The sequence below is a fragment of the Pristis pectinata genome, chromosome 27, assembly GCF_009764475.1.
Source record: "Pristis pectinata isolate sPriPec2 chromosome 27, sPriPec2.1.pri, whole genome shotgun sequence".
Lineage (NCBI taxonomy): Eukaryota > Metazoa > Chordata > Chondrichthyes > Rhinopristiformes > Pristidae > Pristis > Pristis pectinata.
In genome coordinates, this window is record NC_067431.1 from 8,619,140 (window position 1) to 8,763,318 (window position 144,179).

A 144,179-nucleotide genomic window follows, 5' to 3' on the forward strand; every position below is an offset into this window, starting at 1 on the left:
GGAAGCCTTCTTGTACAAGCCCATCTTTCCTACCAGAACCTCTTGTAGCTTCTGTTGGTAATTTTCCCTCTCCATCACTGAGACTTCCATTCTGAGTCCCAGAATTGTATAAGCCTTGGCTAACAATTTGAAAGTCTTATCTGAAAGTCGAGTGCTCAAGCCAATACTCCATGGGTTTATACCCATTGAAAGATTCTTCCACTCCGAGGAAAAACAACAGCACACAGGAGGAGGAAGGAGGTAAGATATAAAATGTTCACTCATTTCTATATTCATTCACTAATGTTGTGCCCATTACATTTTGTTATCATCTGTCAATTTTCTCAGGATGAAGCTGAATGCTTAATGCACCATTTGCCTGACTTGACCACTGAAGCTATTGTTTGTTTGCCATTAGTTATATACTGCCTTACAATTGTACATTTGACAAACATATTCTCACAGCAGTGCATTATCAAAAGTTGATTGAACATTTTGCCTTCGGCTATTTTTAGTCAATAAAGGTGAACACTAGATGAAGCACCTTAAAATTTGTCTTTCAGTGATACTGTTCCTCTGGAAGATTATGAGGCATTTCACCATTATGTTTAAAATATTTTAGATCCTTCATATCCAATATATACGTTACTTCCCAAAGACACACTTTCCTGAATGTGTTCACCTGCAATCATTCACCAGAGGTGAAGGTGTTTTTCTCTAATTAGCACAGTGGCCAACTTCATCATTCTAAATACCTGTTCATTGCAACCTCCACTCAATCCCGTCAAGACTCTCAGAATTATATTTTGATGCCACAAAGTTGATTTTGTACTTTCCTGAAGACTTTATTCAGCGAAGCAACTCAACTAAGCAACTTGGGGGCAGATATTTTAGAGGCGTTTAAGAGACTCTTAGATAGACACATGAATGATCGAGAAATGGATGGCAATGTGGGAGGGAAGGGTTAGATAGATATTAGAGCAGGATAAAATGCCGGCACAACATCGTGGGCTGAAGGGCCTGTACTGTGCTGTAATGTTCTATGTTCTATGTTCTATCACTATTTACTGCATTCACCTATTGTCTATTTTCCATCCAGAAAAGCGTCTCTCAATCTCTTGTGCCTCCACCATACTTTCCTCTGTCCACTGTTATCTTAGTCTTTTAAGTCTATTTTTACTGATACTATAATTTTCTGATGTTCTTATGAATATTTCATTAAATCCCCAGAAATCTAAAGCAGTATTTCCAAATAAATTTGGATATGGCAGATTGCAAACCTCAACTTAATGATGTTTAATTAAATTCTGCCCTTTAGTTGCCATCTATTGACATTGACATACACCCCCAGAACTCCCACTGCACCATTCTAAATCTTTGGAATCTTTATCTTTCCAATTTGGTGTCCCAAAGCCCAGTAACCATTAAATATAATTTACTTTCACAATCCTAAAACTTTCAAAAATATAGGCTAGCTGTCATCTAATTACTATTACAGAACTATCTTGAGGTCTGTTTCCATCTTCCATTCTTTCAACTTGCTTATTTCTTATAAAGTGTGACTTTGGAGACCTCTTATCTTCTTACCTGCAATCATTGTTCTAGTGTTTCATTCTGAAACATTCAATAGTTGGTTTCCTGCCTTTCACAAGTGCCATGTCTCAGACATAAGATTGATGTCTATATAACTATTGGGGTTGTATCGTGAGCCATATTTTGAGCATGTATTTAACTTGACTTTCCCATGCATTAATTGGAGGACCCAGAATTCCTTTAGGATATAAGTTTTACATGTGGTCCCCATGTATATACTTTGCCGGTCATTACAACCATTCAGACATCAAGGGTGGTATCTATATCGGTTGATCTATGCCATGAGATGCAACCGCATTGAATTCATCAATGGTACCCTGTAGCTTGGTGATTCAATGTACTCTTGCCTTTTAACTGGCTTGGTCAACGAGATCAATGGCTCAAATCCCACCCAAGAAATTGGCCATATTTTTTGTAGTGATACTCTAGCACATACTTGGGGAGTTTGGAGCTACCATCTCCCGGAAGCTTGTCTGATTTTGCAGATTGTATAAAAGATCCTATGATGTCATGACCAATATTAATCTTCTTATCATCATCACCAAAGCAAAATGCTCATTAAAATCATCTGTTATTTCCTGATGCCATTGGTTACCCTCTATTCCACTGCACTAAAGACAACTATATTTCAAAATTAATCCTGTCATTGTAAGATGTTTGAAGCAGTGAGAGAACAATAAAGCAATATACAAGTGTCTTCTGTTCCTTCTGCATCTCCCAGCTGAATGTAATGACCCAGAATATAATGGTCCAGAAATTAGGTCATTTATAATCTAGAAAACAAACTGATTCTTCATACCTCTTAGTGCTGCATAGAAGCACCTGGTTGCAAAAATGCTTGGTATTAATTTTAAGGCAACCATGACTATTTGGGCAGCAAACTTGACTTCAGGGACTTGAGCACCATTGTCTATGCTGTCACTCTGTTATAGCTCTGGGAGAACTACACGATATATTGTCAGTGGTACTGTCTTTCTGACATTAAACCCTTACAGATGCCATGGCTCCATTTCAAGGAAGCATAAGACAATTCGCCTGGTGATCGGGCAATTTTTGCTTCTCAGCCAACATCACTGTCAGCCAATAACCTAATTATTATTTCATTCATGTTACTGGGAATTTAATGTGCAACTCCTTTTTCCCATCACAACATTTTACAAAGCTGCTTAATTTGTCATTTGAAGTCCCGAGGTTGTGAAAATTGCTAAATAAATGCAGGTCTTTCTTTTTATTTGTTTATTTTCTATTGGTCGATCTTGTTCCTTCTTGATTGCAACTTTCTGCTCTAACTCCATCTGCAAGTTTGCAGATGATACCACCGTTGTAGGCCGTATCTCAAACAGCAATGAGTCGGAGTACAGGAAGGAGATAGAGAGCTTAGTGGAATGGTGTCATGACAACAACCTTTCCCTCAATGTCAACAAAACAAAAGAGCTGGTCATTGACTTCAGGAAAGGGGGCGGTGTACATGCACCTGTCTACATCAATGGTGCTGAAGTCGAGAGGGTTGAGAGCTTCAAGTTCCTGGGAGTGAACATCACCAACAGCCTGTCCTGGTCAAATCACGTAGATGTCATGGCCAAGAAAGCTCACCAGCACCTCTAATTCCTCAGGAGGCTAAAGAAATTTGGTTTGCCCCCTTTGACTCTCACCAACTTTTATCAATGCACCATAGAAAGCATCCCATCTGGATGTATCATGGCTTGGTACAGCAACTGCTCTGCCCAGGACCGCAAGAAACTGCAGAGAGTTGTGGACACAACCCAGTACATCACGGACACCAGTCTCCCCTCCTTGGACTCTGTCTTTGCCTCTCGTTGTCTTGGTGAAGCAGCCAGCATAATCAAAGACCCCACCGACCCGGGATATCCTCTCTTCTCTCCTCTTCCATCAAGTAGAAGATACAGGAGCCTGAGGGCATGTACCACCAGACTTAAGGACAGCTTCTATCCCACTGTGATAAGACTATTGAATGGTTCCCTTATACAATGAGATGGACTATGACCTCACGATCTACCTTGTAACCTTGCACCTTATTGCACTGCGCTTTCTCTGTAGCTGTGACACCTTACTCTGTACTGTTATTGTTTTTACCTGTACTACCTCAATGCACTCTGTACTAACTCAATGTAACTGCACTGTGTAATGAATTGACCTGTATGATCGATATGCCAGACAAGTTTTTCACTGTACCTCAGTACAAGTGACAATAATAAACCAATACCATTAATTCCAGAAGGCTCCTTTGATGGTGTATATCTTCTTAATATAATAGTACTCAGTGGTCATGATTGCTCTTTCCCATGAGAGGAGCAGGCCCTGATTATCTTTAAAGACAAAAAGCCATAAAGTCATACAGCACAGAAACAGGCCCTTCGGACCACTGTGTCTGTGTGACCATCAAGCACCCATTTACATTAAGCCCAATTTTGTTTTCTTTTTTCACTATGGTCAGGCTGATTTCCCATCCTTTGGGAATATCTTTTGAAATGTCCAACAGAAGGAAACTTTCTAATGTGTTTTTCATACTGTATTAATTGAACCAAGTATCTGTCATGATTACAATGTCTATTGGTCTGTTCCTTGCTGCTAGATCCCTGCCACCTCCCTCGGCTGACATTATGTCATCTGAAGAGTGAACCTTATAAACTACTTGCCTTTAAGTTGTACTCAATAGGTCCTCAGCATACAAGGACATGACAATAATAATAATAGTGTAATTCTGTAACTGTAACAGTATAGTCTGCATTCTGTTATTGTTTTTCCTTGCACTACCTCAATGCACTGATGTGATGAAATGATCTGTATGGATGGCATGCCAAACAAAGTTTTACTGTACCTCAGTACACGTGACAATAATAAATCAAATTACCAATTTAATTTACTAATTTAATTGTTTAACACAGGATATATGTATTAAACGTGATTAATCATTAAAGAATTTCATCAGAGAGTAGGGAACTGCAAATTACCAATCACTTGCATAAATTTTAAAAAACATTAACTTCCATGCGCAACAACCTATATTTATATGGTACCATGCATTTTGCAAAACATGGGAGCATTATTCAAAAAGGTAGTTGGCACTGAGCTATGTAAAGGGATATTTGGGTGGATGGCTCAAAGCTTGCTTAGGAAGACAGGTTTGAAGGAACATTTTAAAGGAGAAAAGTGTAGTCGAGAGAAGGGATTTTAGGAGTGAATTTCAGAGCTTAGGATCATGGAAGCTTAAGCTAAGGCTACAAATCATGAGCCATTTAAATGGGGTGATGACCAAGCAGTCAAGACTGAATAAGCAGATTCAAATTAGTTCATTGTCATATACACCAATGTGCAATGAAATTCCTTAATCGCACGAAGCTCACAGAGTAAACAACAATAATAAATACAACAACAAACACAGCAATGAGCACAAATCAACAAAATGATGCAAAGGATGGTGTATAGGTATCTCAAAAGTTTATAAGGCTGGGGGAGAATATAGACCTGGAGAGGCTGCAGTGATTTGAGATTGCTGGCTGTACAGGTACAGACTGCTGCCAGGGTTGTTTTGAGAGAGTTGGATCTGTAATCTGTGCCATGAGTTGGGGAAAGAGCAATGAAGAGGAGCAGGAATGATGGACGAATGCTAATAGGAGAAGAGGGCCAATGAGAGGGAAGTACCAATGAGCAGGGAGCACCAATGAAGGAAGAGTGTCAATGAAAGGGGAGCACTAAAGAGAGGGGAGCACCAATGGGATGAGAGTACTAATGGGATGGGAGCACTAATGAGAGGGCAGTACTAATGAAAGGGGAGCGCTAATGGGATGACTACGTCAATGGAATGAGAACCAATAGAGTTAGCAGAGATGAGAGGGAAGCAACAGTAAGGAAATAAGAATGAGGCACAATGATTGGGACATGGCAATGGGGGTGGGGGAGCCATGGAAGGGGAAACCAGTAATGGTCAGAGTAGCAGCAGGTGAATAATGATAGCAAGGGTAATGGCCCTGAAGAGCAACATTGGGGGTGGGGTTGCTGTGATGAGAATAGTGTTGGGGGAGTGATGATGGAGAGGCAGAAACTGGGGAGTAACTGGAGTTAGAGACAATAGGGAAAGAGGCATGCCTGGGTAGTAATGGGGAGGCAATGATACGATGTAATGGTGATAGGGCTTAGTAGTGCTGGGGGAATGGTAGAGGGAAGAGCAGTGGCAGGGAAGGGTAGAAGATCAAAAATGTGGGACAGCAGTGACGGTAGAGGGAGGGGTGGTTGTTAAGTGGGGAGTGGTAATGAGGCAATTGACAATAGATCGGCAGTAAAGGTAGGTGACAGGAGGATACAGTGATGGCAGAAGCAATGTTGGCAAGGCTGTGGGAAGGAGAGCTGATGAACTCAATGACCATGCAGGAATGGTGATGGAGTTTAGCAGTGAGAGGGTAAGTGGCAATTCGGCAGTCGGGAGAAACAGCAGTGTTGGTGCTTTTAATGATGTGTCCTGCTCCTCCCAGCTGATGCCTAGCAGGCGACATCAGGTTGTGCATTTCCTGAGCACAGTGACCCAATCATGATGTGGGGACCTAAACCATACATGAGATCCCTTGTCTGCATATGCAAAAGACTCAAAGCCTGTTGCATTCATGGGTAAATGACACTTATTTTCTGTCCTAACCCAATATATCTGTGACATGCCAGCCACATTGGGACTTTGAATAGGGCTTGAGGAAACCTCACTGTATAGACCAATTTAGATAAGACAAGTGTATATGGATTTCAGCAAGGCATTTGATAAGGTACCCCATGCAAGGCTTATTGAGAAAGTAAGGAGGATTGGGATCCAAGGGGACATTCCTTTGTGGATCCAGAACTGGCTGGCCCACAGAAGGCAAAGAGTGGTTGTTGAAGGGTTGTATTCTGCATGGAGGTTGGTGACCGGTGGTGTACCTCAGGGATCTGTTCTGGGACCCTTGCTCTTTGTGATTTTTATAAACGACCTGGATGAGGAAGTGGAGGGATGGGTTAGTAAGTTTGTGGATGACATAAAGGTTGGATGTGTTGTGGATAGTATAGAGGGCTGTCAGAGGTTACAGCGGGACATAGATAGGATGCAAAGTTGGGCTGAGAAGTGGCAGATGCAGTTCAACCCAGATAAGTGTGAAGTGGTTCATTTTATTAGGTCAAATATGATGGCAGAATATGACATTAATGGTAGGACTCTTGGCAGTGTGGAGGATCAGAGGGATCTTGGGGTCCTAGTCCATAGGACGTTCAAAGCGTCTGCGCAGGTTGACTCTGTGGTTAAGAAGGCATATGGTGTATTGTCCTTCATCAATCATGGAATTGAATTTAGGAGCCGGGAGGTATTGTTGCAGCTATATAGGACCCTGGTCAGACCCCACTTGGAGTACTGTGCTCAGTTCTGGTCACCTCACTACAGGAAGGATGTGGAAGCCATAGAAAGGGTGCAGAGGAGATTTACAAGGATGCTGCCTGGTATGCGGAGCATGCCTTATGAAAGCAGGTTGAGGAAACAGCTTTTTCTCCTTGGAGAGACGGAGGATGAGGGGGGACCTGATTGAGGTATATAAGATGATGAGAGGCATTGATTGGGTGGATAGTCAGAGGCTTTTCCCCAGGGCTGAAATGGTGGCCACAAGAGGACATAGGTTTAAGGTGCTGGGGAGTAGGTATAGAGGAGATGTCAGGGGTAAGTTTTTTACTCAGAGAGTGGCGAGTGTGTGGAATGGGCTGCCGGCAACGGTGGTGGAGGTGGATACAGTAGGGTCTTTTAGGAGACTGTTGGATAGGTACATGAAGATGAGAAAAATAGAGGGCTATGGGCAAGCCTAGTAATTTCTAAGGTAGGGACATGTTCAGCACAGCTTTGTGGAGTGAAGGTCCTGAATTGCGCTGTAGGTTTTTCTAGGTTCTATGCTTCTAAGATAAAATATTTTTATTAGTCACATGTACATCGAAACACACAGTGAAATACATCTTCTGCGTAGAGTGTTCTGGGAGCAGACCGCAAGTGTTGCCGCGCTTCCGATGCCAATGTAGCATGCCCACAACTTCCTAACCCGTACATTTTAGGAATGTGGGAGGAAACCAGAGCACCCTAAGGAAACCCACACAGACATGGGGAGAACATACAAATTCCTTACAGACAGTGGTGGGAATTGAACCCAGGTCGCTGGTGCCGTAATAGCGTTACGCTAACTGCTTTGCTACCGTTTATATTTCCTTACAACATAAGAGGCCATTCTGGCCCATTGAGTCTATGCCAGCTCACAGACCAAACCATTGCCCACTAATTTTTCCTGTAATCTATTCTCCCCACATTTCCATCAACTCCCATCAGATCAATTCTAGGCCATCTAGTTACTCTGATAGCAGATGCTACTACTCAGTGCTGTTCTCTAATGTGTACAAACTGCTTCATGGAATATATTAGTAGACTCTTGTGGATTAGTCATGCCTTTGGAAAAGAATGTACAGAGCCCATCCAGCAGGAAGCCGTGCAAAGGTCAAATTATTTAGTTAATTAGGATGCATGCGGCTATTGACATTCTAATTCAATCATTGATAATGTGAAGTTATTCTCATTAAGTGTACACCAGCTGAAAGGGAACCGCTGTGCAGAGTGGTCACATTTGAACCAGGCTGTCATTGTTATGCTGTCACCAGCTTGTTCAAAGCAACAGAGAGAAATAAAAAAAAGTATATATACTTTTATAGTCCAAAAAATAGTGGCGTTGCAAGTTTAATTGAACACATAGGCAAAATAATATATGTAAGGGTATCCAGAAGAGTATTTAAGATGGATGAAAAACATTCCTTTTTAGTTATACATGCTATACACTTTTTAACAAAAAGGATGGAATCTATTTTTGATCCAGTAACTATGCTTCAAAAGTTGGATTTCAGCCAAGGAGAAACATTATTCCTCAGAGGGTCTAAGCTCCAACTCTTATGAAACCATCTTTGATAAAGTATTTAATTACACCGTATCAAAGGGGAAAAGTCTAACTTCCAAAGATGTCAATCTTTGATGCCTGTGATGGGCTCATTCATTGAGGTGAGGTGTGAATTCCCCCTTATCGATTTTTTTTTAACTTTCTACGAACTGTTTACAGCTCAACTGCAACTAGGAGATTAACAATAGATAGCCATTCCAACAGAGCAAATTTGTTAACGATTTTATATTAGATTCCAAAAATTTTAAATAAAAAAAATCAGTCTCTTTCTTTACAGTATTTAAATTTTTAAAAAATTTTTAAATTTTATTTGCCGCGTGGTAACAGGCCCTTCCGGCCCAACGAGTCTGCTCCGCCCATTTTAAACCCAAATTAACCTACCCATACATCTTTGCAATGTGGGAGGAAACCGGAGCACCTGGAGGAAATCCACGCGGACACGGGAGAGTGTACAAATTCCTTGCAGCGATGTGAATCGAACCCCGATCGCTGGCGCTGTAATAGCGTCGCGCTAACCGCTACGCTACCGTAAACTCAAACAGGTCACCAGTGTGGAAAAATAGGTAATCAACAATCCCTTGTTGATCAGGGATCCAGCATTTGCAATGGGGTGCATACTGGGCATTTGGAGGTCTGTAAATTTGCTAAATGTTAACACATATTGGCCTAGAAATTCAGACGTGGTGCTGAATGTTTACATGTAACATCAGTGTGTTGTAACCTGTCACTGATATTCATTTCCTTGAATTCAATGGATTAAAATTCAGAGGGAGTGAACAACGTGCAGACAGTATTTCAAGACACATTTAATACTCGCAACCAGGGACAAATTTCCCTCTGGTTGTCTCACCATTAAAAAAATACTTTCTTTCTATTTTTTTCCAAGCCTTACACTTTTCCACATTATATTCCATCTGCAATATCCTCATCATTCACCTTGCCTGCTTCTCTGCATCATCCTCACAACCCATTCTGCTACCCAGCTACTTACCGTTAACAAACTTGGAAATATAACAACACACACAAAATGCTGGAGGAGCTCAGCAGGTCAGGCAGCATCTATGGAGGGAAATAAACAGTCGATGTTTCAGGTTGAGACCCTTCATCAGGACTGGAAAGGAAGAGGGCAGAAGCCAGAGTAAAAGGGTGGGGGGAGGGGGAGGAGCACAGGCTGGCAGGTGATAGGTGAGTCGAGGTGAGAGGGGGAAGATAGGTGGGTGGGGGAGGGGGATGAAAGGGAGTGATGTAAGAAGCTTTCCAGTCCTGATGAAGGGTCTCCACCTGAAATGTCGACTGTTTATTTCCCTCCATAGATGCTACCTGACCTGCTGAGTTCCTCCAGCATTTTGCGTGTGTTGCTCCAGATTCCAGCATCTGCAGAATCTCCTGTGTCTTGGAAATATTAATACGTGGTTCTCTCATCCAATACACTGGTAACCCAGTTAGTACTACCTTGAATAGCGCTGATTTATTACATACTCTTGGTCCATTCCAAACATAAATAGGAAAGTACTCCCTGTGATGAAAAACACGATGATGCTGGAGGAACTCAGCAGGCCAGGCAGCATCCGTGGAGTACTCCCTGTATTTTGAAAGGATATCTGTTCTGGTTGCTAAGCTGGGAATCTGGCATGAATCCTGGCTCAGCACTGACACTCCTCAAGCAATGAATCACAGCTCAGTGTGGAGTGACTGCCTGTGTGAGGCAGTGTTGAGTGAGCTAGGACAAACTTTGTGGCTGTTTAGCACTGAGATATGAGGCTTGGTGGCTACACTTCGGCTGCCATGGTGAATGTTGGTCTTTTTCAGGAGCTGCAAGCATCTGTTCCATGTGCTGACAGACTGCCCAGGTCCTACCATCTCTCTCCTTCTCATTACTTTCTGATGGATGTGATGGAAGCTGTTATTACCCCTTTTTGTTTGTCTGCACATCTCTCCCTGGTGCAAAGATTTCCCTTTGGTAAAAACCTCAACAGTGTACTACTGATCCCTTTCATAAATCCTTGTCACTTGGCCTAATTTTATAATTCTTTGCTCGATGCACTGCTTTAGTCTTTAAGAATAAATTATTGCATTTTCCTCTGACTGATGTCAGGATAACTGGCCCGTTGTTCCCCACTTCTCTTTCTCCCTTCTGGAATAGTGGGGTTACCTTTGCTCTTTCTAATCCATGAGAACTTTTCAAGAATCTGTGGAATTTAATAATCATCAGGTCCTGGGGATTATGGACTCTCAGTTTGTTTAATTTCTCCAGTATTATTTCTTTATTCATACTAATTCTTTTCAGCTGTTCATCGCTCTGAACCTGCTGTTCTCCATTCTTTCTGGAATGATTTCTATGTCTTCTTCCTGAAGACAAAAAAAAGATTAATTTTCCTGCCTTATTTTCTTATAACCCACTGTAAATTCTCCTGTCTCAGTCTGTATGAAACCCACATTAACTCTGATAATCTTTTCCTTTTTAAATATATAGAAGTTTTTACAGTATCTTTTGTGTTTTTTGCCAGATTACCATCTTATTCCACCTCTCATCAATTTCTTCATCCTCGTCTGGTGATCCCTGAGTTGCACCCAATGCTCAGGCCAATTGCTCTTTTTGACAATATTTCAGGCCTTCTCCTATCTACTAATACTGTCTTGAATTTCTCTTGTTTGTTCACTTTTCCTGTTTGTTTTTGTGCCTTAAAGGTAAATATAGTAGCTGTGTACGATGTATTAATTCCATAATTGCTAGTCATTGCTTGTTTATTTCCATGCCTTTTAATATAGTTAAAGAAAGAGTCATAAAGTCAAATGCACAGAAACAGAGCCTTCCACCCACCTGTTCCATGCAGTCCATCAAATGGTTATACTAATCAAACTCCTTACAGACAGTGGCCAGAATTGAACCCGGATCGCTTTACAGCACCAGTGATCGGGGTTCAATTCCGGCCACTGTTTGTAAGGAGTTTGTACGTTCTCCCCGTGTCTGTGTGGATTTCCTCTGGGTGCTCTGGTTTCCTCCCACATTCCAAAGACGTACGGGTTAGGAATGCTATGTTGGCACCGGAAGTATGACGACACTTGCAGGCTGCCCCCAGAGCACTCTACGCAAAAAGATGCATTTCACTGTGTGTTTCGATGTACATGTGACTATAAAGATATTTTATCTTATCTTATCTAATCTAATTCTTTGGTACTTGGTTCCATAACCTTCTATACTTTGGTGATTCAACTGCTTGTTGAGGTAGTTCTTAAATGTTGTGAGAGTCTCTGCCTCAACCAGTGCATTCCAGATTCTAGTTACCTCCTGGGTGAAAATGTTCTTCCTCAGATACCCTTTAAACCTCTTACCCTTTACCTTAAACCTCAGCCATTTAGTTTTAGATAACCTCTGCTATCCCAGTCTACTTTGGCCAATTCATGTCTTCTTTTTTCCTTCATTTTGATTTAAGACGATGGTTTCAGATTTAACTAATCACTTTCAATCTTTATATGTAATTGTGTCATATTTTGAATTCTATTCCTTAAAGGCCCTTAACTATTATATTATTAATTCACCCCTTTTCAATCCACAAGACTAGATCTAAAACCACCTGTTCCCTTGTTGGTTCCTCAACATACTGATCCAGGAAACCACCTCTTATGGAGTCTGTGACATTTCCTCCAAACTACTCTTGCTATTTTGGTTGAACTAGTCTATATGGAGATTAAAGTCACTGCATTACCCTTGTTACGTGCTCCTCTAATTTCCTGATTTATACCATGCCCTACATAACCACTACTGCTTGAGGACCAATAGACAGCAGTCATTAATATTTTCTGCTCCTTGCAATTTCTTAGCTTCACCCAAACTGATTTTTTGAGCTATGACCCATTCTCTCTACTGCCTTTATTATCAGGGCTTCTCCTCCTCCTTTTTCATTTTGCTTATCTTTTCTAAAAATTAAATATCCTGGAATAATTAATTCACAATCTTGGTCACTTTGCAACCATGTCTCCATGATGGGTTATTTCCATTTGTGCCATCGATTCAGCTACCCTGTAACATATGTTGCAAGCATTGAGATAAAGACTTTTACCATTTTTTCTACTCTGACTCCAATGGGAGGTATACTACATTCACCGTCCATTCCTGATAGACTCTGGTTTTCATGGCTCATTTTGCTACCTTGCATTATTGCCTTGTCCTTTCTCTTACTTTACTCCCACCCCCTCTACTATTTAGCTTAATTTTAAAACCTTATCTTTATTTGATTCATTTCTCCCCCAAGTTTCCACTCAAGTTCATTTGCACATGACTAAATGTAAAATCTGCAATGAGCGAGTGGAATCAAACAAAAGTATTGAACAAAATTACTTCGAAAAATATTCCTTGATATAGTTGCAATCTGTTATGTTTTATTGGAGAACTGAACTTGGTTTTTTTCTATTAAAATAAACATTTTAATCAGGGTATCTAGTCTACCAGGCTTGAGTAATGCAGTAATAATTAACCAGAAATTACTTAAAAATATACCAAACCACTTATTAGTTATATACGTGAGTAGCACTTAGTTCCGTAGTAAATTGAAGCAAAAAATTAATCAAAAGCATTTTTGTGTTCTCTGAAGGCCTGTGAAATTGGTGGAAATGCAAACTGATGGTCAATTTGTTTTGAGAGTGTGGTTAGTTCTTTGGATGGGATTGACTTCAAGAGCATTGCTTTTAAACAACTATGCATGATCACGAAAACGTGAGAGATACTGAATGCAATGTGTGCTTTTCTGTGATCTTTTCCACTGATCTTTATGATTTTTGGCTGAACTGCAATGAAAATGCCAAGGTAACCAAGGATAAATTCCAGGTCACTGAATATAAAATTTGTAAATGGTTACACAACAGAGACAACTTCTGTTCAAAACAGTAAGCTTCATGTTTGCTTTCTAGGTTTTGTGGGATCACACCTAGTCTTCAAGGCAATGATCTCTACTAAACCTAGTTACATGTACAATGGGCAGAGACTGAGCTACATTGTCTGTACAGGAGTCAGACCCAGGTATTTAATAAACAATGACAAAAGCAGAATTTCATATCTCTCTCTCTCTCTCTCTCTCATGAGCTTAATCCCATGTATTTTTGACTGTCTAGGTCATCAATCCATCAGTGACCTTGTGATGTACAACTTATCCCCTTCTTCCTTGATGGTCAACCAGCTGATGGCTTCTGATGAATTCAGAATTTGTGTTACTTTTGCTTGTCCTTCCATCAATTCTTTGGTCCTTCGATGATAATTACCAGCTTTAACATTTTGTGATTTCAGTGGGCAATTAATCTGCAGATCCAGCAAGTTCTTCAAAGGAACAGAGAGACTATAGGCAAAATCTCAACGTGGTAAACCATGGGGTGGCATTAATTAACCAGCAAGCTTGGGGGGGTTTGCAACTCATGTGGTATCTTATGATCTGACTCACTACTCTGCAATTACTGGAAGTAACATAGGTTCAATAAAGCTGCATTAGCTACATGTATAATGGAAAAAAAATCACAGCTCTACAGACATCTGAAGGCAAAAGTCCAACAAAATACTTGCGATCCAAAAAACAGATGGAAAGATCCAGGAGGTCCAGCAACAAGCTGATAACTACATGGATTCTTCAACACTGTCAAGACCATGTATGGGCCCAACAGCCAAGGCCCAACCCTGCAGACAGCAGAGAATGGAGGAAAGTTCATCATGTTTGAGGGATAATTAGTGCACTCAGGAAGAAACATGTTAAGAACTCAACTGTGACTATGCCCTTGACGCAAATATCTTGGATAGATTATGTGAATAGTCAAAATCTTTACCCCAGGGTAGGGGAGTCCAAAACTAGAGGACATAAGTTTAAAATGTGAAGGGAAAGACTTAAAAAAGGGCCTGAGGGGCAAATTTTTCACACTGAGAGCAGTGGGTATATGGAACGAGTTAGTGGTAGAGACGGGTACAATTACGACATTTGAGAGGTATTTGGACAAGTATGTACATGGAGAGGAAAGGTTTAAAGGTAAATGGGCAAATGGGACCAGCTCATTTCGGCAACATGTTTGGCACAGGTGAATTGGGCCAGTTTCTATTCTGTGTAACTCAATGCTCTATGGCTCTACGACTCTATGACTCTATCTCATAGCATGAAATGCTATGGACCAAGTGCCGGTAAATAGGATTAGTATAGCTGGGAGATTGATGGCTTGCATGGAGATAGTGGGCCGCAGAGCTCATCTCTGTGCTGTGTGACTCCAGGACTTTATGACCATTTGGTCCATTCTTGTTGTCTCACCAGAGACCTTAAGATATAAAAACAAGTCCTGTGGAACAGCTGGTCTCTGTGTTGAAGTTCTAAACGTTGGGGGAGAGCAACATTAGGCACAAATTCACCATCTCATTTCTCACACCTTGGAGTGGGAGCATTTGCTCAGAGAGGTCAGCGGTCGGACCACCTTCCAGAAATGTGAAAGCTCCACTTTGTGGTAATTTCATAATGAGCTCCCTGATACCTGCCATAGAAAAATTCCTTGCCAGGTTCTTCCTCAAATACCTCTTCCCAGTGACTGAAGAGCTGCTTCCCGAATTGAAGTGTTGATTCTATCCATTCAAATGGACACATTCTGCTTAATGTGAAAACTCCAAGAGAATAACTTCAACCACAGCATTGGCCATATTACAAGAATGGCTAGCATCAGATGCACATAACAAATACTGCACTCTGTGCTCTGTCATGGGAAGTCATTACCAGGAGGACAGAGGAAACACTTCAAGGAAGATCTCCAATCCTCCCTGACAAAATATAACGTCTCCACTGGCACATGAAAATCCCTGGTCAAAATTAAATAAGTAATCTGGACAAACATTTGAATCACAAAGGCATCAGCTATGCATCAAGTGTTGGTAAATGGACCAGTATAGTTGGATAATTGGAATGGACACATGGCCAATCAATCTTTATCTGGACTCATTGAGTCTATAGAATCCTCACTGAGGGATCAGCAGTGGAAAGGGTGAGCAGCTTCAAATTCTGGGCATCAACATCTCAGAGGATCTATTCTGGGCCCAACTCATTGATGCAATCATGAAGAAGGCACGCAGGCGGCTCTACCTCTTTAGAAGTCTGAGGAGATTTGCTATGTCACCAAAGACTCTTTCCAAAATTTCCATAGATGTATGGTGGAGACCATTCTGACTGGTTGCATCACAGCCTGGTATGGAGGCTCCAATTCATAGGATTGCAAGAGGCTGCAGAGGGTTGTAGATTCAGCCAGCTCCATCACGGGTACAACCCTCCCCACCATCAAGGACATCTTCAAGAAGGCGACGTCCCTCACCATTCGGAATATGGCCTCTCCTCATCGAGGAGGAGGTTCAGGAGCCTGAAGACCCGCATTCAATGATTCAGAAACAGTTTATTCCCCTCCACCATCAGTTTTCTGAGCAGTCCACTAACTTATGAAGACTATCTTATTATTCCTTTTTTTACACCATTTATTTATTTTTGTAAGTTATAGTATTTTTTGTCTTTGCAGTGTACTGCTGCTGCAAAACAACACATTTCATGTTGTCTAAGTCAGTGATAATAAATCTGATTCTGATTCTGAAGACTTTATGACTCTACGACTCCATGGCAGTGACACACATGAGAACATGAGTGCAAATTCTTGCTAAAGATGCTCAAAAGCCTGACTTACAAATACATCGCCATTCCTTCATGGTCGCTGGGTCTAAATCCTAGGACTCCCTAATCCAATACTGTAGGAATACTTCACAGATGGATTGAAGTGGATCAAGATGATGTCCTTCTGAAGGACATTAGAGACTACCAGTGCTTCCCTCATCTCACGCATGAATAAAAAGCAGAAAACTGTGGCATAGAGAATGATGGAATTTAAAGTCATTTGAGACTAGATCCTGTGAATACACGTCTGATACTCTGCCACTAGACATCACCAGATTGTTAACCATGCAGTGCTAATTAGTGTTGAACAAAATAGTTTGCTTAATTCCCAAAGGATATATGGGCCCTTCTGTAAATGCTTCACCTGTTGTACCTTTCTGCAAATGAATATGTTCCATTATCCTCAGCCCACATGTCAGTGTGATTTGTCGTGGTGGCTGAAGTACTTTCATTCAAATATGTGCAAGGCTGATCAAAATGATCAAGTAAAGTCAAAAACTAGCAAGGTCTCAAATTAATGCAGGACCTTAATTAGTCAGGCCCGGGGGATCTCACATTTAAATTTGTTATCACCACTAATTAGTTGTATCTGGAGTAACTTACTTTAACCTTTCAAGAAAGGCAGAATGTGAAAATGTTCTTTTTAACACCTAAAGTGAAAAAAAATACAGTTTGCAAATCTTCCTGTTGGAAGCTGGTGTTGTTCCAAGCTGGCGGTTGGTATTGTTCCAGTCTGTGGATGGTATTGTTCCAAGCTGGGGGCTGGTGTTGTTCCAAGCTGGGGGCTGGTTTCACTCCAGGCTAGGGGTTGTTTTTGTTCAGGATGGGGGCTGGTATTGTTCTAGTCAACCTCAGTCTGTTGCAATGACAAAAGGTTGACAGAATGACAGACTGTGATGTAGTCAACACATTTTTCGAAACACAGTGTCCAGGCCATACAGAATTGTGATGAAGAATCGGCACCCAAAATATCAGCCTGCCTTTTCTTTTCCAAGGGTCAATGGACCTGGTGAGTACTTCCACCTTCTGTTTTAATTCAGATTTAATTGCAGATCATTTTCCATGAAAATCAAGATGTGAAATAAACTGATCTGGTCATTCCTCAAATGCCCCTTGAAAATAAAACAGTGTTAGTGGATTCTCCTTTATGGCTAGGATATCTTTTGCTAGGCTTCTGGATGATGGATGGTCTATAGAAGGGGAATATCCTGATGAAAGGAGGATAAAATAAACATTTTGGCAACATGTGGGGAGGAAGGAATAAATTCCATAGCGAGGGGTATCCCTTGCTCCAATGGGAGTAGGAGAAGACGTTTCTCCTTCTTAGCAGGTCAGTATCCTGTTAATTGGAGAAGTAACAGGGTGTGTGAGTCTGTCATCTCCCTACGAAGGCCAGGTTGTGGGCAGAAACTTCTGTTCCTTTTCTCTCGTATCCAGCAGCAAATTTCTTTTGTTCCCCTTCTGAGAAAATTTTCTTTTGCCTGATTAATCAGGATTGCTTATCAAGTGACATCCTTAAGCTTGTTCAGTACATTGAAGAAGTAAAGAAGTAACATTTTTATCACTGATCTTCAGATCATTTTACAGCCAATGAAATGAGTGGTCACTGATGATATGAAGGGAAATATCAGCAGAACCTGCACAGAAAAAGTTCTTTTCAAGTTTATCAAATGCCTGAAGTTTCAGCTTCACACAGAATCAATTTGATGCCAGATATGAATTGAATAGTGAGAATAGAAAAACTCCAGAACCTTCCCTTACAGATGAGCTACATGCTGTACTGAGGAAAATGGTTTCCACCCTTGATAAAGACTTCAACAACATGAACCCATCTTTATTTTTGATTATTTTTCAGTGAACCATTGTGTTGGTACTGGTCTAATAATGCCTGATTCTGTATGCTCTCACACTAATGGGAGACTGCTCTGCTTCATCAAGTGCTGTAGGCTTTACCTAGAAAGGTGATCTGTGGCACCAGGTTACACTTCCTGAGAACTGCCTAAAGTGTAAAGTTCTTTACTGTATATAATATTACCCAACAGTTGACATGTTGTTTCATTGAGAGAAATTCATAGAACTGCATAGGTTTCATAACTGCATGCCCCATCCAAGCTTGTCCCATTTGCCAACATTTGGCCAAAACTTTCTAAACCTTTTCTATCCATGTACCCGTCCAACTGTCTTTTAAAAGTTGTTATTGTCCCTGCCTTAACCACTTCCTCTAGCAGCTCATGCCACATACATGCCACTATTTGTGTAAAAAAAGTTGCCCCTCAATTTTCTATTAAATCTCTCCCCTCTCACCTTAAACTTATGCCCTCTAGTTCTTGATTCCCCAACCCTGGGAAAAAGACTGAGTGCATTCACCCTATCTATGCCCATCATGATTTCATACATCTCTATAAGATCACCTCTCAGTCTCCTATGCTCCAAGGAATAATGGCCTAGTTTGTCAGGTGCTGTCTGAGAAGAGGCAGTTTTTGTGGGTCCTTGAGAGCTTCAGCATTGCTCCCCGATTGCATACATCCAGAGACACAGTGGACATGATCTTCATTGTATAACAACTCCAAGAAAAATGGAGGGAGCAGAACTATCCACATGGTCATCTAAAGGTAGTGGTTAATGAGTTCTTTACTGGCTGGAAGTCTATAACAAGTGGTGTACTGCAAGAACGGTACTGAGAACCTTTGCTGTTTGCAATATATATAAATGACTTGGATGAGAATCTAAGTGGTCTGATCAGTAAGACTGAAGATGACATGAAAATTGGTGGAGCTGTAGATAATGAGGGAGGTTGTCTAAGGATACAGAGGGACATAGATCAGCTGGAATGTTGGTTGGAGCCATGGCAGATAGAATTTAATCCAGACAAAGTCTGTGGTACTGCACAATGGGAAGTCAAATTCCAGTAGGACATAGAGAGTAAATGGCAGTGACCTGAGGAACATTAATGTACAGAAGGATCTTGGGATGCAAGTCCATAGCTCACTGAAAGTGGTAATACAGGTGGACAGGGTAGTGAAGAAGACATTTTCTACACTTGCTTTCACAAGCTGAGGCATTGAATACAAGAGTTGGGATGTCATGTTGCAGCAGTACAACAATGGTAACACCATACAGAGTATTGTATACAGTTCTGTTCACTGCACTACAGGAAGAATGTGGTAGCAAAAGTGCAGGAGAGGTTCACTAGGATAAGATAAGATATCTTTATTAGTCACATGTACATCGAAACACACAGTGAAATGCATCTTTGCATAGAATATTCTGGGGGCAGCCCGCAAGCATCGCCATGCTTCCGGCGCCAAAATAGCATTCCCACAACTTCCTAACCCATACGCCTTTGGAATGTGGGAGGAAACCGGAGCACTTGGAGGAAACCCACGCAGACACGGGGAGAATGTACAAACTCCTTACAGACAGTGGCCGGGATTGAATCTGGGTCGCTGCCGCTGTAATAGCGTTACACTAACTAGTACACTACCCGTGCCTGCCCTACACTACAGTGCCTGCCCTGGAATGTTGTCTGGAACAGAGGTCTGTAATTTTAAGGAGAGGTTAGACAGGCTGGGTTTATTCTTATTGGAATGTAAAAGGCTGAGGGCTGACCTTATGGAGGTTTATAAAATTATGAGGGGTATAGATGGGAAAGATATCAGAATCTTTCTCCCAGGCAGGAGAGCATAGAATAAGAGGGCACATTTAAGGTGAGAGGGGAGAAATTTAAAGGAAATCTGAGGGGTAAGTTTATCCACACAGGGGATGGTGAATAACTGGAATGAGCTTCCAGAGCCGGTGGTTCAGGCTGATAGAATTACAACATTTACAAGGCATTTGGACAGGTACAGAAAAGGTATAGAGGGATACCGGCCTAATGCAGGCAAATGGGATCAGCATTGATCGGCATCACGGTCAACATGGATGAGGTGGGCTGAAGGGCCCATTTTATATGGTGCTGTTCTATGATTCTATGATCCCATGCTTTTCGACCTTATCAAAGCCTTTGATGTCATCAACTGGGAGGGATTGTGGAAAAGCCTCCTTGAATTTGGCTGCCCACCAAATATGCCTCCATCTTATGCTTACTCTGTGACAGCTTGTTAGCTATGATATTAACTACTGGGCCTATTCTCAGTGAAGTCTGGTGTCAAAAGAGGTACAGTCTTTCTTGCTGCAATGTCACACCTCACTTCCAACAAACTTCCCACAAGGGTTGAGCTAATCATCAGGACTGACGGGAAGCTGGTTCAACCTCCTGCCATTACATTTCGAACAACAGATTTCACGACATATGTCAGTGATAATAAACCTGATTTTGATTCTAGAACCAAGGTCACCCAAACCTCTGTAGTCAAAGTGCAGTGTGCAGATGACGTCTGCATTTGCACATGCTCAGAAGCTGAACTCCAAGCCATTGTTCATGTCGAGACCCTGGAAGATGTGGACCACTTCACATATCTCAAAGGCCACCTCTCGGTGAAATCGGATATTAATGATGAAATTCATAACCTCCTTCAATGTGCCAGCACAGTCTTTGGTCAATTGAGGAGAAGGGCATTTGAAGACCAAGACCTCAGATCTGGCACAAAACTCATGATCTACCACGTGGCAATGATCCCTGCCGTCCTATATGTTTCTGAGACACATATGACTCATAGCCGGCATCTCAAGGCACTGGAAAGATACCATCATCGCTTTCTCTGTAAAATCCTCAAAGTTCACTGGAAGAACACTTATTAAACAAATGTTAGTGTCCTCATCAGTCCCTAGTACAACACCTCCAGTATTGGGTACCCAGATACCACTAGATAGCTATGTTGGAAAAGGCCGCACCTTTTGCATGCCAGATTCCTGAAACAGCCACTCGATTCTAAGCTCTGCCATGGGAATTGGTGACCAAACAGGAAGAAGAAAAGAGTTAAGGATTCGTTCAAAGCTTCCTTGTGAAAATGGAACATGCCCACTGATTCCTCTTTTCTATGACTGTTCAAGGTGGGAATGAAATGTTCAGGCTGGTATTGAACCACAAGACCATGCATTGGGTGCACATCGAAGGCCCGTGTAAGGGAGGTGCCACCTTACGAAATACCCGCTCGACTGTCCTTTCACTCACCATCTGCCACATCTGTGGAAAAGTCTGCGATTCCCACATTAGCCACCTCAGAACCCATGTGGAAGTAAGCTATCCTCAATCGCAAGGGGCTGCCTGAAGAAGAAGATCCTCTGGAATTCCCACCCCTCTCCTCCTCTCTCTCTCTCTCTCCTACAAGATTTCCTTAAAGTATACCCCTTTGGCAAAGCTTTTGGTCAGGCCCTCACGTGGCTCAATATCGGACTATGTTTGGTAACACTCCTGTAATGCGCCTTCAGACATTTTGTTCCCTTAGGACAGTATATAAATACAACTTGTTCTTGTTGATAATGGGAAACAATAAGTTATTACTCTGGATCTGATTCACGACAGTACAAGAGTGTGAAGAGAGATTTTTAAAGAATGAGCAAGAATACATCCCGAGAAGAAAATTCAATTGTTGATATGAGCACCATCCAAAATAAATTACAAAGAAATGATTTCCCACAAAGTGAAGATGATGTGTGCTATAGAGTGAGCTTAGAAAGTGCAAGGGTCTCAGGAACTTCTTTAATTGTCACAATTGTAATCTTGCCATATCTACTGTTTTAGTTTTAGGGACCAATCAGAGTTCTCACTGTGTTCCAAGATAAATCATTTCGAGGATGGTAATTGTAAATGCATCTACCATCACTTTCTTTAACGCACTCAGGAAATGAGCATCCACGGCCCTATTGGGTAGGGAATTCCAAAGATTCATGACCTTCTGGGTGAAGAAATTGGTCCTGAATGGTGGACCCGATATTTTGAGACTATGCTCCTTGGTTCTTGACACCACAGTCAGGGAAAGTGTCGTCCCTGTATCTGCCTTGTGGAGCCAAGAAGAATTGTGCACACTGCAATAAGATCACCTTTTATTTTTCAAAACCTAAACTCACTCTGCTTAATCACCCCTCATATCACCCCTCAAACCACCTGCCATCCGCTAAACCAATGTGACGAAGCTGCGCTGCATATTTCCAAAGAACATAGAACGCAGAACATTACAGCACAGTACAGGCCCTTTAGCCCACGATGTTGTGCTGACATTCTATCCTGCTCTAATATCTATCTAACTCTTCCCTCCCACATTGCCCTCCATTTTTCCATCATTCATATGACTATCTAAGAGTCTCTTAAACGTCCCTAATGTATCTGCCTCCACAACCTCTGCTGCAGTGCGTTCCACGCACCCACCAGTCTCTGTGTAAAAATCTTACCTCTGACATCCCCTTTATACCTTCCTCCAATTATCCTTCCGATAAATATATCCTTCCTAAGGTATTGAAACTGTACCTGTGCACAGCTTTCCAGATATGGACTCATCAATGGCCTACACAATTTGAGAAAGAAATCTCTACTCTGGCACTCAAGTCCTCTTTACAACAAATACCAAAATACTGTCTACCTTCCTAATTGCTTGCTGTATGTGCATGTTGACTTTATCTAATTTGTGTACAAGAACATTCAGATCCCTCTGAACAACACCACCTTTCAAACTCTGACTATTTCTAGAATACTCTTTTAATTTCCTCTACCAATGTGGTGACCTCGCAACTGTCCACACTGTATTTCATTTGCCCATTTAATTAACCTGTCTGCATCTCCTGGAAGTCTCAGTGCATCCCTTCTCATACCCCGTACTTCCATCCACCTTTGTATCATCAGCACTCATGGATGTGTTGCACTTGATCCCCTCATCTAAGTCACTGAAATAAGTTGTGAACAGCTGAGACCACAGCACCGCACCACCTCACTGGTCACAGCCTTTCAACCCAACAACCCACATTCCTACTGTTCCTTTCCACCACAGATGCTGCTTGGCCCATTATGTTCCTCCAGCAAATTGGTTGTTGTTTGTACTTTCTGCTTTCTGTTTGTTAACCGATCCTCAATACATGCCAATATAAATTGCTCTAACATTCACTCCAATTTTGTTCAACAACCTCTCATGTCACCAACATGTCACCTGTAGAACCAGAGGAGCCAACACACTCGATCACTGTTATGCCACCATCAAGTACGCTTACCGTGCCATCCCGTGCCCACACCTTGGCAAGTCCAATCACCCGGCTGTACTTCTACTCCCAGCGTTTTGGCAGAGACTGACGACTGCAGCACCAGTGGTGAGGACCATGAAGGTATGATCAAGGGGGACGGAGGAGCGTTTACAGGACTGCTTTGAAGTCTGGACCATTTGGACCGGACCATTTTAAGGAATTCATCTGTGGATCTGAATGAATGTGCCACAGCCATCACCAACTTCATCAAGACCTGCGTTGATGAGTGTGTGTTTTTGAGAATATACTGAGTTCTACCACACCAGAAGTCCTGGATGAACCAGGAGGTTCGCAGTCTGTTGAGGGCTAGATCTGCAGAGTTCAAGATCGGGGATTGAGAATCCTACAAGAAGTCCAGGTCCGACCTACAAAGGCCATCTTGAGAGCGAAAAGGCAATTCCATGTGAAGTTAGAGACACAATCGGATGCACGACAGCTGTGGCAGGGTTTGCATGCCATTACTTCCTATAAGGCAAAACCTAACAGCATAAATAGCAGTGATGCTTCACTCCCCAATGAGCTCAATGCCTTTTATGCACGCTTTGAAAGGGAGAATAACACTACACCTGTGCGAATCCTCGCAGCATCCAGTGGCCCTGTGATCTCTGTCAGAAGATCCTTCAAGAGGGTGAACCCTCGCAAGGCAATGAGCCCTGATGGTGTACCTGGCCGGTTACTGAAAACCTGGCCCAGTAGCACTCACATCTAATGTGATGAAGTGCTTTGACAGGTTGGTTATGATGAGCAAGGACCTGGACCCGCTGCAATTTACCCACCGCCACAACAGGTCTACGGCAGATACAATCTCACAAGCTCTCCACTGGGCTTTGGAGCACCTAGACAATAGCAAAACATACATCAGGCTGCTGTTTATCGATTGCAGCTCGACATTCAACACTATTATCCCCTCAGTACTAATCAAAAAATTTCAAAATCCGGACCTCTGTAACTCCCTCTGCAACTGGATCCTCGACTTCCTTATCAGGAGACCACAGTCAGTGCGGATCGGTAGTAACGTCCCCTCCTCACTGACAATCAACACAGGCGCACCTCAAGGATGCGTGCTTAGCCCACTGCTCAACTCTCTCTGCTCTCATGACATTGTGGCCAAGCACAGCTCAAACGCCATCCATAAATTTGCAGATGACAACACTGTTGTCGGTAGAATCTCAGATGGCGGTGAGGAGACGTACAGGAGTAAGGTAGAGCAGCTGGTTGAGTGGTGTCACAACAACAACCTCGCACTCGACATCAGCAAGACTAAGGAAGTGATTGAGGACTTCAGGAAGGGGATGTCAGGAGAACACACAGCAGTCCTCATTGAGGGGTCAGCGATGGAAAGGGTGAGCAGCTTCAAGTTCTTGGGCATCAACAGCTCGAGGATCTATCCTGGGCCCAACACTTGATGCAATCACGAAAGAAGGCACACTGGTAGCTTTGCTTTGTTAGGAGTTTGAGGATATTTTGTATGTCACCAAAGACTCTTGCAAATTTCCAAAGATGTACAGTGGAGAGCATTCTGACTGGTTGCATCACAGCCTGGTATGGAGGCTCCAATTCTCAGGATCGCAAGAGGTTGCAGATGGTTGTAGACTCATCCAGCTCCATCACTGACACAATCCTCCCCACCATCAAGGACATCTTTAAGAAACAGTGCTTCAAGAAGGTGGCATCCATCACTAAGGACCCTCACCATCCCTCTTCTCATTACTACCATTGGGGAGGAGGTATGGGACCCTGAGTATGGGAGGTACAATCAGCGATTTAGGAACAGCTTCTACCCCTCTGCCATTAGATTTCTGAACAGTCCATGAACCCATAAACACTACCTCATTATTCCTTTTTTTTGCACTATTTATTTATTTTGTAATTTATAGTAGTTTTATGTCTTTGCAATGCGCTGCTGCCTCAAAACAACAAATTTCATGATGTACAAGTCAGTGATAATAAACCTGATTCAAATTCTGTGGCATCTTATCAAAGACTCCTATTAGCTAGGTTACCGTCATCAGAATTTATATATTTAGTTCTCACTCTTCTCTGCCTACCTACTGTCTTCTTTCTCGTGTATTTTCCAAAGAGGTACTAATTGGCAATTAACAGTCTCCTGGTGCAGTTTTTCGCTCTCTAGCCCAATTTGTTAAGGTCTAACAGTATGGGTTGATGTGAGCTAAATTCTGATCTAAATTGCTGTGTTATCCACAAACAATCTCGTTAACCTTCTTGAGGTCATCACCTTGGAATTCCAATGTCCCTCATAAACCTTAATACGTTTGTCTTGTTCACTGGGAACAGAAGGAGCTGGTGGGTTTCAAAACAATAACAACTTGATAATTAACTCACACGGGATTAACTTTCTGAATTTGAATCCAGAAATCTGTGTCTACCACAAACCGCTCAGCTGTCATAGAGTAGTATGTGGTTTGCTAATGTTCTTCACCAAGGAAGACCACTAGTCATGACTGATCTCACCGATGTGTGGAAGAGTGGAAACACTTTGTCAGCATGGGCAGGCAATGCCAGTGTTACCCCGATTCTAAAAGCAAATTATTTTTTAAAATTCCTTCAGTGTATGGGTTTGCATTGCTGCTGATGCATTTCCAACTGGACTTGTGTATTTACATGTGATATTATCTGAGAACTATGCAGTATATTCCCTTGTGTGCTTCTTCACATTGGAAATCCTGAGAACTTTCACAAAATCCAAAACCAGGAGGAAGTAGGTTGGTATCATCATGAACACTTTGATGTTGATATGGGGGCTTTGTGCCTGATGAGAGGAAACGAAGCAATGAGCAAAAAGGAGTATGCATTAACAGCACAAGATATTTTTAAAAGGCAGCAGCATTGTCCAAAATGGCTCCGATATCAGAGAATATGTGCTGCAAATAGAGTGTTGCACCTTAGAATGGGCAGCTTCTCTAACCCTAACCCTTTAGCATGACAAGTGCAATAGACTGTACTGACATTTATATCAAATAAAGTTGGATAAATACTAAGTGTAGAAGCAACAGGTCTGATGGACTGATCAGAGCAGGGGGATATTTGCAGAAGTCATTGTGAGTGAGTCATAGAGTGATATAACATGGAGAAAAAATCCTTTTGGCCCTCTTATTCTCAATGCTCCTGCCATGTGTGATGGGGAAACATGAATCTGAAGAGTACATCCATGAAGGTGACACACCTGACCTCACAATCTACCTCGTTGTGATCTTGCACCTTGTTGTCTACCTGCACTGCACTTTCTGTGTAGCTGTGACACTTTATTCTGCATTCTGTATTGTTTTACCTTATACTACCTCAATGCACTGTGTAATGAATTGATCTGTATGGACAGTAAGCAAGACAAGTTTTTCACTGTACCTTGGTACAAGTGACAATAATAAAGCAATTCCAATTCCAATTCCCTTTGGAATCCTCTATCTAAGGTACGGTGGAGGTGCAGTCACTGATTGAGATCGGTAGAATTTTAAATATTAAGTATTAAAGAAATCATGGGATATGGGATGAGTACATGAAGACGTCTACTGAGGTGGAAGATCAGCCATGATCTTAATAAATGGCAGAGTGAACAGGAAGGGCTGAACGGCCTACTCCTGCTCTTATGTAAATATGCACACAGGAAAGAATTTCCAAAGCCCTGATTTCAGATGTAGTTGGGCTGAGGAGTATCCATTGAGCCTGCTGCTGTTTGTTCAGGTTGAGGCCACTGTGGGCTCACTCTGCTTGCAAATAACATGCCTTCAGCCACTTTTGAACTAAAGCAATTCTCACATCATTTTAGTAACAGCTGCAGTCAGAGCACAAAATTCATTTGAACTAAATTTGCTGCCCAACAGAAACACAATGTTCCTAAAGTAGGATCACAGGAAACAGACTGACTGGTGCAGCTTATTGCAGTTTATTGAACCAAGAAAAACTATTGGCAAATATTTTAATTCTCAAGGGAACTATCTCCAAAAGCAACACTATGTGAGATGAGCAATTCTCACTGGAGAATACAATGTTTTATTCAAGCATTGGTAAGAAATTGATAGTACAGTTTATTGCCCTCTTTGGGGTATCTTCAGCGAAGGTTTTAATTTGGGTCACAGGAGTGACTTGAGAGGCAGTGGAGGGGTGAGCCAGTGAGAGGTCTAGATCATTCTAACCTTCCAACCACCTCTGAACAGGTGGGAATGACAGCTGGGTAGCAGGCAGGAGTGTGAATTCAGATGGTCAAGTCAAGTCAAGTCAAGTCAAGTCGAGTTTATTGTCATATGCACAAGTACGGTGAGGTACTGGTACAATGAAAATTTTGCATGCAGCAGCATCACAGGCACTTAGATTCAGAAAACACACAAAACATAAATTATACACAAATTATACATAAATTAAGCAAAGAAAAAAGACTGTGCAAAACAAGACCTGAGTGCAAAAACAAAACACAATCAGACAAGTCCATAGTAGTGCAAGAGGTGGTCTGTAGTGTTCCATTGGTAAGGGTTCCACTAGGGTTGTGCAGGTTGGTTCAAGGTGGTAGGAACCTTCTGCCAGAATTGAGGAAAATGGTTTCCAGCACTAAAGTAACTCATTGAGGTCAGTGAAAAGAGAAGAAGGATTGGCTTAAATCAGAATCAGAATCAGAATCAGGTTTATTATCACTGACTTGTATGTCGTGAAATTTGTTGTTTTGCAGCAACAGTACAGTGCAAAGACATAAAATTACTATAAATTACAAAATAAATAAATTGTGTAAAAAAGAGGAACAATGAAGTAATGTTCATGGGTTCATGGGCCATTCAAAAATCTGATGGCAGAGGGGAAGAAGCTGTTCCTAAATCTCTGAGTGTGGGTCTTCAGGCTCCTGTACCTCCTACCTGATGGTAATAACAAGAACAAGGCATGTCCTGGATGGTAAGGGTTCGTAATGATGGATGCCACCTTCTTGAGGTACTGTCTCTTGAAGACGTAATCAATGGTGGGGAGGGTTGGCTGAGTCTACAACCCTCCACAGCCTCTTGCGATCCTGTGCATTGGAGCCTCCATACCAGGTGGTGATGCAACCAGTCAGAATGCTCTGCACTATACATCTTTAGAAATTTGCAAGAGTCTTTGGTGACGTACCGAATCTCCTCAAACTCCAAATGAAGTAAAGCCGCTGACGTAACTTCTTCATGATTGCATCAATGTGTGGGGTACAGGATAGATCCTCCAAGATATTGATGCTCAGGAACTTGAAACTGTTCACCCTTTCCACTGCTGACCCCTCAATGAGGACTGGTGTGTGTTCTCCTGACTTCCCCTTCCTGAAATCCCCAATCAATTCCTTAGTCTTGCTAACGTTGAGTGTGAGGTTGTTGTTTTAACACCACTCAACCAGCTGAACTACCTTACTCCTGTACGTCTCCTCTTCATCATCTTAGATTTTACCAACAACAGTGTTGTCATCTGCAAATTTATAGATGGCGTTTGAGCTGTGCTTGGCCACACAGTCATGAGTGTAGAGAGAGTAGAGCAGTGGGCTAAGCACACATCCTTGAGGTGCGCCTGTGTTGATCGTCAACGAGGAGGAGATGTTATTGCTGATCCTCACTGACTGTGGTCTCCCGATAAGGAAGTCGAGGATTCAGTTGCAGAAGGAGGTACAGAGGCCCAGTTTTTGAAGCTTGTTGAATAATACTGAGGGGATGACGGTGTTGAACACTGAGCTGTAATCAATAAACAGCAGCCTGACATATATTTTGCTGTTGTCTAGGTACTCCAAAGCTGAGTGCAGATTCTAGCCATAACTGACTTCTCAAAGCACTTCATCACAGTAGATGTGAATACTACGGGGCCATAGTCATTGAGGCAGCTCACCCTGCTCTTCTTGGGCACCAGTATGATTGCTGCCATTTTGAAGCAGCTGCTGTGTGAAAAAAAATGTTACTTGCTCTTAATGGAACATAGAACATAGAACAATACAGTACAGGAACAGGCCTTTCGGTACACGATGTTGTGCTGAACTAATTAAACTAGTAATTAAAAGTGTAACTAAACCAAACCCTTCTGTCTGCACAATGTCCATAACCCTCCATTCTCTGCTCATTCACGTGCCTATATAAGAGTTTCTTAAAAGCCTCTATCACATTTGCCTCCACCACCACCCCTGGCAGCTCATTCCAGGCACCAACCACTCTCTGTGTAAAAAACCTGCCCCACACATCTCCCTCTCACCTTAAATGCATGCCCTCTAGTATTAGACATTTAGACCCCGGGAAAAGGATACCAACTATCTTCTCTATCTATGCCTCTCATAATCTTATAAGCTTCTGTCAGGTCTCCCCTGAGCCTCCACCTCTCCAGAGAAAACAACCCAAGTTTGTCCAACCTCTCCTTATAGAACATGACATCTAATCCAGGTAACATCCTGTTAAACCTTTTCTGCACCCTCTCCAAAGCCTCCACATCCTTCCTATAACGGGGCGACCAGAGCTGACTGCAATACTCCAGATGCAGCCTAACTAGAATTTTATAAAGCTGCAACATATCTTCTTGTCTCTTAAACTCAATGCCTCGACTAATAAAGGCAAGCATGCCTTATGCCTCCTTTACCACCCTATCAACCTGCACAGCCATTTTCAGGGAGCTATGGACTTAGACCTCAAGATCCCTCTGTACATCAACACTGTTAAGGATCTTGCCATTAACAGTGTATTCTGTCCCTTTAGATTTGAGCCAGTGAGAGGCCTGGATCATTCTCACCTTCCAACTGCCTCTGAACAGGTGGCCAATCCTCCTATCTCCCAAGGATTCACTGTAAGATTAAAAAGCACTTCCTTTGTTAAATCTCTCCTGGGCTTGAATTCATTTGGTGCCTATTTTCCCTGGTGTAGTCAACATAAACCCTGTTGCCTTGGTTAAACCCTTTATAAAAGCCAAGTATGCAAGGCTTTTCCCACCTGTTATAAAAGCTCAATACTGCCTGAAGCTCAGGAAATAAATTAATGGTGGTTGGAGTTGGTGCAAATGAGGCAGACCGTGTCCCTGAAGTGAACCCCTCATCCCCCATGTTCACAGGCTTGTCGGTGTTAGATAACATGTTCCTGCTTCAGTGTCACTGCAGGAAAAATCTCAAGTTTTCTATTAAAGTAACAGATTAAGACTTGGGTAGAAAGATGGCTTTCCGGTGCTGAAAGAGTTAAAACCACAACCAACCAACTTCCAATTCAATCCACAATGTTGACTTTTTCCACCTTCTTTATTAATAAGCAGTTCAGTCAGTCTCAAGCTATTCACATTTTCAGACGAGAATCAATAAGATACTTGTCAGCTGCAGGAGAAGTGAAAGTCAGCAAAAAAAGGTCTAATTTTTTATGTGGTCAACTTTTTGTGGGAGTAGCTGAAAACACCTCTGGAAATATTTCTGTTCAAGTCAATCCCTTCAATAGTTTCAGCTTTTATATATATTAGCACGTAAATATGCAAACATCACAATTATGAATAAATTTTAGAATGGCTAAAAATATCCCCAAAATGACATGACCTTGAATTCAATCTGACATGAATGTTTCCTGTATCTGCAGTTTTTCACTTTCCATATTGTGTCCAGGAGAGTGGCTCTGTTTGGCTCCTTTCTCTGTTCCTTTGTTCCATTAATTCTAGTACAGGGGAGGTACAGATACCATCTCAGAAATAGCTCATTAGTCAATTTGAAGTATGGGTAAACATGGGGCTATAAGCTGATTTGAGAAAGCTTATGTGCATAACTTGAGGGGTGAAAACTCTGCAATAAGAAGTTTGGCTCCATGAGGAGAGAAGACTAGACATTTTGTGGATGAATGTGTTGAGCTAGGCTCAGTGACCTTACTCATTTGTATCTATTCACTGATCCAGCTGAGGATGTAACTTAATTGGAGCATGTGCCACACGTTGAGATGTGCAGTGAAGTTTTCTGGCAACTTATAGCAAAGTCAAAGACTGTTCATCCTTTATTAGCTTGCAATACTGTCAACTACAATCACGTATCTGTTGCTATAATTTACTCTCTTCAGCTTTCTGTCTAAGTATGTTGTTGTTTATATCAAATCTCCAACCTCATGAGTGCCTGAGTCCATTAAATATCTGAAAGCAATGTTGTAATTATTAACGACCCAAACTAAATTCAACTTCTTATCAGTTCCAGATCATCTATATACTGAACGATTGTAGAATAACAAAATGTTCAGGATATATATGTAAACAACAAAGCAATTGATCTACATTGGACCAAATTTGGACAACAGTTTGCTGAGTTGGCGGTGTTTATCATTAATGATTTTGTTTTCCATCCGATATAAAAATAATTATATATTGTTTGAGACTTCCTCCTCTGAAGCCAATCTGTGGGAGACTGATCTACTGGAATATTTCATCCCACAGTACTTGCTCTTTTCTTTAGGTTATACCAATGGTTATTGGGTGTATTGAGCTCAGAGAAGTCCTGAGGTTGTGGAAGTCCCCTACATCTTATCCTCACTAGATAATTTTCCATCTTCCAATAGTGTCCCTTTTGCCGAGGATACCATGGAGGCTAAAAGCTAATTCAAAAGAAGAAATTGCAAAAAAGTATGGATTAAAACCAGAAAATCTGGTTTATCACCTCGTCCTATCAACACAGTTGGCTGATTTCCCCTTCTCAATCTATCTTCACAGATCTGGGAAAAGAATGTAGGATAAGTTAAAATTCCTGACTGCCTCCAGTAGCTACTGCTTCCCACAACCACCATGTGGAAGGTTGGGATGCCCCAATAAATGGGAGGGATAGGAATGTTCCACTTCACATGTTATTGGGTGTGAAATATATCTGATCAAATAGAATGAGTAGTCATGTTATCACATCTAAATATAGCAATGGTTGCATGTTTCCCATCATTTTGCATTTCAATCCTTTGGGTTTTGTTGGATTATTATCAAGAAAATTAATGCTTAAATCCTTTTGAATAGTCACCTCGAAACTTCAACCAGATTACACCAATGCAGAGTACAAGGAAGAACTTTTTTCACCCAGAGGATGATTGCAATCTGAAACACACTGACCGAGAAGGTGGTGGAGGCAGCTACTATCATAAAATTTATAAAGTATCGAGACTTCCAGTTTGGGGAAAGGTCCCTAACCCAAGATGTTAACTTGTTTCTCTTTCCAAGGGGTGATGCTTGACTGGCTGAGTTCTTCCAGCATTTTCTGGTTTTGTTTCAGTTTTCTGTACGGGCTGTGAGTGCTTATACTTGTTTAAGTAACAGATAACAAACTTGATGTATACACTTCACCCACCTCTGTTTCTACATTTGTATAAAGGAGTGGATGTAATTTGTACATCTGACAGCATAGCACTCCCTCAGTACTGCTTTGTAGCAATATTATTGCCATCTAATGGAGAACTAAGAATAAATATCAGCCTTGTTATGCTTAGATTTCTGAGAGAAATGGAGTAGTAATTTATTGTGTTCTCTTTTCCTCTCTTTGCCAAGTGTACATCGTGCTCCAATTGACAGAACATGTCACTCACAGTTTTTTGATTTCTCTCTGCTCAGCAACTATAACTTGCTAGAACAATTTCAACAACTCCAAGAATGTTTCTTCAACATCCGCTTGCTGTTGCTAGGTAACAGGCTAAGAATCTCTGGTAATAAGACATCATCAACGACAGCTGCTAAAACAAAAAAAAAAGTGGCATTTGCACAGCCGGCTTAAGTGCTGTGTATGAAGCTGGTCATAATTTAACATAGCCCATTATAAATGTAAATCTGTTTGGCAAGCAATATTATGCTTGGCTTTGGATTTTGATATAAAACAGTTTAAATAAAATGATCAGTTTGCATTATTCAAATACCAACCTAATTAATCATTCATGTTCTAATAGATTAGATGTTTTGCTATAAAATAAGAACGTCAAAATATTATTGTGAAGAAATATTGGTGTTCAACTCACATTACATGCCAAGTAACGTAAATGGTTATGAAATAGCTGATCAAGAATTATGCACAACGGGCTTGAACAAAACTTGATATTGGTATTGGTTTATTATTGTCACTTGTACTGAGGTACAGTGAAAAACTTGTCTTGCATACCAATCATACAGGTCAATTCATTACACAGTGCAGTTACGTTGAGTTAGTACAGAGTGCATTGATGTAGTACAGGTAAAAATAATAACAGTACAGAGTAAAGTGTCACAGCTACAGAGGAAGTGCAGTGCAATAAGGTGCAAGGTCACAATAAGGTAGATCGTCAGGTCATAGTGCACCTCATTGTATAAGGGAACCATTCATTCGTCTTATCACAGTGGGGTAGAAGCTGTCCTTAAGTCTGGTGGTCCGTGCCCTCAGGCTCCTGTATCTTCTACCCGATGGAAGAGGAGAGAAGAGAGAATGACCCAGGTGTGTGGGGTCTTTGATTATGCTGGCTTCTTCACCAAGACAACGAGAGGTAAAGACAGAGTCCAAGGAGGGGAGGCTGGTGTCTGTGATGCACTGGGCTGCGTCCAGATTACAGAATCCAAATGTGCAGGCAACACAAAACCTATTAGGGACAGAGCTCTAAGCTAGGTGATGGGTATTGGGAGACTGGGAGATAGTTTTTTGATAGTTTTTTGGGGGTAGCGACATCAGGACTGTCATTCTGAATTTGGAGAATCATTGTGGACTTCAGTATGGTCTGGAACTTACTGTATATCTACAGGGAAATACATGATGCAGACATAACAAGTGTACAGCTTAAATTTAATTCTGTTACACTCAGCAGTTTACACTCATTCTTCACTGTCATTGATATTGTGCCCATAATAATGGTCCCACCACAAGTTCCAAAACTCCACAAACTAGTTTTCTATGCTTGTTCTTACTTGGATGTTCTCCTCAAAGTATGAGCAGATGTCAGGTGCATCAGCATGTAAAATTATTTCTTCGGTTCTTCATTTTAATGTTTCAATAACTTTCAAAATATGTACATGGAAATGAGCGCTTTTGTTCATTGTATCATCAAGCATCGGTTGCTGAATCACATAAATTATGGGATGGCACAGTGGCACAGTTAGTAGAGGCATTGCCTCACAGGGCCAGAGACCCAGATTCAATCCCGACCTCAAGAGCTTTCTGTGTGGAATTTGCACATTCCCCCTATGTGTTTTTTCTCTTGGTGCTCTGGTTTCCTCCCTCATTCCAAAAATGTATAGTTGGTAGGTTAATTGGCCACTGTATATTGCTCCTAGTGTGTAGGTGAGTGGTAGAATCTTGGGGGAGTTGAAGAGAATATGGGGAGAATAAAAAATGGATTAATAAAGGATTAGGGTAAATGGGTCAATGGTTGATGGTCAGGGCAGACTTGATGGGCTAAAGGTCGTTTTTCAGTCCTGCAACACTCTATGACTCTATGACTAGTGGATAAGGTGCCCTAAATCCTTACACAAACTGATGTGCATAAATGAGTTGAGACTTTAGTATTCATACATAAAGGCATGATACATGGTATGCTTCCAGCATTCCTTCAAGTCCAATTGTTTACACAGATTTGCTCTAATTTACTCCAGTTTTTATGAACTAGAGCATGGTTGGCAAGAAACTTGAGTGTCACACCATGGGCAGATTGGGCTGGCTTTGTGCCTAACATCCAGGTTTTCCTCACAAAATTCCTGGCCACTTGTGTCTCATGTTTCCAAGGTATTTGGGAATCTCCCAGTTGTGGCCCTGTAACCCTTGTGTGGATAGATTGCTTCAATAGTATTTTCTTCAAATAATCTCCGTTTGTTTGAAGTCCAGGCTCATTAGATTACAGTGAAGGGCACCTGCTGATTGTGTGGATGGAATGCTACACTTGGTCATGACTGAGGAAAGGGAGCATGCAAGTTAGGAGGTTCCTCTCAACCCATGCGTTATGAGAGGAGGTAGTTTAAAGTTGGATCGTCTCTTCCATAGCTATCTTCATAGAAAATGTAGGTTAATGCAAAGCCCTATATGTCTGTTTCCCAATTCTGCTTATACTTTTCTGAAGGGACTGTGTCAAACACAGGTGAGCATCTTTCAGTATAACTGCCTACATACTGGGCCATTGTGCTTTTGCACTAAAATGTTGTGACTGTAGATATTTTCTGCAGAATCAAGAATGGGTTTTAGCAATATGGACGACATGAATTTTATCTTTCTCCAAAGGATGTTTTTCTTTTTCTAGTTTTTTACCTTCTTTTTCTGAAGATAGATAAGATATCTTTATTAGTCACATGTACATCGAAATACACAGTGAAATGCATCTTTTGCATAGAGTGTTCTGGGGACAGCCTGCAAGTGTCGCCATGCTTCTGGCACCAACATAGCATGCCCACAGCTTCCTAACCCGTACGTCTTTGGAATGTGGGAGGAAACCAGAGCACCCGGAGGAAACCCATGCAGACATGGGGAGAACATACGGACTCCTTACAGACAGTGGCCAGAATTGAACCTGGGTCACTGGCACTGTAATAGCGTTACGCTAACCGCTACACTACTGTGCCTGCCCGGGGTAATGGTCATTTGCTAGTTTTAATGCCTGAACTGGTACCCATTCCCTTATGATGCAGACACGAGGAGGTTTCCTTCCACATTCCAAAGCCTAAACGAGATGTTGGTATGCTTACTTGATGGAGGGTGTCATGTCTGAGCTTAATTCTATTCTCACAAAAGTGCACACACACACTTTCCTACAGTATTTATAGGATGTCCAACAGTAGTAGGATCTGTTTCAGGTACAAATAACAAGGTTAAAAGTTGAGTCAATATCATGAATAAGTGTGCTACAAGTTGTGGGGGTGGGGGTAGGAGAACTAAGCAAGTGTTCCAAAAAAAATTGTTCAAATTCATAATTGTTCCATCACTGATTCAATTCTATAGTTTCATGTTATCAAGCCTTTTCACCCTCACTCGAAGCATGATGACCCAGAAGGTGGGCAGTTATACTAACAGACATTCACTTATGCTTGGCTGAATCCCATTGGAAGGAAACTTGTTTACACCTTCAAACATTCATTGTTGTATTCTCCCTTGAGCCCCCACACTCCCATCCATCATTTAATTACAGATCTTTAGATGTTAAAAGAATCAAGAGATATGAGGTTAGGAAAGTGGCGCTGAGGTAACAAATAAAATCAGCCATTTATGTGGATGCATGATTTCACAGCAGTTTGTTCTGTCACCACACAGCTCTGGGGACCTGGGCTCAATCCTGAGCTCAGGTGTTGCCTGTGTGAAGTTTGAACGTTCTTCCTGTGACTGTGTGGGTTTCTGCTGGGTGCTCCAGTTTGTTCCTGCATCCTAAAGATTAATTAGCTACTGTATGTTAGCCCTTAGTGTAGGTAGGTGGCAAAACAATCAAAGGGGAGTTGATGGATATGCAAGAGAGAATAAGTTGCAAGGGTAGAGGGAAATAAGGAGAGGGGGAACGTGGAAGCCAGCATGCATTTGATGGGCCAAATGGCCTCCTTCTGCATCATAGTTAAGCAAGATCAGTCAATGAAGAAGGATACATTTTGAAATCATTCTTGAATGCCATGTATCTCCCGAAACGAGCTCAAAATAGGGATGAAAGAAATGCACTTCAGAGGGGAAGAGCTGGGATCTCCCAGCTGGCACTGATCAACTGGTACTAGGAGCTCATGGAGCCTAATCTCTGAGTGTTTCCCTGAAGCGTCTCACTGGTTCAATCTGATTGCTTTCTTCCTGTCATCCCCACTCCTTATCCCAAATGATCACTGGATCACCTTCTTCAACTCTGTCAATGGAAAAAATTAAAAAAAAATTAATTTTGTGGAAGCAAATGTGTTAAGGATGAATACATAATGGCTTTTTAATATTTTTATTTTCATATATTTCATGGAGTTGCATAATGCTACAAACATAACAAGTTAAGTAAGTGGGTCTGCAGTACAATCTGATGTACAACATTTCAGCTCAGTATTAAAAAGCTAAAGGGACCATCCTTAATTAGTAATTATTTACAATCTGACTTATAGAAAGCCTGTTTTCCAGGTTGTTTGTATATGCACCTTTTTAAAACAGCATGAAAGGCCTGAATTTAATCTAGTTGGTGTGGCATAAGCAGGGTGAATGTGTGGTTATAATATCCGTTGGCAGATATGTGCACAGCTCCTGCATATTCATCTGCTATTTTAAGTACCTGGGTTACACCCATGTGGTACGTCAATATTAATTTTTAGTATAGTTGTTACTTTAAGGCTGGTGGGACCACTGTTAGTTTGAGAAACTGTCATGTGGTTTATCACTACCGAATATATTTACTGCTGAATGAAAATAAAAAAAAACTGCAGATGCATTTAAATAAAACTGCTAAAAATATTCAGCAGGTCAGATATTCCCTCATCTGTGGGAAGAGAAACAGAACTAACCTTTCAGTTGGAAGACCTTTTGTAGAACTGGGCCAGATGGCCAAGTCTAGATGGCCTAGGCTAAATTGGCTACATCTACTGCTGGATGGATTGGCGCAATCAAACTTGTGTTTACTTGAGTGACAGTGAGGCTCAGTTCCAGGGCCCACAACAATCAGAGTGGTGAATGCTTGCTCGCAGAGAGCAGAAGGTTAAATTAAAACTGGTTATTGTGGCTGGATACGTCACTGGCACTGCTTTTGACTTCAAATCAGGGATACAGTGCCAAAGCAGCCTATAATGATTGGCATGAGGGAGAAATGTGACCAGAAGAAGCCAAGGCTAATTATTTTATCTGAAACAGTCATAAGGAATCATTGGGCACCTACCGAGGTAATCCTGTTTCTCAACCCTCAACCAACCACCTCCATCTCTGCAACCTCCACCCAGCCACCCCCCAACTCACTGCCTTCCTTTATGCCAGGAACAATTTCCCGGTGTTGCTGCAGGTATCCTGTTCCTTCCTGTGCTTTTCACGCTATTTTCATGGTTATTTTTGGTGTGAACTCAAAGCCTCGTTTCCCACATCTGGGAAGAGTGACCTCAGGGATGCCATAATGGTGCCCATCTTCATGAAAGGAGACAAATATGCCTGTAGCAACTATAGAGGGGTCTCCCTGTTGTCTGCCAGAGGGAAAGTCCTGCTTCCCACTCCCAGTGGTTGAAAAGCTACTCCCTGAATTGCAGTGTGGATTCCATCGATCCAGAAGCACAGTGGATGTGATCTTCACTGCAGTCTACTCCAAGAGCAGCATCAATCATTATACATGGCATTTTTTAACTTCGCAAAAGCTTTTGAATGCATCAATCAAGAAGGAGACTGGATTATTCTTCTCAAGCTTTGACTGCCTCCAAAAATTCATTTTCATCGTACATCTGTTTCACATTAACATGCAAGCAATGATGTAACTCATTCACTGGAAGAGAATGGACCTTACACTTATCATGTCCAAAACCAAGGTCTTTTGCCAAGTTGGCTGTGATATACAACACTCTTCCTGACAAAACAGGTTCAAGATGAGTCCCTGGAAAACATGAAGCACTTCCTATAACTTGGGAGCCACCTCTCAGCGAAGGCAGACATCAATGACTTCACTATTGACTTCAGTACACCAGCACAGCTTTTGGTTATCTGAGAAAACAAATGTTTCACATTGAAGATTTAAAAACCACAAAGCTCATAGTCTACTGGACAGCAGTGATCCTAGCCCTCGTTTATGAATAACAGCTCCAAGAGAAAGTCTGGGAAAAGCAACAACTACGGTCCTTTTGAAACTTGCAGAAGCTTTTGACTCTATCAGCTGAGAGGGAAGTGGAGAATCCTTCTCAAATTTATTTGCCCTCAGAAATGTGCCTCTATATTACATCTTTTACATGCAAGAAGTGATATCCTAATTCACGGATTCACCACAGACCTAATCCTAGTACAGACTGGGCTCAAATAATCTCAATACTCCAACACTCTCCTCAATATTGCACCCTGCCTTCACAAACATCTGACTGCTTTTAACTAGAGGCAAACCTTGCCAGGACAGATGGGAGACTATGCTACCTTTGTTGTTTCCATTCCAGAACAGAGGTCACTCCATCCTCATTTATGGAGCTGCATTACACAACATGCACACACTGCCTTAATATCATTGATTCACCTGCACCTCCCTTTATATCATCTACTGCATTCAGTGCTCCAAGTGTGGCCTCCTCTACATTGGCGAGACCAAACACAGACTAGGTGACCATTTCGCAGAACATCTGCGCTCTGTCCATAACCACGATTTGCATCTCCCCATTGCCAGTCACTTCAACTCCCCCTCCCACTCCATCAGAGATATGTCAGTCCTCGGCCTCCTCCACTGCCAGGAGAATTTCAGTCGCAAACTGGAGGATTAGCACCTCATTTTCCGCCTTGGGACCTTCTAGCCTAACAGCATGAACATTGAATTCTTCCACTTTAAGTAATTCCAACACCACCTTCCCACCCCCACCCCCAACCATGCCTCTTCTTTTCTTCCCTTTGCTAGCCTATCTCTCTTTTTTCTACCCCCCCCCCCCCCCTTTCCCTCCTTACCTTTGATCCATCCCCCGGTGGATCTGCTCTCCCCTCCTCCCCTCACCTGCCTATCGCTATCTCTTACCTACATCTACCTATCACCACCTTGTGTCTACCCCGCCTCCCCTCTTTTGTCCACCTATCACTGCTCTGCTTTTCCTCCTATATATCAGGCTTCCTCTTTTCCTATCTTCAGACCTGAAGAAGGGTCCTGACCCGAAACGTTGACCGTCTGCTTTTCTCCACCGATGCTGCCTGGTCTGTTGAGTTCCTCCAGCATCAGAGTGTTTCATGCACACACAGCAAGTTGTGTGCATGAAACACTCTGATGCTGGAGGAGCTCAGATGATGAGTCGTTCTTTGAGCTGAATGGGCATGGAATTTGCTTAGAAATGCATGCGGTGAAAATGCAGAGAATGCTTTGTCAGCTACATAGTTTAAGATACAACCTGATTGAAAATATTCCCACATCAACACAAATTTAAAATACCAATCCAAAATCATTCTTTGTTGTACTTGCAAATACTTATCATTAATAAATTCAATTCAACACTTAATGGAACTATGCAACAGCATTGTCCCAACATGTAAGATCCAGCATCAAACATTTGACCCTGCTCCTGCTAGCTGGGATTTGAAGATGTGATCAGTTTCTCAGAATGATAATCTGGATTTCTGCACCTGGGTAATTCAGAATGGACAGAATGTAGTAACTGAGTAAGGAAATCTGGTGAGAGGGAGGATGCTTTTGAAAAGGAAAGTATAATTGCCATCTTTCAAATTTGTATCTTTCCATTATTCAGAAATATTTTGGATGTGCAAAAGCTAAATTTATCTTCCTGAGTTTGCAGTGACTGGGTTGTCAGCTTTGAAACCGATGATTTTGCAGGGTGTTACTGAGGACGAACAGTCTGTTTGTGGACATGTTCACGCACACTAATCAAACTCCTGATCACATCAGCAAGCGGACACAGAAATAAACAGAAAACGCTTCTATATGAAGCTCAAAACTTGCCAATTCTTTGAGGACTCATAGTCTATTAATAGAGAGCGACACATCACAGGCAAGATTTCTTCTATGTTCTACTGGGCAAAGTTCGCAAAATGGGAGACCTACTAGATTGAGAAGAACGTGTTTTTATTTTATTTATTCATGAAATGTAAGCAATTACCACGGGGTTATGTCTAGGTTTGAAAACTAGACTACTGACTTATCTACGTTGTAAATCCTGTCACCATCTTGATGTCTCTTGAGTATGCCCCGTCATTTCATGTGATCATGATGGAGTTACCCCAGGCCTCATCTTTTCTTCTGTAGCTAGTTCCCCACAGCCCTCAATTAACTGTTTTTCTAAAATTTAACCGACTTTCTCTTTAAATACCCCCCAGTGAAATCCCCTCTTCCCCCCAACCACTGGGAGAGAGAATTCCAGAGATTCACCACCCTTGGTGGGAATTTCCTCTGCATCTCAGTTTTAAGTGACCACCCCCTCTAGTCTTGTAACTATGTCCCCTCGTTCAAGATTCTTCCACCTGTGAAACATTTCGACATCTAACCTATCATATCCTGTCAGGATTTTTCAATAATATCACCCCTTAAACTCCAAAGAATTGAGATCTTATTTCTTTAGCTGTTCATGATAGGATAACCCTCTCATCCCAGGAATTAGCCTTGCGAATCTCTTTTGGACTACCTACAATACCAGTAAATCCTTTCTTAATAATGAGAACAAAACTGTGCACAGTACTCCAGGTGTGGTCTCCACAGGATCCTGTACAATTGCAACAATACTTCCTTGATTCTGAATTCCAATCCTCTTGCAATAAAAACTAACATATCATTTGCCTTCCTCACCAGTTGCTGCACTTGCCTTTCTGTGATTCATGCACAAAGAGAACCCTGATCCCTCCATACTTCACTCATCTGTCGTCTTTCTCCATTTAGACAATAGCCTGCCTTTAGATTCCTCTTACTGAAGTTCACAACCTCACACTCTCACCACATTCCACTCCATTTGCCAAGTTTTCACTCACTCACTCAACCTTTCTATATCCCACTGCAGGGTCCTAATATCTTCATCGCAACTTGTCCTTCTACCTGTTATTGGCAAACTTGGATACCTTGCACTCTGCGCCGTCTCCCAGGTCACTAATATACTGTAAATTACAAATAATTGAGGCCCGCAAACTGTTCCTTGTGGCAATCCACTAGTTACCTTCCAGACTGTAAAAGGCTTGTTTATTCTGACTCTCTGTCTTATGTACAATAACCAACCTTCAATCCATGCCAATACACTTCCTTTAATACCATGTGCTTTTATCTTGTGAACCAACCTTTTATGTGACACCTTGTCTAATGCCTTCTGAAGATCAACTGGCATCACTGACTGAAGAGATCTGGGGCCTCTTTGGCTTGTTTTACTCCTCTGTTCATTGGTTCATTCCCCAGTATTGAGACAACGTGTTGCAAGTGACCCCCATGGCAGAATGCACAAAAAATCCCCCTCTCATTGTCCACCCGTTACATGAGGCACCGGGGTGCTATACTTATGAGTTTGGACAGCCATTACTCCTTCTGACTGAAAGTGTCCAATAGTCACCTAACTGGGCCATACCAGTGTGCAATTCACACCAACTGATCATAAAGAGAAAAGGACCTCATGAATAAATAATGTCAGTTATCATGTTCAAGATATAAAATTGAATTTTAGAGATCAAGACAAGAATTACATTCCATGCTATTGCTTCAAAAAAAAATCAAAGTAGGTGAACCGGCAAGTCAGTGCTTCACTGAAACCATTTCATATTTATTCTGACCTGCTGATGTTTGTGGGTGACCTAATTATTTGCATGTGTAGGTCACTCCGCCAACAGGATCCACTGGGAAGTAAAGCACGTGAGGTTTGTTTTTCTGATTCTGTACTCCTGGTAAGGTTGGTGCCTGCAGCTGCTTCATTTTTAATTACTCCAGGTAGAAGCTGAATAATTTTCAGCTACCATGCTTCAGCTGCATCGTATACTGGAGTAACAGACATCTACTTTTCTATATTTAGATACAGTAGGATGTACATTTGCTTCCATAAATACGTGCAGCTATTTGGCTTGCCTCTTGTATTGTTATAGTTAGTGATTAGTTTATTTGTATTCCCAGAATTTTTTGGTTATTTGGATTCTTGTTTTGCTGGTAGTGCATAACCTCCTTTTTACCAAAATGTGATACTTCACTGCATTGAAATTCATTTGTCATTTACACACCTGTTCCGCAAGTTATTTAATGCCCATTCCGTGTATTCTTATATTTCAAGAGCAATCTCACCTTGCAGAAACTCAAAGCAGTCAAACTTGTTGATGATTTCAAACAGAGTGAGACAGTAGAATGATCTACTGAACAAAAGATTCATAAAAACTCATGGCACAGAAAGCCATTCAACCCATTGAGTCCATGGTTCCAAATAAAGATACATAGATCAATTCTGCATCTCATGTCTTAGTCTGTATTCATGAGGTTATCACTCTTCAAGTGGATATTCATTACTTTTGAAGTGGGTTCCTCCCACTGCAGCTCAGAAGGAGCCCACAGCACATTCAGCCTACAGAACTCTTTGGAAGGACTAATCAAGCCACTACAACTCTGATTATTTTTATCGTCAGGCATTTATCTGATTTTGAATGTTACTATTGGATCTATCTCAACTATTGAATTAGAGAAAGCAGCTTAGATATTAACAAATGAGCAAGATGCAATAATTATTGTCTATGTTAATTGCAGCTGAAATCTAACATCAACTGGTACTGCACATAGAAGGGCAAAGCAATCAATGTACAAACTCTGTGCCTGGTGCTGAAATAGCTAAGAATGAGGTTGGAAGTGCCCAAACATCACAGGTTTTTTTAATAAATTTATTCCTTTGCAGAACATAGACATTGCTGGTCTTGATTATACACTCCTAATAGTCAAATTGGCGGGTCTGGCCTGACTTGATAAGGACAAGAGTGAACTAGATGGGTTTTTACAACAATCCAATAACTTCCTGGCTTCCATTACAAGGACTACACTTAATTCCATTTTCACGTTGATACTTGAAGTTAAATTCCCTAGTTGCCACACTATGGTTTCACTTATGTCTCAGAATTCTAACCTAACTAGCCCACTATTTAATTCCTCTTGTAATCATAACACTAATGCAAAGAAACCATCAGCAAAGGTAACTAAATTGATAGGCAACCAGCTTATTGCAGGTCAAAGGAAAATACCAAACATTACAATGCTCTGGTCAGACCACATCTTGTGTAATGTGTCTAGATCTGATCACTGGGATGCAAGAGACTCATTGGAGAAGCAGAATGCAGTGCAGAAAAGAAGCCAAGCTATCCAATCAGTTTGTTGATCTAAGAGGCAAGACTGTAGAGACATGGACATTTCAATTGTAAAGGAAGAATTGGAGAGCTGCAAACATAACTGAGGAAATAATATGAAAGGATAAATCAAGAATATAGCTTCAATGTAAACAATGGGAAGAGGGCAGTATAAGTTAGAGAAAAGTGATTGTGGATTGGTTATCAGTACATTATTTAAGGTGGAGAGAAATTAACAGTTGGACCTGACTTCTCAGTAGATCAGTGGAAACAGGAGACCTGGATACATTTAATAAACAGACAGCTTCTCCATTGAGAGAGAATGTTGGAACCTCCAAGATGGAAGAAATAAATAGACCACCTTTTACTTGACACGCTACCTGAAGTGACTCAGTATATGATGTGACTGATTACCAAGTATAACTCAAGACCAGGTGTGACTCAGTACTGATGTGGCTTCGAATTTGATATGACTGAGTTCTTTGTGTGTTATTATCTTTTGTTTCCCTGTAGCAAGTCTGGTTCAGTGTATGGTATGACTCAGAATGCAGTGTGTCTCAGTATCTGATGTGATTCAGTGGTGAGTGAATGAAGCCACCTTGTTATTAACTTGCTGGCCATCATTAACCCACCTTGGTGGATAGGTTGACTTTTAAGTGATTTGCTGCTATTTTCAGAATGATTGCTCCCTAGCAATTCCTAATGTAATGGATTGATTACGAAATGTTTTGGACCATCTTAAGAAGGGGGAACAAAGGTTGAGTTTATTGTCATCTTCACAAGTCCATGTGCGCACAGGTACAGTGAGAAACTTACTTGCAGCAGCATCACAGGCACAATGCATCAGATGAGCAGCATTTATGAGAAAAACATAAATTAAACATAAAGTATACACAATTTTTTCAAGAAGAAACACAATTAGAACAAAAGAAACAAAGTCCATTTCAGTGCAAAATGATCAAAGTGGTCATAGTGTTGCTATAGTGATTAGGGTTGTGCTGCTTGGTTCAAGAACCAGATGGCTGAAGGGAAGTAGCTGTTCTTGAACCTGGTGACCTCAGGCTTCTGTACCTCCTGCCCGATGGTAGCTGTGGAAGGTGGGGATCTTTGATGATGGATGTTGCCTTCTTGAGGCAGCTCCTCATGTAGATACTACTGATGGTGAGGAGGGACGTGCCTGTGAAGGGAGATCCTGAACAGAGTTTATTAAGATTTTGTTGCTACTCTTTAAAGAGGCCAGACCAAAGAAAGCAGAATTGAGAGATTATGATGAAACTTCTTGCAGCTGTTGTGACCAACACCTGAGCTCACTGAGTTTATCATCAATATTACTACCATTAATATTCCTCTTTATTGCTTATATGCAACTAGCCAGTTAATGCTGACAACTAAGATTTGCATATAATCAATGAAGAGGAACATCAAATCCAGGGCTGGTCAGTAATTTATTGGTCAGTAATGGTCAGTAATTTAAGTTTTGCGCCAACATCTAGCACAGCCCAATTAATTTGAATGGGCTGACTGATCTTAATTAAAATGGTAAAGGTGGTTAGCATAACGCTATTACAGCGCCAGTGACCCGGGTTCAATTCCGGCCACTGTCTGTAAGGAGTTTGTATGTTCTCCCCGTGTCTGAGTGGGTTTCCTCCAGGTGCTCTGGTTTCCTCCCACATTCCAAAGACATACGGGTTAGGAAGTTGTGGGCATGCTATGTTGGCGCCGGAAACATGGCAACACTTGCAGGCTGCCCCCAGAACACTCTGTGCAAAAGATGTATTTCACTGCGTGTTTCAATGTACATGTGACTGATAAAGAGATCTATCTATCTATCTATCTATCTATCTATCTATCTATCTATCTATCTATCTATCTATCTATCTATCTATCTATCTATCTATCTATCTATCTATCTATCTAAGTTGAGCTAAAATTAATTTCTTTATTAGCCTGACATTCGAGTTATTAGTTACTAGTTTTCGTAGTTATTCTTTTAATTTATTCATTTCTATTTTTTAATTTTTTAAATAATTCTGCAAATCAAATTTGGTAAGTCTCTGATTATGAGATGTTTAAGAACAAACAGTCTTTGACAGCATGAGTTGTGAATGGTTGTCAGGGCTGGCTAGAGCCTCAGGATTTCAAGAAAAACTCTGTGCTCATTATCCAATGCAGCACCGCAGGAGTCCTGTGCTGTCCGAGGTACCGCCTATTGCATGAGCTGTCAAGTCAAGGCCCCATCTGTTCTCAGGACTATTCTGAAGAAGACCCAGCAGCTATTCCCTATGTCCCGGGCCAATATTAATGCCTCACTCAGCAAGCAAATTATCTGGCCATTGTCAAATGGTTGTTCATGGGAACTTGCTGTATGCAGATTGGATGCTGCATATCCTACATTACAATGGTGACTCCACCTCCAAATTAATTTATGACTGTAAAGTGCTTTATGGCATTCTGGTGAAATGAGCTGTAAAAGTGCAAATTCATTGCAGTGTGAATATGAAAAAAAAATCCAGAAAGTCTGGGTAAACTCTTGGCAATATTTAGACATTATCAACAATATTTAAAAGGCACTTGGACAGGTACATGGATAGGAAAAGTTTAGAGGGATATGGGCCAAATGTGGGCAAATGGGACTAGCTTAGATAGGAACCTTGGTTGGCATGGATAAGTTGGGCCGAAGGGCCTGTTTCCATGCTGTATGACTCTCTGATGCTATGACTCTAATCAACGGTTCTTATGAAATGCAGTTGTTGCTGTTCCCCAGGGCTAACAATTCCTAAAAGTCACCATGGCAACTGCAGCCTATTCCAACTTCAATTTTTAGAAGTTCTGTCAAGACCATTGGGCAGGAAGTACAGAAGCCTGAAGTTCCACACCACCAGGTAATTTCCCTTCAACCATTCAGTTTTTGAACTAATCAGCAAAACCCTAATCACTGCAGTTTAGCAACACTATGACCACTTTGCACTAAAATGGACTTCGTATTTTTTTGTTCTAATTGTGTTCTTTCTTGTAAAAATAATGTATAATTTATGTTTAGTGTATGTTTTTCTTGTGAATGCTGCTTATATGATGCTATGGGCAGGCACAGTAGTGTAGCGGTTAGCGTAACACTGTTACAGTGCCAGCAACCCAGGTTCAATTCCTGCCGCTGTCTGTAAGGAGTTTGTATGTTCTCCCTGTGTCTGCGTGGGTTTCCTCCAGGTTCTCCAGTTTCCTCCCACATTCCAAAGACGTATGGATGAGGAAGTTGTGGGCATGATATGTTGGCACCGGAAGCATGGCGACACTTGCGGGCTGCCCCCAGAACACTACGCAAAAGATGCATTTCACTGTGTTTCAATGTGCATATGACCAATAAAGATCTTATCTTATCTTATCTTATCTTATCTTATCTTATCTTATCCTATCCTATCCTATCCTATCCTATCCTATTTTATCTTATCTATGTGCCTGTGATGCTACTGCAAGTAAGTTTATCATTGCATCTGTGGATACATGTACTTGTGCATACGAGAATAAACTCAACTTTGATGACCCACTTGAGTCTCTTTCACTGTTCAATAGTCTCTTGGTTGTTCTTGTATCTTATCTCCATTCTCGATCCCCATATCTGCCGATGCCCTGTGGATCCCAGTCTTGCAAATACACAATGATTGAATTCTACAGCTCTCTCGGCCAGAGAATTCCAAAGATTCATATCATTTTGAGTAAAGAAATATTTCTTAAATTCAGGCCTAAATGGCTAACACCTAATCTTGAAATCATCTCCTCCAGCTTTCGACTCTTGGACTCGATGAAACAGTTTTTCAGTATTCACCCTTTCAAGCCCTTTGTATACCTTATATCTTTCAAAGGCAAAGTAAGGGGGAGGAGGAAACAAGTATCATGGAGAATAACTGGAGAAGAGAGAATAAGACATAGAACATAGAACAGCACAGCACAGGGACAGGCCCTCTGGCCCACGGCAACAGAAAACAGGGATTAAAAACTTTGAACTTTGCTCTCTTGGATTCTTTTATCTGCAATTAAATTCCTCTCTGTATTTGTTAACAACCAGACAAATCATCAAAGTCCACGAATGAGCTCACTGGAATTAAACATGACCATGTATCTGTTATTCTGTATGTCACATGCAATTTGTGGTAACCAAGGTTGATTTGAACAGGGAGGATTTTTTTCTGATTTCCTTATGCTGATAACATTGCAAGTGTTGGGGACAGGGTTCCTAGAATCGTAGACATTTATAGCGGGGAATGTCATGTTGCCCTTTACCCCTGCATTTTTCTCTGATCTTCATTATCTTTGGCAAAAACAGAAAAGGTCCTAATGAATGGATCTGCTATTTCTAGAATGGAGGTCTCAGAAAAATTATACTACCCATATAAAACACACATTTCCTAACTAGAATCTTAAACTGAGGAAAGAATTGTAACATGCCTAATGAAAGCTGACATCTGATCTCACATTCCTAATGCTTTCAGTTTTATGAGGTGTTGCAACAGAAGGTCCAGCTCAAAACCTCAGTTGTCTTTCAACTTATACGTGTAGCCTCTTTTAGAAATTGGAGATTTACCTTGAACCCAAGCACTAATCTGGGTGGAAAATGACGGAAAAAAAAACAATGAAGACCCAATTCAATGCAGCAGTGAAGCGAAGAATTTCAGGAAATGAGAGTAGCAAACACAGGAAAGGCAATTATCTTGCTGTCCATGAATTCAAGCCGTAAATACCCGGAAAGTCACTAGTCTGAAGCACACATATGCAGATGTTCTGGCATCTTCAATAGTGAATGATCCAAAATTAATCCAATTTCACTCTAAAGTCAAAGTCAAAATTGAGTTTATTGTCACATGCACAAGTACATGTATGCACAGATGCATTGAAAAACTTACTTGCAGCAGCATCACAGGCACATAGCATCAGATAAGCAGCATTCACAAGAAAACACAATTAGAACAAAAAAAAAGTCCATTTTAGTGCAAAGTGGTCAAATGGTCAAAATGTTGCTAAACTGTAGTGATTAGGGTTTTGCCGGTTGGTTCAAGAACCAAATGGTTGAAGGGAAGTAGCTGTTTTTGAACCTGCTGTTGTGGGACTTCAGGCTTCTGTACCTCCTGCCCAATGGTAGTTGCGAAAAGATGGCATGGCCTGGATGGTGGAGATCTTTGATGATACATGTTGCCTTCTTGAGGCAGCACCTCCTGTAGATACTACTGATAGTGGGGAGGGATATGCCTGTGATGTATTGGGCTGTCCACCAATCTCTACAGCTTCTTACGTTCCTGTGCATTCAAATTGCCATACCAGACCATGATGTAACCAGTCAGGATACTTTCAGTAGTACATCTGTAGAAGTTTGTTAGAGTGTTCAGTGACAAGCTGAACCTCCTTAACCTCCTAAGAAAGTAAAGGCATTGACGCGCTTTCCTTATGATCGCATCTATGTGTTGGGCCCAGGACAGGTCATTGATATGTTAACGCCCAGGAATTTAAAGCTGCTGACTCTCTCCGCCGCCGATCTCCCAGTGTAGACTGGCGCATGTTCGCTCTCCTTCCCCTTCCTGAAGTCAACAATCAGCTCTCTAGTTTTTCTGACGTTGAGCGAGAGGTTGTTTTTTTGGCACCCAGATGACCTATCTCGCTCCGGTAAGTTGACTCATTGCCAGCTGTGATTTGTCCAACAACAGGTGAGTCATCAGTGAATATGAAACTGTGATAGTGAATACCTCTGGCTGAAATCACACTGATATCAAAATTGAACTGGGCAATTTTAGTTGGGGTCCACTTGTCCAATGTTCTCCCTCTGTTGGATGCACAGATAATGCTGTCAGCATCCTGCAGCACATGACTGAAACCTTCCTGGCATAATGTGGAGCTCCCAGCTCCAGAAAGATCCTGATTTTGGCAGTGTCAAAAAAAACATAATTTGCTAAGTTCTACATTTCAACGCCATTTAAAGTGTCATTCAGCCCACAATGGGACACACTGTAAGACCGCTCCAAAACTCTGGGTGGTGGAGTGGTGCAGAAGTAGAGCTGTTGTCTCACAGCTTCAATGATCCAAATTCAACCCTGAGCTCAGGTCCTGCCTGTGTGGAGTTTGCGCATTCTCCCTGCGATCACATGTGTTTTCCTCGGGTGCTCCAGTTTCCTCTCACATCCCAAAGATGCTGGGGTTGGAGGATTAGCTGGTTGTTGCTGCTTCAATGAGGATGGGAAGCAAATTTCTTATTGTATATTTATAGTATTAATGTATGCACAAGAGGTTATAAAGACCAATTATCCTTCAGGGGAGTATGAAAGGAAGATGTGTTCGTGTGTGTGTGTGTGTGTGTGTGTGTGTGTGTGTATGTGTGTGTGTGTTCATACATGTGTCTCAGTGTGTGCTTGTGTATGAGTGTGTCTTTATGGTTTGCTATGGTACCATCATACTAAGTTTGTCCATATTAAAGAGCAGTGCCATAGGGATGGCCTCAATCTATCTGGTTCTTCCTTCTGCTACATTTCTCATTCACCAGCACTTCAATGTCCCTTGCATCTATGTCTAGCTGCCATGAGGAATATGCATTTAAGAGACCTGCTCTGATTACTGCACAGTGGTGATAAATTGGGTGTGCTCCCATCAGGACCCACACAGGTCAAGTTTGAACACTTTTTGGGTGGAAGTCACGCTGAAGCTGTTGCACTCTTGGTTTTGGCTAATTTTTCCATCTTTCTGGGCTTTCTGAATACTGTCTATTTGTCATTGGTACTAAACACAATGATGCGTTAATCCACCGGAAAAGATGGAATCCAAATCTGTAGGCAATTATATAGTAGCATTCACACATTGTATTCTGCTTCTGAAATTTGTCCCATTGAAGCCAATGGAAATGAATTTTGGATGCAAAATCCAACACACTAATACTGCTCGAGAGCAGACTTAAATGGTATCAGTTGGGGTGAATTTCAAGGTGAACATCTCTTCCCATAAACTGGGATTTTATGTGAGATTTGATACACTTGGCAAACTTGGAGTGAGATTATTCAACACAGTATTCTGTTACTATCTGGAATACACTGCCTGAAAGTGTGGAGAAAATAGATACAACAATACCTTCCACAGGAAATGTTGCATCCATGCATAAGACGGGCATAAGGCAGGGATGTGGAGAAAATTGGATAACTGACAGACAGCTGACGCAATCGGCTGAAGGGCCTCCTCTGTCTGATTTTGTGATGCATTGATTCACCAGGAAGCTGTAGACCTCTTCTTCAGCACGACTTTTTCTATTTTTGGATGAATATTCTTTACATTATCATCTCTGTTTGCTTCCTTCCACAGTAATAAGCAGCAGCTTGTATGAACAGCATACACTAACCAAGCTTCCAACTTCCCCTCACTTGGAGTTGCATCTGGCATTAGATCCAAAGCTTTAAAAAATGACAGCGATATTAGTACCAGTGAGGATCTTGGCTGCATGCATCATGAAAATATATAGTGTGTGTGTGTGTTCTTGGCTACATTATGAATATAGAATGTGTGTATGCGTGCACGTCTGCAGTATGTGTGTGTGTGTCTGTGTATGCGTGTGTGTGTGCGTGCGCGCGTGCCTCTGTTAGTTTGTCTGTACATGTGTGTGTGTGTGTATATGCTCTTGTGGGGTGTGTGTATCGCCTTGGGGAGAGTGGATAAGATAAGATATCTTTATTAGTCACATGTACATTGAAACACACAGTGAAATACATCTTTTGCATAGAGTGTTCTGGGGGCAGTCCGCAAGTGCCGCCACGCTTCCGGCGCCAACATAGCATGCCCACAGCTTCCTAACCTGTACGTCTTTGGAATGTGGAAGGAAACCAGAGCACCCGGAGGAAACCCATGCAATCACAGGGAGAACGTACAAACTCCTTACAGACAGTGGCCGGAATTGAACCCGGGTCGCTGGCGCTGTAATAGCGTTACGCCAACCACTACACTATCATGCCTGCCCCGGAGAAGGAGGTGGAGTGTATGTAGGTTTGCAACTCCACACTTTCTCAATCTCTCCTCATTAATGCTCACACAAACTGCTCACCCGTAGCAGGGTCTCGACCCAAAATGTCACCTTACACTTCTTACCTCCACAGATGTTGCTTGACCAACAGAGTTCTTCCAGCAGGTCTGTGTTTTCTCCTAGATTCCAACATCTACAGTTTGCTTTGGGACTTTGCTCCAAGAATTATTACTAAAATACTGAAATCATGATTGGGAAGATTAAGCAGCACAGAAATGTTGCTCTTGTATGGAGAAGGTGAAGCAGAACAATGTTTTCCTGCAGACCTTTGTGGATGGAGGTTAGATGTTGTCAGCCTGAAAGCCCCTTACCTTGTTTCCCCCTATGTGCATACAAAATGGGGAATGGGGATGGGGATGAGTCAGGTCAGTTCGGTCTTTGGTCTCTTGAACAGTTTTCACAGTTTGGTTGAGAGTTTCTGTTGTGCCATAATGATAAAGATGTGATCCTAGTTGATCGTATTGTGGAGTTGTCCTGAAACCAGGGACCAAAAATGATCAGTGTCCTCATGTGGAACATGACCTATGACGAGGTCCTTAGAGATTTATTTGATCCAGTGATTCCTGTGAATTAAATGATAGAAGATACATTGGGTGCTAACTTCCTTCAAATGAATATGATCACTGCATATCTTCCTATATCGTTCATCAGTCATCAGTTTCGATGTGAAAATCTGACCCATCTAAAGTGCATGGTGATATAATGGAACATCTTTGTTCATTCTTCATGTATCTCCTCCTGCCTTCAGATGACTGGCAAAGGGAGAGCTGCAAATCGGAGCCATTAATGTTTGAAATTGAATGCTTGGTTGTGATTCAGAAACTGCATTGGTTTCCTTAAGAGAAATTAGGTGTAGTGGGGCTTGATGGGCCCCAGAGGGCAGACACGGTACTGTAACAGTTAGCATAATGCTTTACAGCACCAGCGGCCCAGGTTCAATTCTGGCCACTGTCTGTAAGGAGTTTGTATGTTCTCCCCATGTCTGCGTCTCCCCATGTCTGCGTCTCCCCCGGGTGCTCCGGTTTCCTCCCACATTCCAAAGACGTACAGGTTAGGAAGTTGTGGGCACGCTATGTTGGCGCTGGAAGTGTGGTGACACTTGCGGGCTACCCCCAGCACACTCAACACAAAAGATGCATTTCACTGTGTGTTTCGATGTACATGTGACTAATAAAGATATCTTATCTTGAGATAGAAATTAGTCAGAGCAGGTGGAGGACACAGATACAGGTGGACTGACTGGGTGCATTACATGTGGTATACACAGAATATGTTACTATGGGTAATAAGTTATTGAGAACTTTGTTAGTCTTGACTCCAAATGAAAAGTAGTTAACTGAATTTTGTTGTTGAATTTTGTTATCTCCCACTACTTCCCTTGACATATTCCACAGTCTAATTTCCCCTATAAGTTCTGAATAACTGATGCGAATCACTTGTTCATGAATAAAGATAGTGACTAATTCCATAGGTATGCAGTAATACGTCTGATTGGATCTGATTCCCTGATGACTCACTGAGAAGTGCAGTACCTAATGCATTAACTTCAACATTCAGGAAAGCTTGCAAATTTAATTCTTGGATTGTTTAGATGGGTTTTTGCATCCAACTTGATAATGGTGAAATGCAGTTAAAGTCTACATTATGAAGGAGAAAAATGAGTCAGTCATTTCTGCTTCTGACTGTTTTTTCATGATTCTTACCCCACATGTGCATGTGCAAACACACCTTTGCAAGTTTAGTTTGTGTGCATATGGATGTGTTTGTTGTGTATGTCGATGGGTTTATTGTGTATGAGTGCATGTGCCTGCGTGTGTGCTTGCCGTTTATGTACTTGTTATGTTAGTGATTTTTTTTGCGTGAGTTTATTGTGTGTGTGTCTGTACCTTGTGCGTTTGTTGTGTGTATCTAAGAGTTTATTGTGTATGAGTGTTATGTGTGTGTGTTTGTTATGCACGTGTGTGTGTGTGTGTGTGTGTGTGTGTGTGTGTGTGTGTGTGCTGGGGGAGCAGAGGTGGGCAGGGATACCAGTGCTGTAATATATCCATGACGGAATGGTCTGCTGAGGCTCTGCTGCACTAACACAGAGAGGGATGGATAATGGAGAAAGTTACTGCGGCACTTCCACACCACAGAAGAGTATCCTGGCATTGTTCAGAAACTATAACGTCAATGAATTTGAAAAGTTTCCCATGTACTACTAATCTAAGTCGATACTATTATGCCCCTAATGATATAAGATCATTTGAGACAGAAGGCAAGGTATATGAAAAGAGCACAGTTCATGGATATTGAAGGATGATTTATAACAAGAGAGCATCTAGATCTCACTGTCACTGATATACAGAGCATCTTGCTGATCAGTTACTGATAGCATTTAAATACTTCATTAAAATGGACTGCACAGTAGCTTATCCAATATTACTTTATCGTCCTTAAAATCTCCAAACAGCAGAGTAATTCTGTGTTAAGAGAAATTAGCAATTATTGCTACCATTTAATTTGAAAGGAAAAGATCTTGCTTTAAAATATGAACCTAATGGGAACAATGATGTGATTGTTAAATATTGGACCAAAGAATAAATATCTATATTATCAACTCAAAATTGGAATGCAAAAGCATTAAAATTTATTTCAGAGAGGCTTAATATGTGTGGGAGCTCAATAAAAAGTAAGAGAAAGAGAGAGAGAAAATGAGGACAGAAAGAACCATTGAACACAAATCTCATCTGTATTTGTCTTACAACATGTCTGCTGAGAATAGAGAAAAGGGAAAAAAAGCACTTACTGGTGAAAAGATTCACTGGCAGTGTCAGTTGTAACTGTGCATGGAAAGAGCCCAGGTTTTGTGTGGGCTGGTGATAGGTCGGTTTGGGCTAATGAAGGAGGTTATGTAACCAGGGATGGTCTAGTTTTAACACCTGCAGAAGCTGATCAGTCCAGAAGAGAGTGAGAAAGGGAGAGAGAGAGAGAGAGCTTGAGTATAGAGAGTACAGCACTCGTTCACGAGCCTCTTGTTTACCTGCAGTAACTAAATCTCAGCATCTGATTTTAGGTTCTGATCCCCAGTCGTGTTAGGATGGATTGCTGTTCTGTATGTATAATTTCCATTTTTTTTCTTACTCATTTGATTGTGATATGTCTGCTTAATTCAAGTCTGGTGTTTTCAGAACCTTTAGTTTTGAAGTCGTAAGATGTTTATCAATGAGATACACTGAACAGTGAGCTGATAACTACTGTTAACGGCATTTGGGGTGTTCTGATTTATATCACTTCAATTAACATGTTCAATTCATTGGCTTTCCAGAGATTTGTTTGTTTTATAAAATGTAACTATAACTGAAAATAGCATAATCTCATATAGAGGATTGAAATCTCTCAGATACTGCACTGTTTGTGTTGTGGGCTTTGGGTTTATTAAAAACAATTCTAAATAAGAAGCTCTTCAGGAATGAAGTTTTAACTGAAGAATTAGTGGATCGGCTTTCTGCATTTTTAACTCTTTGAGTGCTGCTTTCTTCCTGCTGTTCTTCAGTAAAGTATACATTTTCTGGAAGCATCTAGGCTCAAAAATATCTTTCCGGGTGTCATGCCGGGATATGGCATGTGGTTATAAAATTCTCTTCATCAAACTTCCACCCAGAAAGATGTATTGGCTTTGAAACACTGCGATGGACATTAGGATAATTTAAAAAAAACAAGTAGTTAGAGACATTTCTGCATTAATATGAATTAGGTATTATTTTGGTCTTTATGAAGTCACAGTTATGATTCAAAATATGATGATTGTTTATTATATTTCTACATTTTAAATTTCAGTTTAGGGATATTGATAAATAGAATCTATCAGGAAAAGTGGCACCAGTAACAAGAATATAAAGAAGTAAAAAGTACATTTTATACAAACCTCCTTCAGTCACATTATAATAAGTATCTGGAATCATTTGCCATGTAGGGTTAGGGGAAATGAAACTTCTCAAACATCTCAAATGCAGTTATAACAAAGAAGAGGACTAGGGGCTGTGTGTGGATGGGACAATATGCTCTTCCATTCCTGTTTTAATAAATGTGTTGGATCTGAACTGATAGAAGATATAGAATACAAAGGATGTCCAGTAGTTAACAGAATCTAATGTGTTCATATGACCATGCACTTAACACCATTTTAAAGTAAGAATTGTGTTGAGAATTTGAAATGGAACCATTGGGTCTCATTAATAGACATCAGCAGAATGAATGGCATCTGATGCAAATATTTCCCCAATCAGATAAGTTCTATTTTTGGTAATTCAACTTACATTTAACTTCAGTTCAATTCACATTCACCAATCTGTGCTGGTGGTCTAATGATGATGTGATGGTTGTTATAACTTGGAGTGGACTTCAGTGATTTAGAATGGGCTGACCGTGTGTAGAATATGGACCCAAAGTGGAAACAAATCACCGATTTGGAATTCACAATGTATAAAGGAAAATTAACGTATACCCCGGAGCAATTTCAAGGCTATAATTATTTGCAGTATATTAGTTGCTCATGCCTTGACTATCTCTCATTGTTTATTTTCTTCTACCCAGCTAAGTGCCTCCTCTATCAAAGTAGATGAGTGAGCTTAAGTGCCTTTGGGTTACTACTGATGCTGTTCTTGTTCAGGACTATGGAAGCTTGACAAATGCTTCCCTTCAATTTATCCCCTCTGCTTAAGGGAAGTTCAGATCGACACGTCAATTAGGATTGGACGTTGTCTGACTCTTATGTTCAGGATATTGCTGAAACTGTACGACTGACAAATGCAGCCTTGAAATATCAAGGGAAAGCCAATCACTAAGTTGTTTTGGTTCTTGTGTGTGATGTTTTCTTTTTCAAAAATGCTGCTACTCCACCATGTTGGAAGTCGCATGCTATGCACGATCCTCAGCCGACAAGATGGGTGTGACATCTGCTCACAGACTTCCATTGATGCCACAAGGTGCAACAGATGCATCGGAAAAGGTTCTCAGATTTTCAGTCTTTCATTTGTAGAGACATAATTAAATTCTCCATGGTGACATATTCAATGTTGAGAACTTGTCGTGTGATGATTTACAGACACAAGCTCGCACAATGTCCCCATGTCATTCTAAAATACAACTGCAGTGTTTCTATCTGTAAACTGACCAACCCATAATCTTTCATTTCTTCTTCCTTATACGTGTCATTTTTGATATAAAAACAGTGGTTTTAGGCAACTTCTCCTCCCCCACTATAAAGCTAAAAGGAAGACTTGTATTTTATGTAGCACCTTTGTTGTCTTCTGAAGATGCTCTGTATGACCTTCAGGAGGGTGACTTCAAAACAGGCATTCAGAACAGTTCACTGATGAAATGCATCATAGAGCCAACTTAGAACGCTGGGTATTCCAGATGGGTCCTGGTGCAAGGTTTTGACCCAAAATGTTGACAATTCCTTCCCCCCCCCCACCCCCTCCCCCACTCCAATGCTGCTTGGCCCACTGAGTTCCTCCAGCAGATAGTTTGTTGTTCCAGACTTTATGTTGTGTAATGAGACAGCATTAATCAGTAAATTCACAGCAATGGATCTTCCAGGGAAACATGACCACTGTATCATTTTTTAAAAATTCAATTTGAGGATAGTAGACAAACATTTAAAGTATTTAATAATTCTCAATAAGTATATATTCCATTGAGAAATAAAACTCAGTGAGAAAGCTAATCCATCCACTGCTGACTACAGAGATTAAAGATGATATTACATTGAAAAGAAAAGTTTATAATACAATCTGAGGAACATTAAGCCCAAAGGTTGGAAGTATCAGGAAGCAACAATGTGACCAAAACTTTGATTAAGCGGGACAGAATACGTAAGCAATAAATATTCAACCAAATGGGAGAATGTAGAAAGGGAGAAAGTAGCAAAAATAAATGTGGGTCCTATAGAGGAAAAGGAATTATAATGAGGAATAAAAAAATTATGAGACATTAAACAAATATTTTGTATCTGCTTGTAGAAGGCACAATAAGCAAAACTAAAATAGCAGGGAAATCAAAGGTTTAAGAACAGTAAGGAACTTATCATTAATTAAATATCCCAACATTCTAAATGAAATTGGCTGCAGAGTAAATGAATGTATAAGTGATGATCTTTCAAAATTCCTGATATTCTGAAACCGTCATATCTCAGGGAAATATAACAAATGGAACACCACTTTTCAAGAATAGAGAAAGAGGAAAATGGAATCTGTTATTCAGGGCATGATAACAGGACACTTGTAAAATGATAGTATCATTCAGCATTGTCAATGGTTCTATGAAAGGGAAATCATGTTTGAAATTCTATTAGAGTGCTTTGAGAATATAAACAAAAGATAAATAAGGGAGAACCAATGAATTTCATGTATCTGGACCTTTGAAAGGCACCTGGTAAGGTATCTCAGAAAAAGTTATTTGGGTTCAGGTCACATAAAATATGGGTAGAGAATTGGTTAAAAAGCAGAAGAATGACAGTAGGAAAGATAAGGTATTTTTAAGGCTTTACTAATGGTGTGCCAGAAGGACAGTAATGAGCCTTTATCCATTCATAATTTATGCTGTGAAAAGCTGAGAGTTTTACAACTTGTCCTTCTAGCGGAATTATACAGGGCTTTGATGATGTCTCACCTGAAGTACAGTATGCAGTCTCGTTCTCTACACCTAATGAAGAATATACTTGCCTTGCAGGCAGGTATTTTGGATTCACCAAATTGTTACCAGAGATGAGGTAAATTTGTAGGACTGAAAGGTGGTGCAAGATTCTGGATTGTAAAAGTAAATGACAAGCAGTGGTGAACCTAACCCAGGGCAGCTAGTCACAAGATAAGGGGTCAGCTATTTAGAAGGTGATGAGGAAATGAAAACATATTGGAATTGGGTGGGACTGCAGTGATTCAAGATGACACCACCTTCTTAAGGGCAATTAGGGATGAGCAATTCAGTGCTGGCTCAGTTTGTGAAGCCCAGAAATGAATTTAAGAAGAGACAGGACAAGGCACAGAGTTGGCCAGTATGTCACAGAACGATGGAGCAAGCTGGAGAGGCTGTATAACCTACTTTCTTCAATTTCTTATGTTCTTATGAAACACAATCCATTTGTTGATTCTGTTCTGGACCACAGTGAAACCTGACACAAGAAATAGATTTGACATTATGTAACGTAACTGACCTGGCTCCTTTTCTCAGCTTTTTCAAGCTTTCTACCTGTGATAATCAATTCATCAGCTCCTACTGGGCCAGAGCATCCAGGAATGGAGATGACCCACTGGTAGGTCTCCTTCTATTTGATATATTTTTTCAACTGATTTGATTGTGTGACCCTACCCAAAGTCACAAGGTCCTTTTGAGGTTGCTGTTGCAACATAGGAAATACAGCAATCAATTTCCATCATCAGGCTCCCACTAATGTCAACAAATTAATGATCAGATAATTTGTTTTTGTGATGCTGATTGTGGCAAAATATCAGCCAGGCAACAAGACATTGCTCCCTCGATCTTTTCTCAGTTGTACCATGGGATCTTTTATGCCCCCTTGAGAGGTCTGTTGGGGCATTAGTTTTTTTGCCTGCCCTGAAAAACCAAGCCTCTATCAACATAACACTCCTTCTGTACTGCACTGGAGAGTCATGCCAGATATTGTGTTTGTTTGAAATGATATTGAATCTATAATCTTCTAACTCAGAAGAGAAAATGCTGCCTACTGAGCCAAAGCTGACACTTAATAGATTTTTTTTTGTATTATGATATCCATACAATACAGAAGTCTCTGAATATCTGGGAATACTGGAACCATACTTACTGCTAAAAAGATAAGCTCATTCAGTGTAACTCAGCATCTCCCTGTAGCCTGTAATACTGATTGTGGATTGCTAATGCTTTAAATTTCCCTTCCAATATCCTGCCAGGAACTCTTCAAAAAATGTAGAAAATCAAAGGCAAAGGAACAGCAGCATCTTTTATTTATATTCCACCTGTAATTTTGTAAAACCTTCCCCGCATATGTCACAGAGCATTATCTGACAAGGCTTGACATGAAGCCAAAGAAGAGATATCAAGAAAGTTCAGCAAACTTTTGGTGAAAGGAATATATTTTAAGAAGTTTGAGACTATCCCTTTAACCCAAAGGGATAACTAGTGATTTGTCTTACTGAAAGACAATGGTGCACTCTTGGCATAAGTTCACTGACTTTAGGTATGTCTGGGATGAGGTAGATTTTCCATGCACTATTCCCAGAGGAAGTCTGCAGTAAAACTCAACACTCCTCTCCGCTCCATTTTCACCAAAAGAATGCTAATAACCTTTACGCTCATCGCCTCTTTACAGACATTCTTTCTGGAAAGGTGGTTAACATTATTTTCACAAGATAATGCGTTATCAAGATGCATGCATTTTTTATGAAGGAAAAAGGGAGTAGAATGGAGGATATTTTGAGGGAGAGGATTCCAAAACATATGACCCCGGCAATTCAAGGCATGACTGCTGATGGTGTTTGAAGGAATATGGGGTGGTGGTGGGGTGATGTGATGGGGGGGGGTGTGCAGGGGTGAATAGCAGTGGGGCCAGGGAAAGACCACACAGAATTAAAGGAAGGCAGGGGTTGTAGAATGATTGAGATGGGTGGCGATTTGAATGGAAGCATTTGAGAACACAAGAAACATAGATGATGAGCATTTGGTTTGAGTTATGATCTGGTCATTAGGAGAAGGAAGAAAAGCAAGAAATCAAGAAAGCAATGAAGTTCACTTGATAGTACGGCATATTAATAACACAAAGAGTTTGATATTGGGCTCTGAGGTTCATTCCTTTGGAATGTTTTGCCAGGATAAAGGCACATGGGTCTATAAATGCAATTTATTCTTGGTTTATAAATATTTGTCAGTGTTTCTAGACTTGGGAGAGTTAAAATCAGCCTCCTCTTTGTGATGGCTTGCTGGAAATGTGTTTGACGGCTCTTGAGGAGGAAAAGGAAGTCCATCTTTGCCTGCCAACGTCCAATGTCCAGCTGGCATGTGGAGCTTGAAGTGTACCAGGCAGCAGAGATCTGTGAGTATCCTTATTACAGAAAGGCCAATGTGAAATTGCCAACCTAGCAAGAGTGATAAATCTAAAGAAAAATTGGAAAGGAAATCAAATGATTAAAAATGACGTGATTGTGCTAAAAATTGCATTACTATCAGAAAAACTAGGTTATTATCAATTGCAGCTACCTCCCTAGGGAAAACCTTGTTAAGCTGACTTCCTACTGTCTGGGTTTGAAATGTGTGTGTGCAAATGGTACTTGTTTCAAGGAGCCAATTAGCCACAGTTAGCAAGTACGCAAAAGGAAAGGTTATTATTTTTCAATTGCAGCTATAATAGAGATGTCTAAGCCCACTTACTTTATCACGCTGTAGCTGAGAATATTTCATCTTGTGTATTTTGAATTACCAAACGCATGCATCTTAATAACACTTTATCTTGTGGAAAAACAGCAAACCTTTCCAGATAGAATGCCTGTAAAGAGATGAAGCAAAATGAAGGTTATTGCATTCTTTTGGTGGAAGTGGGACAGAAAAGGGGAGGGATGGGGTTAAATACTACAGACTCCCAGCAGGAAACACACATGGAAAATCCACCTTCATCCCAGACACATCTGGAAGTTACTGGAAGAATCTACAATAAATATCCATGAATGCAGGCCACTAGTTTTCTATGGCACTTACATCCACACAGTGCAATGAAGAACATTTAGCATTTATCATGAGCACCCATTATGTAGCAGGCTTTGCTTTGCATTCCCAGTCTTCACATAAACTATCTTTCTTGCAATTGTACTGGAAGAATCTAATGAAGCTGGGTAAACCATGCACTATGGATTATCTACACATCACTAAACCATTTTGACATCTGAAACTTTTCAATTGCTTCACATTTCCAGTACAAGGGAGTCTAAAACTTTAGAACGTAAGAAATAGAAGAAGTAGGCAATTTGGCCCCTCATGTCTGCTCTGTCGTTCACTAAGATCATGGCTGATCTTTCACCTCGGTGTCACTTCCCTGCACTAATCTCATATCCCTTGATTCCTTTAATATCCAACCATCTATCATTCTCTGTTTTGAATACACTCAGCAACTAAAACAGTAACCCTCTTGGATAGGGAATTCCAAAGATACATTATACTCGAGGCGAAGAATTTATCTCTCTCCTGAATGGACAGCCCTTATTTCGAGACTGACTCCTGGTTCTAGACACCTTAGCCAAGGGAAACATCAGTTCTATACCTACCTTGTCAAACCCCATTAGAACATTATATGTTTCAATGAGAACACTTCTCATTCTTCTAAATGGAATGGTCTATAGACCCAGTCTGCTTAATCTCTCATAGGACAATCCCCTCATTCCAAGAATCAATCTGGTGAATAAATCTGCTGCACTCTATTGAAAGTATATCCTTCCTTAGTTAGGGAAACCAGATCTGTCCATAATATTCCAGGTGCAGTCTCACCAGAGTACTATATAACTTCAGCAAGATGCCATACACACGTGTACTTATTGTACTCCTGTACAAAAGAGGAAGGACAGAGAGGAATACCTACAAATGCTAGTGAGAGAGAACAACATGTGTGCCAGAGATAGTATCAGGACCAGTGTTTCACCACATCCTAATATTTAATTTACTTGTTTGTGCCAAAACATGTACTGAAGCATTTTACACCATCAGTGCTTCCATTGAAGGCAGCTTGTGCTAAACCATTATGTGTGCCTCAGTGTTTCTCTTTCTCCAGAAGGGCCAGAGGAGGATTAATCCCATGCCCCATCAAATCTGTGCATGGCAACACCTCAAGGCATGATCTAATTTGGAGCATTTTGTGTGAGTGAGCAGATAGATAATACAGTGGTAATAGGGATAGGAACTCGTGATGTTTAAATGATCAGCCAGCTGCAGTTCAGGCTTTGAACCCCAGAGCGAGGGCAGTAATCTTTGTCCTTCTTGTTTTGACTGACTTGGGGACAAGTAACACAACATAGGATATTCTCCATCCCATTTATATCATTAGTCCTGCTGAAATGCTACTTGGCCATGGTCAGGTAACTCCCTACATACATGTAACATGGGAACAGATGATGTGGTGTCTGCTTGTATGGCTGGGCTCTCTGGCTGCCACGTACTCTGATGCCTACACTTGTGCTAGTCCACTGGCATGGCCGCAGAAATCTTTGAGGCCAAACCTGGGCTATCTCAGGGCCCCAGCTATATGTGGAGGGGTGAGGACTGCCTCATCCCTCTGTGTCCTTGGGCACTCATCATTGCTAGGCATTTCAGCCATTCCTGCCATTTATATACAACCAGAACAAGGTGCAAATAGATACAAAAGATTACAATTAAAATACAGCTGCTAGGAAAAGATTGGAGGACTGAGCTTTGAAGCATCCACAGTTCACAAGTGGGATCACTACTAAGATACTTGCACCTGTGCAAGGATATTCTTTGAGTTTTGCATCAGGTTTGAGCAGCCGCCAGGAATGGATATTTAAGGAGTTGAATAAGTGAGTTCAAGCACTGTAGCTGAAAGATATGGGGCTGGAACTTGCTGGGAACTGCCAGAAATTCTGTGCAGAACTGTGGTCTGCATGGCATGAGCTTGCTGAGCTGCCTGGCTACTTATGTCAGGGAATCAGCCCACAAAACCATAATGGATCTGTGAGCCCATCTATTTGAATGGACTGGAATGGCTGTAAGCAGGGAAGGTTAGAGTAAAATGTTTACATTTTTTAAAATTAATTGTGTTTGCTTCAATATTTTAATGAATTTAAAATGTTCTTAAGTGTGTTTTAATTGATTTTAAATAATTTTTAAATGCTTAAAAATTGCACAGTTGATTTTTCAATGATCTTTGAATGCCTCTGATCAGTCAGATAAATTTGAAGTAGAACATCTTTGACAGACCACAAAGCTGATAGTATTCCGCTTCCCTTTCATGAGAGGGAGCTTGTTCTGGCCCACTCACATGACAGCAGGTACCTGCACAAGATCCTAGTGCTAAATAAGCCCTCAGCATTTTTGAATTAGGACTATCCTTCAAGAAGTTCCGTGTTCTGGAAGTGAGTTAAATAAGAGCTCTAATCATACGCAGCTCAGCAGCAAATGTGGCCAGGAAGCTGCACCCACCGTTCTTCAGGCTAGTGACAAGAGGACATGGGGAAGATCCTTAAAGGATTGAGTCAAGGGACATAGTTCCTAAGTGGAAAAGTTTGTTTCTTCAGAGCCAAATGAAAGATTCTTGGAGCCAATATTCTTCCCCAGTCTAGTTAGACTGCTCCAGTCTTCCCCAGTCTTCTAACTAGACTTCCCCAGTCTAGTTAGACTGCTCCAGTCTTCCCCAGTCTTCTAACTAGACTTCCCCAGTCTAGTTAGACTGCTCCAGTCTTCCCCAGTCTTCTAACTAGACTTCCCCAGTCTAGTTAGACTGCTCCAGTCTTCCCCAGTCTTCTAACTAGACTTCCCCAGTCTAGTTAGACTGCTCCAGTCTTCCCCAGTCTTCTAACTAGACTTCCCCAGTCTAGTTAGACTGCTCCAGTCTTCCCCAGTCTTCTAACTAGACTTCCCCAGTCTAGTTAGACTGCTCCAGTCTTCCCCAGTCTTCTAACTAGACTTCCCCAGTCTAGTTAGACTGCTCCAGTCTTCCCCAGTCTTCTAACTAGACTTCCCCAGTCTAGTTAGACTGCTCCAGTCTTCCCCAGTCTTCTAACTAGACTTCCCCAGTCTAGTTAGACTGCTCCAGTCTTCCCCAGTCTTCTAACTAGACTTCCCCAGTCTAGTTAGACTGCTCCAGTCTTCCCCAGTCTTCTAACTAGACTTCCCCAGTCTAGTTAGACTGCTCCAGTCTTCCCCAGTCTTCTAACTAGACTTCCCCAGTCTAGTTAGACTGCTCCAGTCTTCCCCAGTCTTCTAACTAGACTTCCCCAGTCTAGTTAGACTGCTCCAGTCATCCCCAGTCTTCTAACTAGACTTCCCCAGTCTAGTTAGACTGCTCCAGTCATCCCCAGTCTTCTAACTAGACTTCCCCAGTCTAGTTAGACTGCTCCAGTCTTCCCCAGTCTTCTAACTAGACTTCCCCAGTCTAGTTAGACTGCTCCAGTCTTCCCCAGTCTTCTAACTAGACTTCCCCAGTCTAGTTAGACTGCTCCAGTCTTCCCCAGTCTTCTAACTAGACTTCCCCAGTCTAGTTAGACTGCTCCAGTCTTCCCCAGTCTTCTAACTAGACTTCCCCAGTCTAGTTAGACTGCTCCAGTCTTCCCCAGTCTTCTAACTAGACTTCCCCAGTCTAGTTAGACTGCTCCAGTCTTCCCCAGTCTTCTAACTAGACTTCCCCAGTCTAGTTAGACTGCTCCAGTCTTCCCCAGTCTTCTAACTAGACTTCCCCAGTCTAGTTAGACTGCTCCAGTCTTCCCCAGTCTTCTAACTAGACTTCCCCAGTCTAGTTAGACTGCTCCAGTCTTCCCCAGTCTTCTAACTAGACTTCCCCAGTCTAGTTAGACTGCTCCAGTCTTCCCCAGTCTTCTAACTAGACTTCCCCAGTCTAGTTAGACTGCTCCAGTCTTCCCCAGTCTTCTAACTAGACTTCCCCAGTCTAGTTAGACTGCTCTTCTGGACCTTCCTGTTGGCTTTATCCTTGTTGGCCTCCACCACGGTACCAACTTGTCAGGCAATGGTGCAGTTGGGCTGCATTGCAGGACGCTCTCAATCAGCCTATAATGCTCTAACACACTAAAGTGAAAGCATGAACATTATTGTACCTGTATTTGGGATTAAGTCTTTATTTATTGCAGAGGTGCCATGAAACAATGCTCCCAGGGATAGCTCTGAAACATTTTGCCAATTTGGAGTATAAGGTTACCTTAATATAAAAGCTTTGTGACAGGTGCCTGGGAAAGCAATTAATGTCTTGCATAATGCAGTGCCGATGGATGCTCCAAGTTGAGCATTCACAGAATATGATGCTCACAGATTTATTGAGGTACTGCCATTGTATATAAAAAATTGCACTCTCATATAGTTTGAAATGCTGCTACTTTAAAAGAAAAAGCACATCACCTGCAGGAGTGACTAAAACTAGACATTGCAAATATATGGTCGCCATTTATAAATAGAATAGGGAGTTCAGGAGAAACTGCTTTACTCAGGGAATGGTTATAACATGGAACTCACTGCCACAAGGATCAGTAAAGGTGAACAGTATGTAAGAGGAAGATAGATAAACAGAGAATGGAGAAAGGAAGAGAAATGTACGCTAATAATGTTAGATGAAAAGGGATGAGAGAATATTGTGGAAGGATAAACATTAGCATGGACCCACAGAAATTTACTTTCATAATGCCTTTCTCTCTATTCATCACTATAAAGGAGGCAGGGTCTGTCAGTGGGAGCACTACCAGGCACATGTAAATCCATCTAACAACCATTTTACTGTACTTTCCAATGCCACCTTCCTGTTTCAATCCCTATCCCTACTGTTATTCTTCATATCTGCTGATTGTCCCTAACCCAGCTGTACTCTCTATGTCAGTCAGCTAACCCTGATGCTGCTCTCGCTGTTGCATTTGGAAGCTCTAATGAAGTATTCTGTAGCTCTGTTTTATCTTCAGTGGCACTCATTTATAAGATATCTTTATTATTCACATGTACATCGAACTACACAGTGAAATGCATCTTTTGCATAGAGTGTTCTGGGGGCAGCCTGTAAGTGTTGCCACGCTTCCGGCGCCAACATAGCATGCCCACAACTTCCCAACCCGCATGTCTTTGGAATGTAGGAGGAAGCCGGAGCACCCGGAGGAAACCCACGCAGACACGGGGAGAACGTACAAACTCCTTACAGACAGTGGCCAGAATTGAACCCGGGTCACTGGCGCTGTAATAACGTTATGCTAACCACTACACTCCTTGGAATAATACAAATCAAAACATCTTAGAATAATGAATACACAGTAAAGGGATCACCCCATGGTAAGGAAAGCAATATTCTTGTCATGTCAAATAGCCATTATTTCTGAGCTAATCCCAAATGGTTTGTGGAATTTATCATTGTTGTAGGCAGGCAGTGGATGGACAAATGTTCAGCCTGCCTAACACTGAGGTTCAATTGAATTTGAGCCAGAACTATACAGATGCTAACTGTGTTGCTTAAAATCTTGGAGAAGAAGAAATCTGGTTCTGATCATGGGCCTCAGCACTGCTTAGATGAAAAGAGGGCAAGGAATATCAGATTAATTAATTAAGCAGTAAAAGCACACCCAACTGCAAGGAGAATAGCTAAAAGGCGTTCAAAGCACAAAACTTTCAAAGAACTCTTATTGTACGTTGTTATGTCTTCCTCTTACTGCAGATTTCCCAATATTTAAATAAATCTGTTGATAGTTTTAGCTTGAATATATTAGTATGGCTGCAAGATATTTTCTGCTTTTCAGAGAAGATGGAGAAATGTAATGGTTAACTTATGCGATCGCCAGTTGTCAATACTTAATTAGGGAATAATTGCTAATCCTTCATATGTGAATTAGGATATAACTTTCATTTCATTGAATTTACTACAATTTGCAGATCTGCACTACAAATCTTATTGGGTAAAATATCATCATTCTTACTGTGCTCATGAAAGTTCTTCATGGGGGAAGTCAGTGATAAGGAGAAACTCACTTTTGTCCTTTCTGCCTCAACAATTCCAGGTCTTGTGCAGTATGGACTCAATGTGGGGAAAACATCTTCTTTAAACAGTTCTATATTACTCAGCTCTCAATCCCACATCAATGGATCATTCACGCTTGGGTGAAACTTGTAGTTCCTAATTCCAGCCGTTTTCATTGCTTTGCTAAGAATCAGCAACTTGGTGCCAACCGTGCTGAATTCTAGACGTGTGTAGATGATTCAGGAGCTGGATGACGATTGGATAAACATGCTTCTGTTGGAGTATTTTAAAGTTGCCAAATTAGTATATGGAGGCCTGGGCTGATTATTCAGATGCACAAATTTGAAACCCACCATGACAACTGAGAGAGTTAAATATAAAAATTTAAAATAGTTTGGAATAAAAAGTTAGATTTAGCAATAGTGAGTATGGAGTTACCAGATTGTCATTAAAAATCCATTTAGTTCACTAATGCTCTTTGGAGAAGGATGTTTGGATCTTTACCTGGAAACATGTGACCCCAGACCCAATGCCGTCCTCTGTAACGACCAAGTGGACAGGAAGGGATGCGACAGAAATGTTGCCTTTGACCCAGTGAATGAATTAATAAAACAATTACACAAAGATAAGACCTTTGTCCCAATAGCTGATTCAAGAGCTGTGCTAAACCACTGCACTGCTCAATGCTGAACTCAGTGCTCGTAAATCAATCGGGTTTTTCCCAGATGGGGATTTAAGGCAGCTCATCAGCTGTGAGAGGAATTACAGTTACCCATTCCTGTGTATACTTCTAATTCTCTCAAACCAAGTTCATTGGAATAATAATTGAGAGGGAACTTCAAGATTGTGAGTAATCAGAATCCATTAAAACAGTAGATTGAAGCTTCTGGTATTTAATGTACTGCTGTGTCAGGGGATTAGCAGGAAAATGGTTACATTACTGGCCTAATAATGAACACAGAGATACTCAAGTTTTACCGTGACATTTGATTATTTAAATTCACCCTTAATTAAATTGGGATATAAAGATAGTTCCACTGGTGGTGTTTATGAAATGGCAGGATTGTTGTAAACCCCATCAACCTCACCTATAAACATAATGGAAGGATGAAGGCTGTCCTTAACTGGTCTGAGACTTAGGACCCAGAGCAATGTGATTAACTCCTGCCGCCCTCTGAAATGGTCAAGAAAGCCATTCATTTAATGATAGACAATGAATATATTTTTGCTGCCAGCAATTCCCATGTTTCCAGATGTAAATTTTAAACAATTTATTTACCCTGCCTCAATTGTCTTTCATCTCCAGAACATGTGTATGTCCTTCTGATGCTTCAACTTGGTAGTTATTAATATATCTATAAATAAGCTACAAAAGCCAACAAACTAATCAATTGTAAACAAAGTCACAGATGAGTTAAATCATGTGCTTAGCCAATGCTTTCTTTTCAGGGTGGTCATTGGAATAATTATTGAGTAGAAACTTTGACTGATTTTCCAATTCCCTGATGCAAATGATCCTGGACTGGCTGGAGTTTTTGTTTCTTTTAATGGCCAACACGCCAATATTATAGACACTGACACAGGGAGCTGACATCGGTGTTTGAGTTAAAGTACTGTGTTTGTTCCAGGTCCACTTGCACATGCTGCTTCAGTGTTTGGCCAAAACATTTGTGGCATCTGTGAATATCATCTGTTGACTTGGACAATGTAGGAGAGGAAGTGGGCAGGCAAGGAAGACTGGAAAGCTAGGATGGGAAAGAGCAAGGAACAAATCCACCACCCACATACAATATTATGGTACAAGAGTGATTTGTGTCATTAGATCTGCTTTGCAGTCTGCTGCTTAACACCCACCTGTCTGCTAAATCCAATTGGATTTTGTAGTAATCTCCAAACCAAATACATTTAATATTTGCATTTTATCTTCAACTTGTGACATGTTTGCTTACAGATAAGCAAAAGCCTTTCTTGCAAGCGCCAACTTCTCGGTGAATAACTTTGTTTTAAAAGCTTGTTTTCTTCCCTCTCTTTTTTTGTTTAATGAAGGGTGATAAAGAAGAAACCTGCGTGAAGCACGAGGAGGAAGATATCCTCGACATCCCCCTGGATGATGAAGAGGCCAATGCAGCCGCTGCAAAGATCCAGGCCAGCTTCCGTGGCCACATGACCCGGAAGAAGCTCAAAGGTGGAGAGAAGGAAGATTCCGAGCAGAAAGCAGATGGCACACGGGATTGCGAGGAGGAAGCACCTGCAGATGGGCCAGACGAGACCAGTGCGAATGCTGGAGACTTGGGAGCAGCCGATGCAGGCAAGGAAGGAAAAGATCAAAGTGGGGCTACCGAAGAGGCAAAGGAAGGGGCATCTGTTAATGGGGACCAATCAGAGACAGGTAGGAACTCATTCTGTCTTGTGGCTTCACCTCCAGACATTGCAGCTTTTTCCAGTTTCCTCCCTCAGTCTCTCTACCTCACACCTCTCTCTCTTCCTTCAAAATTTTCCCTGCATCCTAGTTGTAATGCATAAACAATGCCTCACAGTGATGGAAATATAAGGTCAAAACAGAAAATTCAGCAGATACTTAACAGGTTGGGCAGCATCTGTGGAGAAAGGAACAGAGTTGAATGTTCGGGTGGATGACCTGAAAGGTCAATGGCCTGAAATGTTATATCTGTTTCTCTCTTCCTAAAACCTAATGTCTCCTTCTTTGCTTTGTGTTAATTTTTGTTTGATCATGATACCGTGATGCACTCTGCGACATTGTTGTTGGTCCACATTTTACACCATAAGCAGAGAACAGATAGAAATAGCATTGCAGACTGAAAGAGGGATTTTTACTTTCATCATCAGGATGGATTCACCATTATAAAGCTATGCTTGTTTACACTGTTGAAAAATAAGATTAAAAATGTTCCATTTATCTACCTTCTTTCATGGCTTTGGCAAAGTGTTTACAGTGAATAACACACCTTTGAAGGAGTTCTGTCATAATAGCAAATATATCACCCCAGTTTGTGTATGCCTCCTCATCTGGGTGCTATAATGGTCTGTTAATCAGTTTTAAGTGATAATAGTTGAAGAATAAATGTTGACAGAGAATGCCGGCTGCAACCCCACCCCACTCCGTTGGTCGTTTTGAAGAGTATCATAACAATGATACTCTTGAGAAGGCAGACAGAACCTTGGCCTTTCACCTTAATTGAAAGATTAAACCTCCAACCACTGAGGCAGCATTTTGTTCATGACTCTGGAGTGGGACTTGAATCCATGGCCATGAAATAAATAGTGGATGAGTTCTCTAAAGACTGGATGATCACTCTGACAGGATACCAATCGGAAGGTGAAGACTAAAATACTAAAACTAATGGATTCTCCAACTTATTCAAAACTCAAATGCATCGTTTAATTCTTTTATTACTTGGTGAATGTTCTGTCCAGTTTAAAAGATTGATTTGAACTTTAAAGTTTAAACCATTTAAATCTCTTCTCAGCAACACAATGAATGATAAATGTTGTACGCACTATTAACTCTAATTTTATGTCACTTTTACATTAAAAATAGGCATTATAACTGGTTAATATGTCAATGAATAATGCATTTTTATTAAATATTATATCTGATTCTTTTAAAAGTAGCTGTCAACTTATTTATTTTAATGCATTAACACCTCAGTTAAAACATCAGGGAGTGGAATTTGATACAAGCACTTCAGACAGCTTCAATAATTTTGAATCTCCACTCTTCCTATTTGATTGTCCAAGATTTATAGAGCTGCCTATTGTGAAGGAATCTGTGAAAATAATTTTCTGGTCTAGTTTTTACTGAAGGAGACGAGAGCCAGGAAAGTTTTTGTGACAATGTACAAGAACAAGAGATAATATTCTTGCATTAGACTTGCATCTGTAGTGTTACATTCTGGGCTGTAGCGTACTGAGTAGTTCTTAACACAGGGGAATAAACAGATTGAAGAACAGGTTATATGGAGAAACTGAGGAACAGAACATTGTGCTGCTTAGAGCATTTACATGGATTTTGTAATGTGTTGTGTAGGTGAGCAATTCAAATTACCTGAGGGACTTGTGGGCAGTACAACTGTGTAGCAAGTAGTGTTGCTGCATCACAGCTTCAGCTGACCTCTGTTGTTGTTTGAGTGGAGTTTTCATTTTCTCCCTGTGACTTCAAAGGTTTCCCCCTGGTGCTCCAGTCTCCTTCTGCATCCTAAAGACCTGTTGGTGGGTTAATTGGCCACTGTAAATGACCTTGAGTGTTAGTGGGAGTAGGATAATCGAGATGAAGTTAACTGCTATCTGAGAAAGGATAGGTTACAGGGAATGTGGGGAAAGCAGTTGATAGGATTGTTCTATGAGCTGGCATAGTCTCGATGGACAAAATGACCTCCTTTTACATCCTGAGAAAATATGAAACAAAATACATAAGGTTCCAACTCTGGCTTTCCTCTACTCTAAGTGGAATAATCCAATTTATTCAGTCTCTTCACAGAACCAGTCGTTGCTCTCTACTAGTATTCTTGTAAATACCTTCTGTATCCTCTCTAAGGGCTTGACATCTTTCCCAGAGTGTGACACCCACGACTGACAACAATACTCAAGTTGGGGTCAGTTTAGGAAAACTTATTTTTGTGTTTCGGCCATCAGTGTAAAGCCAAGGTTCCCACCTGCCCTTTCAATGACCTTCTCGACATCCCGCCACTTTAAAAGATTGATGCATGTATTCCCTCAGATCTTGTACTTCTGCATTTATATTGCCTCCCGCAATTCTTCCTTCCAGGATGAATCACTTCATACTTTCCTGCATTGGTTCATATGTTTGCCCATTTTCAGATCTTGTCCTCATGAAGCCTGTTACTATCCTTCTATTCTATGTTTGACTTATCCATATCCATATCCATCACAGGTCATATGAGTCCTGATGAAGGGTCTCAACCCGAAACATCAACTGTCCATATCCGTCCATAAGTGCTGCCCGACTCGCTGAGTTCTTCCAGCTTCTTTGTGTGTTGCTTCAGATATCCAGCATCTGCAATCTCTTGTGTCTTCAGTTATATAAGAGCCTTGGTCTCTGTATCATTCTCCACTGAATACTTTCACCCAGTGCAGAAACAACCGTTTGACCCCTCTCCTTCTGCATCCACATGTCATTTCTCTTTGATCGCTGGGATTCAAGTTTACTAACGTCTATTAAGTTTCACTTTATTGAACATTTTTGACAGAACAAATCATAACATCAACCACACAATTATTCACTCTTTCCATTACTTCATCAGAAAACTCACTCATCCAAAAAAACTTTAACAAAACCTTGAAAGTTTTCGCTTTTTAACCCATATTTTTCCAAGAGTTTTTTATATCACCTCACATTAATGACTTTAAAAGTTTCCACATCATTGAGCCTGTGTTTGTTGGGATTATATCTTTTACTCTTTTTACTTGCAAGCGTGTACTGTATTTGGTCATCCTTTGGTGCCATTCCCATACTTAGGAAGAATTAGAAAATTGTGGTGGGATCTTCTATATTTACCATCCTGACTTCCCTTGGGAACTCTGGATGAATTTTGTCTGATTGAATGATTTTTTGTTCTGAATCCTGCCAAGATTCAAGTATCTCCTGCTTAATTTTATCCTGCTCTAACATCCTTGTTTCACTGCGCTGTATTCTCTTCTTTAGTGAAGGTAGAGGCAAAGTGTTCATTTGGTACCTCACCTGTGATCTCCAGATTCACAAGGGAATCTCATTTGTTGTTTCTCCATGGTTCTCAACCTTCCTTTTGCTAGGATTTTACAATTCACTTAGAGTCCTTTTGCTATTAGGAATTCTTAAACACATTCTTGCCCCACCCCCTATTTCCTTTCTCAATTCATCCACGTACCTTTTTGTTTGCAGTCACATCCATTGCTGAATTATGAACCTAACATTTCCCTTAAGCTTCATCTTGAGCTTCCTTTCCTACTATATTTTATTCCCCATACCTGCATACTTACAGGAATATGTCCTTTCAGATGCCTTGGCAGAAGGTGTTTGGTTTGTAGCTGAATTCCTCAGCTTTGAAAGTCTTTGCTGAGTTACTGTTTAACCTGTGAATCTTTTATTCCACCTGAACCAGATCATTTTATAACTCACTGGAATCAGCACTCACTCAGTTGAATATTTTCACTGTTAATTCTTCCTCACCCTCTTCTCTAACAGTTCGAAGCCTAATGATATCGTGAACACTTTTTTCCCAGTGCTTCAATTCCCCCCACTTTATGCCTCCTACCCAGAGGCAAACCAGTAGATGATACAGGGGTATGTACATGGCATGGCCTTTATTGCAGACAAATGTTCTTCAGCTATTGGGTTAAATAAAAAGTTTAACAATACATAATTAAGGTAAATCCTTGCTACAAGTAGGAACCAACATTCTTAGTGAGTGAATCACTGACAACATAATTGCAAATACTTGGTCATGAACACGTATCATAATGTAAAACTTAAATGAAATCCAATTTTGAAGTAATCCTAGGTAATCCTATTTTAGATCTTAGGTTACTGCTACTGACGCTCTGAGGGCTGATTGGTCATGAGGTGATATAAGAATGACCCAATGCCTGCAAATCTATGGGCACCTTTTACAGCACAATCCAAGGACAATGATTTAGGTTCTGTCGATGTTTTAGACAGATGTTCAGTAATTGATTTCAAGCAATTTCTCTGCACTTGTGATTTTAAGGAATTAGGTGACCAAATTAGGATTGATATTTACAGCTCACTTTGGATTTTTGTGAATTTATTACCTCCGGCCAAACCAATCCCATATAGTTCCATTTGGACTAGAATCACATATTCAGTTCGGCTCCAGTGTTTGAAAAAAACATCAGAGGGAGTTTCGAAACTTTCAGTAAGAGGATTAGTCAACCAAGCTGCTCCTATGAAGGTTGGAAACAGATCCATTTAACTTTATATCAGGACTTTTAAATGTCCTGATAATGTCACAACATTCTTTACAGACAATTAAATACATTCAATCTAACCACTGAGTCCTTATAATGGCCTGATAATTGAAGTAAAGTTGGTTAATGATTAAGTATTAATTAAAACACCTGTTTCTTTGCAATTGTAGTACATGATACTTGAAGTTTTACTGTGAGGACCAATAGGGTTTATTCAAAAGACAGCACTTCTGGTCATCCAGTACTCCCTCACTGCCTAATGGAAGTATTAGACCAGATTTAGTGCTTAGGTCTCTGCATCAGATTCAAATTTGGAATTTCCTGTCCCAGAGGTGAAAGCGGTGCCATTGAGTCACAACTGATCCCTAATCCTAGCAATTCCTGGAGAATGATTTCAATAGTGGCTTTGTCCCACTGTGTCCCATTATCTTGTGTGAGGAATGACAGAGAGAATAGATCTTTTGGACAAAACCTGACAAACACAAATTGATGCTAGGAATTCAGAGTAGTGACAGTGCAGTAGGTAGTGCTGCTGCACTGGGGTTCCAGTGACTCAGGTGTTGTCTGTGTGGGGTTTCTCCTGGTTTCCCCCGGGTGCTTCAGTTTCCTCCCACATCCCAAAGGTGTGCTGGTTGGTAGGTTAATTGGCAACTGTAAATTACAAGATCAGATCAGATCTTTCTCAGATCAGATCTTTATTAGTCACATGTACATCGAAACACACAGTGAAATGCATCTTTTGCATAGAGTGTTCTGGGGGCAGCCTGTAAGTGTCGCCACGCTTCTGGTGCCAACATAACATGCCCACAACTTCCTAACCCGTACATCTTTGGAATGTGGGAGAAAACCGGAGCACCCGAAGGAGACCCACGCAGACACGGGGAGAACGTACAAACTCCTTACAGACCGTGGCTGGAATTGAACCCGTGTCACTGGCGCTGTAAAGCGTTACGCTAACCGCTACACTACCGTGCCTGCCCCTAGTGCAGGTGAGTTGGAGGAGAGTCGGGGTGGAGTTGATAAGCTTGTGCAAGAGAATAGATCGCAGGGAACTATGTGAGGGAATGGGAATGATGGGATTGCTCTGAGAACCAGTACAGACTTGATGGACCAAATGGCCTTCTTCTGTGTTGTAAGAACATCTATGTAGCATTGGATAGGTTCATAACAAAGTTGACCTTAATGGGCTATGCTGTAGCTGGATTTGGAAATATAAAGAAATTATTCATGTCAATAAGCTATAGTTTAGGATAATCAACTGATAGACATTGATGTTTCAACAAAAGATGGATTTTCCAATTAAAAATCCACAGTGGCTTCAGAGATAGCGGAAGCACTGGTGATAATTTTCCAGGAATCGATAGACTCCAGCATGGTTCCGGAGGACTGGAGGGTCGCAAATGTAGTTCCATTGTATAAGAAAGGTGGGAAGCAGCATAAAGGAAATTACAGACCTATTAGTCTGACATCGGTGGTGGGAAAGTTATTAGAATTGATCCTCAAGGATGAGGTTATGGAATACCTAGAGGTGCAAGGCAAGATAGGTCCAAGCCAGCATGGTTTTGTGAAGGGAAGATCCTGCCTGACCAAGCTCTTGGAGTTTTTTGAGGAATTCTCAGGTAGGGTGGATAAGGGAGAAATTGTAGATGTTGTGTATTTAGACTTTCAAAAGGCCTTCGACAAGGTGCCGCACAAGAGGCTGATTAATAAGATGAGAGCTCAATGAATTACAGGTAGGATAATAGAATGGGTGGAGCATTGGCTGGTTAGCAGAAAGCAAAGGATGGGAATAAAAGGATCCTGTTCTGGTTGGCTACTGGTTACTAGTGGTTTTCCGTAAGAGTCGGCGTTGGGGTCGCTTCTTTTCACTTTGTACATTAATGTTTTGGATGATGGAGTAAATGGTTTTGTGGCTAAGTTTGCAGACGACACCAAGATAGGTGGAGGAATAGGGAGTATTGAGGAGACAGGAAGGTTGCAGAGAGACCTGGATAGTTTAGGAGAATGGGCAAGGAAATGGCAGACGAGATTCAATGTTGAGAAGTGTGCCACTGTGCACTTTGGAAACAGAAATAAACGGGCAGATTATTATCTAGAAGGGGAGAAAATTCAAAGTACAGAAGTACAAAGGGACTTGGGGGTAGTCATGCAGGATACCCTAAAGGTTAACCGCCAGGTCGGATCAGCAGTAAGGAGAGCGAATGCTATGTTGGTATTCATTTCGAGAGGTATAGTGTATAAAAGTAGGGAGGTGTTGATGAGGCTCTATGGGACACTAATGCGGCCTCATTTGGAATACTGTGTGCAGTTTTGGGCCCCATATCTTAGGAAGGATGTGCTGATGTTGGAGAGGGTTCAGAGGAGATTTACGAGGATGATTCCTGGAATGAAAGGGAATGAAATGAGCGTTTGTCCGTTCTTGGATTGTACTCACTGGAGTACAGAAGAATGAGAGGGCACCTCAGAGAAACATATAGAATGTTGAAAGGACTGGACAGAGTAGATGTGGTCAAGTTGTTTCCCTTGGTGGGTGAGTCCAGGACCAGAGGGCACAATCTTAGAATTAGAGGGTACAGGTTTAAAACAGAGATGAGGAGAAATTTCTTTAGTCAGAGGGTAGTGAATTTATGGAATTCTTTGCCACGTACAGCAGTGGAGGCCCCATCATTGGAGGTGTTTAAGGAGGAGATAGATAGGTATCTAATTAGTCAAGGTATCAAGGGATATGGGGATAAGGCCGGAAATTGGGGCTAGAAAGGAATAGTGGTTTTTTTTTCTTTTTCTTTTTTTTCCTTTCAAGGTATCAAGGGATATGGGGATAAGGCCGGAAATTGGGGCTAGAAAGGAATAGTGGTTTTTTTTTCTTTTTCTTTTTTTTCCTTTAGCTCATGGAGCAGACTTTTTTCCCCATTTCTCATTTCTTTTTTCTTTTTCTTTTTCTTTTTCCCTTTCTTTTCCTTGGAGCAGACTCGAAGGGCCGAATGGCCTACTTCTGCTCCCTTGTCTTGTGATCTTGTGACCATTGCTGTCCCAAAGATAATTCATCATTGGGAAATGATGGACCAATTGTATTTAGGTCACAGGGTTGGATGACATTGATTTAAGAGTGAAATTTGTCAGAGGGTCTATTATTTGGCCTAGTTAGGATTGGCTGGGCATTTTCAATCCACCATAATTAGAGAATGTTAATTCTTAATTAGGAAGTATACAAGAAAATTATTAATCTTAAGACTAATGAGGGCTTAATCCAGCACACACTTCTGCTTGCTGTGTCATAATTCTGCTGGCAAATTCAACAGGTCATGTGCTCTTGAAGGTTGGAGGCAACAGAAGTAGTTCACATGGTAACTTCAGTTAGACATTCTGTCCAATCTCTGGTGTAAATTGTCAAGCCCTACTTCTGAATTCAGCTTCTTTTATCCCTAGCAACACTAACCTAATTGTCGGTTGCTATGCATGATGTGCGTGAGAGAATGCTCGATCAAAAGCAAGGTGCTCTGTCTGAGAAGGTAAAACATTTGCCAGGTCATGAATGCATCCATCAAGATGATAATGTCTGCCTTCCAGAAGGTTTCTCATTTTTCTTTTTTTAGCTGAATAACTTATGACCAGAATTGTTGGGGGCCTGAAAGTAAAGTGGATATGGATTGGTCAATGTTATTGGTCATTCCAAATCTGGCATCTGTGCCAGATCATAGGTAGTTATTAGGGGTTGAAGAAGAGCCCTTAGACTGTCTCAAATAAAGTAATTCAATACTTTCCATTCCACAAGAATTTTTTGGTTTTCTGCTTGCTTCCTGAATTTTGATCTCAAGAGATCCTTTGCCAAATTGGTTTTTGCTTTAGCTTCAAGCTAGGCAGTAAAAGTCAGCATTGCATAACGATCCTGGTTGAGTCGAATGTTGTCTCTGATGTGCCTTCCTGTTGGACGGAACTCAAGAGGAGGAAAGTTGGCCAAAACTCCTCTTTTGTAGACCAGAAGCAGTGACACCAAGGCTCAGGTCATCAAATCCACGTCCGAGTACAAAAAGAGAAGGAACATTCATCTAAAAGGCAGTGGGGGATCTGGCAAAATAAAAATCTCAGTCCATATTTATATCATCTTCAGACAGAAAATAATAAGATTGCACAAGCAGGCTGATAATAGCATATTAATAATAAGTGGTAGAAAGCCAGTGTTACAAATAGAGTGCAGTTGTAAGATTGGACAGACCTTTTCAAACCTACTAGTGGAAATGTTAAGGATGGCATGATTTTATGTAATCTGAATGAACTACTTTTATCTTTATGTGTGATCTTTTCATTGCATTTATATTTTTTTCTGAAAAAAAAATGGCACTGAAGAAATGTCAAATTCAAGAGAATTACAAAGCCCCACATTTGGAGAACTGCCTAATGCACTTCTTACACTTCTGTTCTGGCAGAAATCTTCCCCACATTTACAGTGATGTGGAAACACAGTTTTGATCTTCAGCAGTGGATTTAAAATGGAGATTTTTAAATGAATGATTAATATTACTGCAGTCAGCACCACAGAAGAGTTAGCAACTGAGAAATATACATGGATGTATTTTATAAATCTACCTATATACAAATATTCTGTTTAAACTCTGGACAAAATAGATCAGAACAAGGAATAATAGCAAACATTCTTTTACGACATAAAATATGCTGATTAGCTGGAATGTCAAATTCAATAGAAGGCATCTAATACTTAAAAAATCTCAAATACACAAAGTTCATTCTCAAAAGAGACTCCAATGCAACAAAAAAAATTAAACATGTGCTGCACAAACAAATCTAATAATGTCTTAGATGACCTATTTTCAAATTCCCATCATCTGTGCTTCGTAACCATAGCACTGTGATTGAAGTTCTTCAGTGTTAGTATTGCTTTATCGGTCGTGTGTTGTTCAGGGATGAATAAGTGGAAATGTGAGAGAGAGTAACAGTGGTCAAGATGCTTCTGTTAACATATGGTGAGTCCTTCCCCATATCCACCAAGCTGGAGGGTGATTGGCAGTCAGGGAGTTGCCCATGAGACAGAGAATGACAAGTGGCCTCAGCCTTTGAGAACAAGCGGCTGGCAACTGGAGAGGGGGTAAAGGCTGGGGTGACGGTGGGAGAGCAAACAGGGGAATGGAGGGACAAATGCAAGGGTGAAGGAGGAAAGAAGCTGAAGGAGGTGTGAAGGGGGAGGGTGTTGAAAGAGAGGGAGAGCAGGTAATAATTAAGGAGGACAGGACAGGATGAGGGACAATGAGGAAGGGGGCTGAAGAAGGGGATTAGGACAGAAGAGGTGATCGGCTGCAGAAGAGGGTGTTATCAAACTGCATTCATGGCAACCCTCCCTTCTGACTGTTCCTTGGGCCGAACCATCCCAATGTATTTTTTGCTGCTCAGAATGCCTTTCTCATATCTTTTTTTCAGGTTCTGTTCCATTGTCTGCTTCTCATCCTGTCCATGACACCTGACAGTCACTCACAATTCTGTTCTAACTATTGACGTCTAATGCCCCTCCTGTTCCCACTTCCACCTTTTGTTTAACCTTTGCTCCAAGAAATAAATGTTGATCCACTACTCTTGGAATTTACTACCCCATCCCTTTCTTAACCAGAGTACTTCAACGCTAAACCAGTCTCCACATTTTCCTCATGCTTATGCTTGCTCTGATCAGGTTTTCAGTTCTGTCACAACTCTGACGCACCCATTTAAAAGACACGTGTCACATTGTTTACAACCTTGACTGTGATAAATTACGCCTCCTAATTCTTCTTCATTTCTCAGTTGCCTCTGACACATTTGACCACTCCATCTGCCTTCAATGCCTCTTCTCCATTTTCCATTTGGGTGGAACACTTCTTGCCTGGTTCTTATTTACAGAATGAAGATGAAAAATTGTGTAATCTATATAAATGTATTTCTGTATAATTTCTTTTCCTGCTCTAAAAGCTTGCCCCTAAAGATCTATTTTTGGCATCTTATTTCTCATTTATATGTTAATCCGAAGTGATATAGTTTAACGCACAGCACTGTATTCATGGAGGCTGATGACATTCAGCCTTATCTCATTACCTCTCTGGACTACTCCACTGTTTTACATTTGTCACACTGTTTATCTGACACCCAACACTGAATAAGTTTAAACTTCCGACAATTAAATGTGGGGAAATTGAAGCTATTGTCTTTCGCACCTGCCACAAACTCGAACGAGTGGAAATTCTGGATGGTGCTAATTTAATGCACATATTTAAAGAAAGGAGTGAGGCATAAACCTAAAAACCAAAGCCCAATTTTACTCGAGCTAAAATACCTAGCCAATAATCTGACATAAAATTAATGGGGTTTGGATATGCGCGGGCTAACAAGTGAAGCATTTATTTGTTATCGGCTATGTTTGATGACATGATCAAGTTCTTTGATGAAGTAATGGCAAGGATTGATGAGACAGTGTGCTTAATATTTGGCATGTGAATTTCAATATGCATTTGTCGGTGCACAATATGGATTAGGTAGCAAATATCAGTGATGGCATTTACAGAGACACAAGAGACTGCAGATGCTCGAATCTGGAGCAACAAACAATCTGCAGGAGGAATTCGACCGGTTCAGCAGCATCTGTGGAAGGAAAGGAATTGTCGACATTTTGGGTTGAAATTTTGACATTTCAGTCCTGATGCAGGGTTTCAACCCAAAACCTTGACAATAGCATATGCAGAATTGGCTAAGGGGCAGAAAGCAGAGCATGGTGGTGAATGGCAACTTAAGATATCGTTATCAGTCACGTGTACATTGAAACGCACAGTGAACTGCATCTTTTGTGTAGAGTGTTCTGGGGGCAGCCCTCAAGTGTCGCCACACTTCCGGTGCCAACATAGCATGCCCACAAGTTCCTAACCCGTACATTCTTGAAATGTGGGAGGAAACTGGAGCACCCGGAGGAAACCCATGCGGACATGGGGAGAACGTACAGGCTCCTTACAGACAGCGGCAGAAATTGAACCCGGGTCACTGGCGCCGTAATAACGTTATGCTAACCGCTACACTACTGTGTTTTGCATCTGTGAAGAGTATAGCCTTGTATCCCATAGAGTCAGCATTGTATTTGCTTTTAACATGTTTGCCTACTAAATGTTTTTCTTTGGTTACTGTTATGTATTTCAATGATCTGGACATAATTTCAAAGTTTGCAAACGATTTGAAACTCAGAAATGTAGTAAACAAGAAGGATAGTAACAGAGCAGTAGGTCACAGACAGACTGGTAAAAACTGTAGGCAGATGGAGGGTGAATTTAACAGAGGGAGGTGTGAAGTAACATTTTTGATGAGAAGAGTGAGGAGAGGTATTATAAAATAAATGGCATTCTTCAATAGGTTGTGCAAGGACAGAAAGACTTCCAAGACAATACACAAATCATTTAAGATGACATGACAACTGGAAAAGCATTTTAAACAAAATTTTTTAGAATCCTTGACTTTATTTATCAATGGATTACAAAAACAAGGAATTTATGTTAAATCTGGTTAAATCTCTGCTGGGCTATTGGGCTTCATTTCTGAGCACCACATTTTAGAATGATCATCATGGTTCTGGACAGAGTGCAGGAGGTTTATTGGACTGCCAACAGAGTTGAGGGATTTCAATTTTGTGGAGAGAGTTATAAAGTTGGAAACTCGGGATTGCTCATTTTAAAGCAGAGGGGATTTTAGAAAGCCCTTCAAAATCATTAATGTCCTTCTGATCAAGAAGACAAGCATTTTTGAGTGGCAGGATATTTGGTAATCAAAGGAAATACTTCTAATGTGATTGACAAAACTGCCGAAGGCAACATGAAGAAAGATTGGCCTAAATATAAATCAAGTAGGGGTAGAGGCGAAGGTGAGGTATTGCACAAACCAGGTGCTTCTATCCTTGATAAATTCCATCACCAGATGGCAATCTGAATGACGCTTGGCTTCCAATTAGATGGAATGATGAGGTACCATCTCAGTGTGGTTAAGTACAATCTCTGATCCTGAAAAGTGGGTGGAGTATGGGGATGATACAGTCGGGTGTGGTGCTTGATCTTTGGAGAGGAAAGTTTCCTGATTCTTTATTAGAACCTCCTGGGCAGACAGAACACAGGGAGCACTTCAGCATTCCCTGGTTCACAAACAACATGCTAAAAATAGTTCCTGTTTCTTCAGCTGCCATTTTGCCACAATTCAAAAACTGGTAAGCCATTATTAAAGTTCCAAGGCAGGTCAAATTAATTAGCCAGCCACATTAAAATAGATTGATGTTGTCTTGTGAGAACTGAGTGGCTTGTCCACTCCTTGTCTCACTCCTTTTAAAACTAAGAATGGGTGAGTTGGAGGCAGATTGGGGTCACCTGAAATTTTAAAACATCTGAACTGCAAGGAAATTTACCTTTTTTAACCACTAATGTTCAGCTTCTTGTTTTACCTGGCCATTTGCAATTTGGCATGCATCATCTGACAAAATGATGTGGGCAATTTAATAACAATATTCAAAAGTGAATTGGATAAATACTTAAGGGGAAGACAACAATAAAACCACAGGAAAACTGTCAGGAGTTTAGATTAATTGGAAAAGTTTTACCATATAATTAGGACTGACCCTATAGATAGGAAGGCTTCCCTTTATGCTGTCACATTCTGCGCTTTTTGTGTGATTTTCAGACCAATGTCAAACCTGTTTTTTATATTTACAACAGAACCCATGTTTGTCTTGCTAACTGGATTGGCACAGTCTTCCAGCTACAACCAATGAAAGTTAAAGCCATGACTAAATTAAACTTCTTCATAATTGTATTTTTCATGTGTCAGTTGAAGTTTGCACAAGGATCAATTGAATGAAAATATTCTTGCATTTAGAAATGCCTCAGGACATCTAGATTGCTGTACACTACCTTTGAAATACATTGACTGTTGTAATGGAGGGATCAGAGTCGATTTTCACACAGTAAGATCCTACAAAGGTACTCTCTCTCTCTCTCTCTCTCTCTCTCTCTCTCTCTCTCTGACAAAGGTGTGGAAGCAGATTCACAGTAATTTGCGAAAGCGAACGGAATATATATAGAAAAAGTGCAGTGTCATGGGGATTGGATTGGAGAATGGTTTTAACTGGATAACGCTTTCAAAGAGCTGGCACAGGCATGGTACCTAATGTCCTATTCGGTACAATTTTTTGTACCTCCCTTTGTCAGTGCCAGTACTGTGCCTTATGCATTATGCCGCTATTATTTTGCCAAGTGCTTCTGGCTGATATTCCAAAGCTGCTTCTCGGCTTGCATAGACACAGCAAAGTCATTTAGAGTCCAAAAGGTTGCCTAATATCCAACTCGTTCTAGGTCAGCTATTGAAAGATGTTGATGTTCTGAGAAGCTATCTGAAGCCATTAAGACCCAGCAGCCTACATGTTCCAGGACTGTGCTTGCTCGGCAATCTATGTTCTGTTTCGAAACGAGCTGTAGGTTGAATCACAATGTAGGCACCTTGAATATTGCCAAATAAAAATCAAACAGCTATTTCCACAATTTTCCGCTTGTGATCACACACCATCTGTACATCAAATGAGCAGTAACACTGATTATTGCGAAATGGAACCTGAAGCATGATACGTGTGCAGAGAATATTGCTCTGTGCTCGTGGTTATCAGAGAAAGTGCATCTTCCTATCCAGCAATCACTGTGGTAAACCTATTCTGCACTGGCATTTTCAGAGGGTGGCTTGTGAGCTGTGGAGTAGAGATGTTAGAAGCTTTGGCTCAGTAATCGGTACCTTACTTTGGAGTCAGAATATTGTAGAGGCAGATCACAATCCAATGAGGGGGCTAACACAGGAGCACTGTCTTATCAATAATGTGTTCTTTACCATACAGAAATTAAACAAGGACCTATCTGCCTTCAGCATAATGTAATTGTAATGGTATTTAAAGAAGTCAATGGAACTGAATTTTGGAGGCAGAGTATACTACTATATAGAACACATAGCACCAAAGACGTTGCTAGGCATAGAACTGATCACATTCTATGATACACATAACAGAGGGGAGCATACATTGGAACATATGTCTAGAGATTCTGTAACAGGTTGTAGAGAGGACAAATGACTTTACATGTGCTGACTTTTGAAGCAGCAGATGCATACTTAAGACTATGGGATGACTGTGTGCTTTTGCGTTTACAATCTAAATGCTAATTTTAGATGATTACTGGGGGAAGACCCTACTTATTCTCTACTTATATACAATATGTTCCTGTGGCATTGGGAAAGTCACCCAGGGTGAACTAGCAGAATAATAATGGTATGAAGCACACAGCTCAGTACTATCACTGGAAGAAGTAAAGAGGTCGCCAATTGACTCAGTGTGCCTCTGTTAATTCTTTCAAAGTGCTCTGCAATGGGACCCATTCCCCACCCATTTCCCATAGTGGTGAACATTTTTACTTCTTATCCATCCATCCAATTTCATTCTGAAAATTTCTCTTGAATCTGCTCCCTCCTCCCTCTCAGGCAGTGAATCAAGATGATAATCCACTGAATAATAAAAAAAAATGTTCTTCTCATCTAGCCCTGTGTTCTTCATCCAATTATATTAAACCTGTGTCCTCTGGTTACTGAGTATCCTGCCAAGGGAAGCAGTTTCACTACTCACTCTTCCATGAAGGTTGAAGATGGAGAGAAGGAAATCAGGAAGGGAATGATCAGGATAATCTTCCTGCAGAAAACTTATCAATGGTAGAAACTTCATGCACTTGGTGGAATTCCAGCAACTGATGGCTGCTCAATGCTCCTTCGGCAGGTGTTGCCATCATTAATTTAGAAACATAGAAACATAGAAAACCTACAGCACAATTCAGGCCCTTTGGCCCACAAAACTGTGTTGAACATGTCTCTACCTTAGAGATTACTAGGCTTACCCATAGCCCTCTATTTTTCTAAGCTCCATGTACCTATCCAAAAGTCTTTTAAAAGACCCTATTGTATCCGCCTCCACCACTGTTGCCGGCAGCCCATTCCACGCACTCACCACTCTCTGAGTAAAAAACTTACCCCTGACAGCTCCTCTATACCTACTCCCCAGCGTCTTAAACCTATGTCCTTTTGTGGCAACCATTTCAGTCCTGGGAAAAAGCCTCTGACTATCCACACGAACAATGCCTCTCATCATCTTATACACCTCTATCAGGTCCCCCCTCATCCTCCGTTGCTCCAAGGAGAAAAGGCCGAGTTCCCTCAACCTGTTTTCATTAGGCAGGCTCCCCAATCCAGGCAGCATCCTTGTAAATCTCCTCTGCACCTTTTCTATGGCTTCCACATCCTTCCTGTAGTGAGATGACCAGAACTGAGCACAGTACTCCATTTGTGAACAGATATCAGATTTTCCTACTATACTCTGTTTAGACATAAAGAGTGTATTATTACATAAATAATAACTAGCAAATTCAAAAAATAAATAATCATTAAATGAACATCATTACTGAGAAATACTGCTGTGCTGACCCATTGTACAATTAACTCACTCCTGCTTCACTGCTGTGTGATTTCCTATCAATACCGTGATCCACCTGCAGTCTTGCTAAATGCCATGGACAGAGTTGATTCCAGCTGTGGGAGCCTGCAGATTTGCTTCACGTTCCCCAATTACTTGTCAATTAATGTGGACTGATTGAAGGTCGAGAGCTTCCTGACTGCTCTTGTACTCCTGTATGTATTCTTATGGTGAAGCTCATTGCTTTGTTCAAAACTCAGTCGTCAAAGGCATTGAAGCTAGCAGACTTCATATCACAGATTATACAATTAACCCACTAAGCAATATCAGTAAGAATATCATGTAAATATGCTGCTGCTGTGTTCCTGCTCAATGTGTTTGAGATTATCTTTTGCTCGTAGCACTAAGCACCATACTCAAAGATATTTACATTTCTCAGGGTGGTGAATTGGTACTTACCTTAGATGGTTCATACACTGCAACTGTTCAGCTTCTGTTGTCAAGTAACAACATTTAATTGGTAATTGGTTTATTCTTGTCACAGTGAAAAGCTTTGTTTGCATGCCATCCAGACAGATCATTCCATACATAAATAAGTTGAGGTAGTACAAAAGGAAACAACAACAGAATGCAGAATATAGTGTTACAGTTACAGAGAAAGTGCAGTGCAGGTAGACAAATTAGGTGCAAGGGCCATGATGAGGTAGATTGAGAGATCAAGAGTTCACCTTTATCGCACAAGAGGTCTGTTCGAGAGTCTTATAACAGCTGGGTAGAAGCTGTCTTTGAGCCTGGTGGTACGTGTTCTCAAGCTTTTGTATCTTCTGCCCGGTGGAAGGGGGGGGGGGGGCGCGAGAACAGACAATGATCGAGGTGGGAGGCGTCCTTGATTATGTTGGCTGCTTTGCCTAAGCAGTGGGAAGTGTAGGCAGAGTCAGTGGAGGGGAGGCTGGTTTGTGGGAGAGACTGAGCTCATTAATACAGGCCCTGTGAAGGTGGAATTAATAAATGGGTATAATTTATATTGATTCCTGGCACATCTCCTACCACATACTTGCATTTGCTTGTTGTATTTAAGACCTGTAATCAATGTTCTTTTACTTCCAATGTTTTCAACTCTATTCTACAGGCTGCCATCCATAAAGCTAACCTTTCCCTGCTCTACTTTCTCTGATGTGCTCCAATTACTGTTATTACAGACTTTTTTTTAACTTGCTGAACACTATTTGCAGGATTTAAAAATTATTAATTAAGATGATGACAGACTGGATACTGACTCTTAATTAACGAGCATACTTCAACCTCAATCAGTAGACTCCAATTCTGGCCTGACACCCATGAACAGTGACTCAACTACAGTACCCTACTACTGCCTTGGCTGCCTAGATAATAAACCATTTTTCAGCAGTAATTTGTTGTGTGTGGTTGGCAAAATCTGTATTTCCCCTGAGGCAGCTTTCTCGTTGCTTCCTCTACTTGCTCAACCTGTGACTAGATTTCAATGTAAGCCATCAGCTGCAAAGTGCTTTTGGACATCCTGTGGATCTGATGGGTTTCTGTTCCATCAAAAACTTCCTCCCCATCTTAAACCATCTCTTAGCCCCTACTTTCATCAGGATAGAGGGTAAAGTCAGATTTGTGGGACTACTTCATAAACTAGTTGTGAAACCAGAATGGTACCCATTATATCTGTGGATAAGAGATATGTGAGGTACCTTTGTTTTATGCTTTAACTAAATGTAAATATTGTCAGGTAATACAGTTATGAATAAGGCCAACATATGGGGGTATAATGTCAACATCCATTCAGTTTTGATGCCTTCACAATATGGTCTGCATGATGGGCACATCTCCCTGATCACAGCTCCTACCACATACCTGCATTTGTTTGATGTATTTAAGACCTGTAACCAATGTTATTTTTGTTCCAATGTTTCCAACTCTAATCCACAGGCTGCCATCCATAAAGCTGACCTTTCCCTGCCCTACTTTCTGTGTTGTGCTCCAATTACTGTTATTCCAGGGCTGTTTTTAACTTGCTGAATGTTATTTGCAGGCCATATGTGGAAACTGCTCTGATTTAAAAATGATTAATTAACGTGATGACAGACTGGATACTGACTCTTAATTGGTGGTTGACATGGCCCAGCCATCCATTCAGTTGTACCATATCTGTTACATTGAAACAGAGAAAATACTAACAAACCACCTTCCATCGACCTAGGCCTGGATTCAGACACTGCAAAGTCACTCCCTACCTAGTTGGCCTTGCTAATTCCTCCTCACCAGTGTCTGGGGATTGGTGTCTGAATTAGGAGAACTTTCTAGCTATTAAACCTGACGCATGAATCTACAAAGAATCATATCACAATGAAGATGTGCAAGACGTCTCTGTCATAAGCCCAGAGGCAATAGAGACCTACCAGAGGGGTGGCACCATGACAAGGGAATATAAGGAGTAGCCCTGGAGACCTCACATTAACTCCAGGCCTCATGGCATCAGGTCAAACAGAAGAAGGAAAAGTCCTTGTGGTTAACAACTATCGTCCTCTTCCAGCTGATGAAATAGGACCAGGTTTTGGTCACTTGGCCTCCCAAGCCTCCTTCGCCATTTGATGAGATAATGGCTGATCCGTCTGTAACATTACATCCACCCACATTTGCACTCCCTTGCTTATCAAGAAACCATCTCCCTCTGCCTTGAAAACGTTCAAAGACTGCTTCCATCACCATTTGAGGAAGAGAGTTCCAAAAATTCATGTCTGTCTTAAATGAGCAATCCTTGATTTTTAAACAGTGACTCCTAAGTGCTAGATTCTTCCACAAGTGGACGCATCCTCTCCACATCCACCCTGGAAAGAGTCATCAGGATCTTATCATGTCCCCTCTCACTCTTGTAACCTCCAGCAGATACAAGCCAAGATTATCCAACCTCTCCTCATAAGACAGCCAACTCAGTCCAGATATTAGTCTAGTGGACATTCTCTGAATTGTGATCAAAGTATTAATATCCTTCCTTAAGTAAAAAAGACCAACACTGTATACAGCACTCCAGATGTGGTCTCAGCAATTTCCTCTAAGATTGAAACAAAAATACCCTATTCCTGTATTCAGATCCCTTAGCAATAAACAATAATATTTCGAGCTGACCCATCAAGCACCCATTTTATTCGCTCCACAACCCCTTCAACTTTCCCAAGAATGTGTGCTATCACACAGCCCTTACCAATAAAACATACACTGTCTGGTTTGGGTTTTGCCAGGACCACTTGGCTCCAGATCTCATCACAGCCTTGCTCAAAACATGGACCAGCCTTGCTCAAAGTGGACCAAAATTCCAGAGGTGAGATAGTCTGCTCTCGACAATAAGGCAGCATTTGACTGTAACTGGCATCAGAGTGCTCTGGCAAAACTGAATCAATGGCCATCAAGGGATATAAACTCCAACTGTTGGACTCATACCTTCTATAAAGGAGGTTATTGCAGTTCCAACATCACAGCAGAAGATCTTCAGTACAGTGTTGCAGACCCAACCATCTTCGATCGTTTCACCAATGACCTTTCTTCCATCATAAGGTCAGAAATGGGGAAGTTAGCTGGTAGCAAAAGCAACCTGCTGGAGGAACTTAGCAGGTTGAGTAGAATCCATGAGAGGAAAGGAATTATCGATGGTTCAGGTTGAAACCCTGCATCAGGTCTCCTTACTAACTGGTAATTGTACAGGGCTTAAATCCCTATGCAACCGTTCTCTGTCTGCATGCAGGGAGACCCAGACAACATGCAGAAATGGGCTAATGAGTGACAAATACCACAATAGTGTCAGGCAATGACCACCTCCAACAAGACTTACCTTTTATATTCAATGGCATTACCATCACTAAGTCCTCCTGTTAACGTTGACCAGAAATTCAACTGGTTCAACCAAAAGAGCAGGCCAGAGACCAGAGGATATCAAGAGCAGGCCATGAGCACAAATCAGTAGTGTGATGGGATATAATCCCAACAACACTTAAAACTTCAACACCTTTGAGGACATAACAGCTTGCTAGATTAGTACCTCATCAACCACTCTAAACATCTAATCCCTCCACCACTGGTAGCCTGTAGTTGCAGTGTGTTCCTCCTACAACACTGCACCAAAGTTACTCACACAGCACTTTCCAAACTTGCAACCTCTACTACCAAGAAGAAGGGCAGCAGGTATATGGGAACACCACCCCTGCATGTTCCTCCCAAACTATATACCATCCTGATTTGGAAATACATCATTGTCACAGGGTCTAAAGTTTGGAACTTCCCACCTGACATCATTTTGGGAATGCCTTAGAGTCATAAATCAATACAACAAGGATATAGGCCCTTCAGCCCAACAGGTCCATGCCGACCATGGTGCCCAACCAGCTAGTCCCAATTTCCTGCGTTCAGACCATATCCCTCTAAGCCCCACCCCTCCATGTACCTATCCAAGTGCTCTTAAATGATACTCAACCGCATCCTCTGGCAGTTCGTTCCATGTACTCACCACCCTCTGCATGAAAAAGTTGCCCCTCAGATCCTCTTTAAATCTTTTCCCTCATCCTAAACCCATGCCCCTCAGTTTTGGACTCCTCTACCCTGGTGAAAAGACTATTACCATTCACCTCAGTTATGCCTCTCAAAATTTTAAATATTTCTATAAGGCCCCTCATTCTCCTACTTTCCAAGGAATAAAGACCTAGTCTGGCCAACCTCTCCTTATAACTCAGGACCTCTAGTCCTTGCAACATCCTTGTAAATCTATTCTGCACTCTTTCTAGTTTAACCATGTCTTTACTATAACAGGGTAACCAAAACTGTACACAGTATTCCAAGTATGGCATCACCAATGACTTATACAACTGCAACATAATGTCCCAGCTCCTGTATTCAGTGACCTGACTGATGAAGGCCAGTGTGTAAACGGCTTTTACACCACCCTGTGACGCCACTTTCAATGAACTATGCACTGTACTCCTAGGTCCCTCTGTTCCATTGCACTCCCTAGTGCCCTACCATTCATGGTAGAAATCCTACATAAATGCATCACCTCACATTTATCTGTATTGAAATCCATTTGGCACTCCTTGACCCACTTCCCTAACTGATTAAGTAATCTATGATAACCTTCTTCACAATCAACAATACCTAATTTTCTGTTATCCACAAACTTACTAATCAAGCCTTGTGCGTTTGCATCCAACTCGACCCCTGCAGCACACCACGAGCCACCAGCCTCCATTCCGAGAAACAACCTTCAACCACCACCCTCTGTTTCCTACCTCCAAGCTAATTTTGAATCCAGCTAACTAACTCTCCCTGGATTCCATGGGATCTAACCTTCCAGGTCAGCCTGCCACGTGGAACCTTGTCAAAAGCCTTGTTAAAGTCCGAATAGTCAACATCCACTGCCTTACCCTCATCTATCTTTTTGGTTATGTCTTCAAAAATCTTTAAAAGGTTCATCAAGCACGACTTTCCAAGCACAAAGTCATGCTTACTCCTCCTAATCAGACTCTGTCCATTCAAATGCTGGTAGATCCTGTCCCTCAGAATTCCCTCCAGTAACTTCCCCACTACCGATGTCCAGCTGACCCATTGTAGTTCCCTGGCATGTCCTTGCTACCCTTCCTAAACAATGGAACAACATTTGCCACTTTTCAGTCTTCAGGAGCTTCACCAGTGGCTAAAAATCAAGCAAATATCTCCGTAAGGGCCTCCACAATTTCTACTCTAACCTCTCACAAAGTCCTAGGATGCACTCGGTCAGGCCCTGGGGACTTATCCACCTTAATGCGCTGTAAGGCTGCAAATACCTCCTCCCTGGTAATATGAATGTTCCCTAAAACATCTCCACCTTTTTCCCTTATCTCTTGAGCAACCATAATTTTCTCCTCAGTAAACACTGAGGAGAAACATTCATTAAAAATCCCACCCATCTCCTGTGGCTCAAGACACAGACGGCCCTGCTGGTCTATAAGAGGACCTACTCTCTCTAACAGAACCTCTTGGGATTTTCCTTAACTTTACCTGCCAGATCCATCTTATACCCTCTCTTTGTGCTCCTGATTTCCCTCTTGTGTTGACTATTAGGGATAGTCAACATGGCTTTGTGCATGGTAGGTCATGTCTAACCAATCTATAGAACTTTTCGAGGAGGCTACCAAGAAGGTTGATGAAGGAAAAGCTATGGACATTGTCTACATGGACTTTAGCAAGGCCTTTGACAAAGTCCCGCATGGATGGCTGGTCCAGAAGGTTAAGTTGCTTGGCATTCAGGATGAAATAGCCAATTGGATTCAACATTGGCTTAATGGGAGAAGCCAGAGAGTGGCAGTAGATGGTTGCCTCTCTGACTAGAGGCCTGTGACTAGTGGTGTGCCACAGGGATTGGTGCTGGGTCCGTTGTTGTCTATTATCTATATTAATGATTTAGATGATAATATGATAAACTGGATCAGCAAATTTGCAGATGACACCAAGATTGGGGGTGTAGTGGATATCGAGGAAGGCTATCAAAGCTTGCAGTGTGATCTTGACCAGCTAGGAAAATGGGCTGAAAAATGGCAGATGGAATTTAATGCAGACAAGTGTGAGGTGATGCTCTTTGGGAGGACAAACCAGGGTAAGACTTACACAGTGAATGGTAGGGCTATGAGGTGTGTGGTGGAACAAAGGGACCTGGGAATGCTGATCCATAGTTCATTGAAAGTGGCTTCACAGGTAGATAGAGTTGTAAAGAGAGCTTTTGGCACTTTGGCCTTCATAAATCAGAGCACTGAGTACAGGGGATGGGATGTTATACTGGAGTTGTACAAGATGCTGGTGAGGTCGAATTTAGAGTATTGTGTGCAGTTCTGGCCACCTACCTACAGGAAAGATATCGATAAGCTTGAAAGAGTGCAGAAAAATATTACAAGGATGTTGCCAGGACTTGAGGACCTGAGTTATAGGGAAAGGTTGAATAGGTTAGGACTTTATTCCCAGGAGCGCAGGAGAATGAGGGAGACCTTATAGAGGTATACAAAATTATGAGGGGTATAGATAGGATGAATGCATGCAGGCTTTTTCCCCTAAGGTTGGGTGAGACTAGAACTAGAGGACATAGGTTTAGGGTGAAAGGTGAAATATTTAATGGGAATCTGAGGGGAAACTTCTTCACTCAGAGGGTGGTGTGAGTGTGGAACGAGTTGCCAGTGGAAGCAGTAGATTCAGGTTCAATTGTAACATTTAGAAGAAGTTTGGATAGGTACATGGATGAGAGAGTTTTGGAGGGATATGGTCCGTGTACAGGTAGATGGGCCTAGGCAGAAGATCAGGTCGGCATGGACTGGATAGGCTGAAGGGCCTGTTTCTGTGCTGTAGAACTCAATGACTCTATACGTGTATCCTTTATCTTTTAATAGTCATCAAGGGTTTCACTCATTCCCCGACCTCTTAAACCCAATGTATACTTCCTTCTTTTTCTTGACCAGAGCCTCGATATCTCTTGTCAGCCAAGGTTCCCTAAACTTGCCAGGTTTACCCTTCACCCTAACAGGAATATGCTGCCCCGATTCCTGATATCACACTCTTAAAAGCCTCCCACTTGCCACTTGTTCCTTTCCTTTAAACAGGCTCACCCAATCGACCTCTGCTAGATCCTCCCTTCTCCAGTTTAGGACCCTAACCTGTGGACCTGTCCAGTCCTTTTCCGTCACTATATTAAAACTAATAGCCTTCAGGAGAAGAACTGCAGCGGTTCAAGAAGGTGTATCATTAGCAGCTTCTCAAAGGTAATTAGGAATGTCTCGTCAGTGATGCTGAAATCCTGAAAAATGAATAAATAATTAAAGTGGGGAGGGGAGGAGCTGGACACATGGTGGTTATTGAGCAAAGAAAATAGGCTAAAAAAATCTCATTTTTCAGCTTGGTTGAGATGAAAGCTATTTATGAGCTGATTATGTCTTCTCAAACTCCGAAACCCATGTTGTTTCTTTGGAAAAGCAAAACCATTGCTATTTACTCTTTCCTTCATTAGATTTGTGTGAACCAATCTGCAACAAGGTTAATTTCCTGATAATTTTCTCTGCATGAACAAGTAGATTTTCATCTGCATTAGGTCCATGGGATTGAGGATGCCTTGCTCTTCTTCGCAAGGTACTAAATGATCTTTTACATCCACCCAAATTGGAAAACCTTAGCTTAATGCCTAATAATAAGAAAAGACAGATTCTCCAGAAGTTTATGTACCCTCAGTCTGAGCCAACATTTCAGGACTGATTATGAGCTCAGTTCTTTTGAAGTCATAACTTTCCAGTAAGATAAGAGATAAGATATCTTTGTTAGTCACGTTCATTGAAACGCACAGTGAAATGCATCTTTTGCGTAGAGTGTTCTGGGGGCAGCCCGCAAGTGTCGCCACGCTTCCGGCGCTAACATAGCATGCCCACAACTTCCTAACCCGTACATCTTTGGAAATGTGGGTGGAAACCGGAGCACCCGGACGAAACCCATGCAGATTCCTTACAGACAGGGGCGGGAATTGAACCTGGGTCTCTGGCACTGTAATAGCGTTACACTAACCGCTACACTACCGTGCTTGCCAGTAAATGATACCAGCTTGAGAAAAGCCAGAATCACATTGATTGAGTTATACAGCCTCCTTTAAAATGGTGCTAATTCATTATTAATGCCAAGCAATTTGCTAGGACTATTTAAAAGCCATAAATGACAAGAAAATAATAATCTTCCAACTTCTGCCTTCTCATATTCCATCCAGCTGTACCTTGAGCTCTGATAATACCTTAATTACCAACAGCTTCCCTGGGAGATTATTTCAACTGCCTATCAGTCTGTGAGTAAACATTTACTTTCTGGAATTTAAACTTTACACCATAGCATTTTACTGATCACACTTACATCATGGCTTGAGGGATCATTGAATTGTACAGCATAGAAATGGGCCCTTTCAGCCCACCTTGGGCATGCTGATTATGATGCCCATCAACACTAATCCCAGTTGCCTGCATCAGGCCTATAGTCTCTCTGCCTTTACCACCTACCTACCTGTCCAAATGCCTTTTAAACATTGTAATTGTATCTGCCTCTACCACCTCCTCTGGCAGCTTGTTTAGTGTAGCGGTTCTGGCCACTGTCTGTAAGGAGTTTGTACGTTCTCCCCATGTCTGTGTGGGTTTCCTCCGGGTGCTCCGGTTTCCTCCCATATTCCAAAGACGTACGGGTTAGGAAGTTGTGGGCATGCTATGTTGGCACCGGAAGTGTGGCAACACTTGTGGGCTGCCTCCAGAACAATCTACGCAAAAATGCATTTCATTGTGTGTTTTGATGTACATGTGACTAATAAAGATATCTTATCTTATAACCACCACCCTCTGTGTGAAAAATTTACCCTTCAGATCTGCTTTAAATTTCTCCCCTCTCACTTTAAACCTGTGCCCTCTAGTTCTAGACTTCCCTGCCCTGGGAAAAACACTCTGACTGTCTTTCCTATCTATGCCCCTCATGATTTTATAACCCTCTATAAGGTCATCTCTCAGCCTGCTACATTCCAGTGAGAATAAAAACCAGTCTATCTAATTTCTCCTTATGACTACAACTCTCCATTCCAGCCAACATCCTGGTGAATCTCTTCTGCACTCTCTTTAATGCTACCATATCCATCCTGCAGTGTGGCAACTGTATACAATATGCCAAGCCAGTGTTTCAAGCAATGTTTGGGTTTATTTATTTATTGCAAAAATGTGTGAGTATCAGTAAGTTCTCCCTTTAACATCCTTCTCTTTCAAGCACCCACTCTCTGTTTTTGGTTCTCTTCTCTATGCTTATGCCTTTTCCATAATCTCAGTACACTGACGCTTAAATGTTCTGTCTAAGTTCAAAGAACATTTTGAGATTTGAAACAATAATACTTGCTTTTATGAGAAAAAAACTGACAATGCTCCTCAGAGCAGGTAGGATAGGGAAGAAGTGACTGAGTTGTTTGAAATCAAGGATAAGTAATTAGAGACAATTTGCAATTGTTGACTAATCAATAGAAACAGAGTGCAGATTTAAGATGATTGGTAAAGGAACCAAGGGTAGCATGGGAAGTCTTTGAAAGGTGCTGCCTGATATGGTAGTGGACACAGTTTTAGTGTGGCCTTCAAAAGGGAATTTGATGAACACTCAGTGGAGAGAAAATCATGGGGATCTAAGGAAAGAAATGAGGACTGGGATTAACTATATTGCTTTGCAAAACAAATGGTGTCCATGCAAAGCCAAACAGCCTTCTTTGTACTGAGGTATTTGATAATCATGTTTCATCTGCCATCCCATACCTGGCACTGCTACCATGGCCACACCATTCATGGCTCGGTGGACTGATCTGGATTCTGCAGCTACCCCTGCTAAACTGGGTCGACAATGGATGATGACTGAGTCTCAGCTGGTACAACCTAAGGTCCTGCCTCTGAATTCTCCAACGGCCTTTCGTCAGTTTGCTTCTGTCAAAGACCTTTCTTAAACAGCCAGAGACGTTTTTATACAGTTCAATTGACTTGAAAAAAAAGAAAAATTGAAAACAAATCACTTAATTGCTTTTTTAAACTTACAGAAATTAACTAAACACGTATTCTCTGGAAGTTAGTTGAATGAAAGGTGATCTCATTGAAACATGCAAAATTTTCACAGGGTTTGACAACGTGGATATATCACTGGTGTTGATTGGAGAACTACTATTGACTAGAAGCATGACAGAACTGACATGTTTGTTAATATGATGTCATGGGATCTAAGATATTGGTATTGATATTGGTATTGGTTTATTATTGTCACTTGTACCGAGGTACAGTAAAAAAACCTGTCTTGCATACCGTTCGCACAGATCAGTTCATTACACAGTACAAGGGTAATGCGGGGCATATTTACACTGGAGCACAGCAAGGATCCATTGGGTTACCTCCTCTTCCTGCAGTCAGCATTTACAGCTGTGTAGCTGTCCATCAATAATGCCCTAAAATACAGTCTTAGGTTATAGTAATGTAATATCACTTCTTTTCCAATTTTCATTTCCTCATTCCAAGTAACAGCCTGCATTCTGTTATTCTACATTCTTTACAGTCTGTACCAACTTCCATCCTTCTCAGACCTCAAAGGGTTCATTCTGAACTGGTTTCCACACAGTTGGATGAAAGCACTACCTCTCCAGTCTGAACAGCATGACCTGGGTCTCCCTAGTGTGAATGCTTCTGGTGATTCTATGGCTTCCTGTTATTAAGCTCTCTGCAGCCTGACAGGCTTGAAATGTGTGAGTCTGAGGTATTGATTTTTTCCCCACGAAGATGTAATCCAATTACAACTGCAGAATACAGCAAGTTATTTTTCAGATTTGTAAACTAATTTCTAAATGCCATCCTTACTTGAAATGTGCTTATTTCTTTCTCTAATCCAACTCCTTTCCCTGTACCTTCATACTTATGTGACTCGTTGTGCTTAATTGGATGGTTTCCTTCACCAGGCAACTGTTATTACCGTAGTGTGCTCCCTCCTTTGCTCTTGATGCCGCAGCCTGGATTGCTTCAGCCCACTTTCACAAAGTGTCATTTTTCTGCTCAGCCACAAATGTGCTCATCATGCTAACCTCCGGCTGGTGGTCCTTGAGAGAACAGCCGGCTATGTTTTAGCAGGTTCATAACTTTTCATGTATATTTACAGTGCGGGAGTACAGAACACAGGGCCCAGCACCGTATCCAGGGGCAGTTCTGAAGTGAACTCTGCTCTGGGGGTCCAGTTGCACTTTGCAGCTGAGCCCTCAATTTTATGCCAATCATATTGAGAACATCACATTTATTTGTATGGGTTCATTAAAGAGATAACTGAATAATTTGTCCCTTCTTTATTTAACAACTAATCAGAGATGTTTAGATTCAGCTAAAAGTGCCTTTGATAGCGTAAACTCTCAGAAGGCTGTCAGGGAAGTCTGGGGCAAGGGCTCAGGTTCTATCACTTGACACCTAGTCACCATTTGCAGATTATTCATGGGATGACAGTGGCAGTCAAGCCTTGTGGACTTTGGGAGCCAAACAATCTAAGCCATCTTGATTACAATTCAAGCCAGTATTAACCATGATAATACCCTAGCATGAATAAACATTTCCACCTGGCTAAATGTGGTCAAGCACTGCCTTCTTAGCTTTGCTGTCAACACATTTCCACTTGGACAGTACAGTTAATGGAGCCACTTCATCACACTTTTGGTGACCCAGGTTCAATCCGGACCTCTGGCACTGTCTCTATGAACTTGCACATTCTCCAGGTGTTCTGGTTTCCTCCCACACCCTAAGGACATATGGTCTGTAGTTTAATTGGCCACTCTAAATTGCCCTAATGTGTAGGTGTGTGGTAGAATCTGAGGAAAGTTGATGGGAATGTGGGAGAACAAAATAGGATTTGCATAGGATTGGTGTAATGAGTGTTTAATGGTCAGCATAGACTAATTGGGCTGAAGGGCCTGTTTCTGTGCTATATGGTCCAATGACGTTATAAAACAATCCCAATTAAGTAGGTTCTCCTCATAACTATAATTCTCAAATAATAAAAAGAGGGACTTCTGAAAACACTCAGCACGTCAGGCAGATCTGTGGAAGGAAAAACAGAGTTAATGTTTCAGGGAAAGAAAGAAAACAAGCTAGTTTTAAGCACAGTTCCCTAACACATCTTTCCACTGAGTGGTGTGCTCCAAGATGACCTAGGACTAGTGTGACATTTACAGTCAAGTAATTTCAAACCTAACACCGAGGGAGCAGCAAGAGTAGAATTACCTTAATTTAATTTGTAAGACAGAGAAGGACAATGACTCTAAAACTGCAGCAATGCACAGAGTTACTGATGCTTCCATAGCCCTATCATGTAATTCCTGCCTCATTCTTTAATTCTCTTACCATCTTATATGTTTGGTTTGCATGAAGATGAATTAACACAGCAATACCCGGAAGGGATTTATCGATGTTTAATCCTAGTGTGTCCTTCAGGACTTGGCCATTTTTTTTTGGTAGCTCTTGGTTGAGGAGTTAAGTTTGAAGAACCCATTTTTGTCAGCCCATCTCTTTGAAAGAATGTTCTTGAACAAGGGAGAGAATAAGAATAAATGAGACATGCATTCTTCCAATCTAAAGTGGGAAGATTTCCAGATTTGACAATAAATATTATTATCTCAGTGAAGCTAGAGCCCTTAATAGCTCACAAAGAATGAAAGACTGCAAGACAAATCATCTTTACTGTACAATCCTTTGTTCAGCATATACAAGGAAGAAACCTTGAAAACCGGAAATAGTTTTTAAGGTGAGTAACCCTGAAATGCTAATATAAGAACATTGTTCAGAGGACATTTTGAGACAAGAATTGAAAAGAAAAACTCAGACTGATCATGGCTAGTCCTTTTTAAGTATGTTATTGTATTTTATTCAGAGGCCCCAACCATGGGTCACCTTTCAAAATAAATAGCCTGCTGGTCAGGACTGAGATGGGAAGACATTTCTTCAAAGGGTGTTGCATCTTTACAATTCTCCACTGAGAGAACTGCGAAGACTCGATCAAAAGTATATTCAAGACAGATCAATAGATTTTTGATGATAAGTGAATCAATGATACAATATACAAGAAAGCAGCACTGAGGTAAAATATTTTACTGAATGGTAGAGCAGATAGGAGGGGCTGAATGGCCTACTCTTGTTATTCCAGCATTGTCAGTCGGATGCAATGCTCACTTTCCCATTTCTCGATACCACCCCCTAACACCACTGCTGAATCAAATTTTAAACAGGTTCCGGTTTTAATTTGATATCCCACGGGTTTTATGCTGAATGGTACCCAAGGCTTTCTGGAAATAATGGGATAGCATGACAGAGGGCTTTCGAAGAATATCTTCAACCTGTGCTTCCTCAGAGAGGCAGAGGATTTGGTCAATCTGTTTTACAATGACATACTCGCATCAGGATATCATGATCCATTGGCCTTCTCAGGATCAGGTTATCAGAATTAATTGTTTTTCTTTCTTAAATTAATTAAAAATCAAAGCAGTGGGAAACTGCTCAGCAAATAGCTTACAATTGTGTTTGGACAATCAGAATTCTCTATTTTGCTGCAAATGCTAAATTTGGAGACATAGGGTGGATCCTGATGGTGTGAAGGATGTAAAATTGATAACAGCAGATTGCCTGTTCTTACAACTCATCCTATTTTTAATTCCATGGAAGTCAGCTGATTAAGATCCAAGATGGTGTCATGAAACACAATGAGGAACATTTGGTTTCAGTGACAGTGAAGAGAGAAATAACTTTAAAGTGATTGTATCGGAATGTTTCAGTTTTGAAGTATGGCCACTTTCTGCTTTTCACTGTTTAATCCACCCCACATATTTCAGGCAAAGGAAATACTTGTTTTTATCAATTGCAGAGTTTTTACTGCACTTAATTAAAGGCACAAGGGAGCTGGTGGTTTGCTTTGTGTGGAGCTGATTTATTACAGATGTCAAGGGAGACGTCTTGAGTCCGACAGCGGTTATTAACAGCAGAAGCATCAGTGCTGTTGAAATCTTAATTTTTAATTACATGACTAGATGGGAGTTTGTGCAATCTTAGCTCCAGAAACCCTATCCTGCGCAGCCCTGGAGGAGCCCTCACAGGGCAGGTAGTAAGGTTCTAATCAACTGTAGCAGCTCCTCGTTAAAAGCCAGCTTGTCAAGTTCTCATCGACCACAACAATCAGATTTGTATTGGCTCCCAGAAAGAAAACATGAAGGCAAGCAGGTATTACACACATTGAACTGAGCAGACAGTGTTAAATAACAGAGCTGACACATAGCAGTCCGGTATCAAAATGCAAGCAGTTTAGTCACGTGTATCTGGGGAAACAGCTTGCAGGTGCGCGGGAACACTAGAACCTGCAGATTCCATTCCAAAGTTCTGCATCGTCCTAGCTTGGAAGTATATTCCTCTTCTTTCATCATTGTTGTCTCCAAATCATGTGACTCCCTACCCTGTAGCCCCATGGAACTTCCTATCTTGACAGAATGGACGTGGAGAGGATGTTTCCATCAGCAGGGGAGTCTGGGATCTGAAGGCACTGCCTCAGAACAAAGGGACGTCCCTTCAAAACTGAGATGAGGAGGGATTTCTTCAGCCAGAGCTTGGTGAAACTATGGAATTCATTCCCACAGAGGGCCATAGAGGCCAAGTCAATGGGTGTATTTAAGGGAGAGAATGACAGGTTCTTGATTGGTATAGGGGTTAACGGTTACAGGGAGAACGCAGGAGAATGATGTTGATAAAAAATATCAGCCACGATTGAATGGCGGAGCAGACTCAATGGGCCAAATGGCCTAATTCTGCTCCTATATCTTATGATCTTCTGGTTTACCCAACAATACCACAGGAGAAGATTTCCCTACCCAACAGCACTGTGGAACTCCGTACCCAACCGCACCATGGGAGTGGACCTCCCTATCCAGCAACACCATGAGAGTATCTTCACCACAAGAACTACTGCAGTTCATGAATACAGCTCCTCACCACCAACCTGAGGGCAATTAGGGATGGGCAATAAACTAAGTAAATAAATCTACATGATGCTTGGGTTTAATGTCTCACTGAAAGGTAATGTCTCTGACACCAACAGAACTGTACCGTAAAATGGCCTATAATTCTGTGCTTACTTCCTCAGAGTCACAACTGAACCAAAGCTCTGAGTCAGCAAATCTTATAAGGTGGACATGTATTAAAGCAGAAGAAATTCCAAGCTTATCATGAAACAGAAACTATAGGCAACAAAATGGCCTCCTTCAGCAACTTTATTTCCATGACCAAAGTGGACTGCTGGCCTCGGAAAAGGCAAGGGGGAAGCAGAGTAATTCACAATTTAGGAAGAACTACCATGACTGGCAGGAATTATTACCAGGCTCTCTGCTATTTGTCTGCACTCTTTCCCTTCCCATTCTTCCATGTGTAGAACCTTTTATTCCCCTTTTATTTGGCCAATGGGCCAGTGTCAGATACCAAAGCCCTGCTGGAACAAACTCCCTGACTGGCAATTGACTGATTCTAATTAACTCTCACTCAGGTTGTCCGAAGCATACCTCTGATAATTAAATGTGCAGCATCGCAGGAGAAAGGATTGTTAATTGCTATGTATTCATTTCTGGATAAGACATTGCAAGTTTTAAATGGTGTGATTGGAATATTTATTTTTAGTATGGACTGTAGATGGAAAACGTTTTATTTTTAAAACACAAGTCATTTGTTTTCCCATTTGGTTCTTTTCCTCATGATGGGATTAATTAATGTGCACACCAACCATTTCAGCATAACACATACAAATCCCATCTTCATCAGAAGCACTTTGACGAACATTAACAAGGAAATATTTTAATTCTATACAATTTCTAAAGCTGACTACACATAAATATATTATAATACATTTATCCCATTTTCAATTTAAATGTTAAACAAATAGATCAAGAATTTTCATAATAGTGATGATCCATCATACAATACATACAAAGATGTCTCTGTTACAGATATCATGTGGTGCCAAGCACTAGAGCTGCAGAGATGATATGAAATATTAATTTAGAAATATTAATGCTTCTCCTGTCAGAACCATTGACAGTTTAAGGACATTATGTAAGACCTCGGGAGATATTCTTTGCTAAACCTTATCTTCATATCTTTTTGTGGTCTTATTCCTTATCTCTGTAATCTCCAACCTTCAAGGCTTCCTGTTCCCTTCCAATTCTGGCTACTTGCTCATCCGAGATTTTCATTTCTCCACTGTCGACAGCCAAGCTTTCAGCAGCCTAGACCTGAGCACTGGAATTCCATTCTTACCTCTCTCCCCTTTGTTATGGGGTTTCTTAAGACATACGCCCTTGATTGAGCTTTTGTCATCTGTCCAAATAATCCTTTTTGTGGCTTGATTGTTTATAATTTTTTAATTAAGTGTTTTGGGAATAGTGTGTTGACAGTACAATATTAAAGCAAGTTATTGGTATTGATTTTGAAGAATTCAATACTTCTTTTATTTTTTGGTTATCTTTTTGAATATATCTTTAATTACTGCTTGACTGTGAGGGTCAGCAACTCTGTGAGAGGATCATGTTTCACCTGCTGAGGTCAGACAAACAAAAAGGGTTAAAGAAAAAAAGAGGAATGAAAAATGTAAAAGAAATCACGTCGGCATAGATTCATACAGCGCAGAAACAGATCACTTAACCCAACATGTCTAAGAATCAAGCAGCTAGCTATACCGATTCCAACTACTAGCTCATGGTCTACAGCCTTTTATGCTTTGGTGATTCAAGTACTTATCCAGATACTTCTTAAATGTTGTGAGAGTACTTACATCCAACAGCCACTCTGGCAGTCTGTTCCAGATTCCAAACACCTTCTGGCTGAGAAAATTTCTCCTCAGATCCCATCTGAATCATTGCCCACTAGTCTTAGACACCTCTTTGATGGGGAAATGTTTCCTACTGCCTATCCTATTTCTGCCCCTCACTATGTTGTACACTTCTGTCAAGTCCTCCTTAAGCACCTCTGTCCCAAGGAAAAAAATCCTTGCCAGTGCATTCTTTCCCCATAACCAAAAGCCTGTTCCCACGCAACATCCTGGTGAACCTCTGTATTGTGGAGGGTCGTGGCAGTCACGTGACAACACTGACTCCATCTGGTTGGAAGACACACCACTGTCAATCAAGGTTTGGCACTACCCCTGCCCCTCTGGGCACACCTGATGATTGGTTGCCTGAAACACCTTTGTACCTGGCACACACGGGTGATTGGCCTGTTTGAACCACCTGGGCTAGACCACCCAGCCCTCCAGCAGTATAAAGAGTGCCACATCCTTAGTTCTGTCTCTTGGTTGTCTTTGAGGGATGCTAAGGTAAGCTGTGTACTGCTTAAGAGTAATTAGTTAAGGATCCCTGGGACCATAGAGTCGATGCTTGAACTGAGTCGAGGGGTGTCAGGCACCGTATTGTTTCTTCCTTGATTTGTTTGTACCCAGCTTGTTGTGTGTGTGTGCATCTCACCCTTGTTGCGATTTTCCCCCCCATGTTTGTGATCACCCATATGTGTATGTGTGTATTGCCCCTGTTATCTTTTCCCATGTTTGTCTTTATAAATAAAATCATTTTAACTCCAAAGACTGTGTCCAAAGTCCTTGCCCTTTGAGACCTTATGAACTTGTCTTAAAACAACCTTCTCTGAACTTTCTCCAAATTGACTCCTACAGTACCATGACCAGAACTGTACACTACTCCAACTGTGGTCCAACCAACATTTTATAAACTTCTACTGTAACTTCCCGAATCTTGTATTCTATGCCCTGGCTAATGAAGGCAAGTACCTGTATGCCTTCCTCATCACCTTATCTACCTCGATTGTCACCTTCATGTAAACTTGGACTTGTACACCAAGATCTCTCTATTCGTCAGTACTCCCGAGGGCCCTACTATTCATTGGGCAGGTCCTACACTTGTCAGTCCTTGCAAAGTGCACTGCCCTGCACTTATTAGGATTCAATTCCATTGAGAATTTCTATATGTGAATTCCTGCTTTAAACTTATTGCCTGAAGTGAATAAGATTCAGATGGAAAACTCCAGACAATGAGGAGCAGTTTGAAGAACATGCCCGGGAGCAAATCTCCACACAAAAGGTACGGGATACCAGTACCCATAAGGTACTGTGTACTGACATGGAGGATTGTGAGATCAGTGTGGAACTTGCTGGTACGTTAGGGCGTGTTGAGAAAAGAAAGAAGTAGTGTTGTGTCTCTTGAAGAACACTAAGGTGGATAAGTCCCCACGGCCTGATGGGATATAACCAAGGTATTGAGAGGGGCAAGAGGTGAGATTGCTGGGACCTTGACCAAGATATTCATGTCCTCTCTAGCCACAAATGAAGTCCCAGAGGACTGGTGAGTAGCTAATGTTGTTTCGTTATTCAAGAAGGAAATAGGGATAATCCTGGAAACTATAAACCAGTGGGTCTCACGTCAGTGGTAGGGAAGCTATTGGAGATGATTCTTAGGGATGGGACTTATGAGCATTTGGAAAACCATGTCCTAATTAGGGACAGTCAAAATGGCTTTGTGTCGGGCAAATCATGTCCTACTAACTTGATTGAGTTTTTCGAGAAGGTGATTGATGAAGGGAGAGCTGTAGATATTGACTATATGGATTTTAGTAAGAAGTATGACTCATGGTAGGCTCGTCCAGAAGATTAAGATGCATGGGATCCACTGTGACCTGGGTGTTTGGATTCAGAATTGGCTTGCCCATAGAAGGCAGAGGGTCTTGGTCCATGGGATTTATTCCGGCTGGAGGTTGGTGACTAGTGGTGTTCTGCAGGCATCCATACTGGGACCTCTGCTGTTTGTGATATATACCAATGACTTGGATAAAAACGTGGACAGGTGGGTTAGTAAGTTCGCAGATGATACAAAGATTGGTGGCATTGTGGACAGTGTAGAAGATTGCCAAAGGTTACAGAGGGATATAGATCAGTTGCAGATATGGGTGGAGAAATGACAGATGGAGTTTAATCCGGCCAAGTGTGAGGTGTTGCATTTTGGGAGATCAAATGTAAAGGGTCAGTACACAGTTCATGGCAAGACCCTTAACAGTATGATGTGCAGAGTAAACTTGGGGTCCAAGTCCATAACTCCCTGAAAGTGACTGCACATTGTTGATAGGGTGGTAAAAGAGATGTATGACATGCTTGCCTTCATTAGTCAAGGCACTGAGTTCAAGAGTCGGGAACTTATGTTGAAGCTTTATAAATATCTGGTTAGGTCGCATCTGGAGTATTGCATTCAATTCTGGTCACTCCCATCATAGGAATGATGTGGAGGCTTTGGAGAGGGTGCAGAAGAGGTCTACCAGGCAGAAAATATTTATTTTAGTGGATTTGTGGCATGGTTCAGTCTGTAAAATGAGCTGAGATGGTGAATAAATGTATGCCTACAATATTACCTGGTTAATATCCACTGAGAAATACAAGGATGTTCATGTCCTCTCCGTTATTATTCTAATCAGTGTGTCCTGTAAAGCAAGCTGCAGAAAACTGTTGGCATGCAATTTGAATGGAACACGCTGTTTCATGATAAATGCCTATAGTACATCTTGAAACAATTTCACAGTCAATGAGCAGAATTTTCTTTGCGTCATGAGGTGCAATTGTTGAAAGGCTACTGGAAGTAGATTCAGTGTTAACTTTCACCAAGGGAACTAAAAGAAAAAGATGTTCTTGAGAAAGAATTGGACTTTAGAATGAACAGGATAACTTTCAGCTGGCTAGTGCAGGTACGATGGGCAGACTGGCCTCTTTCTGATGTGGAGTCACTGGGGCAAAGTAGGGCAAAGTGATCTATCCAACTCTCGTGGTTTGTCAAAAGCAGATTGCATCTTAATGTTGGAAAGTAGTTCCATCACGCAATTTGGCTTCTGTTCCTTCCTGCTAGAAGCTAGTCATTCCTCAGGACATGGGCAAATCTCTAACACTGCCCCCAGGTGGCCATTCTTCATGCATCAATCCAGGTAGCAGGGAGTCAGATTTTGGAGACTCTATTTTTGCCGCAGGAACCTGGATCCGAGATCAGAATATGGTGGCCCCGTGCCCATGTGATGGTAGCACACAATGAAACTATGAAATCATCTCACTCCTTAGCAACCAAGTGTGAATAGAGATGGTATATAATGGAGAGAGGATTATTTCTTTGAGTTAACAATTTTGACCAGGTTATGGGAAGCAAAATCAAGAAACTGATTCTCCATAGCAAAGAGACTGAAATCTCTCTAAGGAGAGTTCAATTATATCTGAAAATGGTAAACTCAAGAATAAAACAGTTAAGACAAAGTGTGTTCACTAATTTTCCTTCATTATATTAGTGCCCATACTTCAAACATATTTCATTGCTTGTAAAGTGATTTTGGACATATGAGTTTGTGCCAGATACTATATAAATACTTCTTGTTCCTTTAATGTTGGACCTAGGTTACTGTGAGTAAAAGCAAACTTTGATACCAAAGTTCAGTGATATTGGGGTAGAAATCCACCACATTCAATTGTTCTCAACACACAACGTTGCAGCTTCTAGTTGTTGCAATCTACTTCAGCAAATCAGTTCTAGTGAATTCTATGAAAGTGCAGGACACCACACAACCAGTACTATATCGTGCATCTAGTGTAAATCCTCGTGGATGAATTTCTAACCCATTATCTTAAATTAAAGATGACAGTCTGTACAAATACAGTAATCAGGCAACAAATTAGCATCTTCTGTGATATTTCTGCTTTCTGTCAAATATGGAGCAGCCACAAGTAATGAGGAGTGAAATTTATACCTGAATTTAAACTGTGTTGAAGACTAAAGTGCCAGAACTCTGCCCACTTTAACCGTCTTTGTCTGTGTATTTGGCAAAGAGAAAAATAGCTGAACGCAACCTGTCAGTTTTACAGCTCATAGTAATAAATCCGTGGGTTTGAACAGTCTCCAAATAGAAACAATTTGTTAAATAGTAATATCTCAGAGAATCTAACAGTACATCAAAGTATTGCCACCTGATCATCTTTTGCACTGTATTTTTAGTGCAAGGTGATTTCTAATGAGGCTAATAAAAACAGACTCTAAATGTATTCCATTCTATTCAATATTGGCTGTACACCACAATCCTATACAGGCATGTTATGCAAAAAGCTTCTACTTGCAATTGAAGTTACCTGATATCAAGAAATGTTCCATATGGAGTAGCCTTTAATCTTCATTGCTGGTTTAATGGTAACCAAGTTCAAAGTGTTGCCCCAGTGACACTATGGCATGTCATTTACCTTCATCACTGCCAGCAACCTGTCTCTGGCAAGAGGAGCAGCAATGTTTGACAATGAAAGTACTTTAACATAATGAGATCCAACACCCACAAAGACACAGTGGTAATCATTCAGAATATCCCTTCTGCCACAGATCAGCAAAGGACAAGCATTAAATAGTGTCCTGGAGCACAGTGTGAGCACTGGGATTTGATTATAGCTTTTCCTTTAAACTGATTGCTCTGTAACTTGATCCTTCCTGGGAGGTGGGAAACCATAACAAGAGAGCGGTCAGGAGATTTTTAATGGATAGTCCCTATCTGAAACATTTACCTGCCATTGTATGTGTAGTATTGGTTGCAAACAATAATTATTGCTTTTGGGTTGTAATTCTTTAAGGAGTCTGTCATGTGACGAACTGCTGTCTGGACTTCAAGAATGTTTATCGAAGGTTTCAGTGAGGCAGTCTGTGACAAGCCATTGAACAGAGAGGGCACATCTTGTCTTGAGCTGGAGCCTCATGTATTCATTGGCACACTCTGCAAATGGGTCTTGTTGAATGCTTGGAATGCATAGAGAGCACATATTTCACACTGGCCATGAGGATGAGATGGGTGTCAAAAGTGACATAGTCATTCTGCATTAATGAGGTACATGTGGGAATCTCACAACCAATTCTGGGAGGCTGAGGTGTGGACAGGAACACATGAAATAACGGCAACACATAGAGGATTGATTGCAAGCATAAGATCAGCCTCGTAAACTATTGGACGAAATGTATAGCTGTACAGTATAAGATGGCAGGCCGGTCTCAGAATGGGTACATTGTAAATCTCTAGGCTGTGATGAAGCTCCCCCTTCAACTCACAGATGGAAAGGATGGAGATTTTTCCAGAGGAATGGCATAATTGAAGTAGAGGACGAGGATGAAGATAATTGCAATAAGACTGTATGTGAATGCAAGAAGCTGATTTTATGAGTAGAAATTGGGCCAGACGCCTATGTGAAGCTGGCAAAACTACAACTGACGTCCCATTTAATAAAGTAATTGAGAAGTTTCAAAATCAATTCATCTCAGCACCACCATAAAACATGGAAGTTCAGGATCCATCGTCAGAGGACAGGAGATATGATCAACAACTCAGTAGAAAAAGCAATTACGACATTGTAACTTTGCTGTGGTTTTGGTTAATCAACAAACTAATGGATGAACGTTCCAATCCAAGTTGGTAAGCATACACGGTCTAATATTCAAAAGGGCATTTCTGTGGAAAAACCCACTAAAGACGCAAAATGAGCAGCAAAAATATTCTGATCAACTGTGGAGAAGGTACTGCAGGAAATAAGATATCTTTATTGGTCACATGTACATCAAAACACACAGTGAAATACATCTTTTGCGCAGAGTGTTCTGGGGGCAGCCCTCAAGTGTCGCCACGCTTCTGGCGCCAACATAGCATGCCCACGACTTCCTAACCTGTACATCTTTAGAATGTGGGAAGAAACCGGAGCACCCGGAGGAAACCCACGCAGACACGGGAAGAATGTACAAACTCCTTACAGACAGTGGCCAGATTTGAACCTGGGTCACTGGCGCTGTAAAGTGTTACTCTAACTGCTACGTTACTGTGCCTGCCCCAGCATTGTTTGGGCAATCAGAATACTCTAATTGCAACAGGCTTGGAGGTGGAGAACCTTTCAATACAAGGTAATGTATTTAAAAGAATGCAAGAGCATCAGGACAAGTTTTTAAAAAATGCTAATGTCTTCTTCCAGTAGAACTTGGTTTGATTATGTGAGGAGATAAATATGAGCTGTGGCCAGTAAAAGAGAAAATTGAGGTCATGATCATTTGCAGGAAACCTGAAATGGTCACATTTTCAGGCAGCATCCAATACTACACCTGATTTCTACTGTACCTCACCAGCACTGACACCTCCTCACCAACATAAGAAATGAACATTGACGTTAGAGTAAGGAATATTAACATGTTGATAACCAGTGTAAGGAAAACCTCAGCAGTGAGTTGTGTTTAGTATATTAGTATGCCAGTCATATGTTGGCTTTTGAAGTTTCCAACAATAAGGTTGAGTAGTGATGGAAATGACTGGCCAAATGCATTGTGTGTACTTCTCAGTTCTACACAGGTTGAGAAAAGACATTTGTAATTATATTCAGAGGGACAAATTTTACCAATTCTTTCTGGGAAGACTGTTTACACTAATTACTGACTTTACACCTTTGCTGACTATACTGAGTCCAAAATCTACCATTCCTGTGATGCCTGCTTCATGGATGCACAGCAGGACAACTGTCTCAATATAACTACAACAGGATACAGGGCAATGAACCAAAATACAGTTGATGTCTTGTGGTGAAGACGTACAAAAAAAAATTGCAAGAGGCATAGAGAGCAAGACTTCTGCAACAAACACAGCAGATGGTCCTTTCCCTTTCACTAGCAGTGGGAGTAGCTGGAACCACACAAAAGGGGCCAATTTTGATGCAAACTCAGTGGACAGAGAAATCGAGACATAGGAAAACAAATAAAATTGCAAAATCTGGAATCTGAAACAATCCCCCAAATCTTTCTACGATACATTGACAACGGCATTGGTGCTGCATTCTGCACCCATACAGAACTCAGAAATTTCATTACTTTTGCTGCCATTTTCCACCCTCGTGTCCATGTGGTCCCTTTCTGGATCTCTGTCTCCATCTCAGGAAATAAACTAGCCACTTGTATCTTTTGCATGACCACACTCCCACAGCTACCTTGACTATATGCTATCTTACCCTGCTTCCTATAAGGATGCCATTCCTCTTTCCCAGCTTGTTTATCTCCATCAAATTTGTGAGCCCTTCCACTGGTGACTCTCAAATGTCCCCTTTCTTCCTGAAACGTGGCTTCCCCTCTGCCATAGTGGATGGAGCTCTTAACTGCATTTCATCTACTTCCCACTCATCTGCTCTCACCTCCCTCTCTGCTGGGACAAAACAAAGACTTACTCACCTTCCACCTCACCAGCCTCGGCATTCACCGCATTATCCTTCACAGCTCCAGTATGATCCCACCACCAGTCACACCTTCCCCTCTCCTACCCTTACTGCATTTCATAAGGACCACTCACTTTGTGACTGCCTGTTCTGCTTTCCGTCCCCAACCATCATTCCCCTCCCATGGCACCTTTCCCATGCAACCAGAGGATATGTAACACTTGTCCATTCACCACTTCCCTCCCCAACATCCAGGGCCACAGGTGAAGCAACAATTCACTCGCCCTTCAACCAATCTCATCAACTCCATTTGATGTTCACATTAGTCTCCTGTACTTTGGAGAAACCAAACACAGATGGGGGTTCGTTTTGCAGAGCCATTTTAATTCTCAATCTTCCCATTCCCACACCAACATCTGTCCATTTCCTCCTCTACTGCCAAGTTGAGGCTAGATGCAGGTTAGAGAAACAGCACCTGATATTCCGCCTTGGTAGTCTCCAACATGATGGCATGGACATCGATTTCTCCCCTCTGTCCCTTCACCCCTTCTCTTTCCCCTCCCCTGCCCTTTTGATCTGCCCGTCACCCACTCATTCCTCCCTCCGGTTCCCCTTTTCACTTCCTTCTTTTATTCCATGGTCCACTGTCCTCTCCTATCAGAGTCCACCTTCTTCAGCCCTTTGTCGCTTGCACCTATCACCTCCCAGCTCCTTACATCATTCCCACCATCTTCCCTCCCTCATCTGGATCCACCTATCACCTGCTAGCTCTTGCTCCAACCCTTTCCCCCACCTTCTTACTCTGGCTATCTCCCCCTTTCTTTTCCAGTCCAGATGAAGGGTCTCGACCCAAAACGTCAACGTCCATTTCCCTCCACAGATGCTGACTGACCCGTTGAGTTCCTCCAACACCTTTGTGCATTGCTCCACATTTCCAGCATCTGCAGTGTCTTACATTCTAACATGTCTGTCTGTTGTCTCCTCCACTGCCAAGTGAGGCTCAACATAAATTTTGTCTTCCATCAAGGCACTTTGCAACAATCTGAGATGAACTCTGAATTTTCCAACTTCCGAGAAACTGCCCTCACATTGATCCCATTATCATACTCATGTCTCTTTCTCAGACCATTTCTTAAATGTACTCATGCTCCTTATCACATGATTTACCTTAACCTATCTCCATATGGTCTTTTGTCTTACATTTCACACCTCACTCCAGGAGAAGTCAACCTTTATTATTGCTTTGAAGTGCTCTCATAGTACAACATCATTGAGTCCAGAGTTGCATCTCATCTGAGGGACTTGAAATGCACATCACACCAGCACTGTTGCGAAGGTCAAGAGTGCACAAGCTGGCAACTCAATTCAACATGTGAAATGTGTAAGATTTGTACAAATCTGAACTTGTAAAATTCAGTTTCAACATTCCTTTAAAAAAGAGAAGTTGGTCAGTTATTTAATATTGGTTGTGAGGAATGGTTGTTATGTTAAGACTGTTACTTCTTTAAATGGTGCATTATATGACTGCAACACTGCTTATAGAAGGTTCCTGAGCACAATAGGATTCTGAGAGGGGGACTAACGCTCTTTCCCCTGAAGGAGATGCATTGGAAATTTCCTCTGGGGCTTCTCCCAACCAACTGCCATAACCTTAGCAAAAGATTGTCAGAAGTCCCGTCTAGTCATCTGTCTGGGATGACACCAATCTACTCCTGAGGTTATGGTGGCCAACTGAGAGAATGCCCAAGAAATTCCTTGTGATTATTTGGAGTTGCAAGTTGTTGGTGCCAGATTACATTGTGCAAATTGGGTATCATATTTGCATTTGTAATAACAGTGATGGCATATCAAAGGTAATGTCGGGTTGCAAATGAAATTGCAATGTTTTCAGAATGATAAATTATTTCATTAGCATAGGTTACCTAGCAACAGTTTTGCATTTAGATAGTGGCGATGTAATGAATGTTGGTTTGACACTAGTGCACCAATACTGCCACCAGGAGTAATTGTGTGGTGCAGCAGTCAATTGAAAACTCACTTTCAATATTAATCCACCAAATTTATGTATTTACAAGCGCTGATTCATGGATGGATCATTCATCCCAAGACGCTCCATGCCATTACATTGGACATTAACTTCATTTGCCCTCCTCTTTACATCTTTTAATACACTTAACATACTGAAATCTATTCCTCACAGCTTTAAAAGCTTCAATAGACTCCCAGCAATCATAATATTTGGGGAACAGAACTTCAAACTCACAAAGGGATATAGATAGATTAAGTGAGTGGGTGATCTGGCAAATGGAGTATAATATGTGAAAATCTGAAATTGTTCACTTTGGCAGGTAAATTAAACAGTATATTATCTAAATATTGAGATATCATGGAGCTCTAAGCTGGAGAGAGACCTGGGAATCTTATTGCATGATAATCTAAAGGTCAGTATGCAGCTATTGCAAGTAGTTAGAAGAACTAATAGAATATTATTGTTTATTATGAGGGAACTGAATACAGAAGTAAGGAGGTTATGCTTCAGTAATAAAGAGCATTGTTAAGAGCACAGCTGGAGAGCTGTTCATATGTTGGCAGCAGTTCAAAGAAGGAGACACAAGAGATTCTGCAGATGCAGGAATCTGGAGAAATACACACAAAATGCTGGAGGAACTCAGCAGGTCAGGCAGCATCTATGGAGGGAAATAAACAGTCACCGTTTCAGGTTGAGACCCGGTCCTGATGAAGGGTCTTGACCCTAAACGGCGACTGTTTATTTCCCTCCATAGATGCTGCCTGACCTGCTGAGTTCCTCCAGCATTTTGTGTGTGTTGCAGCAGTTCAAAGAAGGTTTATTCCACTAATACCTGGAATGGACAGAGATGCTTGTATCCAGTGGAGTTTAGAAAAGTAAGTGACAATTGAAACACATGAGATCCTGAGGGGTCTTGACATGGTGGATGTGGAGAGTATGTTTCCTGTTGTGGGAGAATCTAGAACTGGGGTTCACTGTTTAAAATTAAATGAGTCACCTGTTTAAGGCATTTTTTTTCTCTGAGTCCACTGACTCTTTTGAACTCTTCCTCAAAGAGTAGTGGAAGCAGAGTCTTGGGATATTTTTAAGGCGGAGGAAGAAAGATCCTTGATAGGAAAGAGGTGACAGCTCACCATAGGTAAAACTGGAGAAACAAAGGACTGCAGATGCTGGAATCTAGCTGAAAAACACTATCGGCTGGAGGAACTCAGCAGGCTAGGCAGCATCCATGGAGAAAAGCAGGCCGTCAATATTTCGGGTCTGGACCCTTCTTCAGGACTGAAGATAGGAAAAGGGGAAGCCCAATATGTAGGATGGAAAAGCAGAGCAGTGATAGGTGGACAAAAGAGGAGAGGTGGGGTGGGCACAGGATGGTGATAGGTAGGTGTGGGGGAGGAGGGGATAGCAGATCCACCGGGGGATGGATAAAAGGGAAGAAGAGAAGAAGCATGGTGGGGGGTGGCGGGGAGGGTGGATTACCTAAAGTGGGAGAATTCAATATTCATGCCATTAAGTTGCAAGGTTCCAAGACAGAAAATGAGGTGCTGTTCCTCCAGTTTGCGCTTAGAATTCTCCTGGCAGTGGAGAAGGCCGAGGACTGACATATCAGTGATAGTGTGGGAGGGGGAGTTGAAGTGACTAGCAGCGGGAAGCTGCAGATCGTGGTTACGGACAGAGCCATGGGTATATTGGAATGTGGAGCCATGATCTGATTAAATGGCAGTGGAGGATTGATAGGCCAAGTGGTCAACTTCTGCTCCTAATTCCCATGTTCGTGTGGTTGTTTGCACAAGAAACTGACAAGTCAAGTTTAATCATGTTGCCTGTCTTCAACATTTAACATTGTAAAGTCTTGTACTACTCTAAATTTGAATAGCATAATATGGTATTTAATTACTGTGAAAGTGAAATAAAGCTTAAGTAGTTAACACCATTTTAACTTTCATAGAATCATTAAAGTTTTCTGTCACAGGAGACGAGTAGGCCCATCATAACCACGCCAGCTGAAAAAAGAGCTACTCGGACCAAACTCACTCTCCAGTCCTTAGTTCACAGCCTTGGTTATGCACCATCATGTGCTGTCCAACTATTCTTTAAATGTGATGAGTATTCCTGCCTCAAACATTCCTTCAGATCCAGACTGAAGGTTGTCCTTAACACCCTTCTATCCTTCAACCTTCAATATACACTCTAAAGTAGTTTGCACCTGTTTCCACTCACCTTGTTACCTCAGGGATCTTTCAGCAAGCAACCAAGCCCTCCCTTCCCCCCCTGCTTTGTTTTCCTTCTCCAAGTACTATCACTTATAGTCCTTTGAACTGAATTCTACTTTACTACCTTTCATCCTACCTGACTAGTCCCTTAGTACCTTACTGCAGTCTATAGCTCTTTTCCCCCAATGGCCAATTTTTGTATCATTTAAAACAAAATCATTGATATTTATCTTTAAAGAGCAATGGGTGTAGAATGGATCATTTAAGAATACTCCCCTAAACAGTCTTCCCATCATTAAAACATTTGTTAACCATTACCCCTTGTTTCCTGCAACTGGCTTAGTCTTGAACACAAATTTACTGATGGATCCTTACTCTTTTACCTTCCTGACCAGTCTGCTTGTTGAATGCCTTCCAAAAATACTTTTAACCTTGTTAAATGTCTTGCAAAAATTCATGCAGTGCATCTAGGTTTGTAGGACAGGAGAAATCTGCCAACAACAACATGTAATGATTTGATCCACATGATTTTAAAAGATGAGAGATTTTTTTTGCAATATAATTGAACCTTTTGAATTTGAATGTGGAAATCTGACTGGAGGGTTACCTTGTTTAATAATCAAATCTAAATGTTCTTGCAGCCCCTGAAGATGGAGGGAAGGCATCTGAGGAGGTAGAAGGTGAGGCAGAGGCATCCGCACCTGAGCAGTGAGACCGTGATCACACTCCTTGTCGATACTTCCTGTAAGCCTAGGAACAATATTGTGCAGGATTAATTCAATGCTATCTTTTCAATTTGTACTCCTTGCAAGATGTTCCTGTGTTCTTCTGAATTACTTTGTACATTTCCACCTGCCAGCAGACACAGCAGTCTCCTCTATCATATTTCTCTCCCTTCTACTCTCTTCTTCCTTTATTTCTTCTCTCACATTTGCATCTTCTGTTTTATCTTCCTCCTTTCCAGGGAGAAAATAGACCGTGGCCTCTTTCTTGCTTTGCACATAAGGGCATTAAGTAGATGTTGTAGTTTGTCCATGAGCCTGTGTGGTATTCTTATATTATGTTGTCCAGGAGGTTGAAGCATTATAATTTGCCATTATTGTTGGGTTTGTTTAACTCCTAGATGATATTACAGACTGCACAAATGAGATGAAATCAGCAATAGTAAGCCCTTGTCCTTAGACAGTAATGACCAGCTCCACTCGATCAGGATCGCCCATGAGAAGACTCACAGCTGGCTCTGATTGTCAGGTGGAAATTTCCATTGTACCATGAAACATTTTCTTTCTACCAGTCTTCAAATGATTTATTGCTTTTTTTTAAACAGGAGGAAGATATGATTACAATAGAGCAACAGAAACGAGCCTAGATGCATGCTGCATGAAACGGAATTTTCAGTAAATAATTTGCTGTATACTGGGTAATGATTTAAGGAAGCAAATTACCGTCACCACTTCAAAAAACAAATGAGTATCAAATGCAGGAAGAAAGATTTTTAATTCTAACTGATGATAGAGATTTCATTATATCTAAAATGTTCAACAATAAGTTATGACAATCACAAATAACTTCACCTGGGATTCTTGATTTCATGATTTTACACTTTGGGAGACACAGGGAAAGTTGCTGGAATATGAACCAATTGAAAGAGCTGATAGCAAAAACAGTTTAGGCAAAGAAGAACCTGGCTTCTTGTGGTAATAGAGTGGTCAGGGGAACCTTCCCACCAATCTAACCATCCATTTCCAAACTTGAAGATGTAGCCCTTCAGGGAATCCCCGAGCTCAGTTCTGGCTCAGATGATCCTCCAACATCTAACCTGATTGATCTGTTTATCTGAATGGAACAGAGTCAGGATCTACCATTGGAGGAGTCGCATGCCCTTGACCTAGACTAATGTCATTGGTGTTTGGGCTTGAAAAAAATATAGTTCTTTAAGTTGATGTGAAGTATTATGTACAGAGCATTTCAAACATGTAGGGAATGAGCAGCCAGACTCCTAGGAATGATGACTGATCGTTGTGTGAGACTCTCAGACCATTCTGCTGTCACCTTCAGCCTTCCACCTCTCTCTTTCATACTTCAAGATAACTTTTGCTTGTTGAGTTCGGGTTTTCTGTTGAAGAATTAGGAGAGCAATTGATAAAGCTGTAGATGGAGTCATGCTGAGCTTTTCATGGAGCTGCTCACTGTATCTTCACTTGCCAATGCTTGAATTTCTTCCTCCCCTTTCTTTCCTTTCACACATAACACTTACAGAATTTTTTTTTGAATGATGGAAGTTCTCATCCTATATCAGCTCACTTCCATCTCACAGGATTCAGGCTGACATGTTTAAAATGCTCGGAACTTAAAGCCTCTCTACACAAATCCTTGCAGGTGCTGATACCTCCCAACATTTAAACAAGGTGTCACATCAATGTTGAGATCCCATTGCTAAGCTCACATTAAATTTTAAAGCAAGGTCCCAGTTTTAATTTGAGTTGTAATTTTCCTTTTAAATGTCCAGCCCAGTAAAAAAAAACAAAATATTCATTTCTTATCACTTACAACACGGTGATGCAAAGAGCATTTTGACAGAGGATGTTAATGTATAACTGAGCACCTCGGGGATAATTGTAACCTAACCCATTCAACTCAAAACTGATGGGATGAGTCCATTGTTGGTTTTACACTGATTATACTATTCACTAACATCAGTGTAACATTGGGTGATGCTTACAACCAGAGATCTATACAACCTGTGAATTTTCCATCCACAAATCAGTTTAAAGTGAGTGTCCTTGATTCTGATCCCAGCTCTGCAGCAATGTCCACTGTAATCCATATCACCTCTAGTCTGTTTTCACACCATGCATGCAGGATTAACTCAATGCCAAAATTCTGAATGACTTGCAAGAATAACTTTTATTTTGGTCATTATCATTGGGAATGTTTCTTATTTCAAGGTCAGTTTTGTGCCTGGTCTCCCAACGGTGAACAATATGGTTAAAATAAAATGAATTGTCCTAGTCACAACAACCACGATTGTCTGAGAGACTCATTGAAAGTTATGCTTAAAGTCAGTCATGTAGAGCAGTATACTGGTCTGAAAGAAAGTGAGTTGGCTTGGTCTGGATGTCTAAATGCAAGCATGGTCAATTATGTATGTGTTTGTATTGCATTGAATTTACATCAGCAGAATGGGCTAATTGACCTCACTGACATGTGTCAGTGTTTATTTTCCATATGAGCCCCCTTCTGCCCACTTTATCCCAGGGTATTTTTTCTCATTCATGGAAGTATCAAAATTTCCCTTTAATGTGCCCACGTTATTTGCTTGAGCTACCCTTTGTGATCTCAAGTTTCACAATCCAAAACAGTTTTTTTTCAAATTTTCACAGATTTTGCTACAACACAGAAAGGTCATTTGGCCTGTCGAGCCTATGCTCACTCTTAGAGCTAACCCATTGGTCTCATTGCCCTTGGTCATTTCCCTTCAAATCATCTATTCTCACATGTCCGTCAACTACCCCTCCCCCTGTTTCTCCTGCCACCCACCTACACCAGTGGCAATTTAAAGTGACAAAATTAATCTAGTCGTGCATCTTTGGGACATGGGAGAAAATCGGAACACATGGGAGAAATTCATGGGATCACGGTGCAAACTCCAGGCAGACAGTACTGGGGGTCAGGATTGAATCCAGGTCACTGGAGTTGTGCAGCAGCAGCATTAAGTTCTGTGTCATTGCTGCATCACTGTGGCTCTGTGATGTGGGCATCACTGGCAAGAACAGCATTGACTGCCCACCTTCATTTGCCCTTGAACTGAGCCTTGCTGGGCCTTTTCAGGGTGAAACACGTTGGTGAGTTTGGAGTTACACACAGGACAATTGGCAGATCTCACCCACCCCACCCAACTGAAGGATATTGGTGAACAAAGTAGGATTTTACAACACTTTAATGTCGTCAATAATTTGTTTTATATAAATTCCAGATTATTAACTGAATTTAAATTCCACAGCTGTCATGGTGGGATTTGAACTGCGGATTCAGTCCAGGCCGCTGGATTACAATTTCAGTAATTTCGCAGTAGCTCCACCACTGCACCACCGTAAAAAGAGTCTGTGGGAAAATTGTAAAATCTAACATATTAGCATAGTTGTTGCCAGAGTTATGATATTCTGGAATATGCACTTATCCATTGATCGCAGGGTTAACATGTAGTCTGCTAATTACTGGGCACAACTCCCAGTTGTGCTAATTACTGGGCACAACTGTGTGTGTGTGTCCGTGTGTGTACCATAACTAGAGATCTCTCATTATGGACTGTTGTGACTATGGAGTTGATTGGTGCTGTGCAATCTTAGCAGTCCATTGCTGATAAGAGATGCCAGTCTTACTCTGTAAGAGTGTCCCTGGGAAAATCAATTGTCATTTGCTTCCTTGCTGTTTATTTGCATGTGACTTATCTGGAATACTTAATAATTCTTCATTTAAAGTCTGTTTATTTAACAAAAATAATAAAAAAATTTAAAGTATCAAAAATGGTTGTTGGGCTGAATTATTTCAAATATTAAAGAATCACTTTTGGGGAAAATAAGGTGATTATAGAAATTAAGATAATTTTAGCTCAGAGTGATGCAAAACACAACATCAGTAATCCGACAAGAAACCACTCCAATCAGGAGGGCACCAGCTATCACACAGACCACCAGCAAACTCAGGAATTTCCCAGGCCCAACAAAATGATCCAGTGACTTGAAGGAGACATACTTGTACTTGGCCGTCGTGGTCAATGCTTGGTCTCTCAGCATGTGTTTCAGCTTTAATTCCAGAGTCTCTCCTCGGTCCTGCTGCAGTTCTCATTGAAACACATTTTGTGACTCTTTCGTCTTCCATTTCATTCTTCAGTCTTCACATACCTGAGCACTTTTACAACAGATTTATGAGTATTTTGAAAGAATCAAATTTCTAGATTATAGGAGCATGGAAACAAAGCAAAAGCACAGCCCTTTATGTAGATTCTGGCATTCATTAAAATCATAACTGATCAGTATCCTAATTCAGTGCACCCTCCTTTGCCCCATATCCACTAATGCCTTGTATTAACACAAAGTCATCAATTTCAGATTGAAAATTAACAATAAACCTGACATCAATTTCCATTTGCAAATGGCCTTCCTTTACCCATGGAAGTAGTTACTAACTTTGTTCCAGTAAAGCCTGGGTCTAATTTTTAAGCTAAGTCCTCTAGTCCTGAATTACCCAGATGAGGGAAAATATGAGGAATTAAATCACATATCATGCTCATTTCAGGATGTACCGATGTGCTTTACTGCTGACGAAATAATATTAAAGTGCAGATACCATTGTAATGTAGCAGTTACAGGGGCATAGGCTCCAGCAATACTATCAGTTCCCCTTAACGTCATGAAAACATTGATCAAAAAACATAAATCTCCTAAATTTAATGGAGACATTAAGCTACCGGAATGATTTCTGAATGCAAATACTATCTTATGAGGAGATATTGCAAACTAAACCATCTTACAACTCAATCAGAGAAATCATTCTGGTAACACAATTGTGGACTTTCTCTAAGTCCAATATGTCCTTTCTGCACTCACAGAACTGCTCAGAGTGATCTTGGTGTGACCTTACCTTAATGTATACATAGGCATAACTTATAACTCCCTGTGTTCCCATCCTATTGATCTGGAGGTATAAATTCCAATAGATTTCTTGAATATATTCTGTATCTTTCTGTAGCATGGACCCCTAAATCTGTTTGGCCTTTTACTGCTTCTGGCAATCTCCCCCTTTATGAAACTGCTTGCCTTTAAATGACACTCTCCCCACCATTTGAATCAAACCTCCCATCACACGCAATCAGCTTCACCTCCCTCCAACTCCATACCCATCTCTGGTTAGCACCCAACAACAGGACAAAGTTGTGGATTGGGCTTCAACAATTATATAAAATATATTTCAGAAAATTGGGAACAGCGATGATTTGGATCAGGCAGTTCGCCATGCCTAATGCTGATTTTGTTTGCCTGCCTGAGAATACCACCCCTAGTAATGATCTCTGCACTTTCTCAACCACCATGTGTATGAACACTATCTGCAGCAACATTATTCCATATACCAAAAATAAAGTCTCCACCCAATACTAAGATAAAATCCAATTGTCTTACTCCCCTTTACAGGATCATTACTTGGGTATTTGCTGTGCTTTCCATCTGTGAAGATAATTCATGTTATCACTGGAATGTTCTTTGGCCTAAAGACCCTCCATGAACACCACATATTCCCAATTCTGGCTCTCATCTTAATATCTCTTCCTCCATTGAACCATTAGGGCCCTGATCACTTCAGACCTTAAATCCTGGGATTCCTCCCAACATCTCTCTCTCCCCTCCTTTATGGCCCTCCAGCTTTGTGAAGGAGCTTCAGATCACCATGCTTTAGTTTATCTTTATCTTCTTGACAAACTTTGCCTTATTACATCCAAACAAATCCCCAAAGTAGATAATAAAAATTAGAACTATATCAAAACGATTGTTGTTGTTTTATATGATGCATCCCTCCCAAAACTCATTTTATAAGCCTCCCAGTGCAAGCAGCAAATAAGGTTACTAGTACTGTGTTCTGGTGTATATTTTTGGGAATGATATGGTCCTGTGTTATATACAAACTTATTCCATTTCCCTGGATTTCCCACCTTAATCAGTGACACTAAGGTGAATTATGAAATGCACCAGGTAATGTTAAGCTAACATAACCAATTTTCTGGAGTTTAAGTGGTTGAAAGCGAACAGAACACTATGTATAGAAATATTAAACATGGAATAACCTTGTGAGTCATCCTATTTCAATGTGGAAACATTTGAATAAAATCTTTTTAAGCATTGCCTCAGCTCTTCTACCATCTGATTCTTTCCACAGGTTCCATTTTTGCTTCTGAATTTAATTAGCAGAAATATTAGATTCACACCTACACCAGGAGCAGTTGGCAGAGTGATTGCCGCAAAGTGTGATTATGTTTGTTCATGGAGGCTATCTGTGTCGGAGAGGAAAGAGCACACACCTTCTGAAAGCACACAGAAAGAGAGACAAAGAATGTGAGGGCAGCAAGAAAATCAGGGGAAAAGCAACAGATCATGATGGACAGGGAAAAGTGAGCAGACAAAGTGAGAGAATGAGGCGGTTTGTGGAAAAGTCAGAAGAAAGAGATAAACAGAATTAGATAAAGGGAGTAATAAGGACAAGAGTGAGAGTGAAACATGAGGAAGAAAGGAATCTGTATTTTAGTCAGCTGGGTATCGGGGATAAAAAGAAATATCTGTGCATGCATCAAATCCAGTTCCTTTCCTGAAGAGTACCATAAGAACAATAAAGAGGACAGAAGCCAGAATAACTCAATGTAACTGAACTGTGTAATGAATTGCCCTGTACGATCGGTTTGCAAGACAAGTTTTTCACTGTACCTCGGTACAAGTGACAATAATAAACCAATACCAATACCAAATACACAAAAAGTGCTGGAGGAACTCAGCAGGTCAGGCGGTATCCATAAAGGGAAATAAACAGTCATCTCGGGCTGTGACCCTTCATCAGGACTGGAAAGGAAGAGGGCAGAAGCCAGAATAAGAAGTGGGGTGAGGGGGAGGAGCACACGCAGGCAGGGGATGGGTGAGTTCAGGCGATAGGAGAGTCCAGTGAGTCCATGGTAGGTGGGTGGGGGAGGGGGAGAAGATGTAATAAGCTGAGAGGTGATAGGTAGAAGAGGCAAAGGGCTGAAGAAGAAGGAATCTGGTAGGAGAGGGCAGTGGACCATGGAATAAAGGATGGGGGAGGGGAGGAGAGGAGATGGGCAGGTCATCAATGTGGGGGAAGGGAGCCACAGGAATAAGGGAAGACAAAGGAGTGGGGGTGGGGGAAGAGAAAGAAGGGGAGGGGTTACCTGAAGTTAGAGAAATCGATGTTGAGGCCATCAGGTTGGAGACTCCCTAGGCGGAATATGAGGTGTTGTTCCTCCAACCTGCGCCTGGCCTCAACGTGTCAGTAGAGGAGGCCGTGGATCGACGTCAGTACGGGAGTGGGGTGTGGAATTGAAGTGGGTGGCTACCGGGAGATCCTGGCTTTTGCAGCAGACGGAGCGAAGGTGCTCGACGAAGCAGTCATCCAATCTGTGTCAGGTCTCACCGATGTACAGGAGGCCGCACCGGGAGCACTGGATGCAATAAATGACACCTCCAGACTCACAGGTGAAGTGCTGCCTCACCTGTAAGGATTGTCTGGGACCCTGAATGGTGGTGAGTGAGGAGGTGTAGGGACAGGTGTAGATAACCGAAACATCGACTGTTTATTTCCCTCCATGGATGCTGCCTGACCTGCTGAGTTCCTCTAGCACTTTTTGTGTATTGCTCCAGATTCCAGCATCTGCAAAATCTCTTGTGTCTCTGAGAAGGCAGAATAAGAAGGCCAGGGGAGGGAGAGGAGAGGCTGGCAGGTGATAGGTGAGTCCAGGTGAGAAGGGGAAGGTAGGTGGGTGAGGGGGGGGGGGTGGGAATGAAGTCTTCCTTTCCAGTCCTGATGAAGGGTCTCAACCTGAAATATCAACTGTTTATTTCCCTCCATAGATGCTGCCTGACCTGCTGAGTTCCTGCAGCATTTTGTGTGTGTTACTTCAGAATCCAGCATCTGCAGAATCTCTTGTGTCTCCTGAAAACTGAATGGAGGTCTCCTCAAAGTGATCGTGCAGTTTATGTCTGATTTCTCCAGAGCACAGGAGACCATGTTGTGAACACTGAATACAGTAAATTAGATTGGGAGCAGTACAAGTGAATCGCTGCTTCATCTGTTTGGGTCACTGGATGGTGGGGAGAGAAAAGTTGAAAGGGCAGCTGTTGCATCTCCTGTAGTTTGAAGGGAAAATGCTATAAGAAGAAATGATTGCTGGGAATGGAAGAGCAGACCAAGAAGTGACAAAGAGAACAGTCTATTCAAAATACTGGCAGGGGAGGGAGGGGAAGGTGTGTGTGGTGAAAACTTGTTGGAGCTGGCAGAAATCGCAAAAGATAAGAAAAGATTTCTTTATTAGTCACATGTACATCGAAACACATAGTGAAATGCATCTTTTTGCGTAGAGTGTTCTGGGGGCAGCCCACAAGTGTCGCCACATTTCCGGTGCCAACATAGCATGCCCACAACTTCCTAACCTATACGTCTTTTGAATGTGGGAGGAAACCAGAGCACCCGGCGGAAACCCACGCAGACACGGGGAGAACGTACAAACTCCTTACAGACAGCGGCCGGAATTGAACCTGGGTTGCTGGCGCTGTAAAGCGTTACGCTAACCGCTACACTACTGTGCCTAGGCAGGCTGGTGCAGCGGAAGGTGAGTACCGGGGAATTTAATCCTTGTTCTGTCCAGGAGGAGAGGGAGTAAGAGCAGGGTTGTGGGGAAGAGATGAGATGTGGTCAAGGGCTCTGTGCACTCTAGTAGAGAGGAAGTTGCAGCTCGGTAAACAGGAAGACATTTCAGAGGCACCTGTGCAGAATATCTCATCATTGGGCCTGATATGACTGAGACAGAGGAACTGGGAGAATGGAATGGAATCCTTACAGAAGGCTGGATGGGAGGAAGCATAATCAAGATAGCTGTAGGAGTCTGTGGGCTTGTATTAGATAGATGTGGCTAGCCTATCCATTGAGATGAAGATGGAGAGAATCAGAAAGGGAAGGGCAGAGTCAGAGGGGGTCCATGTGAAGGTAAAATCGAGGTGGAAGTTGGCAACAGAAGTGAAGAAGTTTTTGAGTTCTGCTTGAATACAGGAAACAGCAGCCATACAGTCATTATGTACTGCAACAAGAGTCAAGGGAATGGGCCACTGTAGGAATGAAACAAAGACTGCTCCATGTATCAGGTAAAAAGATGGGATAGATTGGTCCCTTGTGAGCTATTACAGGTACAACTTTGATCGGGAGATAGTGAGTGGAGTTGAAGGAAAAGTTGTTCAAGGTGAGGACAAGTTCCACCAGGTAAATGAGTGTGTTGCTGGAGGATAACTGGTCGGGCTTCTGCTCAAGGACGAAGTATTATGTTCCCAGGAATGTTTGCTGATGAGCTACTTGTATTACCATTACAGGATGGGGAACTGAAACTTCTGGGTTTGAGTTTCTGTTTGCCAGATGTGGAATTCACACTTGTCTCTCAGGATATGCCCAGCAATCAGTATTTGGATGTGCACTGATATTAGATTCACACCAACACTGAGGACGTCTGAAAATATGACTGCAGTAATACAAGATTTGATTTGCATTGGCTAGGCCCATGCTTGTTTGGAGTACATTATATGAAAAGTAATCAAGGATAACAAATAAATGGAGAACAATGGATATGATTTCTTCTAGACAACAGGATTTCTGTAACTCAGTTTTGTCACTTTATATTAGCATCAGTTGTACCACACACATTTAAATTGACAGATGTAAAAGCTTGTGGCTAAAAATTTAAGGAGTTTAATTCATAACATTATTACCACAGGAAAGAGTAATAAACAGTTGCTGACATCAGTTCATGTAGTTGTAGCTGTGTATGGGTTCATTAGTCAAATATTTCATTTGAATGACCTTACTTCATTTCTTTTTAGTGAATTCACATACGTGCTTCTTGGGAGTTATGTAGTTGTAACCCTCTCTCATTGTCTAATCTCAAGATTCAAGATTCAAGATTCAAGATTTGCTTTATTGTCATTTCTCTGAGTACTTACATACACAAAAAAATGAAATACTGTTTCTCACCAGCTCATATCAGTGCAACAAAAAGAACAGTGATAAATATCTAAAATAGTCTATAAAAACATCTCTAAAACAAAACTAAAAACATATCAACACCACATATTCATATCTGTTAAAGTGCGTTTATGTATTAATAAGTGCTTCTTCAGCTCGAGATGAAGTTCAACGTATCAGGTAACTATCTTTCTATATTTCTGTATTGATGTGAGTGTGTCCGTGTGTGTGGAGGGAGAGATTGTCGGTGGAAGGGGAAGGGGACACAGTCCATTTATGATCCTGACTGCTTGTGGGAAAAAGCTGTTCAACATCCTACTAAATCTAGAGCAGATGCTCCTATATCTCTTCCCCAATGGCAGGAGGGAAAACAGGTCGTGAGGAGGGTGATGAAAGTCCTTAATGATGGCCGTAGCTCTGCGAACGCAGCATTGCTGATAGATCTCCATCAAAAAGGAGAGGGGGCACCAATGATCCTGCTGGCTGTCTTCACCATCCTATTGAGCTGCTGTTGTTCGTAGGCCTTGCAGCTACCAAACCAGGAGGTGAGGCAGTAGGTCAGGATGCTTTCAATGGTGCCCCTGTAAAAAGTGATGAGGTATGGAATAGGGACGCCTGCCTTTCTGAGTCTCCAGAGGGGGTAAAGCCCCTGCTGGGCTTTTTTAACGATGGCTGCAGTGTTAATAGTGGAGGTCAGATCATCCGGTCAGGTCAAGTAATCTCTCCAGCATGCCAGCTCAGAACCATGCTGATTGTACAGCAGGAGACTCATACCATGTGGACCATAAACTCTACGGCAAAACTTGCTGATGACAACCCGTGTTGTATACCATACACTGTCTTTATAAGAGCTAAGCCAGGAACTGTTGGAAAATGCAACTTATCAGTCAGCAGAACTGATGACCACTCACCTCAGCCATGCCAGACTCAGAGAGAATAATATGTTCATCCAAAGCTTAACCACCCATGACCTGATTTACACAGCCCTTGTGCTTCATGGTTCCTGTCTCCTGGTCCAATGTTACCTCAGCTTTAAATGTCACATTCTCAAATCAGTTTGTTGTCTTACCCCACCCTGTTTCCATAACCCCTCCATGACCTTCACTTCCCTCTTGCCTTACACCTGTCCAAACTGCCATTGTTCTCTATTTCTGACCTCTTGTGAATCTCTCACTTCCAATGGGTCATCATGAGCTACCATGTCCTCAGATGTGCCAAGTTCCTAACCTTTGGGTTTCTCTCCCAAGCCCTGCTTTACAGTCTCAGAATGAACCTCTGACCAGCTTTCAGTGACAGCTGTACTTTTGTCAGTATCACCACTACCTTTTGCCTTAGAAGGTTGTGAGTTCAAGTCCCACCACAACAGTATGACCTCATTAAAGCCAGGAAATTCTGCAATGTCGGAGAAGTTATCTTTTGGAACAGACATTGAACAAGAGGCTCTGACTATTCTCTCAAAAAAAATCTTGTGGCACAATTTTGAAGAAGAGCAAGTGAATTAGACATCTCTGTCATTGATTTTTGTCCGATTGCATTCCTTTAACGTGCCAGGGGATGCTTCATTATAAGAAAGGCGATATATGGATGCAACTTGCCTTTATTTGAGAGCAATGAAACATTAACAACTCATATTAAAGGAAAAGTTACTGATATCCACAGCAAAATGCTTTATTTTTAACCATATTTCAACAATGAAATCAATGCAACAAATGCAAGAAAACTATGAATGGTGCACCTTGGCTGTTTTGACATTTGCCATCTTCTGAAATGTTGTAAATGTCCTTATTATTGTCAATATTGTAATTCAAATTCAAAACTTATTATGGTTTCTATTAGATTAGTAGTTAATTGGCCACTGTAAATTACCCCCAATGTGTAAGTGATGGGGTTGAGTTGATGTGAGTGTGAGGAGAATGGAGCACAAGGAAAATTAGTTATGAATGAGATTACTCTGTGAGGTTACAGAGCCTCGATGGGACAAGATGTCCTTCTACATCATGAGGAAATATGGAATGTAATCCTGCAGCAGTAAAACTACACTGTAACAATGTTTTGGGGAACTTGCTTTGCACAATAAAATTAAACCAAACATAATCATGCCCTGAAATTAACATGCAATGAACCTGAAATTTCATAACAGACCATCAGCTTCAGGCGTAGACCAAAGACAAGGAAAAATTAGTGAATCAGTCTGTCACAGTTCTGCCCTGCCACCCAGAGGTTAACTGAAGAACATCATTACAGATACCTTTTATTTCAGACTGTGTGCATTGGGGGAGAGAGGATCTTATAAGGGTTAACTTAAACACCGATATAAGCAATACTCAACTAAAGAAATTGCTTAACAATAATTTATAAGTAAAAATTTAACTTTCAAAGATGAAAAATGTTATTCAAAATTAAACTTGGAAGTACTAGATGGGATTTTCAATCAGCATAACACAGTACAACTCAGGACACTCTAAACTAATGATAATCATAAAGACCAATGAATAACTGGTTAGGAAATAGGATTATGATAAATTTAATGTGAAGGGAACTGATGTTAAAATCATTTGAAATGTCTGCTCAGCACTTCCCAGTGTTAGTAGAATAGGTGATAGAACATAGGTGATGATAGAAGTTTTTTAGCAAAAAACAAACTGCTGGAGGCCACAGGTCGAGCAGCATCTGCAGAGGTAAAAGGATTGAGGACATTTCAGATCGACACCCAGCATCAGGACTGAGAGGGAAGGTAGCCGGTATGAAGAGGAGAGGAGAAGGGGTGAGATGGGGTCATGAGGTTATAAGTGGACCAAAGAGGGGGAGGAGGAAAGGGACGACGGGCAAATGGAGCCAGGTGGGAGAGGAGCAGGTGGAGTTGGGAGACCGAGGCAGGTGGAGTTGGGAGACTGAGGCAGGTGGGTGATAGGTGGAAGCAGACAGGGGTAAAAAAGAAAAAAGGATGGGGAGGGGAGTTTGTGGCAGATGGAGCCAGGCAGGGGAGAGGAGGCTGAAGGTGGAGACAGAGGCTGGGGGGTGATGAGTGAGGACAAGTGCTGCAATCTGATAAGTAAGGAAGATGATAATGGGAACCACTTAAGGGAGAGGTGAACGGCACATGGAACCAGCTGGTTGAGGGGATTGGGTGGGTGAAGTGCCTGGGCAGTAGGTGGATGAAACCAGGAGGGGAAGGAGATGAAAATGGGCAACGGGGGGCTGGAGGGTGGTTGTGAGAAAGGGAACAAAAATGATAGGATCAGGGGTCAAAATGAGAAAGACAGGGAGTAAGGAACACAGGGGGTCAGGGTTACCTGTCATTGAAAATGTACAGTATATGTTCATATTATTGGGTTGTAGACCACCCAGGCAGAATATGAGGTGTTGTTCGGCTCGTTTGTGTTGGACCTCACCCTGGCAGTGGAGAAGGCCGAGGACTGACAGGTCAGTGTGCGAATGGGAAGGAGAGTTGAAATGACATGCAACCGGGAACTCTGGACGGCTGTGGTTGGATAGAAACTCTTCCTCAGTGGTAGGAATGACTAAGGTTGAAAGTATAAGGCAGGGGATTAACCATCACAGATGGAGTGAAGAGGTGGTGTGGCTCTGTTAGATTTGACAGAATCACATAAGGGAAGAGTAGGCGGTCAGTAGTCAGCGAACATGGTTGGGGTTCATGTGAGTGGTGATAAAAAAACAAATATTAACATTGGTAGTTGGAAAATTATGAAATCCTAACCAAGAGAAAGGAAGGTAAACATATTCAGAAACCAAAATATGTAATAACTGTGTAGGAAAAGGGAAAGAAACAAAACTGCAGATGCTGGAAATCTGAAATAAAAACAGAAAATGCTGGAAATATTCAGCAGGTCAGACAGAAAGGGGCAGGCACGGTAGTGTAGTGGTTAGTGTAATGTAACGCTATTATAGCACCAGTGACCTGGGTTCAATTCCGGCCACTGTCTGTAAGGAGTTTGTACGTTCTCCACGTGTCTGCGTGGGTTTCGTCCGGGTGGTCCGGTTTCCTCCCACATTCCAAAGACGTACTTGTTAGGAAGTTGTGGACACGCTATGTTGGCACCGGAAGCGTGGCAACACTTACGGGCTGCCCCCAGAACACTCCACGCAAAAGATGCATCTCACTGTGTGTTTCAATGTGCATGTGACTAATAAAGATATCTTATCTCTAAGGATCTATGGATAGAGGAACAGAAATAATGTTTCAGATTGAAGATCTTTCATTGGAACAATTCTGAGGAAGGGTCTTCAACCTGAAACCCCAACCTGCTCCTTAGCATCAGTAGTTTATCATGTGTTACTGCCTGATCTTTGGTAGACACCATTTTATTTTTTGTAAGGTTTGCGATTGCCAATTACCAACTGCTCAGCAGGCTTGTAAAAAATAAATAAAACTTGAAAAAAGGATAAAACTTAACTTCCTCCTTTTATTTAAGATATAACACATTGGCAACCAGATAAATAGCTCCCTAAATGAGATGAATTACTTTACATTAGCTTTTGTTTTCACACTGTGGCCAGCAGGCACTGTGACGGTCAGTGACGACGGGAGGATAAGGTATGGTTCTTGCGTATCGGGTTACAATTATGGGAATCACTCTCGGATAGCTTTTACTGACCGACAGTGAAAGTGTTGTTTGCCTCTTCCTCTGCCTCTTCCTCCCCGTGCTGCTGCTCGTTGGGTGACTGGTGGTGAGGGCTGACTCCTTCCAGAGGGGAGCTTGTGCCACCTGTCTCAGATTACCAGGAACCTCGAGGTGGCTTCTGTTTTACTTTCTCCACTGAGTGCAGAGCAACCCAGGCAGTAGGGCTCCTGCCAATAATCTGCTCTGACAGAATATGTGTGCCTGAATGGCTCGCATTTTATTCATGCTTGGTTGGAGTCATACACATTGGGGTCATCAGTCACACCATCAGCTTGGAGGTGGAGACACAAGAGTTTGCAGAGGCTGGAATCTGAAGCAAAAAGCAAAGTGCTGGAGAAACTCAGCTGGTTAGGAGCATCGCCAGAGGGAAATGAACAAATAAACCTTTCAGGTCAAGACCCTTCATCTGGATGGAAAGATAGAGTGGAAATAGCCAGTATAATGATGCGAGGGGAAGGGGCAGAGCAAGAGCTGGCAAGCAATTGGTGGATGCAGATGAGGAAGGGTGAGAGGCAGATGGGGGAGCGAAGGGTAGAAACAGTGACAGAGGCTGGGAGGTGACAGGTGGAGAATTTTTACCTTTCTGTCTCTTTTTCAGTCTTTAGTTTTCGCTCTTTATTTCTCCTTCTTTACCCAACTTGCAATGGAATTCACCTGACCTAATTTATTATTCCTTCTCAGTCCTGGTGCTATTTATTTCTCAAGCTTTCAGCTATGTTAAGGGGACACATGGCTGGCTTCCGTGCACCAGTCTAGATATCCAGATTCTTTTGTTGCATTGTTATCAACTTACACTGCCAGCAGCATGTTGTGCAAATGCTTTAAAACCATTGTTTAAAGCATATATGCCACAATATCTTGGCCAATATATTTAACAGGTTATGAGAATCCAGCAACTACAATGAAACTTGTGCAAGAGAGAAAACTATTGTAAATTTCAGCCTGTGGCTCCAGTTATTGACTTGACTGAAGAGGGTGCAGAGGAGATTCATTAGGATGTTGCCTGGATTGGAGCACTTTAGTTATACGGAGAGATTGAATAGGCTGGGCTTGTTTTCCCTGGAGCAAAGAACTTTGAGGAGTGACCTGATGGATGTAAATAAGATTACGAGAGGCGTAGTTAGAGCAGGTAGTCACATTTAAGTAGGGTTATCAGAAACAAGTGAGCAGAGGTTTAAGGTGAGAGGAACAAGTTTTAAAGGGGTTTTGAGGGGGTAAGTCTATTAGACAGAGAGTGGTTGATATCTGAACTTGCTGCCAGAAGAGGTGGTGGAATCAGATACAATCACTGTGTTTAAAAAGGGATTTAGACAGTCACTTAAATGGGCAAGGCATAAGAACAATATAGTGCTAATGCAGGCAATTGAGATTAGTGTTACTGGGCAAAATGGTCAGCATGGGTGTGGCGGGACAAAGGGCCTGTTTCTGTTCTGTATGACTATGACTTTCCAATGCATCCATTTCTTTTGGCTGTTACCGAAAGATCAGTGAAAGTTGCCTTACTAAAGGACAAAGTAAAGACATCAATAAACTGACAAACACACGTTTAAGGAACACTCAAATAAAATAAATTGTCCAGACGAGACAATGAAGGAAAAGCATTGGAGAAGGGAGTCGTCAATGAGTTAGAATGTCAGCTATTCTGTTGCCAGGGAACAAATCTGGCGGTCAGTGGTTAAGTACAAATGGAGGTTAAGAAATCGAGTGAGTGTCATGGAGCATATGCATTCAATAAAAATAAATCAAAGAGACAGAATCAGGATTCAGTGGACAAGGAACATAGGAGCATACGACATAGAAGCAGAAGTAGGCTATTCAGGCACTGATACCTTCTCCACTACTCAATAGGATCATTGCTGATCTTTTATCTGAGATCTATCAGCAAACTTCAATGTAAGACACATCATCCCCTCATCCAAATCATTGATATTAATTTTGAACAGCTGGGGCCTCAGCATTGATCCTTGTGGCATCTCACTGATCACTGTGTGCCAACCCAGAAATGATCTGGTTATCATTGCTCTCTGGTTTCTTAATCAGCATATTACCCTCAATTCTGTGTGCTCTAATTTTGTTCAATAATCTCTTGTGCGGTACCTTATCAAAGGCCTCCTGAAAGTCCAAATACACCATATCCATTAGTTCTCCATTGGTTAGTCTGCTAGTTGTAATCTCAAAATATTCCACCAAATTTTAATGTTATCAAGAAGTATCAGGTAAGAACCATTTTATATCCGATACAGTGTAAATCTTTTATGTCAGAAATTCTGGCAAACATGTTACTGAGGCATGTTTTCTTGTTGTGATTTACCCAAGAGCCACACTCAAAGATCCAAAGGTAAGTCACATTCTTGTTGCATTACTAGTTCCTTGTTTCAAGTCTCCTTTGTAAAAGCCTTTGCATGTTGAATGAGTGATCATTGTGATTTATGCAATGAACTAACTCTGATCTGCCTGGATTAATAATGAATGGATAAGGGAATTGAGTGGCACTCTGGGTTTGAACTCATTTGCAACTTATGTTCTTTCCAATGGGATATAGGTTTTCTGTTTGTTAATGACAAATGTTCTAAACTGAATCATTTGGGAGATGTACTGCAATTGCTGATGGATTCAAAGCTTAAGGCTATTTGATTACAGAAGCAGCTATCTGATGTTTTATGCATTATCCACCTGGTAAAACGACAACGATGATCTGAGGGTTCAGAGAGGACGAATAAAGATGAGTCTATTAATGGCAAGCTCACATGATGCATGCTTTGCAGACAGAAGCCATATTATCTATGGTGACTGGCAGACAGGAAAACAGGCAGACAGATGTGTACAGACAGACAGAACTTGGGCAGAGTTGGACAGATGGTAAGGATTTGGGGAATTGACAGATTGCTTAGGTATTCATCCTATTCAAATACATGTTAAATGATAAATACAGCAGACATTTGTCCAATTTCCCAGTGGTATTCTGGAGCATTTCTGTTATGGTGCTGGATTAACTCAGAAATTCCCTCAGTTATTGCATCTACTAAGAGCAGCCATGGGTTCTTCTGTGGCCTAAAAATGTACCACATTACATGTAGATCAGAAATTGTTACCTTGTGTTCACTACCATTTGTAACGCTTCAAATAATGATGCATTCTGTGCCTGCATGCAACAAGACCCAGAGAGCATTCAGGCAGAGGCTGATAAATAGCAAATTACGTCTTGCCACACAAATGCAAGGCAATGACCACTTTCAACAAGATAAAGTCCAACCATTTCCCTTTGACATCCTTGACAACAACTCATGCCTTACAGTTGCTGAGTTTACCAGCATCAACATAGAAACTTATCACGACCAGCTAGATAAATAATGTGGATCCAATAGCTAATCTGATACGAGTTAATCTGTGATGTGTGGCTCAGCTGATTCCCAGAAGCTTTCCACCATATACAAGACTCTGGCTAGGAATGTGAAGGAACGGTCTCCTCTTTCCTGGATGAGTACAGCTCAGACAACACCCTGGAAAGAAAAGCAACCTGGTTAATTTACACTCCATTCATTGCACTAAACATTCACTTCCTCGACCACCAGCTGCAGTACGTAACATCTATAAAATGTATTGTCTCAACATGTCAATATTTCTTCAATAACAGCTTCAAAACCCACAAACTCTTCTACCAAGAAAAACAAGGATAACAGGTGCATAGGAATACCACTATCTGCAAAATCCTCCAGGGTATATTTCCATCCGGACTTGGAAGCATATCGCCATTCCCTCATTATCAGTGGGTAAGATTGCTGGAGATCTCTACACACAGCACCCTGAGAGAACATTTACTAGTTTAGGAAGACAGCTCCTAACACCCTGTTGATCAGTTTGCCTTAATTACTGCCCTTTCTAGCAATATTCACACTGAAAATGATAATATTAACATTGCCACAGGCTATTTCATGAAAGTGATTTGGATTTGGTTAAGTTGCTTGCTTTTGCTAAACTGGAGTGTTTGGTCTAAGTGTATGCACAGACATTGTCTAGAACTAATCAATAAAGAGCAAGCAGCCAATTCCTTTGTCATAAGGGCATTCACATGACAAAGGCTCTGAATGTAGTTTCTCTTCTTAGAAATCAAGGCTTGTTGCTTACCAATGAATTCTGCACGGTGTGCAGGCATTTCTGTTTTTATTGGGAAAAAAATCGGTAAGTTAAAGCTCTTAGTCAATTTAATTTGGCAGAATGATAACAAATAAACTGCAAATGACCAGACGTTCAACACTTCATGTATTTTGCTGCAATCTTCAATGCAATCCTTCTTATTATATTGCAGCAAAAATATCGTTTTGTGTTTGGTTTCTGAAAGTCCTATTCAACCTGGTGACATCACCAAAGGGGCCAGAAGTTGTGGTCAGATGATAGATGTGCAGTAGAGTGGAAGTCCTTGTTGCACTGGCTCAGGGGCCAATGTGACCGTATTCAGGGCAGGTGGTTCATGTATGGATGAGTGTTCAGGAACACATGGCCCACTCCACCAGACCTAAAGACCAAGCAAGGCCACGTCACCACAGTTTTGAGAGTGTCCAAGAGTAGACAGTCAACAGAACAATTTGACCTAATTCCTTGAAGAAATGGTCAAGAAAAAGGCGCAGGAAATTTTCTTCAGCTCTTCAGTAAGATCATTGTCAGAGAGATGAAGGTACCTGGTTCCACCCGCCCTTTTTTTCTCCTTGTCCTCTTCCACCCTTCACCCACCCGCCTCTATTTCCCAATTCCACCCCTCTTCCTCTCCCACCTGGGTCCATCTGCCCATCATCCTTCACCTCTCCTCAGCCCACCTGTCATCTACTACTGGGCCCTCTTTCATCCCTCCCCCTCGATTCGTTATACTGCTTATCTTCCCTCTTCTGTCTCAGTCCTGATGAAGGGTCTGGACCCAAAACTTTGACAATTCCTTTCCCCCACAAATGCTGCTCAATCTGCTGAGTTCCTCCAGCAGTTCGTTTTTTAGGTGAAAGTGTCTGGTTCCTTTGGAATTTGATTGACCTGGAAATTCAGACGAGATTGATTGTTTTTTTATTTTAATGCTGTGCCTCAAAATAAATCACTTATTTCAGACTGGAATATAACTCTGACCATTTCTTCAAAGAAGTAGGTCAAATTGTTCCGTTGGCTGTCTATTCTTGGGCACTGTCAAATCGGACATGCTTCCTCTAACCTGGGGTAACTTAACAGGAGCTTTTTTGAACAAGTCTCGGCCCTGTTTTAACATTCCAATCCAATATGTTCCCTTTAATTTTTACTGTAATCAGGCTCCCTGCCACGACTCCCAAGTAACTGAATGAATCCTCCCAAACCCGAACCCAGGTTGTGATGTCTGGAATCATAGCCTCCACTCTGATCCCTGGGATCACCACCAAGGCCCCAATTTCCAATCACTGACTTCCCTTCTCATCTCAAGTTCTGAATTCTACATACCATCCACCTTTACCCCCTCAGACCCTAATCTCTGCATACCCGTAATCCAGGCCCTAATCAGGCTAGTGAGCACTGACTAGCCTGACAGCCCGCTCTGCCCCTCGACCCTTCCTCTTTTAGACCTGACACTGCCTTTCCTTTCCACAACCCATGGAGTGACGATGGCCCATGCAAGTAGTAATACCTGACCTCCTGATCCTCAGACCCAAGTATGAGAAAGCTAATCCAATCCAATAGGTTCCCTTTAATTTTTACTGTAATCAGGCTCTCTGCCACGACTCCCAAGTAACTGAATGAATCCTCCCAAATCCTGACCACCATCCTATGACCCAGGTTGTGATGTCTGGAATCATAGCCTCCACTCTGATCCCTGGGATCACTACCAAGGCCCCAATTTCCAATCACTGACTTCCCTTCTCATCTCAAGCCCACAGAATTGCCTGAGTGTGCTTTCAATAGTTTTGCCTGATTTCCAGCCGAATATTTTCATCTTCCTCTTTGTTGGGGTTTGACTGAAGCTTGAATGAAATTCAACACATCTAGCGAGGACTTAAGGAGCCACCGCATGTTTAAAACAGACAATTTGTTTCGGTTATGTCATCTTACAGGACAGATATTAAGCAGTTCATCCCTTACTCTTCTTCAATCAAATATATTCAACACATTATTCTTCACAGTTTCCACCAGCCTCAACACGATCCCAGCACCAGTCACATCTTCCCCTTTCTACGTTTTGCAGGGACTTCCTGGTCCACTGTTCCATCCCCAACCACCACTCCCCATCCCACAGAACCGTCCCATACAACTGAAGGAGATGCAACAGCCTATCCATTCACTGCTTCCCTTCCCACCAACCAGGGGCCCAAACAATCATTGCAAGTGAAGCAGCAATTTACTTGCACTTCTTCCAATCTGGTTTACTCCATTCGGAGTTCACAATGGTCTCCTCTGCATTGGAGAAACCAAACACAGATTGGGTGTTCACTTTATGGAGCAACTGTGCATAGTCCTCAGGGGCAATCCTGAGCTTCCCATTGAACGCTACTTTGATTCTCAATCCCTCTCTCATTCCAACATGTCTGTGGTCTTCTCTACTGCAATAGTGAGGCCCAACATAAATCTTATTTTTTGTCTAGGCACTTTGAACCTCTGCAATGAACATTGAATTCTCCATCTTCAGGAATACTGCTCTCGCATAGTTTCCCATTATCATGTGCATGTCCCTTTCTCACCCCATTTCTTTCAAATGTCTTGCTAACGATTAGTACTTATTCTCTATATCACATGTTTTGTTGTAAACTATCTCTACATAAGCTCTTGTTTTACACATCACTCCTCCCTCCAGCTCTGCTTTGAAAACTGTAAACCCTCACTTCCACCTTACACCTCCCAGCTTCTGACATCAATCCCACTCTCCCCCTCTCTCATTTGCCTATCATCCCCACCCCCCACCTGGATCCACCTATCACCTGCCAGCTCTTGTTCCACCCCTTCCCCCCACCATTTTATGCCAGCTATCTCCCCTCTTTCTTTCCAATCCAGGTGAAGGGTCTCGACCTGAAACGTCAACGGTCTATTTCCCTCCATGGATGCTGCCTGACCCGTTGAGTTCCCCCAGCTCTTTTGTACATTGCTGTAAATCCTCCCAGCTCTGAGGAAGGCTTGCTGACCCAAAACAGTGACTGGTTTCTCTTTCCACTGATGCTGCTTGACTGGCTGAGTTCTTCCACCAATTGTGGTTTTGTTTCAGATTCCAGCATTTGCAGTTTTACTTGTTTTCCATAAAATAGCAATGCCTGCTTTTGCTTTTCATTCATCTGCTCCTTACCACCAAGATATAATTGCATTCATCCATGTTTGTAAACATCTTCATTTTTGCTATAATGCATTCAACCAGTGTCTCATTCAGTACTTAACCACCAGCAGTAAGCTAAGATGCACTAGAACATTCAGCAGGATTAGCAGCCTGGTGAAAATCATGTATAGTTAATGTGTAAAATGCCTTTCCAGTTAGTGTCTCAATGCTTTCTTCTCTATGTTTTTTTCTAGAAGAGTAATGCACAATAATTACACTATTTAAGAGTGCTAAAAGAAAAAAAAATGCAGTCAATTCATACTATCAGGACACCATCAGTATGACCTTTAGGCTAGAAACACAACTGTGACAAACTGACTACTGCGTAATGTACTGTTCCATAATCACAGGTCACCACTTACACGAGACACATTATTGAGCTACTGGACTTGACTTTCATCACAAGGATAATTGTAGTCACAATATTTTTGACAATGATGAATCATCTGTTGTCCACTGTAATTATTAAACCCTTCTTCTTAGGTAGTCACTCAAGACTGAGGAAGACTTACTTCCACTCTGGTTCTAAGGTAACTGATAATGGGGCCAATGTGGGAACGACAGACTCTTCCACAGATGAGGCAAGGGGCACCTGACTGGAGGGTGAATAGCTTGTGAGGTGGTGCACTCTTTCTATAGGGTATGCAGGACCTCTGTGCACTCCCAATGCATGGTCTTTAGGTTCTCAATACATCCGAAATGCTCCTTCTCCATTTTAGAACATAGAACATAGAAAATTACAGCACAATTCAGGCTCTTCAGCCCACAAAGCTGTGCCGAACATGTCCCTACCCTAGAAATTACTAGGCTTACCCATAGCCCTCTATTTCACTCAGTTCCATATACCTATCTAACAGTCTCTTGAAAGACCCTATCGTATCAGCCTCCACCACCATTTCTGGCAGCCCATTCCGTGCACTCACCACTCTCTGATTAAAAAAATTACCCCTGACATCTCCTCTATATCTGCTCCCCAGCACCTTAATCCTATGTCCTCTTGTGGCCACCAATTCAGCCCTGGGGAAAAGCCTCTGACTATCTACCCTATCAATACCTCTCATCATCTTATACACCTCAATCAGGTCCCCCCTCATCCTCCGTCTCTCCAAGGAGAAAAGGCCGAGTTCCCTCAACCTGCTTTCATAAGGCATGCTCCGCATTCCAGGCAGCATCCTTGTAAATCTCCTCTGCACCCTCTCTATGGCTTCCACATCTTTCCTGTAGTGAGGCGACCAGAACTGAGCACAATCCTCCAAGTGGGGTCTGACTAGGGACCTATATAGCTGCAACAATACCTCACAGCTCCTAAATTCAATTCCCCAATTGATGAAGGACAATAAACCATATGCCTTCTTAACCACAGAGTCAACCTGTGCTGCCACTTCGAGCGTCCTATGGACTTGGACCCCAAGATCCCTCTGATCCTCCACGCTGCCAAGAGTCCTACCATTAAGACTATATTCCGCCAACATATTTGACCTACCAAAATGAACCACTTCACACTTATCTGGGTTGAACTGCATCTGCCACTTCTCAGCCGAACTCTGCATCCTATCTATATCCTTCTGTAACCTCTGACAGCCCTCCAAACTATCCACAACACCACCAACCTTTGTGTCATCCGCAAACTTACTAACCCACCCCTCCAGTTCCTCATCAAGGTCATTTATAAAATTCACAAATAGTAAGGGTCCCAGTACAGATCCCAGAGGTACACCACTGGTCACTGACCTCCACTCAGAATATGACCCCTCAACAACCACTCTTTGCTTTCTGTGGGCCAGCCAGTTCTGGATCCACACTGCAATGTCCCCTTGGGTCCCATGTCTCCTCACCTTCTCCATAAGCCTCGCATGGGGTACCTTATCAAACACCTTGCTGAAATCCATATACACTACATCTACTGCTCTCCCTTCATCGATGTGCTTAGTCACATCCTCAAAAAATTCAATCAGGCTCGTAAGGCAGGACCTGCGCTTAACAAAGCCATGCTGACTATTCCTAATCATATTATACCTCTCCAAATGTTCATAGATCCTGCCTCTCAGGATCTTCTCCATCAGCTTACCAACCACTGAGGTAAGACTCACCGGTCTATAATTTCCTGGGTTATCCTTACTCCCTTTCTTGAATAAGGGAACAACATCCGCAAACCTCCAATCTTCTGGAACCTCTCCCGTCTACATGGACGACACAAAGATCATCGTCAGAGGTTCCGCAATCTCCTCCCTCACCTCCCACAGCAACCTGGGGTACATCTCATCCAGTCCCGGCGACTTATCTAAATTTTGACTAATTTTCATGACAGGTAAGGATCATGTTACCAGCATATCCTCAACCCAGGGGTCAGTTGCATGGGAATAGATGGACAATTCACCTTTGCACATTAACAAATCTAAAATTCAGCAGACAATGAATGGTTTTTGAACTGCAAAGACTCTACCCTGTAGCATGAAAACAGTCTTTCTGAATTGACAGCAGTCCACAAACAGTTTGGTATTGGTATTGGTTTTGGTATTGGTTTATTATTGTCACTTGTACTGAGGTACAGTGAAAAACTTGTCTTGCATACCAATCGTACAGGTCAATTCATTACAGTTTGTTATATCTTTGCATTGGTTAATGGTAGTGCTGGCCGAACTTCCCATTTACTGTGGAATCTTTAACATCCATCTCAGCTGGAAGATGAGTAAACAGTTGAAGCTGTCATTTGAGGTAACAAGCTAATGCTCTCTCAATGCTGTACTGGTACATCAGCCTTCGATTCACAATACTATACTGTGGAGGTGAGAGTGCTGCTAATTGACACATTTATAGGTGAACATTATGAATAATGAAGTCACAATAACAATTTATAGCCCATGTGATTGAATAGACCACTCTTAATTTGAATGTCGAATACTCGTGGAGCATGAATTTTGATTAAATGTTCCTTCTTCAGAATCAATGCAAGGTGAACTCTGTTGAAAGAAGTCTGTTGAACCTCCATACACTATTTTTCAGCTTAGATTGATTTTCATGCTAACAGTATAGCCAACTGATAAAAGCCAAACCAAATTTCAGAAACGAACAGTAACAATGTACAATAAATGACATAATATTGCAAATGTCACAGCACTTTTTAAAAGTGTAATACCGATTAGCCAAAAAAGACACACAGGATTTTTGGCGATGAGAATATACTGTATTTATTGTTTTTCAAGTTACTTTTCCCATGCCAGCCAAACTGCTCTGGTACACTATGCTGTTCCAAGGACATAGATTGTGAATCGGGTTTAATCAGCACATTTTTTGTTTCCAACTTTGTTTGTAAATTACAAGTGCACACTATTATTCTAAGCTATGGAAAATCTAATGGGCAATGAAGCATGCATTGTGTACATGCATTGCAGATCTGACCAATTACGTATAAAGTGACATCAGTGGTCACGTAACACTCATTTGACACTGTGCGCACAGGACATTGCACACATACATAATGGACATGCTCTCCAAAATGGGCTTTGGGGAGGGAATCAGGAATAGGATCCACCTGCTCTACACAGATACCAGTAGTGAAGTCCAAATCAATGGGTGGGATACAGATAGCTTCCCCATCAAGTCTGGAGTCAGGCAGGGTTGCCAGTCTCTCCTGTGTTGTTTGTGTGTTTGTAGAAGCCCTTGCAGAATCCATCAGGAAGGACACAGACAAAACAGGGGTGATGTTGCCAGGCAGTGGGGGCACTCAAATTAAAGCCTCCGTATGTATGGATGACATCACTGCCTTCTGCTCGGATCCACAGTTGGTCTGTGGATTAATCAGTACCTGTGACCAGTCTGAGTTGGCATCGAGAACCAGAATCAACCACAGGAAGAGCAAGGCCATACTCTTCAGCAACTGGCCCAACCAGTCCACCGTCCCCTCCACTAATATGTCTGACTCCCTGAAGGTGCTGGGGATCTGGTTCGGAGGAACTGGGGCATGTAGCAATAATTGGCCGGAGCAGATAGGCATGGTCGAACAAAAATTGGGACTGGGGGAGTGGTGCTCCCCCTTGATGGTCATCAGGTGCTCAGTGCTTCTGGTGTTGCTGTACGTGGATCAGGTGTGGCTCATACCTGCTCCTCTGCCATGGTAGTCACCCACGCCACCTTCCATTTCACGTGGTGATTCAAGATGGAGTTCATCCGATGGCTCACAATGCACAAACCTTCAGAGAACGGGGAAAATACCATACCCAACATTGCCCTCATCCTGATGGCCACCTTTGTGCATGGCTACATCAAAATGTGCATAAAATTACAGTACAGAAATACCAAGTGTCACCATGTGCTGAGGTTTTACCTGACCCCAGTATTGCAAAGAATGGCCTAGGCTTGCTGCCGTACAATTTTCCATTCAGTTGGATCTTGCCATACTACCTGTGCTTCACTGAAAAGTTTCGGCAGAAAAACACCTTTGACTACAAGCCCATCAGGCAGTGGTCAGCACGGAACATCCTGCAGGCCCTGCAAGAAAAGGACACAACAGATTCCGTGGGATGGTTTCCTGCTCAGAAGTCAAAACTATTTGGCAAAATGCCTCATTGCCAGGACTCACTAACAAGCAGCAAGACTTTGCTTGGCTGGCAGTGGGAGGTGCCCTTACTGTCAGATCCTTCCTGTACAGTCAATGTTTCACTTACAATGCATGCTGAGATGAGCATGAGGTAGGTGCCCAACTCTTTATGGACTGTGGATTTGCAAAGGAGGTCTGGAAGAGGATGCAAGGGTCCTTGTCGAGGCTCATCACGAGCAGCTCATAACAGAGGACTCTCTGGTCTATGCACTGCTCCCAGGGAATGAGACAAACACTGGAGATTGTAATGTAAAAGGTCATGGCTGTCATGTGACTGTGACAACACTGACCCCTCTGGCTGAGATGACACCATTGAGCACATGGCTGAAAGCGACACCACTGTCAATCAAGGTTTGGCTCCATCCCACTAGGTAAACACCTTTGTCCTTGCTGGACCACTCGGATTGGTCTGTGCGAGCACCTTTGTTCCTGGGCACATCTACTATTGGCCCGTTTAAACACCTTTGTCCTTGCTGGACCACCCAGCCCCCCAGCAGCATAAAAGTGCTGCAAGTTTGGTTTTCTCTCTCTTTCTCTCTCCGAGGATGTTGAGGTAAGCTGTGCACTACTTCAGGGCAGTTAGTTAAGGACTCCCGAGACCAAAGAGCCAATGTTTGTCCAGAATCAGGGTGTCCAAACATTATACTGTTTATTCCTTGATCATTTGTACCCAGTTATTGCGTGTGTGTGTGTGTGCACCTCACCCTCTGTCGTGATTTCCCTCCACATTCGTGATCTCCTGCTTGAGAGTGTGTGAGTGTGCATCTGTTCCCCTTCATTCTGTCCCCGTGTTTGTCTTTGTTAATAAACTATTTTTAAATTACAAAGACTGTGTGTCCAGACCTTTATCTTTAAGATACCAAAAGAACCTTTCTCACAACAGAGATTTCCCCCTGCAATCAATCAAGTTGCTGAGTCATGGGTAAACTAAACATTTCAGTCCTGAGATTTATCGACTTTTGTTGGGCAAGGTATTAAGGAATGTAGAACCAATCCAGCCTCTGGACCATTAAGAGCACAGTCATAACCTCATTGACTGACAGAATAGGTTGAAGGATCTACTTCTATTCTTATGCAGGTTGTTTGCAGGTTTTGCTTGAAATGGAGTTGACCTTCAACTATTGAGATGATATAAATCATTTATTTAGGTCAGTCTTACCACTGCAGGAGTGTTTCAGAGCTAAGCCAGAATGGGTGACTTTACCAGTAGGGTGGGTTGCTATGTCTGTCCCAATGTCCACCAGATAGCTACCTTTATGTTATGTCTGCACTAACACTGCTTGTCAAACCCTCACCGATCTCATCGAACTCTTGATGGATTTCAGTGCGAATCCTGCGGCGTTCTGGCCCTATCGCCAAGTATGGGAGGGGACATATCCATCCTAGGGAAGTACTGGTGA

General features: G+C 41.6%; 1 protein-coding gene across 1 annotated transcript; it reads left to right on the forward strand.

The window, feature by feature from the left end:
- Positions 1–55,183: 55,183 nt before the first annotated feature.
- Positions 55,184–119,958, forward strand: LOC127583681 (neurogranin-like). The gene is made up of 3 exons (XM_052039920.1): positions 55,184–55,312; positions 69,959–70,301; positions 116,093–119,958. Exons 1-3 carry the CDS (start codon positions 55,298–55,300, stop codon positions 116,161–116,163), a joined length of 429 nt encoding a protein of 142 aa, XP_051895880.1. The 5' UTR covers positions 55,184–55,297; the 3' UTR covers positions 116,164–119,958.
- The last annotated feature ends 24,221 nt before the right edge of the window (positions 119,959–144,179 follow it).

Bases quoted from the DNA above. Each gene is read 5' to 3' on its own strand.
- LOC127583681 (XM_052039920.1), top strand. The intron at 70,302-116,092 runs GTAGGAACTCAT...ATGTTCTTGCAG, and splicing joins TGGGGACCAATCAGAGACAG to CCCCTGAAGATGGAGGGAAG.